The sequence below is a fragment of the Manacus candei genome, unplaced genomic scaffold, assembly GCF_025592945.1.
Source record: "Manacus candei isolate 608988 ecotype Guabito, Panama unplaced genomic scaffold, ASM2559294v1 h1tg000006l, whole genome shotgun sequence".
In the NCBI taxonomy this organism is placed as follows: Eukaryota; Metazoa; Chordata; class Aves; order Passeriformes; family Pipridae; genus Manacus; species Manacus candei.
Genome location: NW_026138054.1, coordinates 710,228 through 854,406, shown reverse-complemented (window position 1 = coordinate 854,406; position 144,179 = coordinate 710,228). Strand labels below are relative to the sequence as shown.

The 144,179-nt window shown below is 48.8% G+C and overlaps 1 protein-coding gene and 1 long non-coding RNA gene across 3 annotated transcripts; both read left to right on the top strand.

The window, feature by feature from the left end:
* The first annotated feature begins 25,327 nt into the window (after positions 1-25,327).
* Positions 25,328-27,028, top strand: LOC127480840 (endogenous retrovirus group K member 8 Pro protein-like). Its single transcript, XM_051809420.1, has 2 exons — positions 25,328-25,643; positions 26,727-27,028. The coding sequence occupies exons 1-2, from the start codon at positions 25,344-25,346 to the stop codon at positions 26,727-26,729; spliced, it is 303 nt and encodes a 100-aa protein (XP_051665380.1). The 5' UTR covers positions 25,328-25,343; the 3' UTR covers positions 26,730-27,028.
* Positions 27,029-51,392: 24,364 nt separating this feature from the next.
* LOC127480848 (uncharacterized) lies at positions 51,393-102,813 on the top strand. 2 transcript variants are annotated; one of them, XR_007908027.1, is made up of 3 exons: positions 51,393-51,572; positions 102,001-102,038; positions 102,584-102,813. It is a non-coding gene; the product is annotated as an uncharacterized LOC127480848 (long non-coding RNA). The 2 variants fall into 2 exon arrangements; XR_007908026.1 differs by lacking the exon at positions 51,393-51,572 and adding an exon at positions 98,576-98,753.
* The last annotated feature ends 41,366 nt before the right edge of the window (positions 102,814-144,179 follow it).

Sequence of the window (144,179 nt, the reverse complement as noted above, 5' to 3'; positions counted from 1 at the left end):
AGGTGATGGTGGAGAGAGCAAAGGAAAAGATTCGTACCCTGCCTCGGGCAGCGCGGGGGACGGTAAATGATTTTGTACCGCGGGAGGATCCCGATTGGGACGCTAATAACCCCGCAGATTATAAAAAGTTAAAAATTTACCAGGAATTATTGGTAGAGGGAATACGATGTGGCATTCCAAAAACGTTGAATTGGTCTAAGTTATATTCAGTAATGCAAGATAAGACTGAGTCCCCTTCTGCCTTTTTAGAAAGGCTAAAGGAAACAGCTAGGAGGTATACAGACTTAGATATTGAAGACGAGTCTGGAAAATTACAATTAGCATTGATCTTTATGGGACAATCACAAGAATATATTAGAAAGAAATTTCAAAAACTGGAAGGGAGAGAAACAAGAGATTTAGAGAAATTGTTAGAAGTGGCTTGGAAAGCATATAACAATCGGGAAAAGGAAAGTACTAAGAAACAACAAGCGAGCTTGTTGGCGCTTTTACAAGCTTCAGGAGAGAACAATGGGGCCGGTGACCATAGAGGAAGAAGTCGTGGTAATAGGGGAAGGGGAGGAATGGGTAGAGGATTTAACAATCAGTCGGGATTTGGAAATCAATACGGGGGAGGACGTGGTAGAATAGGACCAAATCAGTGTGCTCTTTGTAAAGGACAAGGACATTGGAAAAACGAATGCCCATTAAATGCTGGAAATGGAATGAATCCTTGGAATCCTCAAAGCTTTGTGAATCCACAAAACCCTGTTGGTATGGGCACGCCACAGGGTGTCGCCCAAGCATTTATGTTAGGGAGTTGTGGAAGACAGAGTCGGCTAGATTCAGACTTAAAGGTTGTTTTGGAAGTAGAGGGGGAGCCGACGGAATTTAGAATAGATACTGGAGCTAGTTTTTCGGCAATGAATAAATTGATGGGGCCATTAAGTGATTCAACCGTACAAGTAGTGGGAGTTTCAGGACAGATAGAGGAAAGAACATTTCTGCGACCTCTAGATATCAAATTTAAGGGAAGAGAATTAGATCATCAATTTCTGTACATGCCTAACAGTCCTGAATGTTTATTAGGAAGGGATTTGCTTTCAGCCTTGCAAGCTAAAATTATATTTGAAAAAGAGAGAGTCAAGATAGAAATTCCAGAAGAAAATTTAGCAAAAATTTTTGTTGTGAAAGAAGTGGAAAGGGAAGAAATACCCCAAGAGATTGAACAGGCTGTTGTACCCTGGGTGTGGGAGACCGGGGTTCCTGGGAAATCTAAAGCAGCCACCCCAGTTAGAATAGAATTAAAAGAAGGAGCACAACCTGTCAGAGTTAGGCAATACCCAATTAGTTTAGAAGCAAGAAAGGGAATAGCCCCTATGATTTCACAGTTCCTAACTCTAGGAATATTACAAGAATGTGAATCAGAATTTAACACCCTCATATTTCCGATAAAAAAAAAAACCAAATGGAAAATATAGATTAGTACAAGATTTGAGAGCAGTAAATCTTATTACAAAAGATATTCACCCGGTTGTAGCAAATCCTTATACCTTGCTAACATCTGTGTCTGAGAAGTTTCAGTGGTTTACTGTGGTTGATTTGAAAGATGCTTTCTTCTGCATACCACTGGCACGAGAAAGTTGGAAAATCTTTGCCTTTGAATGGGAAAGTCCGGAGACAGGACGAAAGAGACAGCTCGCTTGGACTCGATTACCACAAGGATTCAAATGCTCACCCACGATATTTGGTAATCAGTTAGCAAAGGAACTGGAGGAATGGAAGACTACTCAGGTAAAAGAATCTCCTTTTTCATATATAATACTGCAATATGTAGATGACATTTTCTTAGGAGCTACAGAACAGGGACTTTGTCGTCAGTTAACTATTGAACTGTTAAACATGCTGGGCCAAGCAGGCTACCGAGTCTCAAAAGAAAAAGCACAATTAGTAAAACGGAAAGTTATCTATCTGGGATGTGAAATTTCCCAAGGAGTCCGGCGCCTGGGAACAAATAGAATTCAAGCAATATGTGCTATACCTGTGCCTAGAAATAATCAAGAACTGAGATCTTTTCTAGGAATGGTCGGATGGTGCAGGCTGTGGATTCCTAACTTCGGACTGACTGCTCGACCACTGTATGAAGCAGCAAAGGAGTCCAAGCTAACCTGGGGGACAGAGCAAGAAAAAGCATTCCAGGAACTGAAGAAAGCCCTCCAGGAAGCACCTGCCCTGGGACTACCGGACCCAACCAAGGAATTTCAGCTCTATATTTGTGAGAGACAGCGAATGGCCTTAGGAGTCCTCACTCAGCGTCTAGGATCCTGGAAGAGACCGGTTGGATACTTCTCCAAACGGCTAGACGCAGTAAGTGGGGGATGGCCGGGGTGTCTCAGAGCTGTGGCAGCGACGGTCATTTTAATACAGGAAGCACGCAAATTGACTCTGGGAAAACACATGATAGTGTACGTGCCCCACATGGTCATAGCAGTTCTAGAGCAAAAAGGGGGGCATTGGCTCTCCTCCAGCCGCATGTTGCAATACCAGGCTTTGTTGAGAGAACAAGATGATGTTGAACTGAAAATTACTAACCATCTCAACCCAGCAGAATTCCTTAGGTCTACACAGGAAGAAGGCACCCTGGAGCATGACTGTGTAGAGACCATTGAACAAGTCTACGCGAGCAGAAGAGACTTGAAGGACGAACCACTGACAGATCCTGACTGGGAGCTGTACACCGACGGATCTAGTTTTGTGGAAAACGGCACCAGGTACGCTGGGTATGCAGTAGTCACTTTACAACAAGTGATAGAAGCGACTGCACTACCCCCAGGTACGTCTGCACAAAAAGCCGAAATATGGGCATTGGTGAGAGCTTTAATATTAAGCCAAGGAAGGAGAGTTAACATATGGACTGACTCCAAATATGCTTTTGGGGTAGTTCATGTTCACGGAGCACTCTGGAAGGAGAGAGGACTTCTTACTTCTCAGGGGACAACGATTAAACATCGGGAAGAAATTTTACAATTGCTAGAGGCAATACATAAGCCCTCAGCAGTGGCAATAATGCATGTCAGAGGACACCAGGCTGATCCAGGACGAGAGTTTCAGGGAAATCGATACGCTGACCAAGCAGCCAGGAGGGCTGCGAGAGAGGTATGGACTCAAATGGTTCTTTTACCAACCTGGAATAATCCAACAATAGCATTCATGGAAGAGAAACCGCATTATTCACCTGAAGATGAGAAATTAGCTGTGATGATGGAAGCGAAGAAAAATATCAGGGGGTGGTATATCACTCCTACGAGACAGGTAAATTTACCAGTCAGAATAATGAAAGCAGTGCTTGAAATGGAACACAACAAGTGCCACTGGGGTGCAGAAGCACTAGTGAAATTCTTGAAAAACGAAATTTTCTCAAACCAGATGTTAACACTAGCTAAAAGGGTGAATGCAATGTGTCCTATGTGTATAAAGAATAATCCAGTAGTCAGGAAGCAAGTACAAATGGGAAAACTACAAGTAGGACAGTTACCAGGAGACTATTGGCAAGTAGATTTTTCTGAGTTGCCTAAGGCCCAAACTTTTAAATATCTGCTAGTGTATGTTTGTACCTTTTCAGGGTGGCCAGAAGCTTTTCCATGCAGGACCAATCAGGCAAAAGAAGTAGTGAAAACCCTTCTGAAGGAAATCATCCCAAGATTTGGAGTTCCCCTAGGGTTGTCCTCTGATCGAGGACCGCACTTTACAGCAGGGATAGTCCAAGATGTGTCAGCTGTATTAGGGATAACATGGAATCTCCATACACCATGGAGACCGCAGTCTAGTGGACAAGTAGAAAGAATGAATCAGACATTAAAAGGTCAATTGAAGAAGATCTGTCAGGAAGCCAAAATCCAGTGGCCCCAAGCAGTACCCCTCGCTCTGCTGAGAGTTAGGATTAAACCAAGGGAAAGAATAGGAGTAAGTCCATACGAAATATTGTATGGCAAGCCCTATCATGCGGCTACTTACCAAGGGGATCCTCATGTAGTGGGTGATCAGGCAGTATTTAACTATGTGTTATCTTTGAATAAGACCCTCACAGCCCTCAGAGGAGCGCTGCAGTGGAATCGGCCTCTCCCCCTGGAGAATCCGGTTCATGACATTTCTCCAGGAGACCAAGTCTACGTGAAAAACTGGTCAGTGGAACCATTAAAGGGAACATGGGACGGTCCTCGCCAGGTGATAATGACCACTTATACGGCGGTGAAAGTCGAGGGAATCGACAATTGGATCCATTACACCCGAGTCAAGAAGGTTCCAGTCTCATGGTCGGTAGAACCTCTCTCACCTACAAAGATGGTATTTCGAGCCAACAATTGAAGATTGTGGTATTCCTGGGGTTGATAAGTTTAGCAGAGACCACCGTGAGAATTGAAACCCCAGATCCTTATTTGTTTGTACCAGAACACACTGATGTAAACTTAACTTGTCTGTTTTCAGATGACCAGGGAGCTGAATTAAGAGATGTCCACGTCAAGTGGAGACGGAGAGATCAAGATCGAATCATAACAGAAGGAGTGACAACAGTTTGGGATGCGACACAACAAAAGGGTTATACCGTCCTGCAGGTACCTGAGGTGTCTAAAACCGTAGAAGGGACATACATGTGTGTAGTTTGGATTCAAAGGAGTTTTGATTATGGGTATGTAGAAATACACATGATAAACACAACTCGGGAAATAATGACTAAGATACAAGTTATACCCCCTAGGAAAACTCGACATGTGAGAGATCTGCAGATTCCGAATAGAGAAATAGAACAGGAAAATTTAATTGTGGGCCTAATTCGAGATTTTGGGAAAGTACAAAACGTTACCAAAATTACTGCATGTCTCCCTATGCCTCATGCAGCAGGAGACCCAATTCCATGGGGAATAATTCCAGTGCCAGAAATACCCAAAATGTTTAAGAATATTACAAGGAATTGCAAATTTGTAACCATCACATGGAGCGAAACGGTAGATGTATGTTTATTAAGTGACAAAATGATGAAGAAGCAATGTGAACAGATGCCGGGATATTTCCGATGGGTAGTAATTGGGACATGGGTAACAAGTGAAACAATTAATGAATTAAAAGGATACTGTTTAGTTACAAATTCAACACACCCATGCTCTAAAGTTCCGGCTTCAGTAAAACGAGAAAAACAAGAAGAGGTCTGTCAAAATATTACCAGTTTTACAACCATGGAAGAATGGCAAACAATTTGGGGACCCAGCCTGCTAGAGACATATAGTTATATTGGAAAGGTACAGTGGTGCATTCACTGGAAGGGGAAAAAGAATCAGACTTATTCTACAGGAAATAGAGGGAATCATAATTGGAGGACAGAAACACATACAAAAGAGGATTGGAATTGTACCCGAATATATACATGTGATACCCCAGACGATGAAATAGGCTTAATGCCAGTCAAAACACTTCTGCAGTTAGGATGTGAGTGTCGAGGATATAACCATACTATTAAAGGACATGTGAAAAACATTGATTGTCACACTACCACAGTTAGAAGTCCCGGAAACCTAGTATGGGTCATGGGACATGGTCAATGGACCACCCACATGCCACTAGACCGTCCGGTTGTACCTGTCACACTAGGGATACCTACTCTTTGTCCACTCTGGAGAAAAGAGAAGTTAACACCAGCAGAGATGCAACCACGGGAGAAAAGAGAAGTTAGTAATGACATTAATGACCTGGAACTAACAGATTGGCATGAGCCATCAGCAGGAGTTAAATTCGGATGGGCACTAGAATCTTTGTTTGCCCCAATTTCAACATATCGAAATAGAGAAATATTGTTCAAATTGATGAGCCAGACCGAAAGGTTAGCAGCAGTCACTAAGAAAGGATTTAAAGATCTAAATTTACAATTACAAGCCACCTCTAGAATGACCATACAAAACCGCATGGCATTAGACCTGATATTACTCAAAGAACATGGAGTTTGCGGTTACCTGCATGCAAAGGATGAGCATTGTTGTGTACACATCCCAAATGTCACTCAAGAAGTAGAGAAAGATATTAATCAATTAGAACAAATTGACGAGAATGTTCATAAACTGCAGAAAGAAGCGGAACACAATTGGATGGGACAATTATTCAGCTCCCTAGGTCTCCATGTATCAGGATGGATATCTTCTGTTATCCAGTACGGAATATTGATTGTAATAATTGTTGTCATAGCCATAACTGTTTACAAGTGTCTTTTAGGAATGATTGTAAAAGAAGGTCAACATACGAGACGCATCATGAAAGCTATAACAAGAAAAGAAGTAATCTCACCGCAAAATGGATCACCTCCCATCCATCAAGAAACTGCAACCTGAAGATTGCTGTATTTGAGCATCCTTGCAAGCAAAGCCTGAAGAATGCTCAAAAGGGGGGACTGTTGCAAAGCAATTTAAATTTAGTAGTAGAATGGCTAAGGCTTAAGTAAAAGGGTAGGCCTAGAAAGCAACACATTACAGTAGTGAGTTAAGCAGCAGCCTTGTTCGTGGGAATAGAATGTACTGAAGAAGTAGAAACAATAATCAAAAGATGTAGTCAAGCATGTACGTAACGATTTGTACCTTAGATGTGGTAAGGGTCTGTTAAACAGTTTCTAGGGGGGTAGGACAACTTAAGCAGATTTATGATTAAAGTAGATGATTGTTAATTGTTATAAACTACTGCACCTGGGTTGCTATAGAAACTGTAATTGTTTTAGCCGTGAGAATACATGTAAACTTGTTTGTGTATAAAAGTTGAACTGAGAACGAGGGTCGTCGGAATCCTGACTTGGGGCGTTAGCCCGCAGGTTCCCGGGGCCCCGAATAAAGCACCCATAAACCGGCACTCTGTTGGTTTGTGTCTTTGTTTACGGGCAACACCTGTGTGCTCCTGAAAATTTTCTACCATCTTAAGTATCAGAGGAGAGAGAACACATTTAGAGGAAGCTGAGAATTCTGCATTTTTACTGAGAGGCTAATGAAGGATGGTCCTGCAACCATCCTTCCTGAGGCCAGGGCCACATGGCTGGAGGTTTTTCCTTTCTTACTGCTTTGCTTTCCTCTCTCACCACCTCTAACAATTGGTCTGGCTTGGTTGCACCTCGCTCCTTCGCACTGTCTGCCTTCACAGTTTCTTCAGAACACGTCCGAGATGTAGTGTCCAGATCCTTGACGAGTGACACTCCAAATCTTGCGGACCCTTACTCTCTGTCTTTACCACACTCTAGGCAAGGCAAGAACCCCTCCTGCTATCCAAAGAGAAAGATCTTCATGAACCAGAGAATCGCGGCTCCTGCCTGGAGTGGATCAGAGTAACCAGGAGACGATGCCTCAAGAGAAGCTAGGGACACACATGGCAGCTGACTGCAGGATGCCCAGATTTGTGCTGCCCTGTGCTGTATAAATCACTTTGCACTCAGGCATTCTGTCGCAAGCCTGCGCTCTGTGTAGGAATGAAAAGCCATGTTTTTATAGGGGTGCTAATTTGCTCTGCCGTAGAACCAATTAACCGAGTTTTGTTTCTAAGAGAATCCCCTGAAATCTCTGAAGACGACAGTGTCAATGAGTCCGTGTCCGCCAGGGCCCAGGAATACAGAGCCGCGTTCCCATGATGGGGTCCGGAGAGCCAGAGGACGGTGGAAAGACCGTCTCCCGTCACCAGCAGCCACCCCGTTGGCACCCGCAGCTCTCTGGACAATTTAGCAGCGCGTACGAGGAGCTCCGGGCTGTGACCCGGGAGCTGCCGGTAGGAATGGATACGGTCTCCGGCCACCAGCCCCGCTCCCCGACAGCACCGCAGCCGCCGATCCGCTTCCCGGCGCCTCGCTGCCCCCGCCAGCCTCGACTCTCTGCTCCTGGTGGGCCGCCTCCTCTCCGCCTCCTCCCCTGTCCTCCTCCGACAAATCCGCCCCGGGGCTGGGACAGGCGCCGGCGCCTCTCGGGCTCTCCTCGGGTGCTGGTTGGAGGCGGAGACCAGGCGACAGCGGCGGCAGTGCGGCAGCGGTTTGTGCTCTGCACCCTAGAACCGGCGGGGCCGGGCTGGGTTTGCGAGAATGGTCGAGGGGCACGAGAGGCAGAACATCCCTCCGGGCTCAGTGCCCTCCGGGCTCAACCTCTCCTGGCCTTTCCCGTGGAACATCCCTGCTAGCAGCAGGAGCACTTTTGCTAGGGACAAAGACCACTTGTGGTTTTGTCGGGGGCTGTGGCACCAGTGCCACGGGGAGGCAATGCATGGGAGAAACACCTTCCCCTGAGAAAACTCGGACGTGGCATAACCCCTCGCACTTGCTTTGGGATTCATGGAGATGCAGTCTCAGTAAGTGAGTTCTGCTGTGTCCCTCGTCCAGCTCTTCTTGCTCAGAGGACCAGGGAACAACCTCTCACACCTGAACTGGAGGTACTGGAATCTGCACATTTGCAGCAGGTTGAGGGGCACTCAGAGGCACATTCAAAAATTTCATTCTCTTTCCCATCTCTGTCACCTCCGTAGGACATAAATGACCACCAAAGCAGGGTGTGATCTATTGCCATGTGCACTGGAAAACCCAGGTCATCTCCTCAGGGCATTCATCACAGACCTGCCATCCGCTCTTGGCACTCACAGTAGAACCACAACTTCCAGCACTGGCTTCTCACCCGGCACACAGAGATTCTTTTGCCTTCCTTGGAGAGACCGGAAGAACTAGACAGCGTGTATCTGTTTGCATTGCACGGACAAGTCTTGAGCACACACCTGCTGTTGGTGTGGGGAGATGACCCTGAGCAAGAACAATTGCCATCAACCTCCTGGGGAGACCTTGAAGTTATGTGGGACAAAGAGTGTCTCGGTGTCACATTGCATTTACGGTTCTAAATCCCGGCAAAGCCCATGCGTGCAGCTCTGGGATGTGCTTCTCTTGGACAGAGCTCTGCGTTTCCATCTCTCAGGCGGTGGGGCATCTCAGATAGTGGCAGAGCAGGTGGCACCCCTCAAGGGCTTAGGTGCATCCAGGCTCCTGGCGTGGCAGCAGGAACCCCAGGAGATACTGCCCCTGTTGCCATGAACTGTCTGTGTCTGTGTGCAAGCGAAGGACTCGTGTGTCTGAAAACCCTCCTGTGACCGAGCAGTGAGTCCCCGCCAGAGCATCACTGACTCTTGGCCAACTGGCCATCCACCAGGACCCCAGAGGCCATTTTCCAGCGCTGCTATGGAGAATATCATTCCCAGTCTGTCCGGACATTCGGGGTTGCCCCATCACAGGGACAGAATCTGGCACTTGCCCTTGTTGAACTTCCTCTGGTTGAGGATTGCCCAAACCTCTGATTTGAGGTCTCTCTGCGGGGCCTCCGTCTTCCATGAGGCCCTGGAGTGTTACAATGGCCCCTTGATTGCTTGGGAATGTGCAGTGTTCTCTGTTCCATGTGTTACATGAGGCCCCATATTGTCACAATGGCACTGAAATGAGAGAGGATCTCCATCCTTAATGGCTTCATAAATCAGAAGTTTTTCTTAGATAAAAATCCTAATCAACAAAGGGGTTTGCTTTCTTGGCATGGTAGCAGTCTTTTCTTTTCTTTTAAGACTACAATTAGTTGTAGGAGAGAGAATGTAGATGATACATGGAAACTAATAGAGAGTGTATCATATGCCCATCTTCAAGAAATTAGCTTACAGGCCTCAGAAAACTTGTTTAATTGTTTAATTGTTCTGTTAAGAAGAAAGTCTTACATTGTTTAAGCAAATGGGAAGTTCTAAGACGCGTCTTAGCTGGTCCTAAAGCATTTAGTTTAGGGGTTAGGGGTCGGATAGATCAATCAGAGATGCTACGAGGCCTGCTAAGGGAGAAAGACCACTCTGTGAAAATGACTGCCCCTCCCAGAAGAAATGGACGCTAGATGGCAGTCTTGCTCCACGAATAAAATCCAAGAGGCTATTTGACCCTAAAATCAGAAGAGAATTTTGGACTGCTTGTGAAGGGCAGGGCAGGGAGATGGGGGGACCAGGGAGGGGCTGGTCTGGGCAGTTCCAGTGACTAGAAAACCCCAATGTTCATCTGAAGTGTAGGAGTGGGCAGGGTGGGAGCATTACAGGGCTGAGGTGGCTCCAGGCTCTGGGAGTGGTAGCAGGAGCCCAGGGAGACACTGCCCCTGCTGCAATGAACTGCCTGTGTGTGTGCCAGGGAAGGACTCGTGTCTCTGAACACCCCCGTGTGTGCATCAGTCCAGCTCAGGGTTGGACACCTCTCAGAGCCCTGACACATTTCTCTGTGTGACTCCAGGAAAACCCCCGCTGTGCCAGGGAGTTACCAGATCCTTTGCTGTCACCCTCCTGGTGTCCTGTGTAATGATGAAACTAGAAAAGGTGATCATCATACCCTGGTAATTTTCTAAGAGGAGAAATGTCACTGCTGGAAAGAAGTGTCACTGCTGGAAAGAAGTGTCACTGAAGAGGGGAGAAGAGGGAACATCATTGTTTCCTTCAGTCTGTCCCACAGCAGGTTCCCCTGGAGCGCCAGGTTCCCCTGAACCTGTGGGGGACCCAGAGGGGCAGAGAAAGGGCTGCCTTTGGCTCTTGCTGTGCTGCTCAGCTGGGCCGGGCTTCTGGCACACAGGGAAATCCTGGCAAGCGGGCAGCACTGCAGAGAGACAGCTCTGCCCAGGAGCAGCTCCTCTGCACAGCCCAGCAGGGCCGAGGGCACTGCCTGTAGGCACGAGAGAAGAGAAGAAAGGCAAAGGGAGGTTAAAGGCAGCAGAAAGATGGGAGGTGTTCAGCTGAGACACAACTTGGGGACACAACTTCACACTCCTCTGCAGAGTGAGTCTACAGGTGCAGGGCAATGTCGCTTGTGTTCCTGGAGGAATCTCCTAAAGCTACCACATCCCACAGCCTTGCACATCTGTCAGGACTCTCCCAGTTTCTCTGTTGCGCCACAGGAGGATGTTCTCCAGGGCAGGCCTTCCCTGCAGCACCGTCAGAGGGACAGCGCAGGTGGGCTCCTTCTCCCAGGGATGGCTGCGGGGTGGGAAGGTGGGGGTGCAGCCAGGGATGCCCGGGGCTGTCCTGCAGAGCAGGGTCCCTGTGCTCCGGGGTTCTTTGTGCCAGGGCACGGACTTTGCTGCCTGCTGGGGTCAGGTCTCATCCTGCCTGGGTAGTTGCCCACCCCTCTGCAGGGAGAAGCTGTCGGTGGGTGGTGAGAACCCCAGCAGGAGCCAGGCAGGTTCTTCCTGCCGTTGGATGAGGTGTGTGTGGTCAGGGCTGTGGGAGGTCAGGGTTGCTCCCAGATCCAGATCACACCAGCACATTTCCAGGAGCGCTGTCAAATGGGAAGGGCAAAGCACAATTATTAGGAAGGAAAGGAGCTTTTCTGAGTCAGTGATTTCAGTTTCCTACTCCTGAGGAATCTGGGGGTTGAGAAATGGAAAAGGAGCTCCCATGTTGGACAAGTCACTGAGACTCCTGAGCTGTAACTTGGAATGCACAAGTGCTTCTGTAAGCAACTTCCTAAAGTGCTTTCAGCCTCTACTCTGCTTTTGACAGAAGCAGCATCACTTCTGCTGGACCCATCTGTTTTTTCTTTATCTGCCCTTTTCCACCTGCAAAAAGAAAAGTTGCCCAGTCAGTGCGCTGCAAACAGGCAGGTTTCTCTCAGGTCACAGTGAGTGCACAGACATTCGGATGGAGTGGTGACAGGGAAGTCATGAATGGATTTCTGATGTTGAGTCTACTGTTTTGAAATCAGAAAATGTGGTGTTGAAGTCATCGTTAGCCTTTGAGAGGGAAACAGGAGAAAAATCGGATAAATTTGTTGCTAAAAATGAGCTGCTTCAAACTGAGGTTGACCACCTTCAAAGTCTTGTTAAAATTTGGATGATTATGAAACAGTCAACTCACGGATTACCCCCATCAATACTAGACGATGCCCGCAGTATAAAGGCATAAAGCCCTCCCAGCCCCTCCAGGAACCCTCAAATCCCATCCCGGTCCCACAGGACACTCCCAACTTCCCCTTAAACCCTCCGAGGCCCCCAGACTGCCTCCCAGACCCACAAAAACCCACAAGATGCCCCCAAACCCCTCCCAGTTACCTCCAGCCCTCCCAGGGCCTTTCAAACCCTCTCCTAGTTGCCCCCTTCCCCTTGAGTATGCCCCCAAACTCTCTCCCAGTTCCTTCCCACATCCCCGACGATTCCCCAAAACCCCTCACAGCTGCCCCAATCTCCCCAACCTCCCTCCCAAACTCCCAAACTCCCCCAAACACCTTCCCACTTACCCCCACGACCTCCAACCCCTTCTCAGCCTCCCCATTCCTTCCCAAAGCCCCTCCCAATTGCCGGCCCGTCCCCCAGGCTCGGGTGAGGAGGTGCCCCAGGCTGACGGGCCCACCCAGGCAGGGGCGGTTCCAGCAGCATGTCAGGAGCCACCCCGTGCCCCAAAAGCTCCCGCCCGCCCTGGAGCCGCCTCAGCTGCCCCTGCAGGGGAGAAATCCAGGCCGGAGCAGAGCAGGGGGCAGGGCCGGGCTGGGACCTCAATGGACGGGGGCACTGGGAGAGCAGGGGAGAGACCGGGATGGGCTGAGGGGGCACTGGGGGAGAGGGGAGACACTGGGATGGGTTGAGGGGGCACTGGGAGGGAGAGGGGAAAGTTTTTTGCCCCTTTCCTGGGCACTTGAACACCCTCTGCACCCCCGTTCCCGGCCGTGCCGGCTGTCCTTCCCCCCCAAGCCATGAACAGGTTTTGGGGCTCCCTCGTGGGTCGCAGCCAATAGAACGGCTCTGCTGGAATGACGTCATTGCCAAATTCTGCTGGGCCCCTGTCCTTGTGCCGGTGAGTCACCCAATAGAACGTCGAAACTTCCGCGGGGGCTGCCGGGAGCGGGGCGGTGATGGCGGAGGAGGGGAGGATCGGGATTGAACCCGATTGGTCCCGATCGATCCCGGCCCCAGGGTCTCCCCCCGCCGCGCTGTTTTTCACGTGCGGCCCCAACGAGGCCATGGTGGTGTGGGGTGAGTTCAGGGGGTCCGGGGGCTCCTGGTGACCCCTCCGAATCTCCCCCAAGACTCTTGGGAACTGCCCAGATCCCCCCAAGAATCCTGGGGACCCTCCACCTTTCCCCCTCCTCCCTCAAATCTCCTGTGCATCCCCTTAACCCTTGAAAATCTCCTGGGACCACCTCAGACCCCCAGACTCCCTCCTGGGGACCCCCAAACACTCTTCAGGACTCCGGGGTCCCTCCCGACCCTTGGGCAGGGCCCGGTGCTGCTGCTGGGGCAGGGGGTGAGGCCTTGCTGCCTGCCAGCTGCCTGGGCCCCTGTCCTTGCTGCACCACATCCCCAAGGCTCCATCCCCGCTCCCCCAGCGCCAGCTCCCTCCTTCCCAGCCCCAACCAAGCCCTTCTCTGTGTCCTCCTGCAGGCCATGGCTTTCACAACATTCCTTTAGGTGCTTGTGCAAAGCATCATCCAGTCCCTGCAGGCGGTCGGGGAGGGGCTGCACAAGACTCAGTGAGCTTGGAGGTCTTTTCCAAGCTGAAGGACTCTTGGATTCTGTGATTGTGTGCTGGATTCAGCTGGGTCCGTGTTAGCAGCATTAGTTTGCTCCCAAAGTTTCCTCGCTGTCAGCTCTTGTGGCCTAAGGCTTGAGCTCCTTTAACTCCTTGTGCTGAGCTACTGATGGGAAACGAGAGGCCTCTGCGAGCAGATTCCTGGTGTTCCCTGTAGAACAGTGAGGGAGAAGGTGTAGTCAAGTGGGAAGAGGAGTACTGTTTGTGTGTGGCCTCCTATGTGGCCTTGGCGCCTTTGAGGGGCTTGAAGGAGAAAAGAGCTTTGTTGTAGTGAGAAGTGAAATAGTGTGTTGGCTGTTCTCTCTGCAGGGAGAAGCTGTCGGTGGGGGAGGGGTCACAGAGTGGGGGAGAGGCCGTAAAGTGGGGGAGGGGCCACCGAGTGGGAGAGGGGTCACAGAATGGGGGAGGGGTCACAGAGTGGGGGAGGAGCCACAGAGTGGGGGAGGGGCCATAAAGTGGGGGAAGGGTCTGAGAGTGGGGGAGGGGCCATAAAGTGGATGAGGTGCCATAGAGTGGGGGAGGGGCCATGAAGTGGGAGAGGGGTCACAGAGTGGGGTAGGGGCTACAGAATGGGGTAGGGGCCACAGAATGGGGAAGGGGCCATAAAGTGTGGGAGCGGCCACGGGGTGGGGGAGGGGTCACAGCCTGGACTCGGGGGGTCAGGGCAGTGACCTCGGGGAGGGGGAGGGGTCAGGGCATGGGGTAGGGGTCTCACCTGATCCCGGGGCTATCGGGACCATGGCGGGGCCGAACCTGGTGGGGACACCCAAGTTTTTCCCAAATTTCCCCTCATTTTTCCCAGTTTTTCATCCATTTCTCCCAAATTTCCCACTCTTTCCCCAATTTTCCCCCCATTTCCCCCATTTTTCCCAAATTTCCCCATTTTTCTCAATTTTTCCCTATTTCTTTTCCAAATTCCTTCCATTGTTTTCAAATTTCCCCCATTTTTTCCCATTTTCCCCAAATTTCTCCCCATTTTTCCCAACTTTCCCCAATTTTTCATCCAATTTTACCCAAATTCCCCCATTTTTTTCTCAATTCACCCCATTTTTCCCAAATTTCCACCATTTTTCCCCAATTTTTTCCTAAATTTCCCCTAATTTTTCCCAATTATCCCTATTTTTCCTGATTTTTCACCCGTTTTCCCCAAATTTCTTACTTTTTTCCCAGTTTTCCCTCCATTTCCCCTCAAAATCCCCCATTTCCCCAAATTTCTGACTTTTTCCCCAAAATTTCCCCCGTTTTTCCACATTTTCCCGGATTTTCCCCCAGTTTTCCTAAATTTCCCCCCATTTTTCCCCATTTTTATCAATTTTCCCCAAATTTCCCACTTTTTTCCCCAATTTTTCCCCATTTTCCCCCAAATTCCTGGTTTTTTCCCCCCATTTTTTCCCACTGGGGAAATTTGGGAAATTTGGAAAACTGGGGACCCAAAAATCCAAGAAAATGTGGGGAAATGGGGGAAAAATGTGGGGGAAATCTGGAGAAAAATCTGTGAAAATGTGGGAAAAATGGGGGGAAAATCAGGAAAATGGTGAAAAATGTGAGAAAATGTGGGAAAACGGGGAAATTGCAGAAAATTCTGGGAAAAATGTGAGAAAAATCCGGGGAAATGGGGAAAAATGGGGGAAAATGTGGGAAATTCTGGGGAAAATGGGGAAAAATATGGGAAATATGGAAAAATGAGGAAAAAAAGGGGGGAAATGGGGAAAAATGTGTGAAAATCTGGGAAAATCTGGGAAAAATGGGGGGAAAATCTGGGAAAATGGGGGGAAATGGAGAAAAAATCCGGGAAAATAGGGAAAAAATTGGGAAAAAACTGGGAAAATGGGGAAAAATTGGGAAAAAACCTGGGAAATTCTGGGGAAAATGGGAGAAAATCTGGGAAAAATGTGGAAAAAATGGGGGGGGAAGAGGAAAAAATTGGAAAAATCTGGGAAAATAGGGAAAAAATGGGGAAAATGAGGAAAAATCTGGGAAAATGTGGAAAAAATGTGGGAAAAATCATGGAAACTGGGGGGAAATTGGGAAAAAATCCGGGGAAATGTGGGAAAAAAAAGGGGGGAAATCTGGGAAAATGGGGAAAATAATTGGGAAAAAATCTGGGAAAAAATGGGCAAAATGAGGAAAAATCTGGGGAAATAGGGAGAAAATCTGGGAAAATGTGGGAAAAAATTTGGGAAAATGTGGAAAAAATGTGGGAAAAATCATGGAAAATGGGGGGAAATTGGGAAAAAATCCAGGGAAATGTGGGGAAAAAAAAGGGGAAATCCGGGAAAATAGGGACAATAATCGGGAAAAAATCTGGGGAAAAATGAGGAAAAATCTGGGGAAATAGGGAGAAAATCTGGGAAAATGTGGGAAAAAATTTGGGAAAATGTGGGAAAATGGGGAAAAATCTGAGAAAATGGGGACAAAATGGGGAAAAATCTGGGGAAAATGGGGAAAAATCTGGGAAAATGTGAAAAAATTGGGAAAAACTGTGGGAAAATGGGGGAAATGAGGAGAAATCCATGAAAATGGGGGAAAATGAGGAAAAATGGGTGAAAATGGGAAAAAATGGGAAAAAATCTGGAAAAATGGGGAAAATCGGGAAAAATCAAGAAAAATGGGGAAAAATGTGGGAAAATGTGGGAAAATGTGGGAAAATCTGGAAGAAAATCTGGAGAAAAATGTGGGAAAATCTGGGAAAAATGGGAAAAAATGTGGGAAAAATCAGGGAAAATGTGGGAAATTCTGGGAAAAGTGGAGGAAAAATCTGGGAAAATGGGGAAAAAATAGGGAAAAATCTGGGAAAATCTGGGAGAAATCTGGGAAAATGGGGACAAAGTGGGGGGGAAATGCTGGAAATTCTGGGGAAAATGGGGGGAAATGGAGAAAAATGGGGAAAAATCCCAGAAAATGGGGAAAAATGGGGAAAGATTTAAAAAAATGGGAAAAAATCTTGGGAAAATCTGGGAAAAATGGGGGAAAATCTGGGAAAATGGGGACAAAATGGGGAAAAATCTGGGAAAAATGTGGAAAAAATGGGGGGGGAAGGGGAAAAAATGGGAAAAATCTGGGAAAATAGGGAAAAAATGGGGGGAAAATGGGGAATATTCTGGGAAAATCTGGAAATATGGGGGAAAAAATGTGAGAAAAATGGGGAAAAATCTGGGAAAAATGGGGGGAAATGAGGAAAAATCTGGGAAAATGTGGAAAAAATGTGGGAAAAATCATGGAAACTGGGGGGAAATTGGGAAAAAATCCAGGGAAATGTGGGAAAAAAAGGGGGGAAATCTGGGAAAATGGGGAAAATAATTGGGAAAAAATCTGGGAAAAAATGGGCAAAATGAGGAAAAATCTGGGGAAATAGGGAGAAAATCTGGGAAAATGTGGGAAAAAATTTGGGAAAATGTGGAAAAAATGTGGGAAAAATCATGGAAAATGGGGGGAAATTGGGAAAAAATCCAGGGAAATGTGGGGGGAAAAAAGGGGAAATCCGGGAAAATAGGGACAATAATCGGGAAAAAATCTGGGGAAAAATGAGGAAAAATCTGGGGAAATAGGGAGAAAATCTGGGAAAATGTGGGAAAAAATTTGGGAAAATGTGGGAAAATGGGGAAAAATCTGAGAAAATGGGGACGAAATGGGGAAAAATCTGGGGAAAATGGGGAAAATGGGGAAAAATCTGGGAAAATGTGAAAAAATTGGGAAAAACTGTGGGAAAATGGGGGAAATGAGGAGAAATCCGTGAAAATGGGGGAAAATGAGGAAAAATGGGTGAAAATGGGAAAAAATGGGAAAAAATCTGGAAAAATGGGGAAAATCGGGGAAAATCAAGAAAAATGGGGGAAAATGTGGGAAAATGTGGGAAAATGTGGGAAAATCTGGAAGAAAATCTGGAGAAAAATGTGGGAAAATCTGGGAAAAATGGGAAAAAATGTGGGAAAAATCAGGGAAAATGTGGGAAATTCTGGGAAAAGTGGAGGAAAAATCTGGGAAAATGGGGAAAAAATAGGGAAAAATCTGGGAAAATCTGGGAGAAATCTGGGAAAATGGGGACAAAGTGGGGGGGAAATGCTGGAAATTCTGGGGAAAATGGGGGGAAATGGAGAAAAATGGGGAAAAATCCCAGAAAATGGGGAAAAATGGGGAAAGATTTAAAAAAATGGGAAAAAATCTTGGGAAAATCTGGGAAAAATGGGGAAAAATCTGGGAAAATCTGGGAAAAATGAGGAAAAATCTGGGAAGATGTGGAAAAAATGGGAGAGAATCCAGGAAATGGGGAAAAATGGGGAAAGATAAAAAAAATTTTGGAAAAATGGGGAAAATATGGGAAATTCTGGGAAAAATCCAGGAAAATGGGGGAAGAAATCTGGGCAAATCTGGGAAAAATGTGAGAAAAAATGGGGGAAAATGTGGAAAAAATGGGAAAAAAAATCTGGGAAAATCTGGAGAAAAATGTGTGAAAATCTGGGAAAATGTGGGAAAAATCTGGGAAAATGGGGGGAAAATCTGGGAAAATCTGGACAAAATGGGGAAAAATCTGGGAAAATGGGGGAAAAAATGGGAAAAAATCTGGGAAAATGTAGGAAAACTGGGAAAAATCTGGAAAATGGGGGGGAAATGGGGAAAAATTCAGGAAAATGTGGAAAAATGGGGGAAAATCTGGGAAAAATGGGGAAAATGGGGGGAAATGTGGAAAAATGGGGAAAAATGTGGAAAAACTGGGTTAAACTGGGAGGAACTGGGAGAAACTGGGCCAGAGGGAAAGGGATGTTGCCATGGAAATGTGAGCCCGCCCCTCCCCCACCCGGCCCAGGGCCCACGGCGGGGGGGGGAACTGGGTTAAACTGGGACATACTGGGAGCACTGGGGGGGACACTGGGAGTTACTGGGAGCTACTGGAAGCTACTGGGGGGGTCACTGGGGTTACTGGGATGGACACTGGAGTTACTGGGAGCTACTGGGGGGGTCACTGGGGTTACTGGGATGGACACTGGGGTTACTGGGAGCTACTGGGGGGGTCACTGGGGTTACTGGGAGTTACTGGGAGCTACTGGGGGGCTTACTGGGAGTTACTGGGAGCTACTGGGGTGGACACTGGGGTTACTGGGAGTTACTGGGATGGACACTAGGATTACTGGGAGTTACTGGGAGCTACTGGGATAGACACTGGGGTTACTGGGAGCTACTAGGAGCTACTGGGGGGGTCACTGGGGTTACTGGGGGGGTCGCTGGAGATACCGGAGGCATTACTGGGGTTACTGTGAGCTACTGGGAGCCACTGGGAGCGGCCCATCCCCCTCCCTCCCCAAGGTCACCCCAAGGACACGGAGGGGGGGGAGGGGGGGAAGCCCTGCCCCCTCCCAGTCCCTCCCAGTCCCTCCCAGTTCCCTCCCAGTCCCTCCCAGTACCTGAACTGGTCACACTGGGAGCGGCTCCAGGTCCCCCCTCCAGTTTGGGCCCCCGGGGCTATTTTTGGGACCCGGTGACGTCACTGGGGGGGAGGGGCCTCGAGGGGGCGGCCCCTCCCCTCTCCCTTCCCAGTACAGACCAGTAAGGGACCAGTAACGGCCCCAGTGGGGGGGGGGGAGGGGAAGGAGGGAACACTGAGGGTGGGGATGGAGCAGGATGGTCCTTGAGCGTGGGGGAAGGGCAGGAGGTTCCCTGAGGGTGGGGGAAGGGCAGGACCGTCCCTGAGGGTGGGGGAGGGGTAGGCGGGTCCCTGAGGGTGGGGGAGGGGCAGGAGGGACCCCGAGGTGGGGGGAGGAACAGGAGGGTCCTGAGGGTTGGGGAGGGGCAGGGAGGGACCCCGAAAGTGAAGGAGGGGCCCTGAGGGTCCCTGAGGGTGGGGGAAGGGTAGGAAGTTCCCCGAGGGTGGGGGAGGGGCAGGAGAGTCTCTGAGGTTGGGGGAGGGATCCTGAGGGCCCCTGAAGGTGGGGGAGGGGTAGGGAGGGTTCCTGAGAGTGGGGGAGGGGTAGCAGGTTCACTGGGGGGAGGGGAAGGAAGGGACCCTGAGGGTGGGGGAGGGACAGGAGGGACCCTGAGGGTTGGGGAGGTGCAGGAAGGGGGGGGAGGGGCTTTGGGGGGGCCCTTAAAGGTGGGGGGAGGGGCTGAAAGTGGGTCCATCATTGGGAGGGGACACGCCCACCCAAAACCCAGTAAGTCCCAGTTGAGCTCCCAGTTCAGGGAGGGGGAGAGGATGCAAAAGACACGCCCACTTGCAGAGGCTATGGCCACCTTGGGATGGGACACGCCCACCAGGGAGAGACCACGCCCACCTAAAGAAGGGACACGCCCACCCCCAAACCACTAAGTCCCAGCTGAGTTCTGCCTTAACTGGTCCTTACTGGTCCCACCACCCCATTCCGCGTTCCAGTGACCCGTACTGGTCCATACTGGTTTATACTGGTCTATCCTGGTTTATACTGGTCTGTACTGGTCTGACCTTGATGGAGATGCTGAAGTGCCCCAACCCCCTTAACTGGTCCTTCCTGGTCCCACCACCCCATTCCGTGTTCCAGTGACCCGTACTGGTTTATATTGGTCTATACTGGTCCATACTGGTTTATACTAATCTATACTGGTCTATACTGGTCTGTACTGATTTGACGTTGACGGAGATGCTGAAGTGCCCCCAACCCCCTTAACTGGTCCTTACTGGTCCCACCGCCCCATTCCCCGTTCCAGTCACCTGTACTGGTCCATACTGGTTTATACCGGTTTATACTGGCCCATACTGGTCTATACGGGTCTATACTGCTTTATACTGACCTGACCTTGATGGAGATACTGAAGTGCCCCCAACCCCCTTAACTGGTCCTTACTGGTCCCACCGCCCCATTCCCCGTTCCAGTCACCTGTACTGGTCCATACTGGTTTATACTGGTCTATCCTGGTTTATACTGGTCTGTACTGGTCTGACCTTGATGGAGATGCTGAAGTGCCCCAACCCCCTTAACTGGTCCTTCCTGGTCCCACCACCCCATTCCGTGTTCCAGTGACCCGTACTGGTTTATATTGGTCTATACTGGTCCATACTGGTTTATACTAATCTATACTGGTCTATACTGGTCTGTACTGATTTGACGTTGACGGAGATGCTGAAGTGCCCCCAACCCCCTTAACTGGTCCTTACTGGTCCCACCGCCCCATTCCCCGTTCCAGTCACCTGTACTGGTCCATACTGGTTTATACCGGTTTATACTGGCCCATACTGGTCTATACGGGTCTATACTGCTTTATACTGACCTGACCTTGATGGAGATGCTGAAGTGCCCCCAACCCCCTTAACTGGTCCTTACTGGTCCCACTGCCCCATTCCCCATTCCAATGACCCGTCCCGGTCTGTACTGGTTTATACTGGTCTATACCAGTCCATACTGGTCTATACTGGTTTATACTGGTCTGTACTGGTCTGACCTTGACGGGGATGATGAAACACCCCCAACCCCCTTAACTGGTCCTTACTGATCCCACCACCCCATTCCCTGTTTCAGTGACCCGTACTGGTTTATATCGGTTTATACTGCTCTACCCTGGTTTATACTGGTCTATACTGGTCCATACTGGTTTGTACCGGTCTGTACTGGTCTGACCTTGATGGAGATGCTGAAGTGCCCCCAACCCCCTTAACTGGTCCTTACTGGTCCCACCACCCTGCTCGCTGTTCTAGTGACCTGTACTGGTCCATACTGGTCCATACTGGTCCGTACTGGTTTTTTACTGGTCTATACTGGTCTATACTGGTCTATACTGGTCTATAATGGTCTGACCTTGATGGAGATGCTGAAGTGACCCCAAGCGCCTTAACTGGTCCTTATCGGTCCCACTGCCCCATTCCCCATTCCAGTGACCCATATTGGTCTATACTGGTCCATACTGGTTTATACTGGTCTATACCGATCTATACTGGTCTATGCTGCTCTGTACTGGTCTGACCTTGATGGAGATGCTGAAGTGCCCCCAACCCCCTTAACTGGTCCTTACTGGTCCCACCACCCTGCTCCCCATTCCATTGACCCATACTGGGTCGTGGTGGCAAGAACCCCAGCAGGAGCCAGGTGGGGTCTTCCTGCCATTGGATGAGTGCTCTGGGAGGTCAGGGCTGCTCACAGATCCAGATCACAGCAGCACATTTCCAAGAGCACTGTCAAATGGGAAGGACAAAGCACAATTATTAGGAAGGAATGGAGCTTTTCTCAGTCAGTGTTTCCAGTTTCCTACTCCTGAGGAATCAGGGGGTTGAGAAATGGAAAAGAAACTCTCATGTTGGACAAGTCACTGAGACTCCTGAGCTGTAACTTGGAATGCACAAGTGCTTCTGTAAGCAACTTCCTAAAGTGCTTTTGGTCTCTGTTCTGCTTTTGACAGAAGCAGCATCACTTCTGCTTGACCCATCTGTTTTTTCTTTATCTGCCCTTTTCCACCTGCCTGAGGTTTCTCTCAGGTCAAAGTGAGAGCACAGACATTTGGATGGAGTGCTGACAGGGAAGTCATGAATGGATTTCTGATGTTGAATCTACTGTTTTGAAATCAGAAAATGGACTTTTATACACTGGACAATTCATCCACCGGACTGACAGTTGTTCCCCAGTTTTACCCCAGTTTATTGCTGTATTGTCATGGAGTTTTATGTACCCCAGTTTACTGTTGAATTTTTATGAAGTTTGTTATACCTCCATATTGTTCCCCTTTCTCCCTCAGATTTTCCTGCCCAAAGTTGTTTGTCACCCTGTCCTCCCCTGCTTTCCCACTCCTCTGCCACTGATTGGCTACAGTTTGCTGCAGTGCAAAGAGAGCTCCCATTGGCCCTTTCTCCTGGAGACTCCGAAGTTCCACCCGCCTTTTCCCTGTCTCCCTATCACACTTTTCCCTGAGTTGTCAGTTCCATGCTCCTCCCCAGTTCAGAATCCTCCCCTCAGACTTACCTTATTTAAAACCCTGTTGTCCCTGAATAAAGTGACATTGCTGCACGAGCCCTCGACTGTGCCAAGAACCGTTATTGCAGTGCTCGGTCCCATTTCCCATCCCCCCAGACCATGGCAAGTGGCACCCAACGTGGGGCACAGTTGAGGACTCTCATATTGAGAGCGGACGGTTGTGGGCTCAGCGGTAGCTGCACGGGTCGACGCACCAGACAGGTGAACTGCTGAGGACATTCCTCACCCTACCCTAACACCCACAGCCCGGCAGAACACCAAAGGGAGGACTTTCCATCAAGAGACTGTTGTTGAGACCCGACTAACATCAACATGGGACTCACACTCTCAACCTCCCAAAAATTTGTATACAGGCACCTAAAAGACTTTGTAATAGAACACGGTCACCCCTTAGATAAAAAATTGGCAAAATCACTCGCCAGATGGCTCGACCACAAGGGTCACCAGCTTGCCGAGGACACCAGCGTAGAGCAGTGGCAAGCCATAGGCTACAGCCTCTGGCGGGACAGTGATAAGGGGGACCGTATAGCTAAAGAGGCGCTCATCGCATGGAGGTTAGTTCTGATGGTGCTACAGCACCAGATGATGAACAAGAATATCAGCCTCCCCAAGACAGACACTGAGCGGACAGAGAGGGACACTGAGCAGACAGAGACGGACACTGAGCAGACAGACACACAAGATGGCGGGAGGGGGAAGAAACCATCGCGCCGAATTCAAAATGGCGTCGAGGACGAGGGACCCAGGGACCACGCGGAGAAAAGGCGGGAAGGGACACCGCGGGAAAAATCAGCGCAGGAAAGGAGGAGGCAGGTTCCCTTAGCACCACCCTCCAGGCCGCCTCCGCCTCCACCTGATTGCATCAGAGATCCCTCCCCCGGCATGCCCACGAGCACACCCACTTCCTCCAGCCCCGCCTCTTCGCCGGATACATCACCTTCAAGGGGCGGAAGGGTGGCAAAGGACAGGGTCAAGGCGAAGGTCAGGGCCTCCTTCCGGCAAGATGGCTGCGCCCATAGGCCTCACACCACCGAGGCCTACCCCGCCTGCCACCACCCTGAACCGGACATAGACTTAATGCAGCACTCCCCTGAATGGCAGCTTAAGCTACCAGATATCTGGAGAGCCTTCAGGGAGGAGGCTGCTAGCGCTAAAGACACTGAATTCCTAAAAGCATTTCCCATCTATGTAGAGGAAGGAAGGGCCCCAGAGTGGCTGTAGGGAATTGGCTATAGAACACGGCTTGCCTAGGCAGTGGGAACATCTTAGATAGCGAGGTTACAGTGCCCTTGTACCCTGTTAGCTAGCTGGTAAACAGGACATTGTGATTAGCAAAACAAAAAGCAACTGAGTACCACCTGTGTCAACAAAGAAATGAGTAAGAGGTGAGATCAACATTTAAGCAGAACCAATAATGAGCTTAGCTTTTGCAATATGTATGAACTAATTATAAAGCATATATTAAGCTGTTAGCAATGATCAATAAACGAAGCTTGCTGATTCTCATATTGAGCATCTCATTCTTGCCTCGTAACGACATGCTAAAAGATATGAAAAAGGTCATCGTCGAGTATGGGTTGGGGGCACCCTTCACCATCGAGTTGCTAGAATCCTTCTTCCTGGCCTATAAGCTGATACGTTACAACATAAGAGCAGTGATAGGAGGACTCTTTACAACAGTACAGTCCTCAGTATTTGAGGTAGAATGGAAAAAATTAATCACTGCATATGTCAATGACAAAATGGAAAGAAGGGGAATCCCAATTCAGCAGGCAATAGACATGCTCTATGGGGAGGGGAACTATTCGAGTAGGGGGGATCAAGCTCGAATTGACCCCAAATTTTTAGAAGCGACTAAAGAATTGGCATTAGAGGCCGTGAAAAGGGTGACAGATGCCTATGTGCGGACGCCTTCTTTCACACTTATTAACCAAGGCCCAAAAGAACCTTTTGTAGAATTCATAACCAGGTTAAAAGAGGCAATCAGCAGGCAGGTCCACCAAAAAGAGAGCCAGGAAATTTTATTCAATAAATTGGTTATCAAAAAGGCGAATGAGGACTGTCAGAAAGCTTTGAAGATGTTAAAGGATCCCTCCCTACTCAAAATGATAGACGCTTGTAAAAATATAGGTTCCAATTCCCATAAAGTGCGTCTATTGGCTGCCACTTTCATGGGTCCCCAATCATGTTTCAATTGTGGTGAAAAGGGACACTTCAAAAAACATTGTCCTAAGTTAGTCCCCGAACCAAATTTGCCTAAGACCCTATGTCGGAGGTGTGGGAAGGGCCGCCATTGGTCTTCTAGTTGTAGGTCAATGACCAATATCAATGGTGAGCCAATTCCCCCCAGGAGGTCCCCAGAGCTGAGGAAAAGGGTAACCTTCCAATCTTTGCCCGATCTTCGCCCTCGCTCCTGTGAACATCAGGGAAACGGGGAGCAGAGCGCCCAGGGGGGCGCGACGACACAAATAACCCCTGCTTTCCGCTCCATCCTGCGCCCAACACCGCGCCCAGCTACCCCATTACCCAAGAGCCTCCGAAAGACCTCATTCCCGTTCAGTGTGATCCTTTAAATTCAGCAGACCCTATCTCAGTTAAAAACCAGTGTGTTCCCCTAAATTGGATAATCCTTTCTGTTACTCACCCGTCTACTCACCTAAGCTCCTATGAGCAGGTCAGTGTTAGACCATCTGCCCCGGTCGATCCAGATAAGACTTACCTCATGATATCGCACTTTTCAGCAGTGGCTAAGGGAATAATTGTAGTGCCTACTCTCCTGACGGGACTAACGAACACAAATATAGCTATATGCCTAACTGTGCATCTCCCGTGCAGTTGGAGGACCGCTTCCCCGTGGCGAAGATGGTCTCCACCAACGAGCTGCTCTGCGTGGTGTCCCCAGATGAGGAGCGGAGGGAGGGATCACTGAGGGAAGTCCACTGGACAACCTCGGTGAAGACCTCTCGCCCTCTTCTAACATGTCTCATCTACTTTTCTCAACCTAGGCACCCTCAGAAAGTCAAGGTGGAAGGGTTACTCGACATGGGGGCGGATGTCACCATAATTGCCTCCAAGGACTGGTCGTACAGCTGGCCAGCCCAGACCACTGACATCAGAGTCAGCGGTGTAGGGGGATCGCAGTACCCCGTCAGGAGTAAAGAGGTAAAGAGGAACTCCGAAGTTCCACCCACCTTTTCCCTGTCTTCCTATCACACTTTTCCCTGAGTTGTCAGTCCCATGCTCCTCCCCAGTTCAGAATCCTCCTCTCAGACTTTAAACCCCTTATTTAAACTCCTGTTGTCCCTGAATAAAGTGGCATTGCTGCACGAACCCTCAACTGTGCCAAGAACCGTTATTGCAGTGCTCAGTCCTATTTCCCATCCCCCTGGACCGTGGCAGCAGGGAGATTGCCAAAACTGAAACCAGTACACAGTTGAAAGCTGAACAAAACAACATTTATTCCAAAGAAAGTAGCAAACAAAATGAGAAACCAAGAGACAGAAAAGAGAAGGGAAACAAGCCCCCAAGACAACCCCCCATTCACTCAAGTGTTACTTACCAGGTTGTCTTACCGACCCCAGAATGCTTAGAATTCCCCATAGCAGAAGCTGCATCCTCATTATCCTCAATGAGCCAATTTTCATTAATGTGAGGAAAGCTGAGAGACTGTAGAAACATCAGTTGAACTTCAAAGTCTCCTGGTTTCTGTCTCTCCTCAGACTTAGAATCAGGGTTAGGGTTAGGGTTAGGGTTAGGGTTGGGGTTAGGGTTTAGGGTTAGGGTTAGGGTTAGGGTTAGGGTTAGGGTTAGGGTTAGGGTTCGGGTTAGGGTTAAGGTTAGGGTTAGGGTAAGGGTTAGGGGTTGGGGTTGGGGTTGGGGTTAGGGTTAGGTTTAGTCAGAATCTGTCTCAATGCGCGATATAACTATCGTGGGTTTACCCCATTCCAGGAACGCAAACCGTAAACCCTAAAACCTAAACCCTAACCCTTGCTAACCTTAACCCTAACCCTAACCCCAACATCTCATAGCAGAGGGAGGGAGGGGCCTGATTCCTCATCAGATATATCAACAGTCAAAAACCTGTAAGCTCAGCTCTTGCCTTTGCAGGGCTTCACACCGTCAGCACTGGAGGGAGGGAGGGGCCCGACTGCTCATCAGAGGTATCATGCAAGTCAAAAGCCTGAAAAGTCTCCTAGAATGCATAAATCATTAACCATTTCAGTCTCTGACAATTGGTCCACACAGTAACTGCAAGCTATGCCCAAAGCCTGTTCCCTAACCTTAGAAGAGAGACTGCAACCCTCGAGATGTTGGAGGCTCGAGGCATGGTCTGTGACACTAATCATGGCTATAACTCATAACTTCTTGGAGTATGGGGACTTCCCTCCTTCACCCCCGGCAGATCAAGGCCACCACTTCAACTGACAGACATGGAAGCATCGCTGGACCCCGTGGGCGGTGACTATATACATCTGTCCACTCTCAGCTTTTCTTTCTCTTACTCTCCCTTGCTCTTCTCCTGCCTTTCTCTCCCCTATGCATTTTCTTTCCCCCCTCAAAGGTTATCTCTGTGTCACATTGTGGTATGACAGCACCCAAACTGCTAGCATGCCTGTTGATACAGAATTGTTAAAATAAACCTTGCCAGTATATGTTTTCAGACACCGATTATTTAGTGTCGTTTCACTTTAATCCACCCTGTAGCAGTACGTTCGGATACATGTTCGGAATAAAGACAAGTGCCAAAAATACTCAAGCACACAAAATATCTTTTATTACAGTGAGAATAATAATAATAGTAATAAACTTAGCAAGAGGAATTAAAAACTAAAAAAGGAAAAAAGGATACAAAATAACTATCTTATCGGGTGGCATTAAAACAAATACTACGAACAGCATTTAATACAGTATTAACTAGTGAAAAAGGGATACCAAAAAAGGATCTTAACACAATATTATGGATAACACGATATTGGTTAGTAAAAAGGGAAACTAAAGGAAAAATACTATAAACATAAAAGGAGAATTAAAGGAACACTAAAAGGATATTAAAAAAGTTTGTTCTCTCAGTTGCTTCCTATCAATAAACTGTGCTTACCCACACAGACAGGCCAGGACTGTCAGGATCTGCAGCAGCTGGTCGGTACCCATGCTTAGCAGGCGTCCCCGCGGAGCAACACAGTCTCGGTGGTAGGATGAGTATCGCTCAACTCAGCAGCTCTGACACCCCATTTTTATCAGTTCCACATTACACTACGTAGGGCCAGTACGCAGTATAAGGTGATGCCTGAGTGGCAGCCAAACACCGCCTGATCATTACCTCATGGCAACAGTCTGCGCATGCCCTACTTGTGGGGCAAGGGGCGAGTGACCCCTGCCCACATAATCTTCCTCCCATCATCATCTTTCTCACCCCTATGGATGACCTCTACCATTGTGTTTCAAGGGTAGATGTATCTACCTTGCAATATGTAGCAAAACCAAGGAAAAACTCAGCTCTGATAATAGGGGATATCAGGCTGACTTGCTGAAAAGCACAATGGACCTTACAATTAGCTTGTGCCATGAAGTTACATTGTACCATACTCTAGCTGGTTTCACATCCTAATATGACTTCGTTCTCATGCCTCTATGCTCCATTGATCACCTAATTCAAAAATATCCCCCTTACATACCACCGCGTGATCAATGGTAGCAAGAGGGTGATAACGAACTACTCGAGATTGTAATGCATTTAGCTTGGTGTTTATCATTCAACGTACACATGTTAGTATACAGGGAATCATACACAATATGCATGTTATTATACATTCAACTACTGACAAGCTTATCAACACTTTTCGTAACCAGGGCCATCTCCATTTCTAATCACCAAAGAGGTTCCATTCATCATGAACATGTAATTGTTGAGTAAGGGCTTTTAATTTCTGGATGTTAGCATGAACAGATTCAGAATGATCACTTAAATTCATGCAGCACATGCCCTCAAAATCTTGACAGCCATGTCCCTGGGCTAACAACAAAAAATCAATAGCAGCTCTATTTTGTAAACTTGCATGTCTAACAGAGTCTACATCTGTGAGCAATGCACTCAAAGCAGCAGAAGTAGCGTTAGCTTCTTTAGCCAACCAGCATTCTAGTTTATTTAAAGAAGCCAAAGCATGAGCAGTCTCTATCTGAGATATTATACTAGCAGTTATTCTTTCAGCCTTATTCCAAAACTCTACATCAGAGCTACAGTCCAGAGTAAACCGCCGTGTGCTACGTCTGCGTCTTCTTAGTTTAGGCAAGGTTAGGCTGTGAGGATGAAAAAAGGTTAATCGTCCAAAGGTACAAGGGCCTCCTACAGCCTTTCCCGGAATACCTTTCCATGCTCTTTGTCTACAAATGAGAAACAGATCATTTGGGAGACCTATCACATCGGATCCAGGAATAAATCGTTTTTGCAGAGTCTCATTGCACCAAGCTGATGCATTCTGGTAAATATCTCTAAGAAAAAATGTCAACTCTTGGATATGTGCAGTTTGCTAACACGGTCTCATTATATAGAGTTCCCCACCAGTAGTTATCAATGGGTACTCCAACCAGACAGGTGCGAAAAAGACTCGTGGGAGTTACCATGGACACACGTATCACGTCCATCTTCGTCACGTTGGTCAGGGTGGTCCACACATTGACATCTAAAACAGAAGTCAGCAAAGAAGCAAAGTATAGCTGATATCTTTCTGGAAGGTACAGTTGGGTCTGGAAAAGGCCCTGCTGCTCTGCACCCTCAGGGGAGAAACCAGCTCCTGGGGGCTGTTGGATTCCATCCCACCGCGTGGTCCATGGTTGGACCATGACACTGGTGAATGACTCGAACAGTGTATTGATGAAGTGTCATTTCTAAAAATGTAAACAACATAACAACTGAGTAACAGTGAAAATACAGACAATAATATAATCATGTCCATCCCCAGTGAGGAGATCTAAGTGGATTACAGTGGTCATTTACTTGGAGTCAACAGTACTTGAGATAATCTTTTCCTGGTTGGTAGACTTAGTTTTTAAGTTTGGACAGGTGAACAGGTGTGTCCAATCGTATGGGCTCGGACAACGCAATGAATCTCAGGAATTTCTGTAAAATATAAAGTCTAGTACAACAGAACTTCTCATTTCAGAATTTTATAGTCTGGATTCATCTTTTATAGTATGAAGTGGTTGACTGCCAGTCACACATTTATAGGCCTGTTAGGAGCCATCATAGGCAATGTATATCTGGAATTTGATGCAACACCAGACAACATCCTGGTCTCACCAACCGCTCCCACAGAAAGCTTGCACTCTCTTTTCAGATTCCAGGCCTCATCGGGAGCAAACCGTCCTGCCCCAGTTTACCCCTGACTGCAGTCAATCCCCCTTCACCTCATGGAGTGATAGTACAGGTTATCTCTTGCCTCCATGCTATAAAAGAATTTTATCCATCTTCACATTAACTATACCATTGAGTGTGAAATCATTTCTGTACTTAACTAGAATATTACCAGTTCATCATAAGAAAATTGTAAACATGATGCGAGCCAGAGCCCATAGGGAGGTCCACAAACATCAGTCCTTCATTTGCAGTCTTACCAACCAGCTTTTCAACATAAGCTTTTCTTCTGCGAGGCCCAGCACCTCACACATGGTTATTTCACAATCACATATATTCTTGTATAGACTCGTAAGCCAAAAGGTTTCTGTCATTTGTTGATTCCAAATAATTCTTGCCACTTGCTGTAACACTACCGGGATGAAACACATACAAATATGAGCACTGCAAAACAATCAGTGTCTGATTTAGAATTCCCAAACCACACCGTTCTGCCTGATCTTCACAAACATCACTGGTGTGGCATGAATAGCACAGAAACAGATCATTCTATACAGTGATGACCATTAGGCTTCAGGATGTTACAAGTTTTATAGTTTTCTGTTGTCTTCTTTCCCCCCTTAATGGCACGTCTGCCCCATCCCAGGAGACAAAACCAAGTACAATTGCAGTCCCTCTGCACACGGCATCACATATGTCCTTCACTTCTTGAAGCCAGGGCTTAGCTTTAGCCTTTACCTTTAACACTGCTGCCAGAACAACTTGGCAGCACACTGTTCAGGAATAAGATTCCAATTCTGATTGTTGCTTACCAGTAATACAAAACGAAGCATACAGATTGTTGGTGCAACTCATCTAAGAAATATAAACCTTCTTATCTCTGGAGCAGTAGATCCAGGGATCTATTGGGACACGAGACTTGCTATGCAGAAAAGAATAACCAATCCATCTTGTTATTCAAGATACATGACCTGCACTGAATAGGCTAATGCAGGAGTAATCATGGCTTTGGTAGCTATAGCCTCCCAGCCTCTGGCCAGGACATTGTTCATTACATAAATCACAACATCAGGTGTGGACAAGACACACAAGAGACAGGTACACGATAACTGAGTCATTACACCAGTTAGCAAAAGTTAGTAGACACAATTAATTATATTTAGGATATGTTTTTCTTCCATGTGATATTCGGGTTGGTCTTGTGCTGTTCAGCATTCACTGATCTCTGTCCAGAATTCTTGCCGCTCATGATAAGGTTTCATCAAACATGCTGGAAGCCAGCAGGGTCCTGTGGGAGACAAAACACAAACAACTCCCCCCTTCCAAATACTAACAACTTAATATCTACTTGAGGTGTCATATTACCCCTCCTCGTCACAACAGTATAATTTAAGGTTTTGTTCTGTGGGTGGGAGGCCTGGAAGGTCACCAAGTTGCTGCAACCTCTCTATGATCTCTTCTATGGGTGCCCCCGAGTTAGACACTAACAGTGGAATAATGAATGTATGGTTTCCAGGGTACAGGACAGCCTTCTAACAATTTGTTTCGCATTACTGGAATTAAAGGCTGTTGCATGTAAAGTTCAGGGCTCTGCAGCTCAATAGCTACTTTCATCCCTTCCCCCTTAAATATTTTGATTGCTTGATGCAGAGTTACCCAGGATGAACTTCCATTCTGCCATGATCCATCATTAGTAAAACGGTCACTGAGACCTTCAGCAATAACTGAAACCAAAGTTCTATCAACTCCTGGTGTTCGTCTTAAACGCCGAAGGGCATTTTGTACATATACATCATTAGTTAGCCCTAAAAACTTCGTGGCATCAACATCGTCTATTATCACAGAGTCAGCCCCTTGCTCTGTGTGCCAACTCATCTGATGTTGATAACTTCTCTGAATTTTCTATAAAATCGTCCTCATCAGAATCATCACTACTACTCTATATGTTACTATCCCACTTCTCTGGATCTCAATCAGGGGAAGTGATTATAGCTCGCACCCCTGGTCCCTGATCACTTGGGTCTATTTTCCTTTGTCTGTGCCGAACAGTTCTCACAGCATATTTCTCAGCTAAAGTAACACATTTATCTTCTACCCTGTTCTTTTAGGCCTGAAGGTCAAGTCTGGCGTTGTACCAGCTGAGTGGCTCTTAGAGCATTCAGCTGCTCCTGCAGTTTTTTGCATTTTTCCACAGTTAACTTGTATGCAGTAAGCAGTGCACCCCCCATTCGTCCAGCCTGTTCCAGATGACTGCTTGATTTAGTAGTAGGGGTAAACTGCTCCCAGTATTGCAATACCTCCATTGGGGTCTGCTGCCCCCAATACTCAAGAGGAATCTTTGTACATGCTTCCCACTTATTCTACAAAGTAATCTATGGCTCCTGCCCCAATTCTATTAATTCACGGGGAGGAGCTTTCTTAGGTTCATTGCCGCCTGCGGCTGACCCTCCTAACCACTTTTTCATCTTAATCTACTAATGTTCTCACTAACAGAACAATGACAAAAGATTCTCAATTTTTAAGCTAAACACAATGAGACACACTAATCCACAAACTATGGCTCTTACATCACAAACAAGCCTAACTACACATACACATCAAATCTAAAATCTTTATATACCAACCACAAAATACACACTCTACAATAACTCTGAATAAATCCTCAGAAAGACATATCTATGAGTGAAACAACAATAAAACTTAATCCACTGGGTATCTTCTAGGCTTTGATTCGCTCCACACCGAATACAATAAAAAATTTAAAGTCCGATCTAGCCTTATCTCCTGGCTGCCTCTAGGTCCCAAGATATACTTATTACAATTAATACAACGAAGTCATACATATAAACAACAGTTGCAAAAAAGGACAAATCTTAATTCTAGGTCTCAAGAAGTGTGGTATACTCACAATTAATTGCTCAGAACTACCTCCCATATGCAAAAAACAAAGCATATAAAACACAAACACTGCCACCCATATAGTAACTTAATCAACAAGAACAACAAAAACCAGTTCAAAACAAAGTAAAACTAGCAGAAGATATGAACCCAGACACTGGCACTCACGGCACCCACACAGAGTTCACCACACACACAGGGACGCGGCTTCCCAGGCTATGCTCCCCACCTGAGAATCTCCCCCTTAACACAACACACACGGGGACGCGGCTCTCCAGGCTGTGCACTCCACCTGAAGATCTCCCACCAATACACAGGGACACGTCAGCTGAGCACTCCACCAACGAATTCCCTGGGGCACTGCTTATTCCTCCATGTATCCTGCCGACTACGCCAATTTATGTAGCAGTACGTTCGGATACATGTCCGGAATAAAGACAAGTGCCAAAAATACTCAAGCACACAAAATATCTTTTATTACAGTGAGAATAATAATAATAGTAATAAACTTAACAAGAGGAATTAAAAACTAAAAAAGGAAAAAAGGATACAAAATAACTATCTTATCGGGTGGCATTAAAACAAATACTACGAACAGCATTTAATACAGTATTAACTAGTGAAAAAGGGATACCAAAAAAGGATCTTAACACAATATTATGGATAACACGATATTGGTTAGTAAAAAGGGAAACTAAAGGAAAAATACTATAAACATAAAAGGAGAATTAAAGGAACACTAAAAGGATATTAAAAAAGTTTGTTCTCTCAGTTGCTTCCTATCAATAAACTGTGCTTACCCACACAGACAGGCCAGGACTGTCAGGATCTGCAGCAGCTGGTCGGTACCCATGCTTAGCAGGCGTCCCCGCGGAGCAACACAGTCTCGGTGGTAGGATGAGTATCGCTCAACTCAGCAGCTCTGACACCCCATTTTTATCAGTTCCACATTACACTACGTAGGGCCAGTACGCAGTATAAGGTGATGCCTGAGTGGCAGCCAAACACCGCCTGATCATTACCTCATGGCAACAGTCTGCGCATGCCCTACTTGTGGGGCAAGGGGCGAGTGACCCCTGCCCACATAATCTTCCTCCCATCATCATCTTTCTCACCCCTATGTATGACCTCTACCATTGTGTTTCAAGGGTAGATGTATCTACCTTGCAATATGTAGCAAAACCAAGGAAAAACTCAGCTCTGATAATAGGGGATATCAGGCTGACTTGCTGAAAAGCACAATGGACCTTACAATTAGCTTGTGCCATGAAGTTACATTGTACCATACTCTAGCTGGTTTCACATCCTAATATGACTTCGTTCTCATGCCTCTATGCTCCATTGATCACCTAATTCAAAAATATCCCCCTTACATACCACCGCGTGATCAATGGTAGCAAGAGGGTGATAACGAACTACTCGAGATTGTAATGCATTTAGCTTGGTGTTTATCATTCAACGTACACATGTTAGTATACAGGGAATCATACACAATATGCATGTTATTATACATTCAACTACTGACAAGCTTATCAACACTTTTCGTAACCAGGGCCATCTCCATTTCTAATCACCAAAGAGGTTCCATTCATCATGAACATGTAATTGTTGAGTAAGGGCTTTTAATTTCTGGATGTTAGCATGAACAGATTCAGAATGATCACTTAAATTCATGCAGCACATGCCCTCAAAATCTTGACAGCCATGTCCCTGGGCTAACAACAAAAAATCAATAGCAGCTCTATTTTGTAAACTTGCATGTCTAACAGAGTCTACATCTGTGAGCAATGCACTCAAAGCAGCAGAAGTAGCGTTAGCTTCTTTAGCCAACCAGCATTCTAGTTTATTTAAAGAAGCCAAAGCATGAGCAGTCTCTATCTGAGATATTATACTAGCAGTTATTCTTTCAGCCTTATTCCAAAACTCTACATCAGAGCTACAGTCCAGAGTAAACCGCCGTGTGCTACGTCTGCGTCTTCTTAGTTTAGGCAAGGTTAGGCTGTGAGGATGAAAAAAGGTTAATCGTCCAAAGGTACAAGGGCCTCCTACAGCCTTTCCCGGAATACCTTTCCATGCTCTTTGTCTACAAATGAGAAACAGATCATTTGGGAGACCTATCACATCGGATCCAGGAATAAATCGTTTTTGCAGAGTCTCATTGCACCAAGCTGATGCATTCTGGTAAATATCTCTAAGAAAAAATGTCAACTCTTGGATATGTGCAGTTTGCTAACACGGTCTCATTATATAGAGTTCCCCACCAGTAGTTATCAATGGGTACTCCAACCAGACAGGTGCGAAAAAGACTCGTGGGAGTTACCATGGACACACGTATCACGTCCATCTTCGTCACGTTGGTCAGGGTGGTCCACACATTGACATCTAAAACAGAAGTCAGCAAAGAAGCAAAGTATAGCTGATATCTTTCTGGAAGGTACAGTTGGGTCTGGAAAAGGCCCTGCTGCTCTGCACCCTCAGGGGAGAAACCAGCTCCTGGGGGCTGTTGGATTCCATCCCACCGCGTGGTCCATGGTTGGACCATGACACTGGTGAATGACTCGAACAGTGTATTGATGAAGTGTCATTTCTAAAAATGTAAACAACATAACAACTGAGTAACAGTGAAAATACAGACAATAATATAATCATGTCCATCCCCAGTGAGGAGATCTAAGTGGATTACAGTGGTCATTTACTTGGAGTCAACAGTACTTGAGATAATCTTTTCCTGGTTGGTAGACTTAGTTTTTAAGTTTGGACAGGTGAACAGGTGTGTCCAATCGTATGGGCTCGGACAACGCAATGAATCTCAGGAATTTCTGTAAAATATAAAGTCTAGTACAACAGAACTTCTCATTTCAGAATTTTATAGTCTGGATTCATCTTTTATAGTATGAAGTGGTTGACTGCCAGTCACACATTTATAGGCCTGTTAGGAGCCATCATAGGCAATGTATATCTGGAATTTGATGCAACACCAGACAACATCCTGGTCTCACCAACCGCTCCCACAGAAAGCTTGCACTCTCTTTTCAGATTCCAGGCCTCATCGGGAGCAAACCGTCCTGCCCCAGTTTACCCCTGACTGCAGTCAATCCCCCTTCACCTCATGGAGTGATAGTACAGGTTATCTCTTGCCTCCATGCTATAAAAGAATTTTATCCATCTTCACATTAACTATACCATTGAGTGTGAAATCATTTCTGTACTTAACTAGAATATTACCAGTTCATCATAAGAAAATTGTAAACATGATGCGAGCCAGAGCCCATAGGGAGGTCCACAAACATCAGTCCTTCATTTGCAGTCTTACCAACCAGCTTTTCAACATAAGCTTTTCTTCTGCGAGGCCCAGCACCTCACACATGGTTATTTCACAATCACATATATTCTTGTATAGACTCGTAAGCCAAAAGGTTTCTGTCATTTGTTGATTCCAAATAATTCTTGCCACTTGCTGTAACACTACCGGGATGAAACACATACAAATATGAGCACTGCAAAACAATCAGTGTCTGATTTAGAATTCCCAAACCACACCGTTCTGCCTGATCTTCACAAACATCACTGGTGTGGCATGAATAGCACAGAAACAGATCATTCTATACAGTGATGACCATTAGGCTTCAGGATGTTACAAGTTTTATAGTTTTCTGTTGTCTTCTTTCCCCCCTTAATGGCACGTCTGCCCCATCCCAGGAGACAAAACCAAGTACAATTGCAGTCCCTCTGCACACGGCATCACATATGTCCTTCACTTCTTGAAGCCAGGGCTTAGCTTTAGCCTTTACCTTTAACACTGCTGCCAGAACAACTTGGCAGCACACTGTTCAGGAATAAGATTCCAATTCTGATTGTTGCTTACCAGTAATACAAAACGAAGCATACAGATTGTTGGTGCAACTCATCTAAGAAATATAAACCTTCTTATCTCTGGAGCAGTAGATCCAGGGATCTATTGGGACACGAGACTTGCTATGCAGAAAAGAATAACCAATCCATCTTGTTATTCAAGATACATGACCTGCACTGAATAGGCTAATGCAGGAGTAATCATGGCTTTGGTAGCTATAGCCTCCCAGCCTCTGGCCAGGACATTGTTCATTACATAAATCACAACATCAGGTGTGGACAAGACACACAAGAGACAGGTACACGATAACTGAGTCATTACACCAGTTAGCAAAAGTTAGTAGACACAATTAATTATATTTAGGATATGTTTTTCTTCCATGTGATATTCGGGTTGGTCTTGTGCTGTTCAGCATTCACTGATCTCTGTCCAGAATTCTTGCCGCTCATGATAAGGTTTCATCAAACATGCTGGAAGCCAGCAGGGTCCTGTGGGAGACAAAACACAAACAACTCCCCCCTTCCAAATACTAACAACTTAATATCTACTTGAGGTGTCATATTACCCCTCCTCGTCACAACAGTATAATTTAAGGTTTTGTTCTGTGGGTGGGAGGCCTGGAAGGTCACCAAGTTGCTGCAACCTCTCTATGATCTCTTCTATGGGTGCCCCCGAGTTAGACACTAACAGTGGAATAATGAATGTATGGTTTCCAGGGTACAGGACAGCCTTCTAACAATTTGTTTCGCATTACTGGAATTAAAGGCTGTTGCATGTAAAGTTCAGGGCTCTGCAGCTCAATAGCTACTTTCATCCCTTCCCCCTTAAATATTTTGATTGCTTGATGCAGAGTTACCCAGGATGAACTTCCATTCTGCCATGATCCATCATTAGTAAAACGGTCACTGAGACCTTCAGCAATAACTGAAACCAAAGTTCTATCAACTCCTGGTGTTCGTCTTAAACGCCGAAGGGCATTTTGTACATATACATCATTAGTTAACCCTAAAAACTTCGTGGCATCAACATCGTCTATTATCACAGAGTCAGCCCCTTGCTCTGTGTGCCAACTCATCTGATGTTGATAACTTCTCTGAATTTTCTATAAAATCGTCCTCATCAGAATCATCACTACTACTCTATATGTTACTATCCCACTTCTCTGGATCTCAATCAGGGGAAGTGATTATAGCTCGCACCCCTGGTCCCTGATCACTTGGGTCTATTTTCCTTTGTCTGTGCCGAACAGTTCTCACAGCATATTTCTCAGCTAAAGTAACACATTTATCTTCTACCCTGTTCTTTTAGGCCTGAAGGTCAAGTCTGGCGTTGTACCAGCTGAGTGGCTCTTAGAGCATTCAGCTGCTCCTGCAGTTTTTTGCATTTTTCCACAGTTAACTTGTATGCAGTAAGCAGTGCACCCCCCATTCGTCCAGCCTGTTCCAGATGACTGCTTGATTTAGTAGTAGGGGTAAACTGCTCCCAGTATTGCAATACCTCCATTGGGGTCTGCTGCCCCCAATACTCAAGAGGAATCTTTGTACATGCTTCCCACTTATTCTACAAAGTAATCTATGGCTCCTGCCCCAATTCTATTAATTCACGGGGAGGAGCTTTCTTAGGTTCATTGCCGCCTGCGGCTGACCCTCCTAACCACTTTTTCATCTTAATCTACTAATGTTCTCACTAACAGAACAATGACAAAAGATTCTCAATTTTTAAGCTAAACACAATGAGACACACTAATCCACAAACTATGGCTCTTACATCACAAACAAGCCTAACTACACATACACATCAAATCTAAAATCTTTATATACCAACCACAAAATACACACTCTACAATAACTCTGAATAAATCCTCAGAAAGACATATCTATGAGTGAAACAACAATAAAACTTAATCCACTGGGTATCTTCTAGGCTTTGATTCGCTCCACACCGAATACAATAAAAAATTTAAAGTCCGATCTAGCCTTATCTCCTGGCTGCCTCTAGGTCCCAAGATATACTTATTACAATTAATACAACGAAGTCATACATATAAACAACAGTTGCAAAAAAGGACAAATCTTAATTCTAGGTCTCAAGAAGTGTGGTATACTCACAATTAATTGCTCAGAACTACCTCCCATATGCAAAAAACAAAGCATATAAAACACAAACACTGCCACCCATATAGTAACTTAATCAACAAGAACAACAAAAACCAGTTCAAAACAAAGTAAAACTAGCAGAAGATATGAACCCAGACACTGGCACTCACGGCACCCACACAGAGTTCACCACACACACAGGGACGCGGCTTCCCAGGCTATGCTCCCCACCTGAGAATCTCCCCCTTAACACAACACACACGGGGACGCGGCTCTCCAGGCTGTGCACTCCACCTGAAGATCTCCCACCAATACACAGGGACACGTCAGCTGAGCACTCCACCAACGAATTCCCTGGGGCACTGCTTATTCCTCCATGTATCCTGCCGACTACGCCAATTTATGTAGCAGTACGTTCGGATACATGTCCGGAATAAAGACAAGTGCCAAAAATACTCAAGCACACAAAATATCTTTTATTACAGTGAGAATAATAATAATAGTAATAAACTTAACAAGAGGAATTAAAAACTAAAAAAGGAAAAAAGGATACAAAATAACTATCTTATCGGGTGGCATTAAAACAAATACTACGAACAGCATTTAATACAGTATTAACTAGTGAAAAAGGGATACCAAAAAAGGATCTTAACACAATATTATGGATAACACGATATTGGTTAGTAAAAAGGGAAACTAAAGGAAAAATACTATAAACATAAAAGGAGAATTAAAGGAACACTAAAAGGATATTAAAAAAGTTTGTTCTCTCAGTTGCTTCCTATCAATAAACTGTGCTTACCCACACAGACAGGCCAGGACTGTCAGGATCTGCAGCAGCTGGTCGGTACCCATGCTTAGCAGGCGTCCCCGCGGAGCAACACAGTCTCGGTGGTAGGATGAGTATCGCTCAACTCAGCAGCTCTGACACCCCATTTTTATCAGTTCCACATTACACTACGTAGGGCCAGTACGCAGTATAAGGTGATGCCTGAGTGGCAGCCAAACACCGCCTGATCATTACCTCATGGCAACAGTCTGCGCATGCCCTACTTGTGGGGCAAGGGGCGAGTGACCCCTGCCCACATAATCTTCCTCCCATCATCATCTTTCTCACCCCTATGTATGACCTCTACCATTGTGTTTCAAGGGTAGATGTATCTACCTTGCAATATGTAGCAAAACCAAGGAAAAACTCAGCTCTGATAATAGGGGATATCAGGCTGACTTGCTGAAAAGCACAATGGACCTTACAATTAGCTTGTGCCATGAAGTTACATTGTACCATACTCTAGCTGGTTTCACATCCTAATATGACTTCGTTCTCATGCCTCTATGCTCCATTGATCACCTAATTCAAAAATATCCCCCTTACATACCACCGCGTGATCAATGGTAGCAAGAGGGTGATAACGAACTACTCGAGATTGTAATGCATTTAGCTTGGTGTTTATCATTCAACGTACACATGTTAGTATACAGGGAATCATACACAATATGCATGTTATTATACATTCAACTACTGACAAGCTTATCAACACTTTTCGTAACCAGGGCCATCTCCATTTCTAATCACCAAAGAGGTTCCATTCATCATGAACATGTAATTGTTGAGTAAGGGCTTTTAATTTCTGGATGTTAGCATGAACAGATTCAGAATGATCACTTAAATTCATGCAGCACATGCCCTCAAAATCTTGACAGCCATGTCCCTGGGCTAACAACAAAAAATCAATAGCAGCTCTATTTTGTAAACTTGCATGTCTAACAGAGTCTACATCTGTGAGCAATGCACTCAAAGCAGCAGAAGTAGCGTTAGCTTCTTTAGCCAACCAGCATTCTAGTTTATTTAAAGAAGCCAAAGCATGAGCAGTCTCTATCTGAGATATTATACTAGCAGTTATTCTTTCAGCCTTATTCCAAAACTCTACATCAGAGCTACAGTCCAGAGTAAACCGCCGTGTGCTACGTCTGCGTCTTCTTAGTTTAGGCAAGGTTAGGCTGTGAGGATGAAAAAAGGTTAATCGTCCAAAGGTACAAGGGCCTCCTACAGCCTTTCCCGGAATACCTTTCCATGCTCTTTGTCTACAAATGAGAAACAGATCATTTGGGAGACCTATCACATCGGATCCAGGAATAAATCGTTTTTGCAGAGTCTCATTGCACCAAGCTGATGCATTCTGGTAAATATCTCTAAGAAAAAATGTCAACTCTTGGATATGTGCAGTTTGCTAACACGGTCTCATTATATAGAGTTCCCCACCAGTAGTTATCAATGGGTACTCCAACCAGACAGGTGCGAAAAAGACTCGTGGGAGTTACCATGGACACACGTATCACGTCCATCTTCGTCACGTTGGTCAGGGTGGTCCACACATTGACATCTAAAACAGAAGTCAGCAAAGAAGCAAAGTATAGCTGATATCTTTCTGGAAGGTACAGTTGGGTCTGGAAAAGGCCCTGCTGCTCTGCACCCTCAGGGGAGAAACCAGCTCCTGGGGGCTGTTGGATTCCATCCCACCGCGTGGTCCATGGTTGGACCATGACACTGGTGAATGACTCGAACAGTGTATTGATGAAGTGTCATTTCTAAAAATGTAAACAACATAACAACTGAGTAACAGTGAAAATACAGACAATAATATAATCATGTCCATCCCCAGTGAGGAGATCTAAGTGGATTACAGTGGTCATTTACTTGGAGTCAACAGTACTTGAGATAATCTTTTCCTGGTTGGTAGACTTAGTTTTTAAGTTTGGACAGGTGAACAGGTGTGTCCAATCGTATGGGCTCGGACAACGCAATGAATCTCAGGAATTTCTGTAAAATATAAAGTCTAGTACAACAGAACTTCTCATTTCAGAATTTTATAGTCTGGATTCATCTTTTATAGTATGAAGTGGTTGACTGCCAGTCACACATTTATAGGCCTGTTAGGAGCCATCATAGGCAATGTATATCTGGAATTTGATGCAACACCAGACAACATCCTGGTCTCACCAACCGCTCCCACAGAAAGCTTGCACTCTCTTTTCAGATTCCAGGCCTCATCGGGAGCAAACCGTCCTGCCCCAGTTTACCCCTGACTGCAGTCAATCCCCCTTCACCTCATGGAGTGATAGTACAGGTTATCTCTTGCCTCCATGCTATAAAAGAATTTTATCCATCTTCACATTAACTATACCATTGAGTGTGAAATCATTTCTGTACTTAACTAGAATATTACCAGTTCATCATAAGAAAATTGTAAACATGATGCGAGCCAGAGCCCATAGGGAGGTCCACAAACATCAGTCCTTCATTTGCAGTCTTACCAACCAGCTTTTCAACATAAGCTTTTCTTCTGCGAGGCCCAGCACCTCACACATGGTTATTTCACAATCACATATATTCTTGTATAGACTCGTAAGCCAAAAGGTTTCTGTCATTTGTTGATTCCAAATAATTCTTGCCACTTGCTGTAACACTACCGGGATGAAACACATACAAATATGAGCACTGCAAAACAATCAGTGTCTGATTTAGAATTCCCAAACCACACCGTTCTGCCTGATCTTCACAAACATCACTGGTGTGGCATGAATAGCACAGAAACAGATCATTCTATACAGTGATGACCATTAGGCTTCAGGATGTTACAAGTTTTATAGTTTTCTGTTGTCTTCTTTCCCCCCTTAATGGCACGTCTGCCCCATCCCAGGAGACAAAACCAAGTACAATTGCAGTCCCTCTGCACACGGCATCACATATGTCCTTCACTTCTTGAAGCCAGGGCTTAGCTTTAGCCTTTACCTTTAACACTGCTGCCAGAACAACTTGGCAGCACACTGTTCAGGAATAAGATTCCAATTCTGATTGTTGCTTACCAGTAATACAAAACGAAGCATACAGATTGTTGGTGCAACTCATCTAAGAAATATAAACCTTCTTATCTCTGGAGCAGTAGATCCAGGGATCTATTGGGACACGAGACTTGCTATGCAGAAAAGAATAACCAATCCATCTTGTTATTCAAGATACATGACCTGCACTGAATAGGCTAATGCAGGAGTAATCATGGCTTTGGTAGCTATAGCCTCCCAGCCTCTGGCCAGGACATTGTTCATTACATAAATCACAACATCAGGTGTGGACAAGACACACAAGAGACAGGTACACGATAACTGAGTCATTACACCAGTTAGCAAAAGTTAGTAGACACAATTAATTATATTTAGGATATGTTTTTCTTCCATGTGATATTCGGGTTGGTCTTGTGCTGTTCAGCATTCACTGATCTCTGTCCAGAATTCTTGCCGCTCATGATAAGGTTTCATCAAACATGCTGGAAGCCAGCAGGGTCCTGTGGGAGACAAAACACAAACAACTCCCCCCTTCCAAATACTAACAACTTAATATCTACTTGAGGTGTCATATTACCCCTCCTCGTCACAACAGTATAATTTAAGGTTTTGTTCTGTGGGTGGGAGGCCTGGAAGGTCACCAAGTTGCTGCAACCTCTCTATGATCTCTTCTATGGGTGCCCCCGAGTTAGACACTAACAGTGGAATAATGAATGTATGGTTTCCAGGGTACAGGACAGCCTTCTAACAATTTGTTTCGCATTACTGGAATTAAAGGCTGTTGCATGTAAAGTTCAGGGCTCTGCAGCTCAATAGCTACTTTCATCCCTTCCCCCTTAAATATTTTGATTGCTTGATGCAGAGTTACCCAGGATGAACTTCCATTCTGCCATGATCCATCATTAGTAAAACGGTCACTGAGACCTTCAGCAATAACTGAAACCAAAGTTCTATCAACTCCTGGTGTTCGTCTTAAACGCCGAAGGGCATTTTGTACATATACATCATTAGTTAACCCTAAAAACTTCGTGGCATCAACATCGTCTATTATCACAGAGTCAGCCCCTTGCTCTGTGTGCCAACTCATCTGATGTTGATAACTTCTCTGAATTTTCTATAAAATCGTCCTCATCAGAATCATCACTACTACTCTATATGTTACTATCCCACTTCTCTGGATCTCAATCAGGGGAAGTGATTATAGCTCGCACCCCTGGTCCCTGATCACTTGGGTCTATTTTCCTTTGTCTGTGCCGAACAGTTCTCACAGCATATTTCTCAGCTAAAGTAACACATTTATCTTCTACCCTGTTCTTTTAGGCCTGAAGGTCAAGTCTGGCGTTGTACCAGCTGAGTGGCTCTTAGAGCATTCAGCTGCTCCTGCAGTTTTTTGCATTTTTCCACAGTTAACTTGTATGCAGTAAGCAGTGCACCCCCCATTCGTCCAGCCTGTTCCAGATGACTGCTTGATTTAGTAGTAGGGGTAAACTGCTCCCAGTATTGCAATACCTCCATTGGGGTCTGCTGCCCCCAATACTCAAGAGGAATCTTTGTACATGCTTCCCACTTATTCTACAAAGTAATCTATGGCTCCTGCCCCAATTCTATTAATTCACGGGGAGGAGCTTTCTTAGGTTCATTGCCGCCTGCGGCTGACCCTCCTAACCACTTTTTCATCTTAATCTACTAATGTTCTCACTAACAGAACAATGACAAAAGATTCTCAATTTTTAAGCTAAACACAATGAGACACACTAATCCACAAACTATGGCTCTTACATCACAAACAAGCCTAACTACACATACACATCAAATCTAAAATCTTTATATACCAACCACAAAATACACACTCTACAATAACTCTGAATAAATCCTCAGAAAGACATATCTATGAGTGAAACAACAATAAAACTTAATCCACTGGGTATCTTCTAGGCTTTGATTCGCTCCACACCGAATACAATAAAAAATTTAAAGTCCGATCTAGCCTTATCTCCTGGCTGCCTCTAGGTCCCAAGATATACTTATTACAATTAATACAACGAAGTCATACATATAAACAACAGTTGCAAAAAAGGACAAATCTTAATTCTAGGTCTCAAGAAGTGTGGTATACTCACAATTAATTGCTCAGAACTACCTCCCATATGCAAAAAACAAAGCATATAAAACACAAACACTGCCACCCATATAGTAACTTAATCAACAAGAACAACAAAAACCAGTTCAAAACAAAGTAAAACTAGCAGAAGATATGAACCCAGACACTGGCACTCACGGCACCCACACAGAGTTCACCACACACACAGGGACGCGGCTTCCCAGGCTATGCTCCCCACCTGAGAATCTCCCCCTTAACACAACACACACGGGGACGCGGCTCTCCAGGCTGTGCACTCCACCTGAAGATCTCCCACCAATACACAGGGACACGTCAGCTGAGCACTCCACCAACGAATTCCCTGGGGCACTGCTTATTCCTCCATGTATCCTGCCGACTACGCCAATTTATGTAGCAGTACGTTCGGATACATGTCCGGAATAAAGACAAGTGCCAAAAATACTCAAGCACACAAAATATCTTTTATTACAGTGAGAATAATAATAATAGTAATAAACTTAACAAGAGGAATTAAAAACTAAAAAAGGAAAAAAGGATACAAAATAACTATCTTATCGGGTGGCATTAAAACAAATACTACGAACAGCATTTAATACAGTATTAACTAGTGAAAAAGGGATACCAAAAAAGGATCTTAACACAATATTATGGATAACACGATATTGGTTAGTAAAAAGGGAAACTAAAGGAAAAATACTATAAACATAAAAGGAGAATTAAAGGAACACTAAAAGGATATTAAAAAAGTTTGTTCTCTCAGTTGCTTCCTATCAATAAACTGTGCTTACCCACACAGACAGGCCAGGACTGTCAGGATCTGCAGCAGCTGGTCGGTACCCATGCTTAGCAGGCGTCCCCGCGGAGCAACACAGTCTCGGTGGTAGGATGAGTATCGCTCAACTCAGCAGCTCTGACACCCCATTTTTATCAGTTCCACATTACACTACGTAGGGCCAGTACGCAGTATAAGGTGATGCCTGAGTGGCAGCCAAACACCGCCTGATCATTACCTCATGGCAACAGTCTGCGCATGCCCTACTTGTGGGGCAAGGGGCGAGTGACCCCTGCCCACATAATCTTCCTCCCATCATCATCTTTCTCACCCCTATGTATGACCTCTACCATTGTGTTTCAAGGGTAGATGTATCTACCTTGCAATATGTAGCAAAACCAAGGAAAAACTCAGCTCTGATAATAGGGGATATCAGGCTGACTTGCTGAAAAGCACAATGGACCTTACAATTAGCTTGTGCCATGAAGTTACATTGTACCATACTCTAGCTGGTTTCACATCCTAATATGACTTCGTTCTCATGCCTCTATGCTCCATTGATCATCTAATTCAAAAATATCCCCCTTACACACCCCAAGGGAATTATTAATAAAAACCTGAGTCACCCCCTCTCCCCTTTTCCTGGGGCGGGTTGTAACACCAATCAGCACTGACTCCGCCCAGGAGGCGGAGCCAGTGACGCAGAACAATCAACACGGACTCCACCTCTTGACTCCAACCAGTGGGCGGGACCAGTGCTCTATAGAAGCAGAGTACATACCGGATGGCGGTGGGTATTCTGCCAGACACGCAACAGAACAGCAACAGCAAAAGCAGAGACCCAAGAGAAAAAGCAAAAGATTCTGACAGCGGTGGGCACTGAATTGGGCTTATAGCCCGAGAGGGGTTTACTGGGCACCACTGCGTTCCTGGAATGGGGTAAACCCACGATGGTTAGATCGCGCATTGAGACAGATTCTGACTAACCCTTACCCTAACCCCAAACCTAACCCCTAACCCTTACCCTAACCCTAACCCTAACCCTAACCCTAAACCCTAACCCCAACCCTAACCCTTACCCTAACCCTAATCCTAACCCTAGTAGCTTGCAGTCTCTTTTTTAAAGTTAGGGTTAGGGAACTGGTTTTGTGCAGAGCTTGCAGTCTCTTTTTTAAGGTTAAGGTTAGGGAACAGGGTTTGCACATGGTTTGCATTTGCTTTTTTAGGATTAGGGTCAGGGAATCGGGTTTGCGCATAGCTTGCAGTCTCTTTTTTATGATTAGGTTCAGAGAAAAGGGTTTGCGCATAGCTTGCAGTCTCTTTTTTAAGGTTAGGGTTAGGCAACAGGGTTTGCGCATAACTTGCAGTCTCGTTTTTAGGGTTAGGGTTAGGGAAAAGGGTTTGCGCATAGCTTGCTTTCTCACTTTTAAGGTTAGGGTTAGGGAAAAAGGTTTGCGCATAGCTTGCAGTCTCTTGGTTAGGGTTAGGGTTAGGGAACAGGGTTTGCGCATAGCTTCCAGTCTCTCTTTTAATGTTGGGGTTAGGGGACAGTGCTCTATAGAAACAGAGTACATACCGGACGGCGGTGGGTATTCTGCCAGACACGCAACTGAACAGCAACAGCAAAAGCAGAGACCCAAGAGAAAAAGTAAAAGATTCTGACAGCGGTGGGCAATGAATCGGGCTTATAGCCTGAGAGGGGCTTATTGGGCACCGCTGCGTGTCCGGAATGGGCTAAAACCACGATTGTTAGATCGCGCACTGAGACAAATTCTTCCTAACCCTAACCCTTACCTATACCCCTAACCCTAACCCTAACCCTAACCCTAACAGTAACCCTGTCTTTTGCTAACCCTAAACCTAACCCTAACCCTAACTTTTGATAACTCTAACCCTAAATTTCCTAACCCTAACCCTTTCTAACCCTAACCCTAACTCAAAACCTAACCCTAACCCTAACCCTAACCCTAACCCTAAACCCTAACCCTAACCCTAACCCTAACACTAAACCCTAAACCAAAAGGAAACTTCCTTTGCTATGCCTACTGGGCGGAGTCAGTGCTGATTGGTGTTACAACCCGCCCCAGGAAAAGGGGAGAGGGGGTAACTCAGGTTTTTATTAATAATTCCCTTGGGGTGGATTAAAGTGAAACGACACTAAATAATCGGTGTCTGAAAACATATACTGGCAAGGTTTATTTTAACAATTCTGTATCAACAGGCATGCTAGCAGTTTGGGAGTTGGGCTATCAGTTGGGAGGCATGGCTGAAAATAGGAAAGAACAACCCTAATTCCCAGGAAAGAAAGCCTGGAAGCTTTGGCTTTGTGGTGCAGTTGGTGGGCCACACTGGGCACTCCATGGGCAGGCAGCAAGAGTTTTCTGGATCTGGGAGTCAATCTGGGGGCCTCGGAGTGTTTGAGGGGAAGTTGGGAGTGTCCTGTGGGACCAGGATGGGATTTGAGGGCTCCTGGAGGGGCTGGGACGGGTGTATACTGCGGGCATCGTCTAGTATTGATGGGGGTAATCAGTGAGCTGACTGTTTCATAATCATCCAAATTTTAACATACAATATGATTATTAGAATAAAAAGCAAAAAGGTAATATCAACAAAACAGTAACAGGGTGAAGCTCTTGGTTGAAGACTGGTTTCTTCTTTTTCTCCAGTGATTTTAATTCTTTTTTGTCTGGGTTTTAATCCCATCTTTGGCATTTTGCTGCGAACATTTTGTCCCCATATCCATTGGAAATTGTATTAACTGTTGATGAGAACAAAGTGGAATCCCAAGGTATGTGATATATTGATAGGATTTCACTGGTTGGCTTTTAATTTGTCCAGGTTTATCGCCATAATGCTTCTGCTCTTAAACCACTTGAATCAGAATGAATTGAGTTGTTTTCTGGGTCGGGTTCTCTTTTTGAGTCCAAGGTTTTTTAGTGGATTCAGTATCAGGCACAAAGGAAATTGAGGGAGGTAAAGAATAATCTTCCCTTTGTTCATTATCACAGGGATCACTCAGTCTATTTTCATTAATGTGAGGAAAGCTGGGAGACTCTAGAAACATCAGTTGAACTTCAAATTCTCCTTGTTTCTTTCTCTCCTGAGACTTAGAATCAGGGTTCTCTGTGGTTTCCCAAGTCTCAATGCCAGGGTAAGACACTGGTTTATGAAGTTGCCTGACCAAACCAGGAGCCTGTTTTTTTAGCAACAGTTTTCTCTCTGCACTCTGGCGCAACAAGACTTTGAAGGTGGTCAACCTCAGTTTGAAGCAACTCATTTTTAGCAACAAGTTTATCCGATTTTTCTCCTGTTTCCCTCTCAAAGGCTAACGATGACTTCAGCACCACATTTTCTGATTTCAAAACAGTAGATTCAACATCAGAAATCCATTCATGACTTCCCTGTCAGCACTCCATCCAAATGTCTGTGCTCTCACTTTGACCTGAGAGAAACCTCAGGCAGGTGGAAAAGGGCAGATAAAGAAAAAACAGATGGGTCCAGCAGAAGTGATGCTGCTTCTGTCAAAAGCAGAGCAGAGACCAAAAGCACTTTAGGAAGTTGCTTACAGAAGCACTTGTGCATTCCAAGTTACAGCTCAGGAGTCTCAGTGACTTGTCCAACATGAGAGTTTCTTTTCCATTTCTCAACCCCCTGATTCCTCAGGAGTAGGAAACTGGAAACACTGACTGAGAAAAGCTCCATTCCTTCCTAATAATTGTGCTTTGTCCTTCCCATTTGACAGTGCTCTTGGAAATGTGCTGCTGTGATCTGGATCTGTGAGCAGCCCTGACCTCCCAGAGCACTCATCCAATGGCAGGAAGACCCCACCTGGCTCCTGCTGGGGTTCTTGCCACCACGACCCAGTATGGGTCAATGGAATGGGGAGCAGGGTGGTGGGACCAGTAAGGACCAGTTAAGGGGGTTGGGGGCACTTCAGCATCTCCATCAAGGTCAGACCAGTACAGAGCAGCATAGACCAGTATAGATCGGTATAGACCAGTATAAACCAGTATGGACCAGTATAGACCAATATGGGTCACTGGAATGGGGAATGGGGCAGTGGGACCGATAAGGACCAGTTAAGGCGCTTGGGGGCACTTCAGCATCTCCATCAAGGTCAGACCATTATAGACCAGTATAGACCAGTGTAGACCAGTACAGACCAGTATAGACCAGTATAGACCAGTATAGACCAGTAAAAAACCAGTAAAAAACCAGTACGGACCAGTATGGACCAGTACAGGTCACTAGAACAGCGAGCAGGGTGGTGGGACCAGTAAGGACCAGTTAAGGGGGTTGGGGGCACTTCAGCATCTCCATCAAGGTCAGACCAGTACAGACCAGTATAAACCAGGGTAGAGCAGTATAAACCGATATAAACCAGTACGGGTCACTGAAACAGGGAATGGGGTGGTGGGATCAGTAAGGACCAGTTAAGGGGGTTGGGGGCGTTTCATTATCTCCGTCAAGGTCAGACCAGTACAGACCAGTATAAACCAGTATAGACCAGTATGGACTGGTATAGACCGGTATAGACCAGTATAAACCAGTACAGACCGGTACGGGTGATTGGAATGGGGAATGGGGCAGTGGGACCAGTAAGGACCAGTTAAGGGGGTTGGGGGCACTTCAGCATCTCCATCAAGGTCAGACCAGTACAGACCAGTATAAACCAGGGTAGAGCAGTATAAACCAGTATAAACCAGTACGGGTCCCTGGAACGGGGAATGGGGTGGTGGGACCAGTAAGAACCAGTTAAGGGGGTTGGGGGCACTTCAGCATCTCCATCAAGGTCAGGTCAGTATAAAGCAGTATAGACCCGTATAGACCAGTATGGGCCAGTATAAACCGGTATAAACCAGTATGGACCAGTACAGGTGACTGGAACGGGGAATGGGGCGGTGGGACCAGTAAGGACCAGTTAAGGGGGTTGGGGGCACTTCAGCATCTCCGTCAACGTCAGACCAGTACAGACCAGTATAGACCAGTATAGATTAGTATAAACCAGTATGGACCAGTATAGACCAATATAAACCAGTACGGGTCACTGGAACACGGAATGGGGTGGTGGGACCAGGAAGGACCAGTTAAGGGGGTTGGGGCACTTCAGCATCTCCATCAAGGTCAGACCAGTACAGACCAGTATAAACCAGGATAGACCAGTATAAGCCAGTATGGACCAGTACGGGTCACTGGAACGCGGAATGGGGTGGTGGGACCAGTAAGGACCAGTTAAGGCAGAACTCAGCTGGGACTTAGTGGTTTGGGGGTGGGCGTGTCCCTTCTTTAGGTGGGCGTGGTCTCTCCCTGGTGGGCGTGTCCCATCCCAAGGTGGCCATAGCCTCTGCAAGTGGGCGTGTCTTTTGCATCCTCTCCCCCTCCCTGAACTGGGAGCTCAACTGGGACTTACTGGGTTTTGGGTGGGCGTGTCCCCTCCCAATGATGGACCCACTTTCAGCCCCTCCCCCCACCTTTAAGGGCCCCCCCAAAGCCCCTCCCCCCCCCTTCCTGCACCTCCCCAACCCTCAGGGTCCCTCCTGTCCCTCCCCCACCCTCAGGGTCCCTTCCTTCCCCTCCCCCCAGTGAACCTGCTACCCCTCCCCCACTCTCAGGAGCCCTCCCTGCCCCTCCCCCACCTTCAGGGGCCCTCAGGACCCCTCCCCCAACCTCAGAGACTCTCCTGCCCCTCCCCCACCCTCGGGGAACTTCCTACCCTTCCCCCACCCTCAGGGACCCTCAGGGTCCCTCCTTCACTTTCGGGGTCCCTCCCTGCCCCTCCCCAATCTTCAGGACCCTCCTGCCCCTCCCCCCACCTCGGGGTCCCTCCTGCCCCTCCCCCACCCTCAGGGACCCGCCTACCCCTCCCCCACCCTCAGGGACGGTCCTGCCCTTCCCCCACCCTCAGGGAACCTCCTGCCCTTCCCCCACGCTCAAGGACCATCCTGCTCCATCCCCACCCTCAGTGTTCCCTCCTTCCCCTCCCCCCCCCACTGGGGCCGTTACTGGTCCCTTACTGGTCTGTACTGGGAAGGGAGAGGGGAGGGGCCGCCCCCTCGAGGCCCCTCCCCCCCAGTGATGTCACCGGGTCCCAAAAATAGCCCCGGGGGCCCAAACTGGAGGGGGGACCTGGAGCCGCTCCCAGTGTGACCAGTTCAGGTACTGGGAGGGACTGGGAGGGAACTGGGAGGGACTGGGAGGGACTGGGAGGGGGCAGGGCTTCCCCCCCTCCCCCCCCTCCGTGTCCTTGGGGTGACCTTGGGGAGGGAGGGGGATGGGCCACTCCCAGTGGCTCCCAGTAGCTCACAGTAACCCCAGTAATGCCTCCGGTATCTCCAGCGACCCCCCCAGTAACCCCAGTGACCCCCCAGTAGCTCCTAGTAGCTCCCAGTAACCCCGGTGTCTATCCCAGTAGCTCCCAGTAACCCTAGTGTCCATCCCAGTAACTCCCAGTAACCCCAGTGTCCACCCCAGTAGCTCCCAGTAACTCCCAGTAAGCCCCCCAGTAGCTCCCAGTAACTCCCAGTAACCCCAGTGACCCCCCCCAGTAGCTCCCAGTAACTCCAGTGTCCATTCCAGTAACCCCAGTGACCTCCCCAGTAGCTTCCAGTAGCTCCCAGTAACTCCCAGTGTCCCCCCCAGTGCTCCCAGTATGTCCCAGTTTAACCCAGTTCCCCCCCCCACCGTGGGCCCTGGGCCGGGTGGGGGAGGGGCGGGCTCACATTTCCATGGCAACATCCCTTTCCCTCTGGCCCAGTTTCTCCCAGTTCCTCCCAGTTTAACCCAGTTTTTCCACATTTTTCCCCATTTTTCCACATTTCCCCCTATTTTCCCCATTTTTCCCAGATTTTTCCCCCATTTTTCCCCATTTTCCTGAATTTTTCCCCATTTCTCCCCCATTTTCCAGATTTTTCCCATTTTCCCCCATTTTCCCAGATTTTTCCCCATTTTTTCCACATTTTTCCCACATTTTCCCAGATTTTCACACATTTTTCTCCAGATTTTCCCAGATTTTTTTTCCCATTTTTTCCACATTTTCCCCCATTTTTTCTCACATTTTCCCAGATTTGCCCAGATTTCTTCCCCCATTTTCCTGGATTTTTCCCAGAATTTCCCATATTTTCCCCATTTTTCCAAAATTTTTTTTATCTTTCCCCATTTTTCCCCATTTCCTGGATTTTCTCCCATTTTTTCCACATCTTCCCAGATTTTTCCTCATTTTTCCCAGATTTTCCCAAGATTTTTTCCCATTTTTTTAAATCTTTCCCCATTTTTCCCCATTTTCTGGGATTTTTTCCCATTTTTCTCCATTTTCCCCCATTTCCCCCAGAATTTCCAGCATTTCCCCCCCAGTTTGTCCCCATTTTCCCAGATTTCTCCCACATTTTCCCAGATTTTTCCCTATTTTTTCCCCATTTTCCCGGATTTTTCCCAGATTTTTCCTCCACTTTTCCCAGAATTTCCCACATTTTCCCAGATTTTTCCCACATTTTTTCCCATTTTTCCCACATTTTCTCAGATTTTTCTCCAGATTTTCTTCCAGATTTTCCCACATTTTCCCACATTTCCCCCCATTTTTCTTGATTTTTCCCGATTTTCCCCATTTTGCCGGATTTTTTTCAAATTTTTTCCCATTTTCACACATTTTTCCTCATTTTCCCCCATTTTTACAGATTTCTCCTCATTTTCCCCATTTTCCCACAGTTTTTCCCAATTTTTTCACATTTTCCCAGATTTTTCCCCATTTTCCCCAGATTTTTCCCCATTTTGCCCCCATTTTCTCGGATTTTTCCCCATTTTCCCACATTTTCCCAAATTTTTTCCCACATTTTCCCAGATTTTCTCCCTATTTCCCCAGATTTTTCCTCATTTTGCCCATTTTTTCCCAGATTTTTTCCCAATTATTTTCCCCATTTTCCCAGATTTCCCCCCTTTTTTTCCCACATTTCCCTGGATTTTTTCCCAATTTCCCCCCAGTTTCCATGATTTTTCCCACATTTTTTCCACATTTTCCCAGATTTTTCCTCATTTTCCCCCATTTTTCCCAGATTTTTCCCCATTTTTCTCACATTTTTTTCCCCATATTTCCAGATTTTCCCAGAATATTCCCCATTTTCCCCCCATTTTTTCCCTATTTTCCCAGATTTTTCCCATTTTTTCCCCTTTCCCCCCCATTTTTTCCACATTTTTCCCAGATTTTCTCCCATTTTCCCCAGAATTTCCCAGGTTTTTTCCCAATTTTTCCCCATTTTCCCAGTTTTTTCCCAATTTTTTCCCCATTTTCCCGGATTTTTTCTCCATTTCCCCCCATTTTCCCAGATTTTCCCCCCATTTTTCCCAGATTTTCCCAGATTTTCACACATTTTTCCCCATTTTCCCCCTTTTTTTCCTCATTTTTCCATATTTTCCCATATTTTTCCCCATTTTCCCCAGAATTTCCCACATTTTCCCCCATTTTTCCCCATTTCCCCGGATTTTTCTCACATTTTTCCCAGAATTTTCTGCAATTTCCACATTTTCCCACATTTTCCCACATTTTCCCACATTTTTCACCATTTTCCTGATTTTCCCCCCATTCTTCCCACATTTTCACAGATTTTTCTCCAGATTTCCCCCACATTTTTCTCCCATTTCCCCACATTTTCTTGGATTTTTGGGTCCCCAGTTTTCCAAATTTCCCAAATTTCCCCAGTGGGAAAAAATGGGGGGAAAAAACCAGGAATTTGGGGGAAAATGGGGAAAAATTGGGGAAAAAAGTGGGAAATTTGGTGAACACGAATGAAAAATTGGGAAAAATGGGGGAAAATTTGAGAAAAAAGTGGGAAATTTGGGGAAAATTGATAAAAATGGGGAAAAATGGGGGGAATTTAGGAAAACTGGGGGAAAATCCGGGAAAATGTGGAAAAACGGGGGAAATTTTGGGGAAAAAGTCAGAAATTTGGGGAGATGGGGGATTTTGAGGGGAAATGGAGGGAAAACTGGGAAAAAAGTAAGAAATTTGGGGAAAACAGGTGAAAAATCAGGAAAAATGGGGGATAATTGGGAAAAATTAGGGGAAATTTAGGAAAAAATTGGGAAAAAATGGCGGAATTTGGGGAAAATGGGGAAATTTGGGAAAAATGGGGTGAATTGAGAAAAAAATGGGGGAATTTGGGTAAAATTGGATGAAAAATTGGGGAAAGTTGGGAAAAATGGGGGGAAATTTGGGGAAAATGGGAAAAAATGGGGGAAATTTGAAAACAATGGAAGGAATTTGGAAAACAAATGGGGAAAAATTGAGAAAAATGGGGAAATTTGGGAAAAATGGGGGAAATGGGGGGAAAATTGGGGAAAGAGTGGGAAATTTGGGAGAAATGGATGAAAAACTGGGAAAAATGAGGGGAAATTTGGGAAAAACTTGGGTGTCCCCACCAGGTTCGGCCCCGCCATGGTCCCGATAGCCCCGGGATCAGGTGAGACCCCTACCCCATGCCCTGACCCCTCCCCCTCCCCGAGGTCACTGCCCTGACCCCCCGAGTCCAGGCTGTGACCCCTCCCCCACCCCGTGGCCGCTCCCACACTTTATGGCTCCTTCCCCATTCTGTGGCCCCTACCCCATTCTGTAGCCCCTACCCCACTCTGTGACCCCTCTCCCACTTCATGGCCCCTCCCCCACTCTCTGGCCCCTCCCCCACTCTATGGCCCCTCATCCACTTTATGGCCCCTCCCCCACTCTGTGGCTCCTCCCCCACTCTGTGACCCCTCCCCCATTCTGTGACCCCTCTCCCACTCGGTGGCCCCTCCCCCACTTTACGGCCTCTCCCCCACTCTGTGACCCCTCCCCCACCGACAGCTTCTCCCTGCAGAGAGAACAGCCAACACACTATTTCACTTCTCACTTTAACAAAGCTCTTTTCGCCGTCAAGCCCCTCAAAGGCGCCAAGGCCACATAGGAGGCCACACACAAACAGTACTCCTCTTCCCACTTGACTACACCTTCTCCCTCACTGTTCTACAGGGAACACCAGGAATCTGCTCGCAGAGGCCTCTCGTTTCCCATCAGTAGCTCAGCACAAGGAGTTAAAGGAGCTCAAGCCTTAGGCCACAAGAGCTGACAGCGAGGAAACTTTGGGAGCAAACTAATGCTGCTAACACGGACCCAGCTGAATCCAGCACACAATCACAGAATCCAAGAGTCCTTCAGCTTGGAAAAGACCTCCAAGCTCACTGAGTCTTGTGCAGCCCCTCCCCGACCGCCTGCAGGGACTGGATGATGCTTTGCACAAGCACCTAAAGGAATGTTGTGAAAGCCATGGCCTGCAGGAGGACACAGAGAAGGGCTTGGTTGGGGCTGGGAAGGAGCGAGCTGGCGCTGGGGGAGTGGGGATGGAGCCTCGGGGATGTGGCGCAGCAAGGACAGGGGCCCAGGCAGCTGGCAGGCGGCAAGGCCTCACCCCCTGCCCCAGCAGCAGCACCGGGCCCTGCCCAAGGGTCGGGAGGGGCCCCGGAGTCCTGAAGAGTGTTTGGGGGTCCCCAGGAGGGAGTCTGGGGGTCTGAGGTGGTCCCAGGAGATTTTCAAGGGTTAAGGGGATGCACAGGAGATTTGGGGGAGGAGGGGGAAAGGCGGAGGGTCCCCAGGATTCTTGGGGGGATCTGGGCAGTTCCTGAGAGTCTTGGGGGAGATTCGGAGGGGTCACCAGGAGCCCCCGGACCCCCTGAACTCACCCCACACCACCATGGCCTCGTTGGGGCCGCACGTGAAAAACAGCGCGGCGGGGGGAGACCCTGGGGCCGGGATCGATCGGGACCAATCGGGTTCAATCCCGATCCTCCCCTCCTCCGCCATCACCGCCCCGCTCCCGGCAGCCCCCGCGGAAGTTTCGACGTTCTATTGGGTGACTCACCGGCACAAGGACAGGGGCCCAGCAGAATTTGGCAATGACGTCATTCCAGCAGAGCCGTTCTATTGGCTGCGACCCACGAGGGAGCCCCAAAACCTGTTCATGGCTTGGGGGGGAAGGACAGCCGGCACGGCCGGGAACGGGGGTGCAGAGGGTGTTCAAGTGCCCAGGAAAGGGGCAAAAAACTTTCCCCTCTCCCTCCCAGTGCCCCCTCAGCCCATCCCGGTCTCTCCCCTGCTCTCCCAGTGCCCCCGTCCATCGAGGTCCCAGCCCGGCCCTGCCCCCTGCTCTGCTCCGGCCTGGATTTCTCCCCTGCAGGGGCAGCTGAGGCGGCTCCAGGGCGGGCGGGAGCTTTCGGGGCAGGGGTGGCTCCTGACATGCTGCTGGAACCGCCCCTGCCTGGGCGGGCCCGTCAGCCTGGGGCACCTCCTCACCCGAGCCTGGGGGACGGGCCGGCAATTGGGAGGGGCTTTGGGAAGGAATGGGGAGGCTGAGAAGGGGTTGGAGGTCGTGGGGGTAAGTGGGAAGGTGTTTGGGGGAGTTTGGGGGTTTGGGAGGGAGGTTGGGGAGATTGGGGCAGCTGTGAGGGGTTTTGGGGAATCGTCGGGGATGTGGGAAGGAACTGGGAGAGAGTTTGGGGGCATACTCAAGGGGAAGGGGGCAACTAGGAGAGAGTTTGAAAGGCCCTGGGAGGGCTGGAGGTAACTGGGAGGGGTTTGGGGGCATCTTGTGGGTTTTTGTGGGTCTGGGAGGCAGTCTGGGGGCCTCGGAGGGTTTAAGGGGAAGTTGGGAGTGTCCTGTGGGACCGGGATGGGATTTGAGGGTTCCTGGAGGGGCTGGGAGGGCTTTATGCCTTTATACTGCGGGCATCGTCTAGTATTGATGGGGGTAATCCGTGAGCTGACTGTTTCATAATCATCCAAATTTTAACAAGACTTTGAAGGTGGTCAACCTCAGTTTGAAGCAGCTCATTTTTAGCAACAAATTTATCCGATTTTTCTCCTGTTTCCCTCTCAAAGGCTAACGATGACTTCAACACCACATTTTCTGATTTCAAAACAGTAGACTCAACATCAGAAATCCATTCATGACTTCCCTGTCACCACTCCATCCGAATGTCTGTGCACTCACTGTGACCTGAGAGAAACCTGCCTGTTTGTAGTGCACTGACTGGGCAACTTTTCTTTTTGCAGCTGGAAAAGGGCAGATAAAGAAAAAACAGATGGGTCCAGCAGAAGTGATGCTGCTTCTGTCAAAAGCAGAGCAGAGGCCGAAAGCACTTTAGGAAGTTGCTTACAGAAGCACTTGTGCATTCCAAGTTACAGCTCAGGAGTCTCAGTGACTTGTCCAACATGGGAGCTCCTTTTCCATTTCTCAACCCCCAGATTCCTCAGGAGTAGGAAACTGAAAACACTGACTCAGAAAAACTCCATTCCTTCCTAATAATTGTGCTTTGTCCTTCCCATTTGACAGTGCTCTTGGAAATGTGCTGGTGTGATCTGGATCTGGGAGCAACCCTGACCTCCCACAGCCCTGACCACACACACCTCATCCAACGGCAGGAAGAACCTGCCTGGCTCCTGCTGGGGTTCTCACCACCCACCGACAGCTTCTCCCTGCAGAGGGGTGGGCAACTACCCAGGCAGGATGAGACCTGACCCCAGCAGGCAGCAAAGTCCGTGCCCTGGCACAAAGAACCCCGGAGCACAGGGACCCTGCTCTGCAGGACAGCCCCGGGCATCCCTGGCTGCACCCCCACCTTCCCACCCCGCAGTCATCCCTGGGAGAAGGAGCCCACCTGCGCTGTCCCTCTGACGGTGCTGCAGGGAAGGCCTGCCCTGGAGAACATCCTCCTGTGGCGCAACAGAGAAACTGGGAGAGTCCTGACAGATGTGCAAGGCTGTGGGATGTGGTAGCTTTAGGAGATTCCTCCAGGAACACAAGCGACATTGCCCTGCACCTGTAGACTCACACTGCAGAGGAGTGTGAAGTTGTGTCCCCAAGTTGTGTCTCAGCTGAACACCTCCCATCTTTCTGCTGCCTTTAACCTCCCTTTGCCTTTCTTCTCTTCTCTCGTGCCTACAGGCAGTGCCCTCGGCCCTGCTGGGCTGTGCAGAGGAGCTACTCCTGGGCAGAGCTGTCTCTCTGCAGTGCTGCCCGCTTGCCAGGATTTCCCTGTGTGCCAGGAGCCCGACCCAGCTGAGCAGCACAGCAAGAGCCAAAGGCAACCCTTTGTCTGCCCCTCTGGGTTCCCCACAGGTGTCCCTGGGGCTCCAGGGGAACCTGCTGTGGAACAGACTGAAGGAAACAATGATGTTCCCTCTTCTCCCCTCTTCAGTGACACTTCTTTCCAGCAGTGACACTTCTTTCCAGCAGTGACATTTCTCCTCTTAGAAAATTACCAGGGTATGATGATCACCTTTTCTAGTTTCATCATTACACAGGACACCAGGAGGGTGACAGCAAAGGATCTGGTAACTCCCTGGCACAGCGGGGGTTTTCCTGGAGTCACACAGAGAAATGTGTCAGGGCTCTGCGAGGTGTCCAGCCCTGAGCTGGACTGATGCACACACGGGGGTGTTCAGAGACACGAGTCCTTCCCTGGCACACACACAGGCAGTTCATTGCAGCAGGGGCAGTGTCTCCCTGGGCTCCTGCTACCACTCCCAGAGCCTGGAGCCACCTCAGCCCTGTAATGCTCCCACCCTGCACACTCCTACACTTCAGATGAACATTGGGGTTTTCTAGTCACTGGAACTGCCCAGACCAGCCCCTCCCTGGTCCCCCCATCTCCCTACCCCGCCCCAGCCCAGCAGAGCAGCACAGTCGTTTCTGGTCCTGCAGCAAGAAAGGGAGGCAATAGAGGACAGGGACAGTGACTGCATGTCTGGACTGCTCAGGAGATCATCAGCTCAGGCGGCAGCTCCTGCAGCCCCAGGGCCAGACCTGCTTCCCAGTGGCCCAGGCAACTGCTGCCACGTGGGCACAAGCTCTTCTGCCCAGGAGGGTCCTGTAGTGAAGGACTTTGCAGATGGCCACGTAGCGGTCATAGGACATGATGGTGAGAAGGGCAAGCTCCGCTGTGATCAAGAAGAAAAGCAAAAAACACCTGTGCAGCTCATCCTGAGTAGGACATGCCCCTGGTGTTCCAGAGGGAATTGGCCATGGCTTTGGGGAGAGTGGTGCAGAGGCAGCCCGGGGGTGTGAGGGAGAGGTGGAGCAGGAAGAAGTCCCTGGGGGGTGTGCAGGTGGTGGTGGCAGGCTACGGCGCTGAGGATGAGGCCGTTGCCCAGGAGGGCAGCCAGGGAGATGCCCAGGAAGAAGCAGAAGTGCAAGAGCTGCAACCCGGAGGAGGAAGTGGGGGATGGAGCTGCTGTTGGCCATGAGCTTCCTCCGGGCATCAGGAAATGTCCAAGGAGGAAAAGGCAGTGAAAACTTTGGGACAGGTTTCCTAGATCAAACCCATGAATTCCTCTGAGCATCTACCCTCATCCCAAGTATCTGCAGTCACACATATATAGATTCTGGACTGTAGAAGACAGGCTTAGCATGACTTTAAGATGATTTCTTCTCAATTTTTTGATTTATTTTTCTACTGCCAGGTCTGAGAGGGGCATCGTGGAACCAAAGGAACCCTGAGACATTTCAGAATCCCACATGTGTTGGGTCTGTCTGAGCTGGAGTTCATTTTCTCACTGCAGGCGTCACAGTGCTGTGCTTTGCATTGGGAGCTACAAAGGGGTTAATCGCACCAGTGCTTTGGCAACTGCTGAGCAGGGCTGGTGCAGCATCTGCATTGTCGGCTTCGTCCCCTGAATCAGGGGCAAGATCATGGGAGGCGATACAGACGGGTCAGTTGAGCCAAATGGACCAAAGGGACATTGCAGAATATATGGCGTCAGCTCAGCTACAAGAGCTCAGGAAAGGAACAGGAAAGGGGGAAAATCCATTTTTTTACAATACATGCCTTCTGAGCGGCTTCTCTGTGTGGTGAAGCCCTGCTTCCCATGAAGTGGCCAGGTATCGCTGCTGACAGGAAGTAGAGAGAAAATCTTTTTATTTTCCTCTTCACTTATGCATGCGCAAACTTTGGCTTTTGCTTTAGTAAAGTGCCTGATCTCAAGGTAGAAATAATTTTCCATCTTATTCTGTCTCTTCTGTCTGGCTGGGAAGGGCAGCAATAGAGCAGCTTGGTGGGCACCTGGCATCCAGGTAAGGTCAACCCACTGCAACATTGCAGGGTCTCATGGAACCAAAGGACTGCTGGGAGACTGGGGGAACTCACGGAATCAAGTGGCCGTCGTGGCACTGCCCTGCATCATAGAAGCAAATGTTCCCTGGGAAACTACAGAAACCAGGGACTTAAGGGACATCATTGGGATGTGCGGGACCTCATGGAATTAAACAAACCGTGGGATGTCTTTGGAACTTCATGGAATCAAAGGGATAAAACAAAAGAATTAAACCCCATGACCAGAAACCATTGGATCGAACATTTCTTTAATATGCCAGCTGGGGATTCATGGGGGTACTCTGCCATGCATGAATCAAAGAATCAGTATAAATTTCGGAGTATAAATACAGTGATACTTGAAAGACCCTCCCCTTCACAAGCAGTCCAAAATTCTCTTCTGATTTTAGGGTCAAATAGCCTCTTGGATTTTATTCGTGGAGCAAGACTGCCATCTAGCGTCCATTTCTTCTGGGAGGGGCAGTCATTTTCACAGAGTGGTCTTCTTCCTTAGCAGGCCTCGTAGCATCTCTGATTGATCTATCCGACCCCTAACCCCTAAACTAAATGCTTTAGGACCAGCTAAGACGTGTCTTAGAACTTCCCATTTGCTTAAACAATGTATAATTGACTTTCTTCTTAACAGAACAATCTCTTATTAAACAAGTTTTCTGAGGCCTGTAAGCTAATTTCTTGAAGATGGGCATATGATACACTCTCTATTAGTTTCCATGTATCATCTACATTCTCTCTCCTACAACTAATTGTAGTCTTAAAAGAAAAGAAAAGACTGCTACCATGCCAAGAAAGCAAACCCCTTTGTTGATTAGGATTTTTATCTAAGAAAAACTTCTGATTTATGAAGCCATTAAGGATGGAGATCCTCTCTCATTTCAGTGCCATTGTGACAATATGGGGCCTCATGTAACACATGGAACAGAGAACACTGCACATTCCCAAGCAATCAAGGGGCCATTGTAACACTCCAGGGCCTCATGGAAGACGGAGGCCCCGCAGAGAGACCTCAAATCAGAGGTTTGGGCAATCCTCAACCAGAGGAAGTTCAACAAGGGCAAGTGCCAGATTCTGTCCCTGTGATGGGGCAACCCCGAATGTCCGGACAGACTGGGAATGATATTCTCCATAGCAGCGCTGGAAAATGGCCTCTGGGGTCCTGGTGGATGGCCAGTTGGCCAAGAGTCAGTGGTGCTCTGGCGGGGGCTCACTGCTCGGTCACAGGAGGGTTTTCAGGCACACGAGTCCTTTGCTTGCACACAGACACAGACAGTTCATGGCAACAGGGGCAGTATCTCCTGGGGTTCCTGCTGCCACGCCAGGAGCCTGGATGCACCTAAGCCCTTGTGGGGTGCCACCTGCTCTGCCACTATCTGAGATGGCCCACCGCCTGAGAGATGGAAACGCAGAGCTCTGTCCAAGAGAAGCACATCCCAGAGCTGCACGCATGGGCTTTGCCGGGATTTAGAACCGTAAATGCAATGTGACACCGAGACACTCTTTGTCCCACATAACTTCAAGGTCTCCCCAGGAGGTTGATGGCAATTGTTCTTGCTCAGGGTCATCTCCCCACACCAACAGCAGGTGTGTGCTCAAGACTTGTCTGTGCAATGCAAACAGATACACGCTGTCTAGTTCTTCCGGTCTCTCCAAGGAAGGCAAAAGAATCTCTGTGTGCCGGGTGAGAAGCCAGTGCTGGAAGTTGTGGTTCTATTGTGAGTGCCAAGAGCGGATGGCAGGTCTGTGATGAATGCCCTGAGGAGATGACCTGGGTTTTCCAGTGCACATGGCAATAGATCACACCCTGCTTTGGTGGTCATTTATGTCCTACGGAGGTGACAGAGATGGGAAAGAGAATGAAATTTTTGAATGTGCCTCTGAGTGCCCCTCAACCTGCTGCAAATGTGCAGATTCCAGTACCTCCAGTTCAGGTGTGAGAGGTTGTTCCCTGGTCCTCTGAGCAAGAAGAGCTGGACGAGGGACACAGCAGAACTCACTTACTGAGACTACATCTCCATGAATCCCAAAGCAAGTGCGAGGGGTTATGCCACGTCCGAGTTTTCTCAGGGGAAGGTGTTTCTCCCATGCATTGCCTCCCCGTGGCACTGGTGCCACAGCCCCCGACAAAACCACAAGTGGTCTTTGTCCCTAGCAAAAGTGCTCCTGCTGCTAGCAGGGATGTTCCACGGGAAAGGCCAGGAGAGGTTGAGCCGGGAGGGCACTGAGCCCGGAGGGATGTTCTGCCTCTCGTGCCCCTCGACCATTCTCTCAAGCGCTTGCCCTGGAGGACAATTCAGGAGTCTCCACGTGCCAAAAGAGAGATGTGAGGGAAGAGACGATGGCGGTGTAAGAAGCACATGGCCTGTCAATCTGAAGATCCTCAATACCAAACACCACCCCTGCCACCCAGCCCGGCCCCGCCGGTTCTAGGGTGCAGAGCACAAACCGCTGCCGCACTGCCGCCGCTGTCGCCTGGCCTCCGCCTCCAACCAGCACCCGAGGAGAGCCCGAGAGGCGCCGGCGCCTGTCCCAGCCCCGGGGCGGATTTGTCGGAGGAGGACAGGGGAGGAGGCGGAGAGGAGGCGGCCCACCAGGAGCAGAGAGTCGAGGCTGGCGGGGGCAGCGAGGCGCCGGGAAGCGGATCGGCGGCTGCGGCGCTGTCGGGGAGCGGGGCTGGTGTCGCTGGCCGCGGTTTTGATCTGTGCGCAGGGCTGGTGGCCGGAGACCGTATCCATTCCTACCGGCAGCTCCCGGGTCACAGCCCGGAGCTCCTCGTACGCGCTGCTAAATTGTCCAGAGAGCTGCGGGTGCCAACGGGGTGGCTGTTGGTGACGGGAGACGGTCTTTCCACCGTCCTCTGGCTCTCCGGACCCCATCATGGGAACGCGGCTCTGTATTCCTGGGCCCTGGCGGACACGGACTCATTGACACTGTCGTCTTCAGAGATTTCAGGGGATTCTCTTAGAAACAAAACTCGGTTAATTGGTTCTACAGCAGAGCAAATTAGCACCCCTATAAAAACATGGCTTTTCATTCCTACACAGAGCGCAGGCTTGCGACAGAATGCCTGAGTGCAAAGTGATTTATACAGCACAGGGCAGCGCAAATCTGGGCATCCTGCAGTCAGCTGCCATGTGTGTCCCTAGCTTCTCTTGAGGCATCGTCTCCTGGTTACTCTGATCCACTCCAGGCAGGAGCCGCGATTCTCTGGTTCATGAAGATCTTTCTCTTTGGATAGCAGGAGGGGTTCTTGCCTTGCCTAGAGTGTGGTAAAGACAGAGAGTAAGGGTCCGCAAGATTTGGAGTGTCACTCGTCAAGGATCTGGACACTACATCTCGGACGTGTTCTGAAGAAGCTGTGAAGGCAGACGGTGCGAAGGAGCGAGGTGCAACCAAGCCAGACCAAGTGTTAGAGGTGGTGAGAGAGGAAAGCAAAGCAGTAAGAAAGGAAAAACCTCCAGCCATGTGGCCCTGGCCTCAGGAAGGATGGTTGCAGGACCATCCTTCATTAGCCTCTCAGTAAAAATGCAGAATTCTCAGCTTCCTCTAAATGTGTTCTCTCTCCTCTGATACTTAAGATGGTAGAAAATTTTCAGGAGCACACAGGCATAAGGAGGGTGAAATCGATAATGCTCTTCCACCTGGGAAGCATGTGAAGACCTCTGTTTCCTGTGGTGTGATGGGTGCCTGGGATCCCTCTGGACTTGGTTTAGGGAAGGGACTGTGTGTAAGGGTCTCCATCTGCCAAACCCCCAGACCTTCAACTGCCCTGGGTGGGCCAGGGCTCTCCTAGCCCCACCACTCGCAAGCAGCACTCTGGTAGTTGCCCCATGTGCTCCCTGCATGTGCGTCAGGGTCTTCATCCTGTTCCCTGCTCATCCCTCAGTACATTCCCTAGGGCATATGCTCTCCTTGCCATCACTGGAGCTGGGATATCCAGCAGCCCTGCTGGAGCCACGTTCCTCTCAGACTTTGTGTTTTCGCAGAAGGGAAAGGCAAATCTAGAGACACCGGGTTGTTGCCCAGCAGGGCTCATCTCCCTTTCCCGGGGAGCTGGGAGAGAGGCATTCTTCCCAGGCAGATGAAGAAGGACTGGGGAAAAGCCATAGAAGCAGAGGAGACACGTGTTCCCCGAGGGAGCTGCAAGCAACCCAGAGAGCTGAGGACAGCACGGGAAGATGTGAAAGGTGCAGAAGGGCAGAAGCCCGGAGCTCCCAAAAGCACATCAGTGGGTGTGCAGCAGAGCAGGCGATTGCAACTGGGGAGGGGAGGACTGCACTGCGAGCTGACCGGGGACAATCTCTGCCCATGAGTGAGACCCCAGAGCCAGGCAATGCTCAGAATGCCATCGACTGGGGGAACCAGACGGGTTGTTGCTTGGGGAGGGAGAAACCCAAAGAGAGCATTTGAGGTACTGAAAGTACAGTTCATTTCTCGACCCTCCTGCTTCCTTTGCTCCCCCTCTAAGAGATTCGTTTCTGGCAGCTCTCTTTTCTCGGCACAGGGTGGAGATTTCTGACACTCTCGGCAAACAGGCAGGTTCGTCTCAGCATGAATTTTGGCTACAGCGTCGTCACTTTCTGCCTGGTACACCTCCTCTCTATATCCCAGCTTTTCATAAATGCATTCTTTTTCCTCCCAGGAAATAGTCAACTGCCTTTTCAGGCCCCGTGGGGGGAATACAACTGAAAAGAGAAACATCGCTGCAGATCATGTACTTGCTGTCTTTCATGTGTTCACTCCAGGTGATCTTACTTCTCTAAAGAAATAAAGAGGGAAAGAAGAGAAAGCTCAGGCCTCCTTCTCTCTCTCTGCTCGCCACTTCAACTTCGCTATCCCTCTCCGTCTGTCCTCTCCTCCACATGCTGCCACCAAAAGATATCTTGGCTCTCTCTGCAGTCACACATTTCTCCTTTTCTAAAGAAAATCAGGAGATCATTCCAAAGTTGCTCCAGGTCTATCAAACTCTTATCTCACTAACTTTATTAATGCATCCCTTTCAACCTGCAGGCTGCCTCTGGCACGACTTCCAGTTTTCCCCGGCTGGCAACATATTCAAATCTCTCTGTTTGCAATGGGCCATGGCTTACGGGGGTTTCGATACACCGGGAGACCGATCGACGTCTGTGGGGAGCGGAGTTGTCAGCAGGAGCATTTCTGTTGGAGACAAATAGCACCTTAGTTTTAGACTTGGGCTGTGGCACCAGTTCTACGCCGAAGCAGTGCATGGGTGAAGCACCTGCCCATGAGAAATCACGGCATGGCATCTCCCACCCGCTTTGGACCAATGGAGATACAGTCTCCGTGATGAGATCCCAGTTGTGTCACTTCTCCTGCTCAGAAGACTAGGGAACACCTGAAATACGTATGCTTGTCCTGAAAACAGAGAGCTCTAACTATTTGGGCAGCCTGGAGAAAACTGGAGGTCGTGCCAGAGGCAGCCTGGAAGCAGAATCTGACGCATTATTAAGTTTAGTGAGATGAGGATTTGATAGGCCAGGGGTAAATTCAGTGTTCTAGCACTGGTGCCTCTTGCGATGCGCTGTGCTTTTTACGTCACTTGGCACCCAGGTACTCAAGCCTGTTCTCTTTGTATGGCTAAAACCCCTGTTTTAATAGAAGCGCTAATACCCAACTCGTCTCCATGACGGTGCCCGGAGAGCCAGAGGACGGTGGAAAGACCATCACCCGTCACCCACAGCCGCCCCGTTGGTGCCCGCAGCTCTCTGGACCATTTAGCAGCTCTCTGGACCATTTAGCACCGACCCGGGAGCTGCCAGTAGGAATTGATAAAATCACCGTTTCGTATGTTGGCGTGTGAGCACTTGGTGATTTCACTGCTCTCGCTGGTCTCTACCAATGGGTCCTGCTGCACCTGGGCTCTACCTGCAGACACTGGCAGGGAGATGAAGAAAAGACGTCGGAAGTGTTTTTGCACTGGATGTTTTTTCCCAAAACAAAGGGCACAGCAGCAGTCAAGCCAATACGGAGAAGAATTTTAAGAGGATATAAAGGTGTGTAGTAGTTGAAATGTCCATTAATATTTGCTGGAGAGAGGTGAGCGGAAAAGAGAAGTGGATTGGTGAAGTCACTGAAGAATGAAAAGCTGCGGGATTAAGCCAAGCGAAGAGAGGAAGAAAAGTAGGAAAGCGGAAGGACGACTGCATGAATTCACTGAAGGACAGACAGTAAAGCAAGGAAAGAATAACGGCTCGACAAAGAAAAAAGCGATGATTGTTCCCAGGGAATACTTTATGGACCAGAGGGAGGGAGGGTTGGGAAGATAGTTCGGGAGAAGAACTTTGTGAAGAACCTACCAGACAGGAGGGTAACCTCGAGGAATATGCACGTCCACCCCAGGGGGTTGCCCCGGACCCTACGGTCTCCGGCCGCCAGCCCTGCGCACAGATCAAAACCGCGGCCAGCGAGACCAGCCCCGCTCTCCGACAGCGCCGCAGCCGCCGATCCGCTTCCCGGTGCCTCGCTGCCCCCGCCAGCCCCGACTCTCTACTCCTGGCGGGTCGCCTCCTCTCCACCTCCTCTGCCTTCCTCTCCCTCCTCCCCTGTCCTCCTCCGACAAATCCACCCCGGGGCTGGGACAGGTACCGGCGCCTCTCGGGCTCTCCTCGGGTGCTGGTTGGAGGCGGAGGCCAGGCGACAGCGGCGGCATTGCGGCAGCGGTTTGTGCTCTGCACCCTAGAACCGGCGGGGCCGGGCTGGGTTTGCGAGAATGGTCGAGGGGCACGAGAGGCAGAACATCCCTCCGGGCTCAGTGCCCTCCGGGCTCAACCTCTCCTGGCCTTTCCCGTGGAACATCCCTGCTAGCAGCAGGAGCACTTTTGCTAGGGACAAAGACCACTTGTGGTTTTGTCGGGGGCTGTGGCACCAGTGCCACGGGGAGGCAATGCATGGGAGAAACACCTTCCCCTGAGAAAACTCGGACGTGGCATAACCCCTCGCACTTGCTTTGGGATTCATGGAGATGCAGTCTCAGTAAGCGAGTTCTGCTGTGTCCCTCGTCCAGCTCTTCTTGCTCAGAGGACCAGGGAACAACCTCTCACACCTGAACTGGAGGTACTGGAATCTGCACATTTGCAGCAGGTTGAGGGGCACTCAGAGGCACATTCAAAAATTTCATTCTCTTTCCCATCTCTGTCACCTCCGTAGGACATAAATGACCACCAAAGCAGGGTGTGATCTATTGCCATGTGCACTGGAAAACCCAGGTCATCTCCTCAGGGCATTCATCACAGACCTGCCATCCGCTCTTGGCACTCACAATAGAACCACAACTTCCAGCACTGGCTTCTCACCCGGCACACAGAGATTCTTTTGCCTTCCTTGGAGAGACCGGAAGAACTAGACAGCGTGTATCTGTTTGCATTGCACAGACAAGTCTTGAGCACACACCTGCTGTTGGTGTGGGGAGATGACCCTGAGCAAGAACAATTGCCATCAACCTCCTGGGGAGACCTTGAAGTTATGTGGGACAAAGAGTGTCTCGGTGTCACATTGCATTTACGGTTCTAAATCCTGGCAAAGCCCATGCGTGCAGCTCTGGGATGTGCTTCTCTTGGACAGAGCTCTGCGTTTCCATCTCTCAGGCGGTGGGCCATCTCAGATAGTGGCAGAGCAGGTGGCACCCCACAAGGGCTTAGGTGCATCCAGGCTCCTGGCGTGGCAGCAGGAACCCCAGGAGATACTGCCCCTGTTGCCATGAACTGTCTGTGTCTGTGTGCAAGCGAAGGACTCGTGTGCCTGAAAACCCTCCTGTGACCGAGCAGTGAGCCCCCGCCAGAGCACCACTGACTCTTGGCCAACTGGTCATCCACCAGGACCCCAGAGGCCATTTTCCAGCGCTGCTATGGAGAATATCATTCCCAGTCTGTCCGGACATTCGGGGTTGCCCCATCACAGGGACAGAATCTGGCACTTGCCCTTGTTGAACTTCCTCTGGTTGAGGATTGCCCAAACCTCTGATTTGAGGTCTCTCTGCGGGGCCTCCGTCTTCCATGAGGCCCTGGAGTGTTACAATGGCCCCTTGATTGCTTGGGAATGTGCAGTGTTCTCTGTTCCATGTGTTACATGAGGCCCCATATTGTCACAATGGCACTGAAATGAGAGAGGATCTCCATCCTTAATGGCTTCATAAATCAGAAGTTTTTCTTAGATAAAAATCCTAATCAACAAAGGGGTTTGCTTTCTTGGCATGGTAGCAGTCTTTTCTTTTCTTTTAAGACTACAATTAGTTGTAGGAGAGAGAATGTAGATGATACATGGAAACTAATAGAGAGTGTATCATATGCCCATCTTCAAGAAATTAGCTTACAGGCCTCAGAAAACTTGTTTAATAAGAGATTGTTCTGTTAAGAAGAAAGTCAATTATACATTGTTTAAGCAAATGGGAAGTTCTAAGACACGTCTTAGCTGGTCCTAAAGCATTTAGTTTAGGGGTTAGGGGTCGGATAGATCAATCAGAGATGCTACGAGGCCTGCTAAGGGAGAAGACCACTCTGTGAAAATGACTGCCCCTCGCAGAAGAAATGGACGCTAGATGGCAGTCTTGCTCCACGAATAAAATCCAAGAGGCTATTTGACCCTAAAATCAGAAGAGAATTTTGGACTGCTTGTGAAGGGGAGGGTCTTTCAAGTATCACTGTATTTATACTCCGAAATTTATACTGATTCTTTGATTCATGCATGGCAGAGTACCCCCATGAATCCCCAGCTGGCATATTAAAGAAATGTTCGATCCAATGGTTTCTGGTCATGGGGTTTAATTCTTTTGTTTTATCCCTTTGATTCCATGAAGTTCCAAAGACATCCCATGGTTTGTTTAATTCCATGAGGTCCCGCACATCCCAATGATGTCCCTTAAGTCCCTGGTTTCTGTAGTTTCCCAGGGAACATTTGCTTCTATGATGCAGGGTAGTGCCACGACGGCCACTTGATTCCGTGAGTTCCCCCAGTCTCCCAGCAGTCCTTTGGTTCCATGAGACCCTGCAATGTTGCAGTGGGTTGACCTTACCTGGATGCTGCTCTATTGCTGCCCTTCCCAGCCAGACAGAAGAGACAGAATAAGATGGAAAATTATTTCTACCTTGAGATCAGGCACTTTACTAAAGCAAAAGCCAAAGTTTGCGCATGCATAAGTGAAGAGGAAAATAAAAAGATTTTCTCTCTACTTCCTGTCAGCAGCGATACCTGGCCACTTCATGGGAAGCAGGGCTTCACCACACAGAGAAGCCGCTCAGAAGGCATGTATTGTAAAAAAATGGATTTTCCCCCTTTCCTGTTCCTTTCCTGAGCTCTTGTAGCTGAGCTGACGCCATATATTCTGCAATGTCCCTTTGGTCCATTTGGCTCAACTGACCCGTCTGTATCGCCTCCCATGATCTTGCCCCTGATTCAAGGGACGAAGCTGACAATGCAGATGCTGCACCAGCCCTGCTCAGCAGTTGCCAAAGCACTGGTGCGATTAACCCCTTTGTAGCTCCCAATGCAAAGCACAGCACTGTGACGCCTGCAGTGAGAAAATGAACTCCAGCTCAGACAGACCCAACACATGTGGGATTCTGAAATGTCTCAGGGTTCCTTTGGTTCCACGATGCCCCTCTCAGACCTGGCAGTAGAAAAATAAATCAAAAAATTGAGAAGAAATCATCTTAAAGTCATGCTAAGCCTGTCTTCTACAGTCCAGAATCTATATATGTGTGACTGCAGATACTTGGGATGAGGGTAGATGCTCAGAGGAATTCATGGGTTTGATCTAGGAAACCTGTCCCAAAGTTTTCACTGCCTTTTCCTCCTTGGACATTTCCTGATGCCCGGAGGAAGCTCATGGCCAACAGCAGCTCCATCCCCCACTTCCTCCTCCGGGTTGCAGCTCTTGCACTTCTGCTTCTTCCTGGGCATCTCCCTGGCTGCCCTCCTGGGCAACGGCCTCATCCTCAGCGCCGTAGCCTGCCACCACCACCTGCACACCCCCCAGGGACTTCTTCCTGCTCCACCTCTCCCTCACACACCTGGGCTGCATCTGCACCACTCTCCCCAAAGCCATGACCAATTCCCTCTGGAACACCAGGGGCATGTCCTACTCAGGATGAGCTGCACAGGTGTTTTTTGCTTTTCTTCTTGATCACAGCGGAGCTTGCCCTTCTCACCATCATGTCCTACGACTGCTACATGTCCATCTGCAAAGCCCTGCACTACAGGACCCTCCTGGGCAGCAGAGCTTGTGCCCACGTGGCAGCAGCTGCCTGGGCCACTGGGAAGCGGGTCTGGCCCTGGGGCTGCAGGAGCTGCCGCCTGAGCTGATGATCTCCTGAGCAGTCCAGACATGCAGTCACTGTCCCTGTCCTCTATTGCCTCCCTTTCTTGCTGCAGGACCAGAAACGACTGTGCTGCTCTGCTGGGCTGGGGCGGGGCAGGGAGATGGGGGGACCAGGGAGGGGCTGGTCTGGGCAGTTCCAGTGACTAGAAAACCCCAATGTTCATCTGAAGTGTAGGAGTGGGCAGGGTGGGAGCATTACAGGGCTGAGGTGGCTCCAGGCTCTGGGAGTGGTAGCAGGAGCCCAGGGAGACACTGCCCCTGCTGCAATGAACTGCCTGTGTGTGTGCCAGGGAAGGACTCGTGTCTCTGAACACCCCCGTGTGTGCATCAGTCCAGCTCAGGGTTGGACACCTCTCAGAGCCCTGACACATTTCTCTGTGTGACTCCAGGAAAACCCCCGCTGTGCCAGGGAGTTACCAGATCCTTTGCTGTCACCCTCCTGGTGTCCTGTGTAATGATGAAACTAGAAAAGGTGATCATCATACCCTGGTAATTTTCTAAGAGGAGAAATGTCACTGCTGGAAAGAAGTGTCACTGCTGGAAAGAAGTGTCACTGAAGAGGGGAGAAGAGGGAACATCATTGTTTCCTTCAGTCTGTCCCACAGCAGGTTCCCCTGGAGCGCCAGGGACACCTGTGGGGAACCCAGAGGGGCAGAGAAAGGGCTGCCTTTGGCTCTTGCTGTGCTGCTCAGCTGGGCCGGGCTTCTGGCACACAGGGAAATCCTGGCAAGCGGGCAGCACTGCAGAGAGACAGCTCTGCCCAGGAGCAGCTCCTCTGCACAGCCCAGCAGGGCCGAGGGCACTGCCTGTAGGCACGAGAGAAGAGAAGAAAGGCAAAGGGAGGTTAAAGGCAGCAGAAAGATGGGAGGTGTTCAGCTGAGACACAACTTGGGGACACAACTTCACACTCCTCTGCAGAGTGAGTCTACAGGTGCAGGGCAATGTCGCTTGTGTTCCTGGAGGAATCTCCTAAAGCTACCACATCCCACAGCCTTGCACATCTGTCAGGACTCTCCCAGTTTCTCTGTTGCGCCACAGGAGGATGTTCTCCAGGGCAGGCCTTCCCTGCAGCACCGTCAGAGGGACAGCGCAGGTGGGCTCCTTCTCCCAGGGATGGCTGCGGGGTGGGAAGGTGGGGGTGCAGCCAGGGATGCCCGGGGCTGTCCTGCAGAGCAGGGTCCCTGTGCTCCGGGGTTCTTTGTGCCAGGGCAGGGACTTTGCTGCCTGCTGGGGTCAGGTCTCATCCTGCCTGGGTAGTTGCCCACCCCTCTGAAGGGAGAAGCTGTCGGTGGGTGGTGAGAACCCCAGCAGGAGCCAGGCAGGTTCTTCCTGCCGTTGGATGAGGTGTGTGTGGTCAGGGCTGTGGGAGGTCAGGGTTGCTCCCAGATCCAGATCACACCAGCACATTTCCAGGAGCGCTGTCAAATGGGAAGGGCAAAGCACAATTATTAGGAAGGAAAGGAGCTTTTCTGAGTCAGTGATTTCAGTTTCCTACTCCTGAGGAATCTGGGGGTTGAGAAATGGAAAAGGAGCTCCCATGTTGGACAAGTCACTGAGACTCCTGAGCTGTAACTTGGAATGCACAAGTGCTTCTGTAAGCAACTTCCTAAAGTGCTTTCAGCCTCTGCTCTGCTTTTGACAGAAGCAGCATCACTTCTGCTGGACCCATCTGTTTTTTCTTTATCTGCCCTTTTCCACCTGCAAAAAGAAAAGTTGCCCAGTCAGTGCGCTGCAAACAGGCAGGTTTCTCTCAGGTCACAGTGAGTGCACAGACATTCGGATGGAGTGGTGACAGGGAAGTCATGAATGGATTTCTGATGTTGAGTCTACTGTTTTGAAATCAGAAAATGTGGTGTTCAAGTCATCGTTAGCCTTTGAGAGGGAAACAGGAGAAAAATCGGATAAATTTGTTGCTAAAAATGAGCTGCTTCAAACTGAGGTTGACCACCTTCAAAGTCTTGTTAAAATTTGGATGATTATGAAACAGTCAACTCACGGATTACCCCCATCAATACTAGACGATGCCCGCAGTATAAAGGCATAAAGCCCTCCCAGCCCCTCCAGGAACCCTCAAATCCCATCCCGGTCCCACAGGACACTCCCAACTTCCCCTTAAACCCTCCGAGGCCCCCAGACTGCCTCCCAGACCCACAAAAACCCACAAGATGCCCCCAAACCCCTCCCAGTTACCTCCAGCCCTCCCAGGGCCTTTCAAACCCTCTCCTAGTTGCCCCCTTCCCCTTGAGTATGCCCCCAAACTCTCTCCCAGTTCCTTCCCACATCCCCGACGATTCCCCAAAACCCCTCACAGCTGCCCCAATCTCCCCAACCTCCCTCCCAAACCCCCAAACTCCCCCAAACACCTTCCCACTTACCCCCACGACATCCAACCCCTTCTCAGCCTCCCCATTCCTTCCCAAAGCCCCTCCCAGTTGCCGGCCCGTCCCCCAGGCTCGGCTGAGGAGGTGCCCCAGGCTGACGGGCCCGCCCAGGCAGGGGCGGTTCCAGCAGCATGTCAGGAGCCACCCCTGCCCCGAAAGCTCCCGCCCGCCCTGGAGCCGCCTCAGCTGCCCCTGCAGGGGAGAAATCCAGGCCGGAGCAGAGCAGGGGGCAGGGCCGGGCTGGGACCTCAATGGACGGGGGCACTGGGAGAGCAGGGGTGAGACCGGGATGGGCTGAGGGGGCACTGAGGGAGAGGGGAGACACTGGGATGGGCTGAGAGGCACTGGGAGGGAGAGGGAAAAGTTTTTTGCCCCTTTCCTGGGCACTTGAACACCCTCTGCACCCCCGTTCCCGGCCGTGCCGGCTGTCCTTCCCCCCCAAGCCATGAACAGGTTTTGGGGCTCCCTCGTGGGTCGCAGCCAATAGAACGGCTCTGCTGGAATGACGTCATTGCCAAATTGTGCTGGGCCCCTGTCCTTGTGCCGGTGAGTCACCCAATAGAACGTCGAAACTTCCGCGGGGGCTGCCGGGAGCGGGGCGGGGGGGGCGGGGGAGGGGAGGATCGGGATTGAACCCGATTGGTCCCGATCGATCCCGGCCCCAGGGTCTCCCCCCGCCGCGCTGTTTTTCACGTGCGGCCCCAACGAGGCCATGGTGGTGTGGGGTGAGTTCAGGGGGTCCGGGGGCTCCTGGTGACCCCTCCGAATCTCCCCCAAGACTCGGGAACTGCCCAGATCCCCCCAAGAATCCTGGGGACCCTCCGCCTTTCCCCCTCCTCCCCCAAATCTCCTGTGCATCCCCTTAACCCTTGAAAATCTCCTGGGACCACCTCAGACCCCCAGACTCCCTCCTGGGGACCCCCAAACACTCTTCAGGACTCCGGGGCCCCTCCCGACCCTTGGGCAGGGCCCGGTGCTGCTGCTGGGGCAGGGGGTGAGGCCTTGCTGCCTGCCAGCTGCCTGGGCCCCTGTCCTTGCTGCGCCACATCCCCGAGGCTCCATCCCCGCTCCCCCAGCGCCAGCTCCCTCCTTCCCAGCCCCAACCAAGCCCTTCTCTGTGTCCTCCTGCAGGCCATGGCTTTCACAACATTCCTTTAGGTGCTTGTGCAAAGCATCATCCAGTCCCTGCAGGCGGTCGGGGAGGGGCTGCACAAGACTCAGTGAGCTTGGAGGTCTTTTCCAAGCTGAAGGACTCTTGGATTCTGTGATTGTGTGCTGGATTCAGCTGGGTCCGTGTTAGCAGCATTAGTTTGCTCCCAAAGTTTCCTCGCTGTCAGCTCTTGTGGCCTAAGGCTTGAGCTCCTTTAACTCCTTGTGCTGAGCTACTGATGGGAAACGAGAGGCCTCTGCGAGCAGATTCCTGGTGTTCCCTGTAGAACAGTGAGGGAGAAGGTGTAGTCAAGTGGGAAGAGGAGTACTGTTTGTGTGTGGCCTCCTATGTGGCCTTGGCACCTTTGAGGGGCTTGAAGGAGAAAAGAGCTTTGTTAAAGTGAGAAGTGAAATAGTGTGTTGGTTGTTCTCTCTGCAGGGAGAAGCTGTCGGTGGGGGAGGGGTCACAGAGTGGGGGAGAGGCCGTAAAGTGGGGGAGGGGCCACCGAGTGGGAGAGGGGTCACAGAATGGGGGAGGGGTCACAGAGTGGGGGAGGGGCCATAAAGTGGATGAGGGGCCATAGAGTGGGGGAGGGGCCAGAGAGTGGGGGAGGGGCCATGAAGTGGGAGAGGGGTCACAGAGTGGGGTAGGGGCCACAGAATGGGGAAGGGGCCATAAAGTGTGGGAGGGGCCATGGGGTGGGGGAGGGGTCACAGCCTGGACTCGGGGGGTCAGGGCAGTGACCTCGGGGAGGGGGAGGGGTCAGGGCATGGGGTAGGGGTCTCACCTGATCCCGGGGCTATCGGGACCATGGCGGGGCCGAACCTGGTGGGGACACCCAAGTTTTTCCCAAATTTCCCCTCATTTTTCCCAGTTTTTCATCCATTTCTTCCAAATTTCCCACTCTTTCCCCAATTTTCCCCCCATTTCCCCCATTTTTCCCAAATTTCCCCATTTTTCTCAATTTTTCCCCATTTCTTTTCCAAATTCCTTCCATTGTTCCCAAATTTCCCCCATTTTTTCCCATTTTCCCCAAATTTCTCCCCATTTTTCCCAACTTTCCCCAATTTTTCATCCAATTTTACCCAAATTCCCCCATTTTTTTCTCAATTCACCCCATTTTTCCCAAATTTCCCCATTTTCCCCAAATTCCGCCATTTTTCCCCAATTTTTTCCTAAATTTCCCCTAATTTTTCCCAATTATCCCCCATTTTTCCTGATTTTTCACCCGTTTTCCCCAAATTTCTTACTTTTTTCCCAGTTTTCCCTCCATTTCCCCTCAAAATCCCCCATTTCCCCAAATTTCTGACTTTTTCCCCAAAATTTCCCCCGTTTTTCCACATTTTCCCGGATTTTCCCCCAGTTTTCCTAAATTTCCCCCCATTTTTCCCCATTTTTATCAATTTTCCCCAAATTTCCCACTTTTTTCCCCAATTTTTCCCCATTTTCCCCCAAATTCCTGGTTTTTTCCCCCCATTTTTTCCCACTGGGGAAATTTGGGAAATTTGGAAAACTGGGGACCCAAAAATCCAAGAAAATGTGGGGAAATGGGGGAAAAATGTGGGGGAAATCTGGAGAAAAATCTGTGAAAATGTGGGAAAAATGGGGGGAAAATCAGGAAAATGGTGAAAAATGTGAGAAAATGTGGGAAAACGGGGAAATTGCAGAAAATTCTGGGAAAAATGTGAGAAAAATCCGGGGAAATGGGGAAAAATGGGGGAAAATGTGGGAAATTCTGGGGAAAATGGGGAAAAATCTGGGAAAATATGGAAAAATGAGGAAAAAAGGGGGGAAATGGGGAAAAATGTGTGAAAATCTGGGAAAATGTGGGAAAAATGGAGGGAAAATCTGGGAAAATGGGGGGAAATGGAGAAAAAATCCGGTAAAATGGGGAAAAAATTGGGAAAAAACTGGGAAAATGGGGAAAAATTGGGAAAAAACCTGGGAAATTCTGGGGAAAATGGGAGAAAATCTGGGAAAAATGTGGAAAAAATGGGGGGGGAAGAGGAAAAAATTGGAAAAATCTGGGAAAATAGGGAAAAAATGGGGAAAATGAGGAAAAATCTGGGAAAATGTGGAAAAAATGTGGGAAAAATCATGGAAACTGGGGGGAAATTGGGAAAAAATCCGGGGAAATGTGGGGAAAAAAAGGGGGGAAATCTGGGAAAATGGGGAAAATAATTGGGAAAAAATCTGGGAAAAAATGGGCAAAATGAGGAAAAATCTGGGGAAATAGGGAGAAAATCTGGGAAAATGTGGGAAAAAATTTGGGAAAATGTGGAAAAAATGTGGGAAAAATCATGGAAAATGGGGGGAAATTGGGAAAAAATCCAGGGAAATGTGGGGGAAAAAAAGGGGAAATCCGGGAAAATAGGGACAATAATCGGGAAAAAATCTGGGGAAAAATGAGGAAAAATCTGGGGAAATAGGGAGAAAATCTGGGAAAATGTGGGAAAAAATTTGGGAAAATGTGGGAAAATGGGGAAAAATCTGAGAAAATGGGGACGAAATGGGGAAAAATCTGGGGAAAATGGGGAAAATGGGGAAAAATCTGGGAAAATGTGAAAAAATTGGGAAAAACTGTGGGAAAATGGGGGAAATGAGGAGAAATCCGTGAAAATGGGGGAAAATGAGGAAAAATGGGTGAAAATGGGAAAAAATGGGAAAAAATCTGGAAAAATGGGGAAAATCGGGAAAAATCAAGAAAAATGGGGGAAAATGTGGGAAAATGTGGGAAAATCTGGAAGAAAATCTGGAGAAAAATGTGGGAAAATCTGGGAAAAATGGGAAAAAATGTGGGAAAAATCAGGGAAAATGTGGGAAATTCTGGGAAAAGTGGAGGAAAAATCTGGGAAAATGGGGAAAAAATAGGGAAAAATCTGGGAAAATCTGGGAGAAATCTGGGAAAATGGGGACAAACTGGGGGGGAAATGCTGGAAATTCTGGGGAAAATGGGGGGAAATGGAGAAAAATGGGGAAAAATCCCAGAAAATGGGGAAAAATGGGGAAAGATTTAAAAAAATGGGAAAAAATCTTGGGAAAATCTGGGAAAAATGGGGGAAAATCTGGGAAAATCTGGGAAAAATGAGGAAAAATCTGGGAAGATGTGGAAAAAATGGGAGAGAATCCAGGAAATGGGGAAAAATGGGGAAAGATAAAAAAAATTTTGGAAAAATGGGGAAAATATGGGAAATTCTGGGAAAAATCCAGGAAAATGGGGGAAGAAATCTGGGCAAATCTGGGAAAAATGTGAGAAAAAATGGGGGAAAATGTGCAAAAAATGGGAAAAAAGATCTGGGAAAATCTGGAGAAAAATGTGTGAAAATCTGGGAAAATGTGGGAAAAATCTGGGAAAATGGGGGGAAAATCTGGGAAAATCTGGACAAAATGGGGAAAAATCTGGGAAAATGGGGGAAAAAATGGGAAAAAATCTGGGAAAATGTAGGAAAACTGGGAAAAATCTGGAAAATGGGGGGGAAATGGGGAAAAATTCAGGAAAATGTGGAAAAATGGGGGAAAATCTGGGAAAAATGGGGAAAATGGGGGGAAATGTGGAAAAATGGGGAAAAATGTGGAAAAACTGGGTTAAACTGGGAGGAACTGGGAGAAACTGGGCCAGAGGGAAAGGGATGTTGCCATGGAAATGTGAGCCCGCCCCTCCCCCACCCGGCCCAGGGCCCACGGGGGGGGGGGGAACTGGGTTAAACTGGGACATACTGGGAGTACTGGGGGGGACACTGGGAGTTACTGGGAGCTACTGGAAGCTACTGGGGGGGTCACTGGGGTTACTGGGATGGACACTGGAGTAACTGGGAGCTACTGGGGGGGTCACTGGGGTTACTGGGATGGACACTGGGGTTACTGGGAGCTACTGGGGGGGTCACTGGGGTTACTGGGAGTTACTGGGAGCTACTGGGGGGCTTACTGGGAGTTACTGGGAGCTACTGGGGTGGACACTGGGGTTACTGGGAGTTACTGGGATGGACACTAGGATTACTGGGAGTTACTGGGAGCTACTGGGATAGACACTGGGGTTACTGGGAGCTACTAGGAGCTACTGGGGGGTCACTGGGGTTACTGGGGGGGTCGCTGGAGATACCGGAGGCATTACTGGGGTTACTGTGAGCTACTGGGAGCCACTGGGAGCGGCCCATCCCCCTCCCTCCCCAAGGTCACCCCAAGGACACGGAGGGGGGGGAGGGGGGGAAGCCCTGCCCCCTCCCAGTCCCTCCCAGTCCCTCCCAGTTCCCTCCCAGTCCCTCCCAGTACCTGAACTGGTCACACTGGGAGCGGCTCCAGGTCCCCCCTCCAGTTTGGGCCCCCGGGGCTATTTTTGGGACCCGGTGACGTCACTGGGGGGGAGGGGCCTCGAGGGGGCGGCCCCTCCCCTCTCCCTTCCCAGTACAGACCAGTAAGGGACCAGTAACGGCCCCAGTGGGGGGGGGAGGGGAAGGAGGGAACACTGAGGGTGGGGATGGAGCAGGATGGTCCTTGAGCGTGGGGGAAGGGCAGGAGGTTCCCTGAGGGTGGGGGAAGGGCAGGACCGTCCCTGAGGGTGGGGGAGGGGTAGGCGGGTCCCTGAGGGTGGGGGAGGGGCAGGAGGGACCCCGAGGTGGGGGGAGAAGCAGGAGGGTCCTGAGGGTTGGGGAGGGGCAGGGAGGGACCCCGAAAGTGAAGGAGGGGCCCTGAGGGTCCCTGAGGGTGGGGGAAGGGTAGGAAGTTCCCCGAGGGTGGGGGAGGGGCAGGAGAGTCTCTGAGGTTGGGGGAGGGGTCCTGAGGGCCCCTGAAGGTGGGGGAGGGGCAGGGAGGGCTCCTGAGAGTGGGGGAGGGGTAGCAGGTTCACTGGGGGGAGGGGAAGGAAGGGACCCTGAGGGTGGGGGAGGGACAGGAGGGACCCTGAGGGTTGGGGAGGTGCAGGAAGGGGGGGGAGGGGCTTTGGGGGGGGCCCTTAAAGGTGGGGGGAGGGGCTGAAAGTGGGTCCATCATTGGGAGGGGACACGCCCACCCAAAACCTAGTAAGTCCCACTTGAGCTCCCAGTTCAGGGAGGGGGAGAGGATGCAAAAGACACACCCACTTGCAGAGGCTATGGCCACCTTGGGATGGGACATGCCCACCAGGGAGAGACCACGCCCACCTAAAGAAGGGACACGCCCACCCCCAAACCACTAAGTCCCAGCTGAGTTCTGCCTTAACTGGTCCTTACTGGTCCCACCACCCCATTCCGCGTTCCAGTGACCCGTACTGGTCCATACTGGTTTATACTGGTCTATCCTGGTTTATACTGGTCTGTACTGGTCTGACCTTGATGGAGATGCTGAAGTGCCCCAACCCCCTTAACTGGTCCTTCCTGGTCCCACCACCCCATTCCGTGTTCCAGTGACCCGTACTGGTTTATATTGGTCTATACTGGTCCATACTGGTTTATACTAATCTATACTGGTCTATACTGGTCTGTACTGATTTGACGTTGACGGAGATGCTGAAGTGCCCCCAACCCCCTTAACTGGTCCTTACTGGTCCCACCGCCCCATTCCCCGTTCCAGTCACCTGTACTGGTCCATACTGGTTTATACCGGTTTATACTGGCCCATACTGGTCTATACGGGTCTATACTGCTTTATACTGACCTGACCTTGATGGAGATGCTGAAGTGCCCCCAACCCCCTTAACTAGTCCTTACTGGTCCCACTGCCCCATTCCCCATTCCAATGACCCGTCCCGGTCTGTACTGGTTTATACTGGTCTATACCAGTCCATACTGGTCTATACTGGTTTATACTGGTCTGTACTGGTCTGACCTTGACGGAGATGATGAAACACCCCCAACCCCCTTAACTGGTCCTTACTGATCCCACCACCCCATTCCCTGTTTCAGTGACCCGTACTGGTTTATATCGGTTTATACTGCTCTACCCTGGTTTATACTGGTCTATACTGGTCCATACTGGTTTGTACCGGTCTGTACTGGTCTGACCTTGATGGAGATGCTGAAGTGCCCCCAACCCCCTTAACTGGTCCTTACTGGTCCCACCACCCTGCTCGCTGTTCTAGTGACCTGTACTGGTCCATACTGGTCCATACTGGTCCGTACTGGTTTTTTACTGGTCTATACTGGTCTATACTGGTCTATACTGGTCTATAATGGTCTGACCTTGATGGAGATGCTGAAGTGCCCCCAAGCGCCTTAACTGGTCCTTATCGGTCCCACTGCCCCATTCCCCATTCCAGTGACCCATATTGGTCTATACTGGTCCATACTGGTTTATACTGGTCTATACCGATCTATACTGGTCTATGCTGCTCTGTACTGGTCTGACCTTGATGGAGATGCTGAAGTGCCCCCAACTCCCTTAACTGGTCCTTACTGGTCCCACCACCCTGCTCCCCATTCCATTGACCCATACTGGGTCGTGGTGGCAAGAACCCCAGCAGGAGCCAGGTGGGGTCTTCCTGCCATTGGATGAGTGCTCTGGGAGGTCAGGGCTGCTCACAGATCCAGATCACAGCAGCACATTTCCAAGAGCACTGTCAAATGGGAAGGACAAAGCACAATTATTAGGAAGGAATGGAGCTTTTCTCAGTCAGTGTTTCCAGTTTCCTACTCCTGAGGAATCTGGGGGTTGAGAAATGGAAAAGAAACTCTCATGTTGGACAAGTCACTGAGACTCCTGAGCTGTAACTTGGAATGCACAAGTGCTTCTGTAAGCAACTTCCTAAAGTGCTTTCGGTCTCTGCTCTGCTTTTGACAGAAGCAGCATCACTTCTGCTTGACCCATCTGTTTTTTCTTTATCTGCCCTTTTCCACCTGCCTGAGGTTTCTCTCAGGTCAAAGTGAGAGCACAGACATTTGGATGGAGTGCTGACAGGGAAGTCATGAATGGATTTCTGATGTTGAATCTACTGTTTTGAAATCAGAAAATGGACTTTAATACACTGGACAATTCATCCACCGGACTGACAGTTGTTCCCCAGTTTTACCCCAGTTTATTGCTGTATTGTCATGGAGTTTTATGTACCCCAGTTTACTGTTGAATTTTTATGAAGTTTGTTATACCTCCATATTGTTCCCCTTTCTCCCTCAGATTTTCCTGCCCAAAGTTGTTTGTCACCCTGTCCTCCCCTGCTTTCCCACTCCTCTGCCACTGATTGGCTACAGTTTGCTGCAGTGCAAAGAGAGTTCCCATTGGCCCTTTCTCCTGGAGACTCCGAAGTTCCACCCGCCTTTTCCCTGTCTCCCTATCACACTTTTCCCTGAGTTGTCAGTTCCATGCTCCTCCCCAGTTCAGAATCCTCCCCTCAGACTTACCTTATTTAAAACCCTGTTGTCCCTGAATAAAGTGGCATTGCTGCACGAACCCTCGACTGTGCCAAGAACCGTTATTGCAGTGCTCGGTCCCATTTCCCATCCCCCCAGACCATGGCAAGTGGCACCCAACGTGGGGCACAGTTGAGGACTCTCATATTGAGAGCGGACGGTTGTGGGCTCAGCGGTAGCTGCACGGGTCGACGCACCAGACAGGTGAACTGCTGAGGACATTCCTCACCCTACCCTAACACCCACAGCCCGGCAGAACACCAAAGGGAGGACTTTCCATCAAGAGACTGTTGTTGAGACCCGACTAACATCAACATGGGACTCACACTCTCAACCTCCCAAAAATTTGTATACAGGCACCTAAAAGACTTTGTAATAGAACACGGTCACCCCTTAGATAAAAAATTGGCAAAATCACTCGCCAGATGGCTCGACCACAAGGGTCACCAGCTTGCCGAGGACACCAGCGTAGAGCAGTGGCAAGCCATAGGCTACAGCCTCTGGCGGGACAGCGATAAGGGGGACCGTATAGCTAAAGAGGCACTCATCGCATGGAGGTTAGTTCTGATGGTGCTACAGCACCAGATGATGAACAAGAATATCAGCCTCCCCAAGACAGACACTGAGCGGACAGAGAGGGACACTGAGCAGACAGACACACAAGATGGCGGGAGGGGGAAGAAACCATCGCGCCGAATTCAAAATGGCGTCGAGGACGAGGGACCCAGGGACCACGCGGAGAAAAGGCGGGAAGGGACACCGCGGGAAAAATCAGCGCAGGAAAGGAGGAGGCAGGTTCCCTTAGCACCACCCTCCAGGCCGCCTCCGCCTCCACCTGATTGCATCAGAGATCCCTCCCCCGGCATGCCCACGAGCACACCCACTTCCTCCAGCCCCGCCTCTTCGCCGGATACATCACCTTCAAGGGGCGGAAGGGTGGCAAAGGACAGGGTCAAGGCGAAGGTCAGGGCCTCCTTCCGGCAAGATGGCTGCGCCCATAGGCCTCACACCACCGAGGCCTACCCCGCCTGCCACCACCCTGAACCGGACATAGACTTAATGCAGCACTCCCCTGAATGGCAGCTTAAGCTACCAGATATCTGGAGAGCCTTCAGGGAGGAGGCTGCTAGCGCTAAAGACACTGAATTCCTAAAAGCATTTCCCATCTATGTAGAGGAAGGAAGGGCCCCAGAGTGGCTGTAGGGAATTGGCTATAGAACACGGCTTGCCTAGGCAGTGGGAACATCTTAGATAGCGAGGTTACAGTGCCCTTGTACCCTGTTAGCTAGCTGGTAAACAGGACATTGTGATTAGCAAAACAAAAAGCAACTGAGTACCACCTGTGTCAACAAAGAAATGAGTAAGAGGTGAGATCAACATTTAAGCAGAACCAATAATGAGCTTAGCTTTTGCAATATGTATGAACTAATTATAAAGCATATTTAAGCTGTTAGCAATGATCAATAAACGAAGCTTGCTGATTCTCATATTGAGCATCTCATTCTTGCCTCGTAACGACATGCTAAAAGATATGAAAAAGGTCATCGTCGAGTATGGGTTGGGGGCACCCTTCACCATCGAGTTGCTAGAATCCTTCTTCCTGGCCTATAAGCTGATACGTTACAACATAAGAGCAGTGATAGGAGGACTCTTTACAACAGTACAGTCCTCAGTATTTGAGGTAGAATGGAAAAAATTAATCACTGCATATGTCAATGACAAAATGGAAAGAAGGGGAATCCCAATTCAGCAGGCAATAGACATGCTCTATGGGGAGGGGAACTATTCGAGTAGGGGGGATCAAGCTCGAATTGACCCCAAATTTTTAGAAGCGACTAAAGAATTGGCATTAGAGGCCGTGAAAAGGGTGACAGATGCCTATGTGCGGACGCCTTCTTTCACACTTATTAACCAAGGCCCAAAAGAACCTTTTGTAGAATTCATAACCAGGCTAAAAGAGGCAATCAGCAGGCAGGTCCACCAAAAAGAGAGCCAGGAAATTTTATTCAATAAATTGGTTATCAAAAAGGCGAATGAGGACTGTCAGAAAGCTTTGAAGATGTTAAAGGATCCCTCCCTACTCAAAATGATAGACGCTTGTAAAAATATAGGTTCCAATTCCCATAAAGCGCGTCTATTGGCTGCCACTTTCATGGGTCCCCAATCATGTTTCAATTGTGGTGAAAAGGGACACTTCAAAAAACATTGTCCTAAGTTAGTCCCCGAACCAAATTTGCCTAAGACCCTATGTCGGAGGTGTGGGAAGGGCCGCCATTGGTCTTCTAGTTGTAGGTCAATGACCAATATCAATGGTGAGCCCCTTCCCCCCAGGAGGTCCCCAGAGCTGAGGAAAAGGGTAACCTTCCAATCTTTGCCCGATCTTCACCCTTGCTCCTGTGAACATCAGGGAAACGGGGAGCAGAGCGCCCAGGGGGGCGCGACGACACAAATAACCCCTGCTTTCCGCTCCATCCTGCGCCCAACACCGCGCCCAGCTACCCCATTACCCAAGAGCCTCCGAAAGACCTCATTCCCGTTCAGTGTGATCCTTTAAATTCAGCAGACCCTATCTCAGTTAAAAACCAGTGTGTTCCCCTAAATTGGATAATCCTTTCCGTTACTCACCCGTCTACTCACCTAAGCTCCTATGAGCAGGTCAGGGTTAGACCATCTGCCCCGGTCGATCCAGATAAGACTTACCTCATGATATCGCACTTTTCAGCAGTGGCTAAGGGAATAATTGTAGTGCCTACTCTCCTGACGGGACTAACGAACACAAATATAGCTATATGCCTAACTGTGCATCTCCCTCCCGTGCAGTTGGAGGACCGCTTCCCCGTGGCGAAGATGGTCTCCACCAACGAGCTGCTCTGCGTGGTGTCCCCAGATGAGGAGCGGAGGGAGGGATCACTGAGGGAAGTCCACTGGACAACCTCGGTGAAGACCTCTCGCCCTCTTCTAACATGTCTCATCTACTTTTCTCAACCTAGGCACCCTCAGAAAGTCAAGGTGGAAGGGTTACTCGACATGGGGGCGGATGTCACCATAATTGCCTCCAAGGACTGGTCGTACAGCTGGCCAGCCCAGACCACTGACATCAGAGTCAGCGGTGTAGGGGGATCGCAGTACCCCGTCAGGAGTAAAGAGGTAAAGAGGAACTCCGAAGTTCCACCCACCTTTTCCCTGTCTTCCTATCACACTTTTCCCTGAGTTGTCAGTCCCATGCTCCTCCCCAGTTCAGAATCCTCCTCTCAGACTTTAAACCCCTTATTTAAACCCCTGTTGTCCCTGAATAAAGTGGCATTGCTGCACGAACCCTCAACTGTGCCAAGAACCGTTATTGCAGTGCTCAGTCCTATTTCCCATCCCCCTGGACCGTGGCAGCAGGGAGATTGCCAAAACTGAAACCAGTACACAGTTGAAAGCTGAACAAAACAACATTTATTCCAAAGAAAGTAGCAAACAAAATGAGAAACCAAGAGACAGAAAAGAGAAGAGAAACAAGCCCCCAAGACAACCCCCCATTCACTCAAGTGTTACTTACCAGGTTGTCTTACCGACCCCAGAATGCTTAGAATTCCCCATAGCAGAAGCTGCATCCTCATTATCCTCAATGAGCCAATTTTCATTAATGTGAGGAAAGCTGAGAGACTGTAGAAACATCAGTTCTTCAAAGTCTCCTGGTTTCTGTCTCTCCTCAGACTTAGAATCAGGGTTAGGGTTAGGGTTAGGGTTAGGGTTGGGGTTAGGGTTTAGGGTTAGGGTTAGAGTTAGGGTTAGGGTTAGGGTTAGGGGTTTTTTTAGGGTTAGGGAACGGGGTTTGCGCATAGCTTGCAGTCTCTTTTTTAGGGTTAGTGTTGCTATGCGCAAACCCGATTCCCTGACCCTAATCCTAAAAAAGTGAATGCAAGCTATGTGCAAACCCTGTTCCCTAACCTTAACCTTAAAAAAGAGACTGCAAGCTATGCACAAAACCAGTTCCCTAACCCTAACTTTCAAAAAGAGACTGCAAGCTACTAGGGTTAGGGTTAGGGTTAGGGTTAGGATAAGGGTTAGGGTTGGGGTTAGGGTTTAGGGTTAGGGTTAGGGTTAGGGTTAGGGTTAGGGTTAGGGTTCGGGTTAGGGTTAAGGTTAGGGTTAGGGTAAGGGTTAGGGGTTAGGGTTGGGGTTAGTGTTAGGGTTAGTCAGAATCTGTCTCAATGCGCGATATAACTATCGTGGGTTTACCCCATTCCAGGAACGCAAACCGTAAACCCTAAAACCTAAACCCTAACCCTTGCTAACCTTAACCCTAACCCTAACCCCAACATCTCATAGCAGAGGGAGGGAGGGGCCTGATTCCTCATCAGATATATCAACAGTCAAAAACCTGTAAACTCAGCTCTTGCCTTTGCAGGGCTTCACACCGTCAGCACTGGAGGGAGGGAGGGGCCCGACTGCTCATCAGAGGTATCATGCAAGTCAAAAGCCTGAAAAGTCTCCTAGAATGCATAAATCATTAACCATTTCAGTCTCTGACAATTGGTCCACACAGTAACTGCAAGCTATGCCCAAAGCCTGTTCCCTAACCTTAGAAGAGAGACTGCAACCCTCGAGATGTTGGAGGCTCGAGGCATGGTCTGTGACACTAATCATGGCTATAACTCATAACTTCTTGGAGTATGGGGACTTCCCTCCTTCACCCCCGGCAGATCAAGGCCACCACTTCAACTGACAGACATGGAAGCATCGCTGGACCCCGTGGGCGGTGACTATATACATCTGTCCACTCTCAGCTTTTCTTTCTCTTACTCTCCCTTGCTCTTCTCCTGCCTTTCTCTCCCCTATGCATTTTCTTTCCCCCCCCAAAGGTTATCTCTGTGTCACATTGTGGTATGACAGCACCCAAACTGCTAGCATGCCTGTTGATACAGAATTGTTAAAATAAACCTTGCCAGTATATGTTTTCAGACACCGATTATTTAGTGTCGTTTCACTTTAATCCACCCTGTAGCAGTACGTTCGGATACATGTCCGGAATAAAGACAAGTGCCAAAAATACTCAAGCACACAAAATATCTTTTATTACAGTGAGAATAATAATAATAGTAATAAACTTAGCAAGAGGAATTTAAAAAAGGAAAAAAGGATACAAAATAACTATCTTATCGGGTGGCATTAAAACAAATACTATGAACAGCATTTAATACAGTATTAACTAGTGAAAAAGGGATACCAAAAAAGGATCTTAACACAATATTATGGATAACACGATATTGGTTAGTAAAAAGGGAAACTAAAGGAAAAATACTATAAACATAAAAGGAGAATTAAAGGAACACTAAAAGGATATTAAAAAAGTTTGTTCTCTCAGTTGCTTCCTATCAATAAACTGTGCTTACCCACACAGACAGGCCAGGACTGTCAGGATCTGCAGCAGCTGGTCGGTACCCATGCTTAGCAGGCGTCCCCACGGAGCAACACAGTCTCGGTGGTAGGATGAGTATCGCTCAACTCAGCAGCTCTGACACCCCATTTTTATCAGTTCCACATTACACTACGTAGGGCCAGTACGCAGTATAAGGTGATGCCTGAGTGGCAGCCAAACACCGCCTGATCATTACCTCATGGCAACAGTCTGCGCATGCCCTACTTGTGGGGCAAGGGGCGAGCGACCCCTGCCCACATAATCTTCCTCCCATCATCATCTTTCTCACCCCTATGGATGACCTCTACCATTGTGTTTCAAGGGTAGATGTATCTATCTTGCAATATGTAGCAAAACCAAGGAAAAACTCAGCTCTGATAATAGGGAATATCAAGCTGACTTGCTAAAAAGCACAATGGACCTTACAATTAGCTTGTGCCATGAAGTTACATTGTACCATACTCTAGCTGGTTTCACATCCTAATATGACTTCGTTCTCATGCCTCTATGCTCCATTGATCATCTAATTCAAAAATATCCCCCTTACATACCACCACGTGATCAATGGTAGCAAGAGGGTGATAACGAACTACTCGAGATTGTAATGCATTTAGCTTGGTGTTTATCATTCAACGTACACATGTTAGTATACAGGGAATCATACACAATATGCATGTTATTATACATTCAACTACTGACAAGCTTATCAACACTTTTCGTAACCAGGGCCATCTCCATTTCTAATCACCAAAGAGGTTCCATTCATCATGAACATGTAATTGTTGAGTAAGGGCTTTTAATTTCTGGATGTTAGCATGAACAGATTCAGAATGATCACTTAAATTCATGCAGCACATGCCCTCAAAATCTTGACAGCCATGTCCCTGGGCTAACAACAAAAAATCAATAGCAGCTCTATTTTGTAAACTTGCATGTCTAACAGAGTCTACATCTGTGAGCAATGCACTCAAAGCAGCAGAAGTAGCGTTAGCTTCTTTAGCCAACCAGCATTCTAGTTTATTTAAAGAAGCCAAAGCATGAGCAGTCTCTATCTGAGATATTATACTAGCAGTTATTCTTTCAGCCTTATTCCAAAACTCTACATCAGAGCTACAGTCCAGAGTAAACCGCCGTGTGCTACGTCTGCGTCTTCTTAGTTTAGGCAAGGTTAGGCTGTGAGGATGAAAAAAGGTTAATCGTCCAAAGGTACAAGGGCCTCCTACAGCCTTTCCCGGAATACCTTTCCATGCTCTTTGTCTACAAATGAGAAACAGATCATTTGGGAGACCTATCACATCGGATCCAGGAATAAATCGTTTTTGCAGAGTCTCATTGCACCAAGCTGATGCGTTCTGGTAAATATCTCTAAGAAAAAATGTCAACTCTTGGATATGTGCAGTTTGCTAACACGGTCTCATTATATAGAGTTCCCCACCAGTAGTTATCAATGGGTACTCCAACCAGACAGGTGCGAAAAAGACTCGTGGGAGTTACCATGGACACACGTATCACGTCCATCTTCGTCACGTTGGTCAGGGTGGTCCACACATTGACATCTAAAACAGAAGTCAACAAAGAAGCAAAGTATAGCTGATATCTTTCTGGAAGGTACAGTTGGGTCTGGAAAAGGCCCTGCTGCTCTGCACCCTCAGGGGAGAAACCAGCTCCTGGGGGCTGTTGGATTCCATCCCACCGCGTGGTCCATGGTTGGACCATGACACTGGTGAATGACTCGAACAGTGTATTGATGAAGTGTCATTTCTAAAAATGTAAACAACATAACAACTGAGTAACAGTGAAAATACAGACAATAATATAATCATGTCCATCCCCAGTGAGGAGATCTAAGTGGATTACAGTGGTCATTTACTTGGAGTCAACAGTACTTGAGATAATCTTTTCCTGGTTGGCAGACTTAGTTTTTAAGTTTGGACAGGTGAACAGGTGTGTCCAATCGTATGGGCTCGGACAACGCAATGAATCTCAGGAATTTCTGTAAAATATAAAGTCTAGTACAACAGAACTTCTCATTTCAGAATTTTATAGTCTGGATTCATCTTTTATAGTATGAAGTGGTTGACTGCCAGTCACACATTTATAGGCCTGTTAGGAGCCATCATAGGCAATGTATATCTGGAATTTGATGCAACACCAGACAACATCCTGGTCTCACCAACCGCTCCCACAGAAAGCTTGCACTCTCTTTTCAGATTCCAGGCCTCATCGGGAGCAAACCGTCCTGCCCCAGTTTACCCCTGACTGCAGTCAATCCCCCTTCACCTCATGGAGTGATAGTACAGGTTATCTCTTGCCTCCATGCTATAAAAGAATTTTATCCATCTTCACATTAACTATACCATTGAGTGTGAAATCATTTCTGTACTTAACTAGAATATTACCAGTTCATCATAAGAAAATTGTAAACATGATGCGAGCCAGAGCCCATAGGGAGGTCCACAAACATCAGTCCTTCATTTGCAGTCTTACCAACCAGCTTTTCAACATAAGCTTTTCTTCTGCGAGGCCCAGCACCTCACACATGGTTATTTCACAATCACATATATTCTTGTATAGACTCGTAAGCCAAAAGGTTTCTGTCATTTGTTGATTCCAAATAATTCTTGCCACTTGCTGTAACACTACCGGGATGAAACACATACAAATATGAGCACTGCAAAACAATCAGTGTCTGATTTAGAATTCCCAAACCACACCGTTCTGCCTGATCTTCACAAACATCACTGGTGTGGCATGAATAGCACAGAAACAGATCATTCTATACAGTGATGACCATTAGGCTTCAGGATGTTACAAGTTTTATAGTTTTCTGTTGTCTTCTTTCCCCCCTTAATGGCACGTCTGCCCCATCCCAGGAGACAAAACCAAGTACAATTGCAGTCCCTCTGCACACGGCATCACATATGTCCTTCACTTCTTGAAGCCAGGGCTTAGCTTTAGCCTTTACCTTTAACACTGCTGCCAGAACAACTTGGCAGCACACTGTTCAGGAATAAGATTCCAATTCTGATTGTTGCTTACCAGTAATACAAAACGAAGCATACAGATTGTTGGTGCAACTCATCTAAGAAATATAAACCTTCTTATCTCTGGAGCAGTAGATCCAGGGATCTATTGGGACACGAGACTTGCTATGCAGAAAAGAATAACCAATCCATCTTGTTATTCAAGATACATGACCTGCACTGAATAGGCTAATGCAGGAGTAATCATGGCTTTGGTAGCTATAGCCTCCCAGCCTCTGGCCAGGACATTGTTCATTACATAAATCACAACATCAGGTGTGGACAAGACACACAAGAGACAGGTACACGATAACTGAGTCATTACACCAGTTAGCAAAAGTTAGTAGACACAATTAATTATATTTAGGATATGTTTTTCTTCCATGTGATATTCGGGTTGGTCTTGTGCTGTTCAGCATTCACTGATCTCTGTCCAGAATTCTTGCCGCTCATGATAAGGTTTCATCAAACATGCTGGAAGCCAGCAGGGTCCTGTGGGAGACAAAACACAAACAACTCCCCCCTTCCAAATACTAACAACTTAATATCTACTTGAGGTGTCATATTACCCCTCCTCGTCACAACAGTATAATTTAAGGTTTTGTTCTGTGGGTGGGAGGCCTGGAAGGTCACCAAGTTGCTGCAACCTCTCTATGATCTCTTCTATGGGTGCCCCCGAGTTAGACACTAACAGTGGAATAATGAATGTATGGTTTCCAGGGTACAGGACAGCCTTCTAACAATTTGTTTCGCATTACTGGAATTAAAGGCTGTTGCATGTAAAGTTCAGGGCTCTGCAGCTCAATAGCTACTTTCATCCCTTCCCCCTTAAATATTTTGATTGCTTGATGCAGAGTTACCCAGGATGAACTTCCATTCTGCCATGATCCATCATTAGTAAAACGGTCACTGAGACCTTCAGCAATAACTGAAACCAAAGTTCTATCAACTCCTGGTGTTCGTCTTAAACGCCGAAGGGCATTTTGTACATATACATCATTAGTTAACCCTAAAAACTTCGTGGCATCAACATCGTCTATTATCACAGAGTCAGCCCCTTGCTCTGTGTGCCAACTCATCTGATGTTGATAACTTCTCTGAATTTTCTATAAAATCGTCCTCATCAGAATCATCACTACTACTCTATATGTTACTATCCCACTTCTCTGGATCTCAATCAGGGGAAGTGATTATAGCTCGCACCCCTGGTCCCTGATCACTTGGGTCTATTTTCCTTTGTCTGTGCCGAACAGTTCTCACAGCATATTTCTCAGCTAAAGTAACACATTTATCTTCTACCCTGTTCTTTTAGGCCTGAAGGTCAAGTCTGGCGTTGTACCAGCTGAGTGGCTCTTAGAGCATTCAGCTGCTCCTGCAGTTTTTTGCATTTTTCCACAGTTAACTTGTATGCAGTAAGCAGTGCACCCCCCATTCGTCCAGCCTGTTCCAGATGACTGCTTGATTTAGTAGTAGGGGTAAACTGCTCCCAGTATTGCAATACCTCCATTGGGGTCTGCTGCCCCCAATACTCAAGAGGAATCTTTGTACATGCTTCCCACTTATTCTACAAAGTAATCTATGGCTCCTGCCCCAATTCTATTAATTCACGGGGAGGAGCTTTCTTAGGTTCATTGCCGCCTGCGGCTGACCCTCCTAACCACTTTTTCATCTTAATCTACTAATGTTCTCACTAACAGAACAATGACAAAAGATTCTCAATTTTTAAGCTAAACACAATGAGACACACTAATCCACAAACTATGGCTCTTACATCACAAACAAGCCTAACTACACATACACATCAAATCTAAAATCTTTATATACCAACCACAAAATACACACTCTACAATAACTCTGAATAAATCCTCAGAAAGACATATCTATGAGTGAAACAACAATAAAACTTAATCCACTGGGTATCTTCTAGGCTTTGATTCGCTCCACACCGAATACAATAAAAAATTTAAAGTCCGATCTAGCCTTATCTCCTGGCTGCCTCTAGGTCCCAAGATATACTTATTACAATTAATACAACGAAGTCATACATATAAACAACAGTTGCAAAAAAGGACAAATCTTAATTCTAGGTCTCAAGAAGTGTGGTATACTCACAATTAATTGCTCAGAACTACCTCCCATATGCAAAAAACAAAGCATATAAAACACAAACACTGCCACCCATATAGTAACTTAATCAACAAGAACAACAAAAACCAGTTCAAAACAAAGTAAAACTAGCAGAAGATATGAACCCAGACACTGGCACTCACGGCACCCACACAGAGTTCACCACACACACAGGGACGCGGCTTCCCAGGCTATGCTCCCCACCTGAGAATCTCCCCCTTAACACAACACACACGGGGACGCGGCTCTCCAGGCTGTGCACTCCACCTGAAGATCTCCCACCAATACACAGGGACACGTCAGCTGAGCACTCCACCAACGAATTCCCTGGGGCACTGCTTATTCCTCCATGTATCCTGCCGACTACGCCAATTTATGTAGCAGTACGTTCGGATACATGTCCGGAATAAAGACAAGTGCCAAAAATACTCAAGCACACAAAATATCTTTTATTACAGTGAGAATAATAATAATAGTAATAAACTTAACAAGAGGAATTAAAAACTAAAAAAGGAAAAAAGGATACAAAATAACTATCTTATCGGGTGGCATTAAAACAAATACTACGAACAGCATTTAATACAGTATTAACTAGTGAAAAAGGGATACCAAAAAAGGATCTTAACACAATATTATGGATAACACGATATTGGTTAGTAAAAAGGGAAACTAAAGGAAAAATACTATAAACATAAAAGGAGAATTAAAGGAACACTAAAAGGATATTAAAAAAGTTTGTTCTCTCAGTTGCTTCCTATCAATAAACTGTGCTTACCCACACAGACAGGCCAGGACTGTCAGGATCTGCAGCAGCTGGTCGGTACCCATGCTTAGCAGGCGTCCCCGCGGAGCAACACAGTCTCGGTGGTAGGATGAGTATCGCTCAACTCAGCAGCTCTGACACCCCATTTTTATCAGTTCCACATTACACTACGTAGGGCCAGTACGCAGTATAAGGTGATGCCTGAGTGGCAGCCAAACACCGCCTGATCATTACCTCATGGCAACAGTCTGCGCATGCCCTACTTGTGGGGCAAGGGGCGAGTGACCCCTGCCCACATAATCTTCCTCCCATCATCATCTTTCTCACCCCTATGGATGACCTCTACCATTGTGTTTCAAGGGTAGATGTATCTACCTTGCAATATGTAGCAAAACCAAGGAAAAACTCAGCTCTGATAATAGGGGATATCAGGCTGACTTGCTGAAAAGCACAATGGACCTTACAATTAGCTTGTGCCATGAAGTTACATTGTACCATACTCTAGCTGGTTTCACATCCTAATATGACTTCGTTCTCATGCCTCTATGCTCCATTGATCATCTAATTCAAAAATATCCCCCTTACACACCCCAAGGGAATTATTAATAAAAACCTGAGTCACCCCCTCTCCCCTTTTCCTGGGGCGGGTTGTAACACCAATCAGCACTGACTCCGCCCAGGAGGCGGAGCCAGTGACGCAGAACAATCAACACGGACTCCACCTCTTGACTCCAACCAGTGGGCGGGACCAGTGCTCTATAGAAGCAGAGTACATACCGGATGGCGGTGGGTATTCTGCCAGACACGCAACAGAACAGCAACAGCAAAAGCAGAGACCCAAGAGAAAAAGCAAAAGATTCTGACAGCGGTGGGCACTGAATTGGGCTTATAGCCCGAGAGGGGTTTACTGGGCACCACTGCGTTCCTGGAATGGGGTAAACCCACGATGGTTAGATCGCGCATTGAGACAGATTCTGACTAACCCTTACCCTAACCCCAAACCTAACCCCTAACCCTTACCCTAACCCTAACCCTAACCCTAACCCTAAACCCTAACCCCAACCCTAACCCTTACCCTAACCCTAATCCTAACCCTAGTAGCTTGCAGTCTCTTTTTTAAAGTTAGGGTTAGGGAACTGGTTTTGTGCAGAGCTTGCAGTCTCTTTTTTAAGGTTAAGGTTAGGGAACAGGGTTTGCACATGGTTTGCATTTGCTTTTTTAGGATTAGGGTCAGGGAATCGGGTTTGCGCATAGCTTGCAGTCTCTTTTTTATGGTTAGGTTCAGAGAAAAGGGTTTGCGTATAGCTTGCAGTCTCTTTTTTAAGGTTAGGGTTAGGTAACAGGGTTTGCGCATAGCTTGCAGTCTCTTTTTTAAGGTTCGGGTTAGGGAAGAGGGTTTGCGCATAACTTGCAGTCTCGTTTTTAGGGTTAGGGTTAGGGAAAAGGGTTTGCGCATAGCTTGCTTTCTCACTTTTAAGGTTAGGGTTAGGGAAAAAGGTTTGCGCATAGCTTGCAGTCTCTTGGTTAGGGTTAGGGTTAGGGAACAGGGTTTGCGCATAGCTTCCAGTCTCTCTTTTAATGTTGGGGTTAGGGGACAGTGCTCTATAGAAACAGAGTACATACCGGACGGCGGTGGGTATTCTGCCAGACACGCAACTGAACAGCAACAGCAAAAGCAGAGACCCAAGAGAAAAAGCAAAAGATTCTGACAGCGGTGGGCAGTGAATCGGGCTTATAGCCTGAGAGGGGCTTATTGGGCACCGCTGCGTGTCCGGAATGGGCTAAAACCGCGATTGTTAGATCACGCACTGAGACAAATTCTTCCTAACCCTAACCCTTACCTATACCCCTAACCCTAACCCTAACCCTAACCCTAACAGTAACCCTGTCTTTTGCTAACCCTAAACCTAACCCTAACCCTAACTTTTGATAACTCTAACCCTAAATTTCCTAACCCTAACCCTAACCCTTTCTAACCCTAACCCTAACTCAAAACCTAACCCTAACCCTAACCCTAACCCTAAACCCTAACGCTAACCCTAACCCTAACACTAAACCCTAAACCAAAAGGAAACTTCCTTTGCTATGCCTACTGGGCGGAGTCAGTGCTGATTGGTGTTACAACCCGCCCCAGGAAAAGGGGAGAGGGGGTAACTCAGGTTTTTATTAATAATTCCCTTGGGGTGGATTAAAGTGAAACGACACTAAATAATCGGTGTCTGAAAACATATACTGGCAAGGTTTATTTTAACAATTCTGTATCAACAGGCATGCTAGCAGTTTGGGAGTTGGGCTATCAGTTGGGAGGCATGGCTGAAAATAGGAAAGAACAGCCCTAATTCCCAGGAAAGAAAGCCTGGAAGCTTTGGCTTTGTGGTGCAGTTGGTGGGCCACACTGGGCACTCCATGGGCAGGCAGCAAGAGTTTTCTGGATCTGGGAGTCAATCTGGGGGCCTCAGAGTGTTTGAGGGGAAGTTGGGAGTGTCCTGTGGGACCAGGATGGGATTTGAGGGCTCCTGGAGGGGCTGGGACGGGTGTATACTGCGGGCATCGTCTAGTATTGATGGGGGTAATCAGTGAGCTGACTGTTTCATAATCATCCAAATTTTAACATACAATATGATTATTAGAATAAAAAGCAAAAAGGTAATATCAACAAAACAGTAACAGGGTGAAGCTCTTGGTTGAAGACTGGTTTCTTCTTTTTCTCCAGTGATTTTAATTCTTTTTTGTCTGGGTTTTAATCCCATCTTTGGCATTTTGCTGCGAACATTTTGTCCCCATATCCATTGGAAATTGTATTAACTGTTGATGAGAACAAAGTGGAATCCCAAGGTATGTGATATATTGATAGGATTTCACTGGTTGGCTTTTAATTTGTCCAGGTTTATCGCCATAATGCTTCTGCTCTTAAACCACTTGAATCAGAATGAATTGAGTTGTTTTCTGGGTCGGGTTCTCTTTTTGAGTCCAAGGTTTTTTAGTGGATTCAGTATCAGGCACAAAGGAAATTGAGGGAGGTAAAGAATAATCTTCCCTTTGTTCATTATCACAGGGATCACTCAGTCTATTTTCATTAATGTGAGGAAAGCTGGGAGACTCTAGAAACATCAGTTGAACTTCAAATTCTCCTTGTTTCTTTCTCTCCTGAGACTTAGAATCAGGGTTCTCTGTGGTTTCCCAAGTCTCAATGCCAGGGTAAGACACTGGTTTATGAAGTTGCCTGACCAAACCAGGAGCCTGTTTTTTTAGCAACAGTTTTCTCTCTGCACTCTGGCGCAACAAGACTTTGAAGGTGGTCAACCTCAGTTTGAAGCAGCTCATTTTTAGCAACAAGTTTATCCGATTTTTCTCCTGTTTCCCTCTCAAAGGCTAACGATGACTTCAGCACCACATTTTCTGATTTCAAAACAGTAGATTCAACATCAGAAATCCATTCATGACTTCCCTGTCAGCACTCCATCCAAATGTCTGTGCTCTCACTTTGACCTGAGAGAAACCTCAGGCAGGTGGAAAAGGGCAGATAAAGAAAAAACAGATGGGTCCAGCAGAAGTGATGCTGATTCTGTCAAAAGCAGAGCAGAGACTGAAAGCACTTTAGGAAGTTGCTTACAGAAGCACTTGTGCATTCCAAGTTACAGCTCAGGAGTCTCAGTGACTTGTCCAACATGAGAGTTTCTTTTCCATTTCTCAACCCCCAGATTCCTCAGGAGCAGGAAACTGGAAACACTGACTGAGAAAAGCTCCATTCCTTCCTAATAATTGTGCTTTGTCCTTCCCATTTGACAGTGCTCTTGGAAATGTGCTGCTGTGATCTGGATCTGTGAGCAGCCCTGACCTCCCAGAGCACTCATCCAATGGCAGGAAGACCCCACCTGGCTCCTGCTGGGGTTCTTGCCACCACGACCCAGTATGGGTCAATGGAATGGGGAGCAGGGTGGTGGGACCAGTAAGGACCAGTTAAGGGGGTTGGGGGCACTTCAGCATCTCCATCAAGGTCAGACCAGTACAGAGCAGCATAGACCAGTATAGATCGGTATAGACCAGTATAAACCAGTATGGACCAGTATAGACCAATATGGGTCACTGGAATGGGGAATGGGGCAGTGGGACCGATAAGGACCAGTTAAGGCGCTTGGGGGCACTTCAGCATCTCCATCAAGGTCAGACCATTATAGACCAGTATAGACCAGTACAGACCAGTACAGACCAGTATAGACCAGTATAGACCAGTATAGACCAGTAAAAAACCAGTAAAAAACCAGTACGGACCAGTATGGACCAGTACAGGTCACTAGAACAGCGAGCAGGGTGGTGGGACCAGTAAGGACCAGTTAAGGGGGTTGGGGGCACTTCAGCATCTCCATCAAGGTCAGACCAGTACAGACCAGTATAAACCAGGGTAGAGCAGTATAAACCAGTATAAACCAGTACGGGTCCCTGGAACGGGGAATGGGGTGGTGGGACCAGTAAGAACCAGTTAAGGGGGTTGGGGGCACTTCAGCATCTCCATCAAGGTCAGGTCAGTATAAAGCAGTATAGACCCGTATAGACCAGTATGAGCCAGTATAAACCGGTATAAACCAGTATGGACCAGTACAGGTGACTGGAACGGGGAATGGGGCGGTGGGACCAGTAAGGACCAGTTAAGGGGGTTGGGGCACTTCAGCATCTCCATCAAGGTCAGACCAGTACAGACCAGTATAAACCAGGATAGACCAGTATAAGCCAGTATGGACCAGTACGGGTCACTGGAACGCGGAATGGGGTGGTGGGACCAGTAAGGACCAGTTAAGGCAGAACTCAGCTGGGACTTAGTGTTTTGGGGGTGGGCGTGTCCCTTCTTTAGGTGGGCGTGGTCTCTCCCTGGTGGGCGTGTCCCATCCCAAGGTGGCCATAGCCTCTGCAAGTGGGCGTGTCTTTTGCATCCTCTCCCCCTCCCTGAACTGGGAGCTCAACTGGGACTTACTGGGTTTTGGGTGGGCGTGTCCCCTCCCAATGATGGACCCACTTTCAGCCCCTCCCCCCACCTTTAAGGGCCCCCCCAAAGCCCCTCCCCCCCCTTCCTGCACCTCCCCAACCCTCAGGGTCCCTCCTGTCCCTCCCCCACCCTCAGGGTCCCTTCCTTCCCCTCCCCCCAGTGAACCTGCTACCCCTCCCCCACTCTCAGGAGCCCTCTCTGCCCCTCCCCCACCTTCAGGGGCCCTCAGGATCCCTCCCCCAACCTCAGAGACTCTCCTGCCCCTCCCCCACCCTCGGGGAACTTCCTACCCTTCCCCCACCCTCAGGGACCCTCAGGGTCCCTCCTTCACTTTCGGGGTCCCTCCCTGCCCCTCCCCAATCCTCAGGACCCTCCTGCCCCTCCCCCCACCTCGGGGTCCCTCCTGCCCCTCCCCCACCCTCAGGGACCCGCCTACCCCTCCCCCACCCTCAGGGACGGTCCTGCCCTTCCCCCACCCTCAGGGAACCTCCTGCCCTTCCCCCACGCTCAAGGACCATCCTGCTCCATCCCCACCCTCAGTGTTCCCTCCTTCCCCTCCCCCCCCCACTGGGGCCGTTACTGGTCCCTTACTGGTCTGTACTGGGAAGGGAGAGGGGAGGGGCCGCCCCCTCGAGGCCCCTCCCCCCCAGTGATGTCACCGGGTCCCAAAAATAGCCCCGGGGGCCCAAACTGGAGGGGGGACCTGGAGCCGCTCCCAGTGTGACCAGTTCAGGTACTGGGAGGGACTGGGAGGGAACTGGGAGGGACTGGGAGGGACTGGGAGGGGGCAGGGCTTCCCCCCCTCCCCCCCCTCCGTGCCCTTGGGGTGACCTTGGGGAGGGAGGGGGATGGGCCGCTCCCAGTGGCTCCCAGTAGCTCACAGTAACCCCAGTAATGCCTCCGGTATCTCCAGCGACCCCCCCAGTAACCCCAGTGTCTATCCCAGTAGCTCCCAGTAACTCCCAGTAATCCTAGTGTCCATCCCAGTAACTCCCAGTAACCCCAGTGTCCACCCCAGTAGCTCCCAGTAACTCCCAGTAAGCCCCCCAGTAGCTCCCAGTAACTCCCAGTAACCCCAGAGACCCCCCCAGTAGCTCCCAGTAACCACAGTGTCCATCCCAGTAACCCCAGTGACCCCCCCAGTAGCTCCCAGTAACTCCAGTGTCCATCCCAGTAACCCCAGTGACCTCCCCAGTAGCTTCCAGTAGCTCCCAGTAACTCCCAGTGTCCCCCCCAGTGCTCCCAGTATGTCCCAGTTTAACCCAGTTCCCCCCCCCGCCGTGGGCCCTGGGCCGGGTGGGGGAGGGGCGGGCTCACATTTCCATGGCAACATCCCTTTCCCTCTGGCCCAGTTTCTCCCAGTTCCTCCCAGTTTAACCCAGTTTTTCCACATTTTCCCCCATTTTTCCACATTTCCCCCCATTTTCCCCATTTTTCCCAGATTTTTCCCCCATTTTTCCACATTTTCCTGAATTTTTCCCCATTTCCCCCCCATTTTCCAGATTTTTCCCATTTTCCCCCATTTTCCCAGATTTTTCCCCATTTTTTCCACATTTTTCCCACATTTTCCCAGATTTTCACACATTTTTCTCCAGATTTTCCCAGATTTTTTTTCCCATTTTTTCCACATTTTCCCCCATTTTTTCTCACATTTTCCCAGATTTGCCCAGATTTCTTCCCCCATTTTCCTGGATTTTTCCCAGAATTTCCCATATTTTCCCCATTTTTCCAAAATTTTTTTTATCTTTCCCCATTTTTCCCCATTTCCTGGATTTTCTCCCATTTTTTCCACATCTTCCCAGATTTTTCCTCATTTTTCCCAGATTTTCCCAAGATTTTTTCCCATTTTTTTAAATCTTTCCCCATTTTTCCCCATTTTCTGGGATTTTTTCCCATTTTTCTCCATTTTCCCCCATTTTCCCCAGAATTTCCAGCATTTCCCCCCCAGTTTGTCGCCATTTTCCCAGATTTCTCCCACATTTTCCCAGATTTTTCCCTATTTTTTCCCCATTTTCCCGGATTTTTCCCAGATTTTTCCTCCACTTTTCCCAGAATTTCCCACATTTTCCCAGATTTTTCTCACATTTTCTCAGATTTTTCTCCAGATTTTCTTCCAGATTTTCCCACATTTTCCCACATTTCCCCCCATTTTTCATGATTTTTCCCGATTTTCCCCATTTTGCCGGATTTTTTTCAAATTTTTTCCCATTTTCACACATTTTTCCTCATTTTCCCCCATTTTTACAGATTTCTCCTCATTTCCCCCATTTTCCCACAGTTTTTCCCAATTTTTTCACATTTTCCCAGATTTTTCCCCATTTTCCCCAGATTTTTCCCCATTTTGCCCCCATTTTCTCGGATTTTTCCCCATTTTCCCACATTTTCCCAAATTTTTTCCCATATTTTCCCAGATTTTCTCCCTATTTCCCCAGATTTTTCCTCATTTTGCCCATTTTTTCCCAGATTTTTTCCCAATTATTTTCCCCATTTTCCCAGATTTCCCCCCTTTTTTTCCCACATTTCCCTGGATTTTTTCCCAATTTCCCCCCAGTTTCCATGATTTTTCCCACATTTTTTCCACATTTTCCCAGATTTTTCCTCATTTTCCCCCATTTTTCCCAGATTTTTCCCCATTTTTCTCACATTTTTTTCCCCATATTTCCAGATTTTCCCAGAATATTCCCCATTTTCCCCCCATTTTTTCCCTATTTTCCCAGATTTTTCCCATTTTTTCCCCTTTCCCCCCCATTTTTTCCACATTTTTCCCAGATTTTCTCCCATTTTCCCCAGAATTTCCCAGGTTTTTTCCCAATTTTTCCCCATTTTCCCAGTTTTTTCCCAATTTTTTCCCCATTTTCCCGGATTTTTTCTCCATTTCCCCCCATTTTCCCAGATTTTCCCCCCATTTTTCCCACATTTTCCCAGATTTTCACACATTTTTCCCCATTTTCCCAGGTTTTTTTCCTCATTTTTCCATATTTTCCCAGATTTTTCCCCATTTTCCCTAGAATTTCCCACATTTTCCCCCATTTTTCCCCATTTCCCCGGATTTTTCTCACATTTTTCCCAGAATTTTCTGCAATTTCCCCGTTTTCCCACATTTTCCCACATTTTTCACCATTTTCCTGATTTTCCCCCCATTCTTCCCACATTTTCACAGATTTTTCTCCAGATTTCCCCCACATTTTTCCCCCATTTCCCCACATTTTCTTGGATTTTTGGGTCCCCAGTTTTCCAAATTTCCCAAATTTCCCCAGTGGGAAAAAATGGGGGGAAAAAACCAGGAATTTGGGGGAAAATGGGGAAAAATTGGGGAAAAAAGTGGGAAATTTGGTGAACACGAATGAAAAATTGGGAAAAATGGGGGAAAATTTGAGAAAAAAGTGGGAAATTTGGGGAAAATTGATAAAAATGGGGAAAAATGGGGGGAAATGGAGGAAAACTGGGGGAAAATCTGGGAAAATGTGGAAAAACGGGGGAAATTTTGGGGAAAAAGTCAGAAATTTGGGGAAATGGGGGATTTTGAGGGGAAATGGAGGGAAAACTGGGAAAAAAGTAAGAAATTTGGGGAAAACGGGTGAAAAATCAGGAAAAATGGGGGATAATTGGGAAAAATTAGGGGAAATTTAGGAAAAAATTGGGGAAAAATGGCGGAATTTGGGGAAAATGGGGAAATTTGGGAAAAATGGGGTGAATTGAGAAAAAAATGGGGGAATTTGGGTAAAATTGGATGAAAAATTGGGGAAAGTTGGGAAAAATGGGGGGAAATTTGGGGAAAATGGGAAAAAATGGGGGAAATTTGGGAACAATGGAAGGAATTTGGAAAAGAAATGGGGAAAAATTGAGAAAAATGGGGAAATTTGGGAAAAATGGGGGAAATGGGGGGAAAATTGGGGAAAGAGTGGGAAATTTGGGAGAAATGGATGAAAAACTGGGAAAAATGAGGGGAAATTTGGGAAAAACTTGGGTGTCCCCACCAGGTTCGACCCCACCATGGCCCCGATAGCCCCGGGATCAGGTGAGACCCCTACCCCATGCCCTGACCCCTCCCCCTCCCCGAGGTCACTGCCCTGACCCCCCGAGTCCAGGCTGTGACCCCTCCCCCACCCCGTGGCCGCTCCCACACTTTATGGCCCCTTCCCCATTCTGTGGCCCCTACCCCATTCTGTAGCCCCTACCCCACTCTGTGACCCCTCTCCCACTTCATGGCCCCTCCCCCACTCTCTGGCCCCTCCCCCACTCTATGGCCCCTCATCCACTTTATGGCCCCTCCCCCACTCTGTGGCTCCTCCCCCACTCTGTGACCCCTCCCCCATTCTGTGACCCCTCTCCCACTCGGTGGCCCCTCCCCCACTTTACGGCCTCTCCCCCACTCTGTGACCCCTCCCCCACCGACAGCTTCTCCCTGCAGAGAGAACAGCCAACACACTATTTCACTTCTCACTACAACAAAGCTCTTTTCTCCTTCAAGCCCCTCAAAGGCGCCAAGGCCACATAGGAGGCCACACACAAACAGTACTCCTCTTCCCACTTGACTACACCTTCTCCCTCACTGTTCTACAGGGAACACCAGGAATCTGCTCGCAGAGGCCTCTCGTTTCCCATCAGTAGCTCAGCACAAGGAGTTAAAGGAGCTCAAGCCTTAGGCCACAAGAGCTGACAGCGAGGAAACTTTGGGAGCAAACTAATGCTGCTAACACGGACCCAGCTGAATCCAGCACACAATCACAGAATCCAAGAGTCCTTCAGCTTGGAAAAGACCTCCAAGCTCACTGAGTCTTGTGCAGCCCCTCCCCGACCACCTGCAGGGACTGGATGATGCTTTGCACAAGCACCTAAAGGAATGTTGTGAAAGCCATGGCCTGCAGGAGGACACAGAGAAGGGCTTGGTTGGGGCTGGGAAGGAGCGAGCTGGCGCTGGGGGAGTGGGGATGGAGCCTCGGGGATGTGGCGCAGCAAGGACAGGGGCCCAGGCAGCTGGCAGGCGGCAAGGCCTCACCCCCTGCCCCAGCAGCAGCACCGGGCCCTGCCCAAGGGTCGGGAGGGGCCCCGGAGTCCTGAAGAGTGTTTGGGGGTCCCCAGGAGGGAGTCTGGGGGTCTGAGGTGGTCCCAGGAGATTTTCAAGGGTTAAGGGGATGCACAGGAGATTTGGGGGAGGAGGGGGAAAGGCGGAGGGTCCCCAGGATTCTTGGGGGGATCTGGGCAGTTCCCGAGAGTCTTGGGGGAGATTCGGAGGGGTCACCAGGAGCCCCCGGACCCCCTGAACTCACCCCACACCACCATGGCCTCGTTGGGGCCGCACGTGAAAAACAGCGCGGCGGGGGGAGACCCTGGGGCCGGGATCGATCGGGACCAATCGGGTTCAATCCCGATCCTCCCCTCCCCCGCCATCACCGCCCCGCTCCCGGCAGCCCCCGCGGAAGTTTCGACGTTCTATTGGGTGACTCACCGGCACAAGGACAGGGGCCCAGCAGAATTTGGCAATGACGTCATTCCAGCAGAGCCATTCTATTGGCTGCGACCCACGAGGGAGCCCCAAAACCTGTTCATGGCTTGGGGGGGAAGGACAGCCGGCACGACCGGGAACGGGGGTGCAGAGGGTGTTCAAGTGCCCAGGAAAGGGGCAAAAAACTTTCCCCTCTCCCTCCCAGTGCCCCTTCAGCCCATCCCAGTGTCTCCCCTCTCCCTCAGTGCCCCCTCAGCCCATCCCGGTCTCTCCCCTGCTCTCCCAGTGCCCCCGTCCATCGAGGTCCCAGCCCGGCCCTGCCCCCTGCTCTGCTCCGGCCTGGATTTCTCCCCTGCAGGGGCAGCTGAGGCGGCTCCAGGGCGGGCGGGAGCTTTTGGGGCAGGGGTGGCTCCTGACAGGCTGCTGGAACCGCCCCTGCCTGGGCGGGCCCGTCAGCCTGGGGCACCTCCTCACCCGAGCCTGGGGGACGGGCCGGCAACTGGGAGGGGCTTTGGGAAGGAATGGGGAGGCTGAGAAGGGGTTGGATGTCGTGGGGGTAAGTGGGAAGGTGTTTGGGGGAGTTTGGGGGTTTGGGAGGGAGGTTGGGGAGATTGGGGCAGCTGTGAGGGGTTTTGGGGAATCGTCGGGGATGTGGGAAGGAACTGGGAGAGAGTTTGGGGGCATACTCAAGGGGAAGGGGGCAACTAGGAGAGGGTTTGAAAGGCCCTGGGAGGGCTGGAGGTAACTGGGAGGGGTTTGGGGGCATCTTGTGGGTTTTTGTGGGTCTGGGAGGCAGTCTGGGGGCCTCGGAGGGTTTAAGGGGAAGTTGGGAGTGTCCTGTGGGACCGGGATGGGATTTGAGGGTTCCTGGAGGGGCTGGGAGGGCTTTATGCCTTTATACTGCGGGTATCGTCTAGTATTGATGGGGGTAATCCGTGAGTTGACTGTTTCATAATCATCCAAATTTTAACAAGACTTTGAAGGTGGTCAACCTCAGTTTGAAGCAGCTCATTTTTAGCAACAAATTTATCCGATTTTTCTCCTGTTTCCCTCTCAAAGGCTAACGATGACTTCAACACCACATTTTCTGATTTCAAAACAGTAGACTCAACATCAGAAATCCATTCATGACTTCCCTGTCACCACTCCATCCGAATGTCTGTGCACTCACTGTGACCTGAGAGAAACCTGCCTGTTTGCAGCGCACTGACTGGGCAACTTTTCTTTTTGCAGGTGGAAAAGGGCAGATAAAGAAAAAACAGATGGGTCCAGCAGAAGTGATGCTGCTTCTGTCAAAAGCAGAGCAGAGGCCGAAAGCACTTTAGGAAGTTGCTTACAGAAGCACTTGTGCATTCCAAGTTACAGCTCAGGAGTCTCAGTGACTTGTCCAACATGGGAGCTCCTTTTCCATTTCTCAACCCCCAGATTCCTCAGAAGTAGGAAATTGAAAACACTGACTCAGAAAAGCTCCATTCCTTCCTAATAATTGTACTTTGTCCTTCCCATTTGACAGCGCTCTTGGAAATGTGCTGGTGTGATCTGGATCTGGGAGCAACCCTGACCTCCCACAGCCCTGACCACACACACCTCATCCAACGGCAGGAAGAACCTGCCTGGCTCCTGCTGGGGTTCTCACCACCCACCGACAGCTTCTCCCTGCAGAGGGGTGGGCAACTACCCAGGCAGGATGAGACCTGACCCCAGCAGGCAGCAAAGTCCGTGCCCTGGCACAAAGAACCCCGGAGCACAGGGACCCTGCTCTGCAGGACAACCCCGGGCATCCCTGGCTGCACCCCCACCTTCCCACCCCGCAGTCATCCCTGGGAGAAGGAGCCCACCTGCGCTGTCCCTCTGACGGTGCTGCAGGGAAGGCCTGCCCTGGAGAACATCCTCCTGTGGCGCAACAGAGAAACTGGGAGAGTCCTGACAGATGTGCAAGGCTGTGGGATGTGGTAGCTTTAGGAGATTCCTCCAGGAACACAAGCGACATTGCCCTGCACCTGTAGACTCACACTGCAGAGGAGTGTGAAGTTGTGTCCCCAAGTTGTGTCTCAGCTGAACACCTCCCATCTTTCTGCTGCCTTTAACCTCCCTTTGCCTTTCTTCTCTTCCCTCGTGCCTACAGGCAGTGCCCTCGGCCCTGCTGGGCTGTGCAGAGGAGCTACTCCTGGGCAGAGCTGTCTCTCTGCAGTGCTGCCCGCTTGCCAGGATTTCCCTGTGTGCCAGGAGCCCGACCCAGCTGAGCAGCACAGCAAGAGCCAAAGGCAACCCTTTGTCTGCCCCTCTGGGTTCCCCACAGGTGTCCCTGGGGCTCCAGGGGAACCTGCTGTGGAACAGACTGAAGGAAACAATGATGTTCCCTCTTCTCCCCTCTTCAGTGACACTTCTTTCCAGCAGTGACACTTCTTTCCAGCAGTGACATTTCTCCTCTTAGAAAATTACCAGGGTATGATGATCACCTTTTCTAGTTTCATCATTACACAGGACACCAGGAGGGTGACAGCAAAGGATCTGGTAACTCCCTGGCACAGCGGGGGTTTTCCTGGAGTCACACAGAGAAATGTGTCAGGGCTCTGCGAGGTGTCCAGCCCTGAGCTGGACTGATGCACACACGGGGGTGTTCAGAGACACGAGTCCTTCCCTGGCACACACACAGGCAGTTCATTGCAGCAGGGGCAGTGTCTCCCTGGGCTCCTGCTACCACTCCCAGAGCCTGGAGCCACCTCAGCCCCGTAATGCTCCCACCCTGCACACTCCTACACTTCAGATGAACATTGGGGTTTTCTAGTCACTGGAACTGCCCGGACCAGCCCCTCCCTGGTCCCCCCATCTCCCTACCCCGCCCCAGCCCAGCAGAGCAGCACAGTCGTTTCTGGTCCTGCAGCAAGAAAGGGAGGCAATAGAGGACAGGGACAGTGACTGCATGTCTGGACTGCTCAGGAGATCATCAGCTCAGGCGGCAGCTCCTGCAGCCCCAGGGCCAGACCTGCTTCCCAGTGGCCCAGGCAACTGCTGCCACGTGGGCACAAGCTCTTCTGCCCAGGAGGGTCCTGTAGTGAAGGACTTTGCAGATGGCCACGTAGCGGTCATAGGACATGATGGTGAGAAGGGCAAGCTCCGCTGTGATCAAGAAGAAAAGCAAAAAACACCTGTGCAGCTCATCCTGAGTAGGACATGCCCCTGGTGTTCCAGAGGGAATTGGCCATGGCTTTGGGGAGAGTGGTGCAGAGGCAGCCCGGGAGTGTGAGGGAGAGGTGGAGCAGGAAGAAGTCCCTGGGGGGTGTGCAGGTGGTGGTGGCAGGCTACGGCGCTGAGGATGAGGCCGTTGCCCAGGAGGGCAGCCAGGGAGATGCCCAGGAAGAAGCAGAAGTGCAAGAGCTGCAACCCGGAGGAGGAAGTGGGGGATGGAGCTGCTGTTGGCCATGAGCTTCCTCCGGGCATCAGGAAATGTCCAAGGAGGAAAAGGCAGTGAAAACTTTGGGACAGGTTTCCTAGATCAAACCCATGAATTCCTCTGAGCATCTACCCTCATCCCAAGTATCTGCAGTCACACATATATAGATTCTGGACTGTAGAAGACAGGCTTAGCATGACTTTAAGATGATTTCTTCTCAATTTTTTGATTTATTTTTCTACTGCCAGGTCTGAGAGGGGCATCGTGGAACCAAAGGAACCCTGAGACATTTCAGAATCCCACATGTGTTGGGTCTGTCTGAGCTGGAGTTCATTTTCTCACTGCAGGCGTCACAGTGCTGTGCTTTGCATTGGGAGCTACAAAGGGGTTAATCGCACCAGTGCTTTGGCAACTGCTGAGCAGGGCTGGTGCAGCATCTGCATTGTCAGCTTCCTCCCCTGAATCGGGGGCAAGATCATGGGAGGTGATACAGACAGGTCAGTTGAGCCAAATGGACCAAAGGGACATTGCAGAATATATGGCGTCAGCTCAGCGACAAGAGCTCAGGAAAGGAACAGGAAAGGGGGAAAATCCATTTTTTTACAATACATGCCTTCTGAGCGGCTTCTCTGTGTGGTGAAGCCCTGCTTCCCATGAAGTGGCCAGGTATCGCTGCTGACAGGAAGTAGAGAGAAAATCTTTTTATTTTCCTCTTCACTTATGCATGCGCAAACTTTGGCTTTTGCTTTAGTAAAGTGCCTGATCTCAAGGTAGAAATAATTTTCCATCTTATTCTGTCTCTTCTGTCTGGCTGGGAAGGGCAGCAATAGAGCAGCTTGGTGGGCACCTGGCATCCAGGTAAGGTCAACCCACTGCAACATTGCAGGGTCTCATGGAACCAAAGGACTGCTGGGAGACTGGGGGAACTCACGGAATCAAGTGGCCGTCGTGGCACTGCCCTGCATCATAGAAGCAAATGTTCCCTGGGAAACTACAGAAACCAGGGACTTAAGGGACATCATTGGGATGTGCGGGACCTCATGGAATTAAACAAACCATGGGATATCTTTGGAACTTCATGGAATCAAAGGGATAAAACAAAAGAATTAAACCCCATGACCAGAAACCATTGGATCGAACATTTCTTTAATATGCCAACTGGGGATTCATGGGGGTACTCTGCCATGCATGAATCAAAGAATCAGTATAAATTTCAGAGTATAAATACAGTGATACTTGAAAGACCCTCCCCTTCACAAGCAGTCCAAAATTCTCTTCTGATTTTAGGGTCAAATAGCCTCTTGGATTTTATTCGTGGAGCAAGACTGCCATCTAGCGTCCATTTCTTCTGCGAGGGGCAGTCATTTTCACAGAGTGGTCTTCTCCCTTAGCAGGCCTCGTAGCATCTCTGATTGATCTATCCGACCCCTAACCCCTAAACTAAATGCTTTAGGACCAGCTAAGACGTGTCTTAGAACTTCCCATTTGCTTAAACAATGTATAATTGACTTTCTTCTTAACAGAACAATCTCTTATTAAACAAGTTTTCTGAGGCCTGTAAGCTAATTTCTTGAAGATGGGCATATGATACACTCTCTATTAGTTTCCATGTATCATCTACATTCTCTCTCCTACAACTAATTGTAGTCTTAAAAGAAAAGAAAAGACTGCTACCATGCCAAGAAAGCAAACCCCTTTGTTGATTAGGATTTTTATCTAAGAAAAACTTCTAATTTATGAAGCCATTAAGGATGGAGATCCTCTCTCATTTCAGTGCCATTGTGACAATATGGGGCCTCATGTAACACATGGAACAGAGAACACTGCACATTCCCAAGCAATCAAGGGGCCATTGTAACACTCCAGGGCCTCATGGAAGACGGAGGCCCCGCAGAGAGACCTCAAATCAGAGGTTTGGGCAATCCTCAACCAGAGGAAGTTCAACAAGGGGAAGTGCCAGATTCTGTCCCTGTGATGGGGCAACCCCGAATGTCCGGACAGACTGGGAATGATATTCTCCATAGCAGCGCTGGAAAATGGCCTCTGGGGTCCTGGTGGATGGCCAGTTGGCCAAGAGTCAGTGGTGCTCTGGCGGGGGCTCACTGCTCGGTCACAGGAGGGTTTTCAGACACACGAGTCCTTCGCTTGCACACAGACACAGACAGTTCATGGTAACAGGGGCAGTATCTCCTGGGGTTCCTGCTGCCACGCCAGGAGCCTGGATGCACCTAAGCCCTTGTGGGGTGCCACCTGCTCTGCCACTATCTGAGATGACCCACCGCCTGAGAGATGGAAACGCAGAGCTCTGTCCAAGAGAAGCACATCCCAGAGCTGCACGCATGGGCTTTGCCGGGATTTAGAACCGTAAATGCAATGTGACACCGAGACACTCTTTGTCCCACATAACTTCAAGGTCTCCCCAGGAGGTTGATGGCAATTGTTCTTGCTCAGGGTCATCTCCCCACACCAACAGCAGGTGTGTGCTCAAGACTTGTCTGTGCAATGCAAACAGATACACGCTGTCTAGTTCTTCCGGTCTCTCCAAGGAAGGCAAAAGAATCTCTGTGTGCCGGGTGAGAAGCCAGTGCTGGAAGTTGTGGTTCTATTGTGAGTGCCAAGAGCGGATGGCAGGTCTGTGATGAATGCCCTGAGGAGATGACCTGGGTTTTCCAGTGCACATGGCAATAGATCACACCCTGCTTTGGTGGTCATTTATGTCCTACGGAGGTGACAGAGATGGGAAAGAGAATGAAATTTTTGAATGTGCCTCTGAGTGCCCCTCAACCTGCTGCAAATGTGCAGATTCCAGTACCTCCAGTTCAGGTGTGAGAGGTTGTTCCCTGGTCCTCTGAGCAAGAAGAGCTGGACGAGGGACACAGCAGAACTCGCTTACTGAGACTGCATCTCCATGAATCCCAAAGCAAGTGTGAGGGGTTATGCCACGTCCGAGTTTTCTCAGGGGAAGGTGTTTCTCCCATGCATTGCCTCCCCGTGGCGCTGGTGCCACAGCCCCCGACAAAACCACAAGTGGTCTTTGTCCCTAGCAAAAGTGCTCCTGCTGCTAGCAGGGATGTTCCACGGGAAAGGCCAGGAGAGGTTGAGCCCGGAGGGCACTGAACCCGGAGGGATGTTCTGCCTCTCGTGCCCCTCGACCATTCTCTCAAGCGCTTGCCCTGGAGGACAATTCAGGAGCCTCCACGTGCCAAAAGAGAGATGTGAGGGAAGAGACGATGGCGGTGTAAGAAGCACATGGCCTGTCAATCTGAAGATCCTCGATAACAACACGACCCGTGCCACCCAACCCGGCCCCGCCGGTTCTAGGGTGCAGAGCACGGACCGCCGCCGCGCTGCCGCCGCTGTCGCCTGGCCTCTGCCTCCAGCCAGCACCCGAGGAGAGCCCGAGAGGCGCCGGCACCTGTCCCAGCCCCGGGGCGGATTTGTCGGAGGAGGACAGGGGAGGAGGCGGAGAGGAGGCGGCCCACCAGGAGCAGAGAGTCGAGGCTGGCGGGGGCAGCGAGGCGCCGGGAAGCGGATCGGCGGCTGCGGCGCTGTCGGGGAGCGGGGCTGGTGTCGCTGGTCGTGGTTTTGGTCTGTGCGCAGGGCTGGTGGCCGGAGACCGTATCCATTCCTACCGGCAGCTCCCGGGTCACAGCCCGGAGCTCCTCGTACGCGCTGCTAAATTGTCCAGAGAGCTGCGGGTGCCAACGGGGTGGCTGTTGGTGACGGGAGACGGTCTTTCCACCGTCCTCTGGCTCTCCGGACCCCATCATGGGAACGCGGCTCTGTATTCCTGGGCCCTGGCGGACACGGACTCATTGACACTGTCGTCTTCAGAGATTTCAGGGGATTCTCTTAGAAACAAAACTCGGTTAATTGGTTCTACGGCAGAGCAAATTAGCACCCCTATAAAAACATGGCTTTTCATTCCTACACAGAGCGCAGGCTTGCGACAGAATGCCTGAGTGCAAAGTGATTTATACAGCACAGGGCAGCGCAAATCTGGGCATCCTGCAGTCAGCTGCCATGTGTGTCCCTAGCTTCTCTTGAGGCATCGTCTCCTGGTTACTCTGATCCACTCCAGGCAGGAGCCGCGATTCTCTGGTTCATGAAGATCTTTCTCTTTGGATAGCAGGAGGGGTTCTTGCCTTGCCTAGAGTGTGGTAAAGACAGAGAGTAAGGGTCCGCAAGATTTGGAGTGTCACTCGTCAAGGATCTGGACACTACATCTCGGACGTGTTCTGAAGAAGCTGTGAAGGCAGACGGTGCGAAGGAGCGAGGTGCAACCAAGCCAGACCAAGTGTTAGAGGTGGTGAGAGAGGAAAGCAAAGCAGTAAGAAAGGAAAAACCTCCAGCCATGTGGCCCTGGCCTCAGGAAGGATGGTTGCAGGACCATCCTTCATTAGCCTCTCAGTAAAAATGCAGAATTCTCAGCTTCCTCTAAATGTGTTCTCTCTCCTCTGATACTTAAGATGGTAGAAAATTTTCAGGAGCACACAGGCATAAGGAGGGTGAAATCGATAATGCTCTTCCACCTGGGAAGCATGTGAAGACCTCTGTTTCCTGTGGTGTGATGGGTGCCAAACCCCCAGACCTTCAACTGCCCTGGGTGGGCCAGGGCTCTCCTAGCCCCACCACTCGCAAGCAGTACTCTGGTAGTTGCCCCATGTGCTCCCTGCATGTGCGTCAGGGTCTTCATCCTGTTCCCTGCTCATCCCTCAGTACATTCCCTAGGGCATATGCTCTCCTTGCCATCACTGGAGCTGGGATATCCAGCAGCCCTGCTGGAGCCACGTTCCTCTCAGACTTTGCGTTTTCGCAGAAGGGAAAGGCAAATCTAGAGACACCGGGTTGCTGCCCAGCAGGGCTCATCTCCCTTTCCCGGGGAGCTGGGAGAGAGGCATTCTTCCCAGGCAGATGAAGAAGGACAGGGGAAAAGCCACAGAAGCAGAGGAGACACGTGTTCCCCGAGGGAGCTGCAAGTAACCCAGAGAGCTGAGGACAGCACGGGAAGATGTGAAAGGTGCAGAAGGGTAGAAGCCCGGAGCTCCCAAAAGCACATCAGTGGGTGTGCAGCAGAGCAGGCGATTGCAACTGGGGAGGGGAGGACTGCACTGCGAGCTGACCGGGGACAATCTCTGCCCATGAGTGAGACCCCAGAGCGAGGCAATGCTCAGAATGCCATCGACTGGGGGAACCAGACGGGTTGTTGCTTGGGGAGGGAGAAACCCAAAGAGAGCATTTGAGGTACTGAAAGTACAGTTCATTTCTCGACCCTCCTGCTTCCTTTGCTCCCCCTCTAAGAGATTCGTTTCTGGCAGCTCTCTTTTCTCGGCACAGGGTGGAGATTTCTGACACTCTCGGCAAACAGGCAGGTTCGTCTCAGCATGAATTTTGGCTACAGCGTCGTCACTTTCTGCCTGGTACACCTCCTCTCTATATCCCAGCTTTTCATAAATGCATTCTTTTTCCTCCCAGGAAATAGTCAACTGCCTTTTCAGGCCCCGTGGGGGGAATACAACTGAAAAGAGAAACATCGCTGCAGATCATGTACTTGCTGTCTTTCATGTGTTCACTCCAGGTGATCTTACTTCTCTAAAGAAATAAAGAGGGAAAGAAGAGAAAGCTCAGGCCTCCTTCTCTCTCTCTGCTCGCCACTTCAACTTCGCTATCCCTCTCCGTCTGTCCTCTCCTCCACATGCTGCCACCAAAAGATATCTTGGCTCTCTCTGCAGTCACACATTTCTCCTTTTCTAAAGAAAATCAGGAGATCATTCCAAAGTTGCTCCAGGTCTATCAAACTCTTATCTCACTAACTTTATTAATGGATCCCTTTCAACCTGCAGGCTGCCTCTGGCACGACTTCCAGTTTTCCCCGGCTGGCAACATATTCAAATCTCTCTGTTTGCAGTGGGCCATGGCTTACGGGGGTTTCGATACACCGGGAGACCGATCGACGTCTGTGGGGAGCGGAGCTGTCAGCAGGAGCATTTCTGCTGGAGACAAATAGCACCTTAGTTTTAGACTTGGGCTGTGGCACCAGTTCTACGCCAAAGCAGTGCATGGGTGAAGCACCTGCCCATGAGAAATCACGGCATGGCATCTCCCACCCGCTTTGGACCAATGGAGATACAGTCTCCGTGATGAGATCCCAGTTGTGTCACTTCTCCTGCTCAGAAGACTAGGGAACACCTGAAATACGTATGCTTGTCCTGAAAACAGAGAGCTCTAACTATTTGGGCAGCCTGGAGAAAACTGGAGGTCGTGCCAGAGGCAGCCTGGAAGCAGAATCTGACGCATTATTAAGTTTAGTGAGATGAGGATTTGATAGGCCAGGGGTAAATTCAGTGTTCTAGCACTGGTGCCTCTTGCGATGCGCTGTGCTTTTTACGTCACTTGGCACCCAGGTACTCAAGCCTGTTCTCTTTGTATGGCTAAAACCCCTGTTTTAATAGAAGCGCTAATACCCAACTCGTCTCCATGACGGTGCCCGGAGAGCCAGAGGACGGTGGAAAGACCATCACCCGTCACCCACAGCCGCCCCGTTGGCGCCCGCAACTCTCTGGACCATTTAGCAGCTCTCTGGACCATTTAGCACCGACCCGGGAGCTGCCAGTAGGAATTGATAAAATCACCGTTTCGTATGTTGGCGTGTGAGCACTTGGTGATTTCACTGCTCTCGCTGGTCTCTACCAATGGGTCCTGCTGCACCTGGGCTCTACCTGCAGACACTGGCAGGGAGATGAAGAAAAGACGTCGGAAGTGTTTTTGCACTGGATGTTTTTTCCCAAAACAAAGGGCACAGCAGCAGTCAAGCCAATACGGAGAAGAATTTTAAGAGGATATAAAGGTGTGTAGTAGTTGAAATGTCCATTAATATTTGCTGGAGAGAGGTGAGCGGAAAAGAGAAGTGGATTGGTGAAGTCACTGAAGAATGAAAAGCTGCGGGATTAAGCCAAGCGAAGAGAGGAAGAAAAGTAGGAAAGCGGAAGGACGACTGCATGAATTCACTGAAGGACAGACAGTAAAGCAAGGAAAGAATAACGGCTCGACAAAGAAAAAAGCGATGATTGTTCCCAGGGAATACTTTATGGACCAGAGGGAGGGAGGGTTGGGAAGATAGTTCGGGAGAAGAACTTTGTGAAGAACCTACCAGACAGGAGGGCAACCTCGAGGAATATGCACGTCCACCCCAGGGGGTTGCCCCGGACCCTACGGTCTCCGGCCGCCCGCCCTGTGCACAGATCAAAACCGCGGCCAGCGAGACCAGCCCCGCTCTCCGACAGCGCCGCAGCCGCCGATCCGCTTCCCGGTGCCACGCTGCCCCCGCCAGCCCCGACTCTCTACTCCTGGCGGGTCGCCTCCTCTCCACCTCCTCCCCTGTCCTCCTCCGACAAATCCGCCCCGGGGCTGGGACAGACGCCGGCGCCTCTCGGGCTCTCCTCGGGTGCTGGTTGGAGGCGGAGACCAGGCGACAGCGGCGGCAGTGCGGCAACGGTTTGTGCTCTGCACCGTAGAACCGGCGGGGCCGGGCTGGGTTTGCGAGAATGGTCGAGGGGCACGAGAGGCAGAACATCCCTGCGGGCTCAGTGCCCTCCGGGCTCAACCTCTCCTGGCCTTTCCCGTGGAACATCCCTGCTAACAGCAGGAGCACTTTTGCTAGGGACAAAGACCACTTGTGGTTTTGTCGGGGGCTGTGGCACCAGTGCCACGGGGAGGCAATGCATGGGAGAAACACCTTCCCCTGAGAAAACTCGGACGTGGCATAACCCCTCGCACTTGCTTTGGGATTCATGGAGATGCAGTCTCAGTAAGCGAGTTCTGCTGTGTCCCTCGTCCAACTCTTCTTGCTCAGAGGACCAGGGAACAACCTCTCACACCTGAACTGGAGGTACTGGAATCTGCACATTTGCAGCAGGTTGAGGGGCACTCAGAGGCACATTCAAAAATTTCATTCTCTTTCCCATCTCTGTCACCTCCGTAGGACATAAATGACCACCAAAGCAGGGTGTGATCTATTGCCATGTGCACTGGAAAACCCAGGTCATCTCCTCAGGGCATTCATCACAGACCTGCCATCCGCTCTTGGCACTCACAATAGAACCACAACTTCCAGCACTGACTTCTCACCCGGCACACAGAGATTCTTTTGCCTTTCTTGGAGAGACCGGAAGAACTAGACAGCGTGTATCTGTTTGCATTGCACAGACAAGTCTTGAGCACACACCTGCTGTTGGTGTGGGGAGATGACCCTGAGCAAGAACAATTGCCATCAACTTCCTGGGGAGACCTTGAAGTTATGTGGGACAAAGAGTGTCTCGGTGTCACATTGCATTTACGGTTCTAAATCCCGGCAAAGCCCATGCGTGCAGCTCTGGGCTGTGCTTCTCTTGGACAGAGCTCTGCGTTTCCATCTCTCAGGCGGTGGGCCATCTCAGATAGTGGCAGAGCAGGTGGCACCCCACAAGGGCTTAGGTGCATCCAGGCTCCTGGCGTGGCAGCAGGAACCCCAGGAGATACTGCCCCTGTTGCCATGAACTGTCTGTGTCTGTGTGCAAGCGAAGGACTCGTGTGTCTGAAAACCCTCCTGTGACCGAGCAGTGAGCCCCCGCCAGAGCACCACTGACTCTTGGCCAACTGGCCATCCACCAGGACCCCAGAGGCCATTTTCCAGCGCTGTTATGGAGAATATCATTCCCAGTCTGTCCGGACATTCGGGGTTGCCCCATCACAGGGACAGAATCTGGCACTTCCCCTTGTTGAACTTCCTCTGGTTGAGGATTGCCCAAACCTCTGATTTGAGGTCTCTCTGCGGGGCCTCCGTCTTCCATGAGACCCTGGAGTGTTACAATGGCCCCTTGATGATTGCTTGGGAATGTGCAGTGTTCTCTGTTCCATGTGTTACATGAGGCCCCATATTGTCACAATGGCACTGAAATGAGAGAGGATCTCCATCCTTAATGGCTTCATAAATCAGAAGTTTTTCTTAGATAAAAATCCTAATCAACAAAGGGGTTTGCTTTCTTGGCATGGTAGCAGTCTTTTCTTTTCTTTTAAGACTACAATTAGTTGTAGGAGAGAGAATGTAGATGATACATGGAAACTAATAGAGAGTGTATCCCATCTTCAAGAAATTAGCTTACAGGCCTCAGAAAACTTGTTTAATAAGAGATTGTTCTGTTAAGAAGAAAGTCAATTATACATTGTTTAAGCAAATGGGAAGTTCTAAGACACGTCTTAGCTGGTCCTAAAGCATTTAGTTTAGGGGTTAGGGGTCGGATAGATCAATCAGAGATGCTACGAGGCCTGCTAAGGGAGAAGACCACTCTGTGAAAATGACTGCCCCTCCCAGAAGAAATGGACGCTAGATGGCAGTCTTGCTCCACGAATAAAATCCAAGAGGCTATTTGACCCTAAAATCAGAAGAGAATTTTGGACTGCTTGTGAAGGGGAGGGTCTCTCAGGTATCACTGTATTTATACTCCGAAATTTATACTGATTCTTTGATTCATGCATGGCAGAGTACCCCCATGAATCCCCAGCTGGCATATTAAAGAAATGTTCGATCCAATGGTTTCTGGTCATGGGGTTTAATTCTTTTGTTTTATCCCTTTGATTCCATGAAGTTCCAAAGACATCCCACGGTTTGTTTAATTCCATGAGGTCCCGCACATCCCAATGATGTCCCTTAAGTCCCTGGTTTCTGTAGTTTCCCAGGGAACATTTGCTTCTATGATGCAGGGCAGTGCCACGACGGCCACTTGATTCCGTGAGTTCCCCCAGTCTCCCAGCAGTCCTTTGGTTCCATGAGACCCTGCAATGTTGCAGTGGGTTGACCTTACCTGGATGCCAGGTGCCCACCAAGCTGCTCTATTGCTGCCCTTCCCAGCCAGACAGAAGAGACAGAATAAGATGGAAAATTATTTCTACCTTGAGATCAGGCACTTTACTAAAGCAAAAGCCAAAGTTTGCGCATGCATAAGTGAAGAGGAAAATAAAAAGATTTTCTCTCTACTTCCTGTCAGCAGCGATACCTGGCCACTTCATGGGAAGCAGGGCTTCACCACACAGAGAAGCCGCTCAGAAGGCATGTATTGTAAAAAAATGGATTTTCCCCCTTTCCTGTTCCTTTCCTGAGCTCTTGTAGCTGAGCTGACGCCATATATTCTGCAATGTCCCTTTGGTCCATTTGGCTCAACTGACCTGTCTGTATCGCCTCCCATGATCTTGCCCCCGATTCAGGGGACGAAGCTGACAATGCAGATGCTGCACCAGCCCTGCTCAGCAGTTGCCAAAGCACTGGTGCGATTAACCCCTTTGTAGCTCCCAATGCAAAGCACAGCACTGTGACGCCTGCAGTGAGAAAATGAACTCCAGCTCAGACAGACCCAACACATGTGGGATTCTGAAATGTCTCAGGGTTCCTTTGGTTCCACGATGCCCCTCTCAGACCTGGCAGTAGAAAAATAAATCAAAAAATTGAGAAGAAATCATCTTAAAGTCATGCTAAGCCTGTCTTCTACAGTCCAGAATCTATATATGTGTGACTGCAGATACTTGGGATGAGGGTAGATGCTCAGAGGAATTCATGGGTTTGATCTAGGAAACCTGTCCCAAAGTTTTCACTGCCTTTTCCTCCTTGGACATTTCCTGATGCCCGGAGGAAGCTCATGGCCAACAGCAGCTCCATCCCCCACTTCCTCCTCCGGGTTGCAGCTCTTGCACTTCTGCTTCTTCCTGGGCATCTCCCTGGCTGCCCTCCTGGGCAACGGCCTCATCCTCAGCGCCGTAGCCTGCCACCACCACCTGCACACCCCCCAGGGACTTCTTCCTGCTCCACCTCTCCCTCACACACCTGGGCTGCATCTGCACCACTCTCCCCAAAGCCATGACCAATTCCCTCTGGAACACCAGGGGCATGTCCTACTCAGGATGAGCTGCACAGGTGTTTTTTGCTTTTCTTCTTGATCACAGCGGAGCTTGCCCTTCTCACCATCATGTCCTACGACTGCTACATGTCCATCTGCAAAGCCCTGCACTACAGGACCCTCCTGGGCAGCAGAGCTTGTGCCCACGTGGCAGCAGCTGCCTGGGCCACTGGGAAGCGGGTCTGGCCCTGGGGTTGCAGGAGCTGCCGCCTGAGCTGATGATCTCCTGAGCAGTCCAGACATGCAGTCACTGTCCCTGTCCTCTATTGCCTCCCTTTCTTGCTGCAGGACCAGAAACGACTGTGCTGCTCTGCTGGGCTGGGGCAGGGCAGGGAGATGGGGGGACCAGGGAGGGGCTGGTCTGGGCAGTTCCAGTGACTAGAAAACCCCAATGTTCATCTGAAGTGTAGGAGTGGGCAGGGTGGGAGCATTACAGGGCTGAGGTGGCTCCAGGCTCTGGGAGTGGTAGCAGGAGCCCAGGGAGACACTGCCCCTGCTGCAATGAACTGCCTGTGTGTGTGCCAGGGAAGGACTCGTGTCTCTGAACACCCCCGTGTGTGCATCAGTCCAGCTCAGGGTTGGACACCTCTCAGAGCCCTGACACATTTCTCTGTGTGACTCCAGGAAAACCCCCGCTGTGCCAGGGAGTTACCAGATCCTTTGCTGTCACCCTCCTGGTGTCCTGTGTAATGATGAAACTAGAAAAGGTGATCATCATACCCTGGTAATTTTCTAAGAGGAGAAATGTCACTGCTGGAAAGAAGTGTCACTGCTGGAAAGAAGTGTCACTGAAGAGGGGAGAAGAGGGAACATCATTGTTTCCTTCAGTCTGTCCCACAGCAGGTTCCCCTGGAGCGCCAGGGACACCTGTGGGGAACCCAGAGGGGCAGAGAAAGGGCTGCCTTTGGCTCTTGCTGTGCTGCTCAGCTGGGCCGGGCTTCTGGCACACAGGGAAATCCTGGCAAGCGGGCAGCACTGCAGAGAGACAGCTCTGCCCAGGAGCAGCTCCTCTGCACAGCCCAGCAGGGCCGAGGGCACTGCCTGTAGGCACGAGAGAAGAGAAGAAAGGCAAAGGGAGGTTAAAGGCAGCAGAAAGATGGGAGGTGTTCAGCTGAGACACAACTTGGGGACACAACTTCACACTCCTCTGCAGTGTGAGTCTACAGGTGCAGGGCAATGTCGCTTGTGTTCCTGGAGGAATCTCCTAAAGCTACCACATCCCACAGCCTTGCACATCTGTCAGGACTCTCCCAGTTTCTCTGTTGCGCCACAGGAGGATGTTCTCCAGGGCAGGCCTTCCCTGCAGCACCGTCAGAGGGACAGCACAGGTGGGCTCCTTCTCCCAGGGATGGCTGCGGGGTGGGAAGGTGGGGGTGCAGCCAGGGATGCCCGGGGCTGTCCTGCAGAGCAGGGTCCCTGTGCTCCGGGGTTCTTTGTGCCAGGGCAGGGACTTTGCTGCCTGCTGGGGTCAGGTCTCATCCTGCCTGGGTAGTTGCCCACCCCTCTGCAGGGAGAAGCTGTCGGTGGGTGGTGAGAACCCCAGCAGGAGCCAGGCAGGTTCTTCCTGCCGTTGGATGAGATGTGTGTGGTCAGGGCTGTGGGAGGTCAGGGTTGCTCCCAGATCCAGATCACACCAGCACATTTCCAGGAGCGCTGTCAAATGGGAAGGGCAAAGCACAATTATTAGGAAGGAAAGGAGCTTTTCTGAGTCAGTGATTTCAGTTTCCTACTCCTGAGGAATCTGGGGGTTGAGAAATGGAAAAGGAGCTCCCATGTTGGACAAGTCACTGAGACTCCTGAGCTGTAACTTGGAATGCACAAGTGCTTCTGTAAGCAACTTCCTAAAGTGCTTTCAGCCTCTGCTCTGCTTTTGACAGAAGCAGCATCACTTCTGCTGGACCCATCTGTTTTTTCTTTATCTGCCCTTTTCCACCTGCAAAAAGAAAAGTTGCCCAGTCAGTGCGCTGCAAACAGGCAGGTTTCTCTCAGGTCACAGTGAGTGCACAGACATTCGGATGGAGTGGTGACAGGGAAGTCATGAATGGATTTCTGATGTTGAGTCTACTGTTTTGAAATCAGAAAATGTGGTGTTGAAGTCATCGTTAGCCTTTGAGAGGGAAACAGGAGAAAAATCGGATAAATTTGTTGCTAAAAATGAGCTGCTTCAAACTGAGGTTGACCACCTTCAAAGTCTTGTTAAAATTTGGATGATTATGAAACAGTCAACTCACGGATTACCCCCATCAATACTAGACGATGCCCGCAGTATAAAGGCATAAAGCCCTCCCAGCCCCTCCAGGAACCCTCAAATCCCATCCCGGTCCCACAGGACACTCCCAACTTCCCCTTAAACCCTCCGAGGCCCCCAGACTGCCTCCCAGACCCACAAAAACCCACAAGATGCCCCCAAACCCCTCCCAGTTACCTCCAGCCCTCCCAGGGCCTTTCAAACCCTCTCCTAGTTGCCCCCTTCCCCTTGAGTATGCCCCCAAACTCTCTCCCAGTTCCTTCCCACATCCCCGACGATTCCCCAAAACCCCTCACAGCTGCCCCAATCTCCACAACCTCCCTCCCAAACCCCCAAACTCCCCCAAACACCTTCCCACTTACCCCCACGACCTCCAACCCCTTCTCAGCCTCCCCATTCCTTCCCAAAGCCCCTCCCAATTGCCGGCCCGTCCCCCAGGTTCGGGTGAGGAGGTGCCCCAGGCTGACGGGCCCGCCCAGGCAGGGGCGGTTCCAGCAGCATGTCAGGAGCCACCCCGTGCCCCAAAAGCTCCCGCCCGCCCTGGAGCCGCCTCAGCTGCCCCTGCAGGGGAGAAATCCAGGCCGGAGCAGAGCAGGGGGCAGGGCCGGGCTGGGACCTCGATGGACGGGGGCACTGGGAGAGCAGGGGAGAGACCGGGATGGGCTGAGGGGGCACTGAGGGAGAGGGGAGACACTGGGATGGGCTGAGGGGGCACTGGGAGGGAGAGGGGAAAGTTTTTTGCCCCTTTCCTGGGCACTTGAACACCCTCTGCACCCCCGTTCCCGGCCGTGCCGGCTGTCCTTCCCCCCCAAGCCATGAACAGGTTTTGGGGCTCCCTCGTGGGTCGCAGCCAATAGAACGGCTCTGCTGGAATGACGTCATTGCCAAATTCTGCTGGGCCCCTGTCCTTGTGCCGGTGAGTCACCCAATAGAACGTCGAAACTTCCGCGGGGGCTGCCGGGAGCGGGGCGGGGGGGGGCGGGGGAGGGGAGGATCGGGATTGAACCCGATTGGTCCCGATCGATCCCGGCCCCAGGGTCTCCCCCCGCCGCGCTGTTTTTCACGTGCGGCCCCAGCGAGGCCATGGTGGTGTGGGGTGAGTTCAGGGGGTCCGGGGGCTCCTGGTGACCCCTCCGAATCTCCCCCAAGACTCTCGGGAACTGCCCAGATCCCCCCAAGAATCCTGGGGACCCTCCGCCTTTCCCCCTCCTCCCCCAAATCTCCTGTGCATCCCCTTAACCCTTGAAAATCTCCTGGGACCACCTCAGACCCCCAGACTCCCTCCTGGGGACCCCCAAACACTCTTCAGGACTCCGGGGCCCCTCCCGACCCTTGGGCAGGGCCCGGTGCTGCTGCTGGGGCAGGGGGTGAGGCCTTGCTGCCTGCCAGCTGCCTGGGCCCCTGTCCTTGCTGCACCACATCCCCAAGGCTCCATCCCCGCTCCCCCAGCGCCAGCTCCCTCCTTCCCAGCCCCAACCAAGCCCTTCTCTGTGTCCTCCTGCAGGCCATGGCTTTCACAACATTCCTTTTGGTGCTTGTGCAAAGCATCATCCAGTCCCTGCAGGCGGTCGGGGAGGGGCTGTACAAGACTCAGTGAGCTTGGAGGTCTTTTCCAAGCTGAAGGACTCTTGGATTCTGTGATTGTGTGCTGGATTCAGCCGGGTCCGTGTTAGCAGCATTAGTTTGCTCCCAAAGTTTCCTCGCTGTCAGCTCTTGTGGCCTAAGGCTTGAGCTCCTTTAACTCCTTGTGCTGAGCTACTGATGGGAAACGAGAGGCCTCTGCCAGCAGATTCCTGGTGTTCCCTGTAGAACAGTGAGGGAGAAGGTGTAGTCAAGTGGGAAGAGGAGTACTGTTTGTGTGTGGCCTCCTATGTGGCCTTGGCACCTTTGAGGGGCTTGAAGGAGAAAAGAGCTTTGTTAAAGTGAGAAGTGAAATAGTGTGTTGGCTGTTCTCTCTGCAGGGAGAAGCTGTCGGTGGGGGAGGGGTCACAGAGTGGGGGAGAGGCCGTAAAGTGGGGGAGGGGCCACCGAGTGGGAGAGGGGTCACAGAATGGGGGAGGGGTCACAGAGTGGGGGAGGGGCCATAAAGTGGGGGAAGGGTCTGAGAGTGGGGGAGGGGCCATAAAGTGGATGAGGGGCCATAGAGTGGGGGAGGGGCCAGAGAGTGGGGGAGGGGCCATGAAGTGGGAGAGGGGTCACAGAGTGGGGTAGGGGCCACAGAATGGGGAAGGGGCCATAAAGTGTGGGAGGGGCCATGGGGTGGGGGAGGGGTCACAGCCTGGACTCGGGGGGTCAGGGCAGTGACCTCGGGGAGGGGGAGGGGTCAGGGCATGGGGTAGGGGTCTCACCTGATCCCGGGGCTATCGGGACCATGGCGGGGCCGAACCTGGTGGGGACACCCAAGTTTTTCCCAAATTTCCCCTCATTTTTCCCAGTTTTTCATCCATTTCTTCCAAATTTCCCACTCTTTCCCCAATTTTCCCCCCATTTCCCCCATTTTTCCCAAATTTCCCCATTTTTCTCAATTTTTCCCCATTTCTTTTCCAAATTCCTTCCATTGTTCCCAAATTTCCCCCATTTTTTCCCATTTTCCCCAAATTTCTCCCCATTTTTCCCAACTTTCCCCAATTTTTCATCCAATTTTACCCAAATTCCCCCATTTTTTTCTCAATTCACCCCATTTTTCCCAAATTTCCCCATTTTCCCCAAATTCCGCCATTTTTCCCCAATTTTTTCCTAAATTTCCCCTAATTTTTCCCAATTATCCCCCATTTTTCCTGATTTTTCACCCGTTTTCCCCAAATTTCTTACTTTTTTCCCAGTTTTCCCTCCATTTCCCCTCAAAATCCCCCATTTCCCCAAATTTCTGACTTTTTCCCCAAAATTTCCCCCGTTTTTCCACATTTTCCCGGATTTTCCCCCAGTTTTCCTAAATTTCCCCCCATTTTTCCCCATTTTTATCAATTTTCCCCAAATTTCCCACTTTTTTCCCCAATTTTTCCCCATTTTCCCCCAAATTCCTGGTTTTTTCCCCCCATTTTTTCCCACTGGGGAAATTTGGGAAATTTGGAAAACTGGGGACCCAAAAATCCAAGAAAATGTGGGGAAATGGGGGAAAAATGTGGAGGAAATCTGGAGAAAAGTCTGTGAAAATGTGGGAAAAATGGGGGGAAAATCAGGAAAATGGTGAAAAATGTGAGAAAATGTGGGAAAACGGGGAAATTGCAGAAAATTCTGGGAAAAATGTGAGAAAAATCCGGGGAAATGGGGAAAAATGGGGGAAAATGTGGGAAATTCTAGGGAAAATGGGGAAAAATCTGGGAAAATATGGAAAAATGAGGAAAAAAGGGGGGAAATGGGGAAAAATGTGTGAAAATCTGGGAAAATGTGGGAAAAATGGAGGGAAAATCTGGGAAAATGGGGGGAAATGGAGAAAAAATCCGGGAAAATAGGGAAAAAAATGGGAAAAAACTGGGAAAATGGGGAAAAATTGGGAAAAAACCTGGGAAATTCTGGGGAAAATGGGAGAAAATCTGGGAAAAATGTGGAAAAAATGGGGGGGAAAGGGGAAAAAATGGGAAAAATCTGGGAAAATAGGGAAAAAATGGGGGGAAAATGGGGAATATTCTGGGAAAATCTGGAAATATGGGGAAAAAAATGTGAGAAAAATGGGGAAAAATCTGGGAAAAATGGGGGAAAATGAGGAAAAATATGGGAAAATGTGGAAAAAATGTGGGAAAAATCATGGAAACTGGGGGGAAATTGGGAAAAAATCCGGGGAAATGTGGGAAAAAAAAGGGGGGAAATCTGGGAAAATGGGGAAAATAATTGGGAAAAAATCTGGGAAAAAATGGGCAAAATGAGGAAAAATCTGGGGAAATAGGGAGAAAATCTGGGAAAATGTGGGAAAAAATTTGGGAAAATGTGGAAAAAATGTGGGAAAAATCATGGAAAATGGGGGGAAATTGGGAAAAAATCCAGGGAAATGTGGGGGAAAAAAAGGGGAAATCCGGGAAAATAGGGACAATAATCGGGAAAAAATCTGGGGAAAAATGAGGAAAAATCTGGGGAAATAGGGAGAAAATCTGGGAAAATGTGGGAAAAAATTTGGGAAAATGTGGGAAAATGGGGAAAAATCTGAGAAAATGGGGACGAAATGGGGAAAAATCTGGGGAAAATGGGGAAAATGGGGAAAAATCTGGGAAAATGTGAAAAAATTGGGAAAAACTGTGGGAAAATGGGGGAAATGAGGAGAAATCCGTGAAAATGGGGGAAAATGAGGAAAAATGGGTGAAAATGGGAAAAAATGGGAAAAAATCTGGAAAAATGGGGAAAATCGGGAAAAATCAAGAAAAATGTGGGAAAATGTGGGAAAATGTGGGAAAATCTGGAAGAAAATCTGGAGAAAAATGTGGGAAAATCTGGGAAAAATGGGAAAAAATGTGGGAAAAATCAGGGAAAATGTGGGAAATTCTGGGAAAAGTGGAGGAAAAATCTGGGAAAATGGGGAAAAAATAGGGAAAAATCTGGGAAAATCTGGGAGAAATCTGGGAAAATGGGGACAAACTGGGGGGGAAATGCTGGAAATTCTGGGGAAAATGGGGGGAAATGGAGAAAAATGGGGAAAAATCCCAGAAAATGGGGAAAAATGGGGAAAGATTTAAAAAAATGGGAAAAAATCTTGGGAAAATCTGGGAAAAATGGGGGAAAATCTGGGAAAATCTGGGAAAAATGAGGAAAAATCTGGGAAGATGTGGAAAAAATGGGAGAGAATCCAGGAAATGGGGAAAAATGGGGAAAGATAAAAAAAATTTTGGAAAAATGGGGAAAATATGGGAAATTCTGGGAAAAATCCAGGAAAATGGGGGAAGAAATCTGGGCAAATCTGGGAAAAATGTGAGAAAAAATCGGGGAAAATGTGGAAAAAATGGGAAAAAAGATCTGGGAAAATCTGGAGAAAAATGTGTGAAAATCTGGGAAAATGTGGGAAAAATCTGGGAAAATGGGGGGAAAATCTGGGAAAATCTGGACAAAATGGGGAAAAATCTGGGAAAATGGGGGAAAAAATGGGAAAAAATCTGGGAAAATGTAGGAAAACTGGGAAAAATCTGGAAAATGGGGGGGAAATGGGGAAAAATTCAGGAAAATGTGGAAAAATGGGGGAAAATCTGGGAAAAATGGGGAAAATGGGGGGAAATGTGGAAAAATGGGGAAAAATGTGGAAAAACTGGGTTAAACTGGGAGGAACTGGGAGAAACTGGGCCAGAGGGAAAGGGATGTTGCCATGGAAATGTGAGCCCGCCCCTCCCCCACCCGGCCCAGGGCCCACGGGGGGGGGGGGGGAACTGGGTTAAACTGGGACATACTGGGAGTACTGGGGGGGACACTGGGAGTTACTGGGAGCTACTGGAAGCTACTGGGGGGGTCACTGGGGTTACTGGGATGGACACTGGAGTAACTGGGAGCTACTGGGGGGGTCACTGGGGTTACTGGGATGGACACTGGGGTTACTGGGAGCTACTGGGGGGGTCACTGGGGTCACTGGGAGTTACTGGGAGCTACTGGGGGGCTTACTGGGAGTTACTGGGAGCTACTGGGGTGGACACTGAGGTTACTGGGAGTTACTGGGATGGACACTAGGATTACTGGGAGTTACTGGGAGCTACTGGGATAGACACTGGGGTTACTGGGAGCTACTAGGAGCTACTGGGGGGGTCACTGGGGTTACTGGGGGGGTCGCTGGAGATACCGGAGGCATTACTGGGGTTACTGTGAGCTACTGGGAGCCACTGGGAGCGGCCCATCCCCCTCCCTCCCCAAGGTCACCCCAAGGGCACGGAGGGGGGGGAGGGGGGGAAGCCCTGCCCCCTCCCAGTCCCTCCCAGTCCCTCCCAGTTCCCTCCCAGTCCCTCCCAGTACCTGAACTGGTCACACTGGGAGCGGCTCCAGGTCCCCCCTCCAGTTTGGGCCCCCGGGGCTATTTTTGGGACCCGGTGACGTCACTGGGGGGAGGGGCCTCGAGGGGGCGGCCCCTCCCCTCTCCCTTCCCAGTACAGACCAGTAAGGGACCAGTAACGGCCCCAGTGGGGGGGGGAGGGGAAGGAGGGAACACTGAGGGTGGGGATGGAGCAGGATGGTCCTTGAGCGTGGGGGAAGGGCAGGAGGTTCCCTGAGGGTGGGGGAAGGGCAGGACCGTCCCTGAGGGTGGGGGAGGGGTAGGCGGGTCCCTGAGGGTGGGGGAGGGGCAGGAGGGACCCCGAGGTGGGGGGAGAAGCAGGAGGGTCCTGAGGGTTGGGGAGGGGCAGGGAGGGACCCCGAAAGTGAAGGAGGGGCCCTGAGGGTCCCTGAGGGTGGGGGAAGGGTAGGAAGTTCCCCGAGGGTGGGGGAGGGGCAGGAGAGTCTCTGAGGTTGGGGGAGGGATCCTGAGGGCCCCTGAAGGTGGGGGAGGGGCAGGGAGGGCTCCTGAGAGTGGGGGAGGGGTAGCAGGTTCACTGGGGGGAGGGGAAGGAAGGGACCCTGAGGATGGGGGAGGGACAGGAGGGACCCTGAGGGTTGGGGAGGTGCAGGAAGGGGGGGGAGGGGCTTTGGGGGGGCCCTTAAAGGTGGGGGGAGGGGCTGAAAGTGGGTCCATCATTGGGAGGGGACACGCCCACCCAAAACCTAGTAAGTCCCAGTTGAGCTCCCAGTTCAGGGAGGGGGAGAGGATGCAAAAGACACGCCCACTTGCAGAGGCTATGGCCACCTTGGGATGGGACATGCCCACCAGGGAGAGACCACGCCCACCTAAAGAAGGGACACGCCCACCCCCAAACCACTAAGTCCCAGCTGAGTTCTGCCTTAACTGGTCCTTACTGGTCCCACCACCCCATTCCGCGTTCCAGTGACCCGTACTGGTCCATACTGGTTTATACTGGTCTATCCTGGTTTATACTGGTCTGTACTGGTCTGACCTTGATGGAGATGCTGAAGTGCCCCAACCCCCTTAACTGGTCCTTCCTGGTCCCACCACCCCATTCCGTGTTCCAGTGACCCGTACTGGTTTATATTGGTCTATACTGGTCCATACTGGTTTATACTAATCTATACTGGTCTATACTGGTCTGTACTGATTTGACGTTGACGGAGATGCTGAAGTGCCCCCAACCCCCTTAACTGGTCCTTACTGGTCCCACCGCCCCATTCCCCGTTCCAGTCACCTGTACTGGTCCATACTGGTTTATACCGGTTTATACTGGCCCATACTGGTCTATACGGGTCTATACTGCTTTATACTGACCTGACCTTGATGGAGATGCTGAAGTGCCCCCAACCCCCTTAACTAGTCCTTACTGGTCCCACTGCCCCATTCCCCATTCCAATGACCCGTCCCGGTCTGTACTGGTTTATACTGGTCTATACCAGTCCATACTGGTCTATACTGGTTTATACTGGTCTGTACTGGTCTGACCTTGACGGAGATGATGAAACACCCCCAACCCCCTTAACTGGTCCTTACTGATCCCACCACCCCATTCCCTGTTTCAGTGACCCGTACTGGTTTATATCGGTTTATACTGCTCTACCCTGTTTTATACTGGTCTATACTGGTCCATACTGGTTTGTACCGGTCTGTACTGGTCTGACCTTGATGGAGATGCTGAAGTGCCCCCAACCCCCTTAACTGGTCCTTACTGGTCCCACCACCCTGCTCGCTGTTCTAGTGACCTGTACTGGTCCATACTGGTCCATACTGGTCCGTACTGGTTTTTTACTGGTCTATACTGGTCTATACTGGTCTATACTGGTCTATAATGGTCTGACCTTGATGGAGATGCTGAAGTGCCCCCAAGCGCCTTAACTGGTCCTTATCGGTCCCACTGCCCCATTCCCCATTCCAGTGACCCATATTGGTCTATACTGGTCCATACTGGTTTATACTGGTCTATACCGATCTATACTGGTCTATGCTGCTCTGTACTGGTCTGACCTTGATGGAGATGCTGAAGTGCCCCCAACTCCCTTAACTGGTCCTTACTGGTCCCACCACCCTGCTCCCCATTCCATTGACCCATACTGGGTCGTGGTGGCAAGAACCCCAGCAGGAGCCAGGTGGGGTCTTCCTGCCATTGGATGAGTGCTCTGGGAGGTCAGGGCTGCTCACAGATCCAGATCACAGCAGCACATTTCCAAGAGCACTGTCAAATGGGAAGGACAAAGCACAATTATTAGGAAGGAATGGAGCTTTTCTCAGTCAGTGTTTCCAGTTTCCTACTCCTGAGGAATCTGGGGGTTGAGAAATGGAAAAGAAACTCTCATGTTGGACAAGTCACTGAGACTCCTGAGCTGTAACTTGGAATGCACAAGTGCTTCTGTAAGCAACTTCCTAAAGTGCTTTCGGTCTCTGCTCTGCTTTTGACAGAAGCAGCATCACTTCTGCTTGACCCATCTGTTTTTTCTTTATCTGCCCTTTTCCACCTGCCTGAGGTTTCTCTCAGGTCAAAGTGAGAGCACAGACATTTGGATGGAGTGCTGACAGGGAAGTCATGAATGGATTTCTGATGTTGAATCTACTGTTTTGAAATCAGAAAATGGACTTTAATACACTGGACAATTCATCCACCGGACTGACAGTTGTTCCCCAGTTTTACCCCAGTTTATTGCTGTATTGTCATGGAGTTTTATGTACCCCAGTTTACTGTTGAATTTTTATGAAGTTTGTTATACCTCCATATTGTTCCCCTTTCTCCCTCAGATTTTCCTGCCCAAAGTTGTTTGTCACCCTGTCCTCCCCTGCTTTCCCACTCCTCTGCCACTGATTGGCTACAGTTTGCTGCAGTGCAAAGAGAGTTCCCATTGGCCCTTTCTCCTGGAGACTCCGAAGTTCCACCCGCCTTTTCCCTGTCTCCCTATCACACTTTTCCCTGAGTTGTCAGTTCCATGCTCCTCCCCAGTTCAGAATCCTCCCCTCAGACTTACCTTATTTAAAACCCTGTTGTCCCTGAATAAAGTGGCATTGCTGCACGAACCCTCGACTGTGCCAAGAACCGTTATTGCAGTGCTCGGTCCCATTTCCCATCCCCCCAGACCATGGCAAGTGGCACCCAACGTGGGGCACAGTTGAGGACTCTCATATTGAGAGCGGACGGTTGTGGGCTCAGCGGTAGCTGCACGGGTCGACGCACCAGACAGGTGAACTGCTGAGGACATTCCTCACCCTACCCTAACACCCACAGCCCGGCAGAACACCAAAGGGAGGACTTTCCATCAAGAGACTGTTGTTGAGACCCGACTAACATCAACATGGGACTCACACTCTCAACCTCCCAAAAATTTGTATACAGGCACCTAAAAGACTTTGTAATAGAACACGGTCACCCCTTAGATAAAAAATTGGCAAAATCACTCGCCAGATGGCTCGACCACAAGGGTCACCAGCTTGCCGAGGACACCAGCGTAGAGCAGTGGCAAGCCATAGGCTACAGCCTCTGGCGGGACAGCGATAAGGGGGACCGTATAGCTAAAGAGGCACTCATCGCATGGAGGTTAGTTCTGATGGTGCTACAGCACCAGATGATGAACAAGAATATCAGCCTCCCCAAGACAGACACTGAGCGGACAGAGAGGGACACTGAGCAGACAGACACACAAGATGGCGGGAGGGGGAAGAAACCATCGCGCCGAATTCAAAATGGCGTCGAGGACGAGGGACCCAGGGACCACGCGGAGAAAAGGCGGGAAGGGACACCGCGGGAAAAATCAGCGCAGGAAAGGAGGAGGCAGGTTCCCTTAGCACCACCCTCCAGGCCGCCTCCGCCTCCACCTGATTGCATCAGAGATCCCTCCCCCGGCATGCCCACGAGCACACCCACTTCCTCCAGCCCCGCCTCTTCGCCGGATACATCACCTTCAAGGGGCGGAAGGGTGGCAAAGGACAGGGTCAAGGCGAAGGTCAGGGCCTCCTTCCGGCAAGATGGCTGCGCCCATAGGCCTCACACCACCGAGGCCTACCCCGCCTGCCACCACCCTGAACCGGACATAGACTTAATGCAGCACTCCCCTGAATGGCAGCTTAAGCTACCAGATATCTGGAGAGCCTTCAGGGAGGAGGCTGCTAGCGCTAAAGACACTGAATTCCTAAAAGCATTTCCCATCTATGTAGAGGAAGGAAGGGCCCCAGAGTGGCTGTAGGGAATTGGCTATAGAACACGGCTTGCCTAGGCAGTGGGAACATCTTAGATAGCGAGGTTACAGTGCCCTTGTACCCTGTTAGCTAGCTGGTAAACAGGACATTGTGATTAGCAAAACAAAAAGCAACTGAGTACCACCTGTGTCAACAAAGAAATGAGTAAGAGGTGAGATCAACATTTAAGCAGAACCAATAATGAGCTTAGCTTTTGCAATATGTATGAACTAATTATAAAGCATATTTAAGCTGTTAGCAATGATCAATAAACGAAGCTTGCTGATTCTCATATTGAGCATCTCATTCTTGCCTCGTAACGACATGCTAAAAGATATGAAAAAGGTCATCGTCGAGTATGGGTTGGGGGCACCCTTCACCATCGAGTTGCTAGAATCCTTCTTCCTGGTCTATAAGCTGATACGTTACAACATAAGAGCAGTGATAGGAGGACTCTTTACAACAGTACAGTCCTCAGTATTTGAGGTAGAATGGAAAAAATTAATCACTGCATATGTCAATGACAAAATGGAAAGAAGGGGAATCCCAATTCAGCAGGCAATAGACATGCTCTATGGGGAGGGGAACTATTCGAGTAGGGGGGATCAAGCTCGAATTGACCCCAAATTTTTAGAAGCGACTAAAGAATTGGCATTAGAGGCCGTGAAAAGGGTGACAGATGCCTATGTGCGGACGCCTTCTTTCACACTTATTAACCAAGGCCCAAAAGAACCTTTTGTAGAATTCATAACCAGGCTAAAAGAGGCAATCAGCAGGCAGGTCCACCAAAAAGAGAGCCAGGAAATTTTATTCAATAAATTGGTTATCAAAAAGGCGAATGAGGACTGTCAGAAAGCTTTGAAGATGTTAAAGGATCCCTCCCTACTCAAAATGATAGACGCTTGTAAAAATATAGGTTCCAATTCCCATAAAGCGCGTCTATTGGCTGCCACTTTCATGGGTCCCCAATCATGTTTCAATTGTGGTGAAAAGGGACACTTCAAAAAACATTGTCCTAAGTTAGTCCCCGAACCAAATTTGCCTAAGACCCTATGTCGGAGGTGTGGGAAGGGCCGCCATTGGTCTTCTAGTTGTAGGTCAATGACCAATATCAATGGTGAGCCCCTTCCCCCCAGGAGGTCCCCAGAGCTGAGGAAAAGGGTAACCTTCCAATCTTTGCCCGATCTTCACCCTTGCTCCTGTGAACATCAGGGAAACGGGGAGCAGAGCGCCCAGGGGGGCGCGACGACACAAATAACCCCTGCTTTCCGCTCCATCCTGCGCCCAACACCGCGCCCAGCTACCCCATTACCCAAGAGCCTCCGAAAGACCTCATTCCCGTTCAGTGTGATCCTTTAAATTCAGCAGACCCTATCTCAGTTAAAAACCAGTGTGTTCCCCTAAATTGGATAATCCTTTCCGTTACTCACCCGTCTACTCACCTAAGCTCCTATGAGCAGGTCAGTGTTAGACCATCTGCCCCGGTCGATCCAGATAAGACTTACCTCATGATATCGCACTTTTCAGCAGTGGCTAAGGGAATAATTGTAGTGCCTACTCTCCTGACGGGACTAACGAACACAAATATAGCTATATGCCTAACTGTGCATCTCCCTCCCGTGCAGTTGGAGGACCGCTTCCCCGTGGCGAAGATGGTCTCCACCAACGAGCTGCTCTGCGTGGTGTCCCCAGATGAGGAGCGGAGGGAGGGATCACTGAGGGAAGTCCACTGGACAACCTCGGTGAAGACCTCTCGCCCTCTTCTAACATGTCTCATCTACTTTTCTCAACCTAGGCACCCTCAGAAAGTCAAGGTGGAAGGGTTACTCGACATGGGGGCGGATGTCACCATAATTGCCTCCAAGGACTGGTCGTACAGCTGGCCAGCCCAGACCACTGACATCAGAGTCAGCGGTGTAGGGGGATCGCAGTACCCCGTCAGGAGTAAAGAGGTAAAGAGGAACTCCGAAGTTCCACCCACCTTTTCCCTGTCTTCCTATCACACTTTTCCCTGAGTTGTCAGTCCCATGCTCCTCCCCAGTTCAGAATCCTCCTCTCAGACTTTAAACCCCTTATTTAAACCCCTGTTGTCCCTGAATAAAGTGGCATTGCTGCACGAACCCTCAACTGTGCCAAGAACCGTTATTGCAGTGCTCAGTCCTATTTCCCATCCCCCTGGACCGTGGCAGCAGGGAGATTGCCAAAACTGAAACCAGTACACAGTTGAAAGCTGAACAAAACAACATTTATTCCAAAGAAAGTAGCAAACAAAATGAGAAACCAAGAGACAGAAAAGAGAAGAGAAACAAGCCCCCAAGACAACCCCCCATTCACTCAAGTGTTACTTACCAGGTTGTCTTACCGACCCCAGAATGCTTAGAATTCCCCATAGCAGAAGCTGCATCCTCATTATCCTCAATGAGCCAATTTTCATTAATGTGAGGAAAGCTGAGAGACTGTAGAAACATCAGTTCTTCAAAGTCTCCTGGTTTCTGTCTCTCCTCAGACTTAGAATCAGGGTTAGGGTTAGGGTTAGGGTTAGGGTTGGGGTTAGGGTTTAGGGTTAGGGTTAGAGTTAGGGTTAGCGTTAGGGTTAGGGGTTTTTTTAGGGTTAGGGAACGGGGTTTGCGCATAGCTTGCAGTCTCTTTTTTAGGGTTAGTGTTGCTATGCGCAAACCCGATTCCCTGACCCTAATCCTAAAAAAGTGAATGCAAGCTATGTGCAAACCCTGTTCCCTAACCTTAACCTTAAAAAAGAGACTGCAAGCTATGCACAAAACCAGTTCCCTAACCCTAACTTTCAAAAAGAGACTGCAAGCTACTAGGGTTAGGGTTAGGGTTAGGGTTAGGATAAGGGTTAGGGTTGGGGTTAGGGTTTAGGGTTAGGGTTAGGGTTAGGGTTAGGGTTAGGGTTAGGGTTAGGGTTAGGGTTCGGGTTAGGGTTAAGGTTAGGGTTAGGGTAAGGGTTAGGGGTTAGGGTTGGGGTTAGGGTTAGGGTTAGTCAGAATCTGTCTCAATGCGCGATATAACTATCGTGGGTTTACCCCATTCCAGGAACGCAAACCGTAAACCCTAAAACCTAAACCCTAACCCTTGCTAACCTTAACCCTAACCCTAACCCCAACATCTCATAGCAGAGGGAGGGAGGGGCCTGATTCCTCATCAGATATATCAACAGTCAAAAACCTGTAAACTCAGCTCTTGCCTTTGCAGGGCTTCACACCGTCAGCACTGGAGGGAGGGAGGGGCCCGACTGCTCATCAGAGGTATCATGCAAGTCAAAAGCCTGAAAAGTCTCCTAGAATGCATAAATCATTAACCATTTCAGTCTCTGACAATTGGTCCACACAGTAACTGCAAGCTATGCCCAAAGCCTGTTCCCTAACCTTAGAAGAGAGACTGCAACCCTCGAGATGTTGGAGGCTCGAGGCATGGTCTGTGACACTAATCATGGCTATAACTCATAACTTCTTGGAGTATGGGGATTTCCCTCCTTCACCCCCGGCAGATCAAGGCCACCACTTCAACTGACAGACATGGAAGCATCGCTGGACCCCGTGGGCGGTGACTATATACATCTGTCCACTCTCAGCTTTTCTTTCTCTTACTCTCCCTTGCTCTTCTCCTGCCTTTCTCTCCCCTATGCATTTTCTTTCCCCCCCCAAAGGTTATCTCTGTGTCACATTGTGGTATGACAGCACCCAAACTGCTAGCATGCCTGTTGATACAGAATTGTTAAAATAAACCTTGCCAGTATATGTTTTCAGACACCGATTATTTAGTGTCGTTTCACTTTAATCCACCCTGTAGCAGTACGTTCGGATACATGTCCGGAATAAAGACAAGTGCCAAAAATACTCAAGCACACAAAATATCTTTTATTACAGTGAGAATAATAATAATAGTAATAAACTTAGCAAGAGGAATTAAAAACTAAAAAAGGAAAAAAGGATACAAAATAACTATCTTATCGGGTGGCATTAAAACAAATACTACGAACAGCATTTAATACAGTATTAACTAGTGAAAAAGGGATACCAAAAAAGGATCTTAACACAATATTATGGATAACACGATATTGGTTAGTAAAAAGGGAAACTAAAGGAAAAATACTATAAACATAAAAGGAGAATTAAAGGAACACTAAAAGGATATTAAAAAAGTTTGTTCTCTCAGTTACTTCCTATCAATAAACTGTGCTTACCCACACAGACAGGCCAGGACTGTCAGGATCTGCAGCAGCTGGTCGGTACCCATGCTTAGCAGGCGTCCCCACGGAGCAACACAGTCTCGGTGGTAGGATGAGTATCGCTCAACTCAGCAGCTCTGACACCCCATTTTTATCAGTTCCACATTACACTACGTAGGGCCAGTACACAGTATAAGGTGATGCCTGAGTGGCAGCCAAACACCGCCTGATCATTACCTCATGGCAACAGTCTGCGCATGCCCTACTTGTGGGGCAAGGGGCGAGCGACCCCTGCCCACATAATCTTCCTCCCATCATCATCTTTCTCACCCCTATGTATGACCTCTACCATTGTGTTTCAAGGGTAGATGTATCTATCTTGCAATATGTAGCAAAACCAAGGAAAAACTCAGCTCTGATAATAGGGAATATCAAGCTGACTTGCTAAAAAGCACAATGGACCTTACAATTAGCTTGTGCCATGAAGTTACATTGTACCATACTCTAGCTGGTTTCACATCCTAATATGACTTCGTTCTCATGCCTCTATGCTCCATTGATCATCTAATTCAAAAATATCCCCCTTACATACCACCGCGTGATCAATGGTAGCAAGAGGGTGATAACGAACTACTCGAGATTGTAATGCATTTAGCTTGGTGTTTATCATTCAACGTACACATGTTAGTATACAGGGAATCATACACAATATGCATGTTATTATACATTCAACTACTGACAAGCTTATCAACACTTTTCGTAACCAGGGCCATCTCCATTTCTAATCACCAAAGAGGTTCCATTCATCATGAACATGTAATTGTTGAGTAAGGGCTTTTAATTTCTGGATGTTAGCATGAACAGATTCAGAATGATCACTTAAATTCATGCAGCACATGCCCTCAAAATCTTGACAGCCATGTCCCTGGGCTAACAACAAAAAATCAATAGCAGCTCTATTTTGTAAACTTGCATGTCTAACAGAGTCTACATCTGTGAGCAATGCACTCAAAGCAGCAGAAGTAGCGTTAGCTTCTTTAGCCAACCAGCATTCTAGTTTATTTAAAGAAGCCAAAGCATGAGCAGTCTCTATCTGAGATATTATACTAGCAGTTATTCTTTCAGCCTTATTCCAAAACTCTACATCAGAGCTACAGTCCAGAGTAAACCGCCGTGTGCTACGTCTGCGTCTTCTTAGTTTAGGCAAGGTTAGGCTGTGAGGATGAAAAAAGGTTAATCGTCCAAAGGTACAAGGGCCTCCTACAGCCTTTCCCGGAATACCTTTCCATGCTCTTTGTCTACAAATGAGAAACAGATCATTTGGGAGACCTATCACATCGGATCCAGGAATAAATCGTTTTTGCAGAGTCTCATTGCACCAAGCTGATGCGTTCTGGTAAATATCTCTAAGAAAAAATGTCAACTCTTGGATATGTGCAGTTTGCTAACACGGTCTCATTATATAGAGTTCCCCACCAGTAGTTATCAATGGGTACTCCAACCAGACAGGTGCGAAAAAGACTCGTGGGAGTTACCATGGACACACGTATCACGTCCATCTTCGTCACGTTGGTCAGGGTGGTCCACACATTGACATCTAAAACAGAAGTCAGCAAAGAAGCAAAGTATAGCTGATATCTTTCTGGAAGGTACAGTTGGGTCTGGAAAAGGCCCTGCTGCTCTGCACCCTCAGGGGAGAAACCAGCTCCTGGGGGCTGTTGGATTCCATCCCACCGCGTGGTCCATGGTTGGACCATGACACTGGTGAATGACTCGAACAGTGTATTGATGAAGTGTCATTTCTAAAAATGTAAACAACATAACAACTGAGTAACAGTGAAAATACAGACAATAATATAATCATGTCCATCCCCAGTGAGGAGATCTAAGTGGATTACAGTGGTCATTTACTTGGAGTCAACAGTACTTGAGATAATCTTTTCCTGGTTGGCAGACTTAGTTTTTAAGTTTGGACAGGTGAACAGGTGTGTCCAATCGTATGGGCTCGGACAACGCAATGAATCTCAGGAATTTCTGTAAAATATAAAGTCTAGTACAACAGAACTTCTCATTTCAGAATTTTATAGTCTGGATTCATCTTTTATAGTATGAAGTGGTTGACTGCCAGTCACACATTTATAGGCCTGTTAGGAGCCATCATAGGCAATGTATATCTGGAATTTGATGCAACACCAGACAACATCCTGGTCTCACCAACCGCTCCCACAGAAAGCTTGCACTCTCTTTTCAGATTCCAGGCCTCATCGGGAGCAAACCGTCCTGCCCCAGTTTACCCCTGACTGCAGTCAATCCCCCTTCACCTCATGGAGTGATAGTACAGGTTATCTCTTGCCTCCATGCTATAAAAGAATTTTATCCATCTTCACATTAACTATACCATTGAGTGTGAAATCATTTCTGTACTTAACTAGAATATTACCAGTTCATCATAAGAAAATTGTAAACATGATGCGAGCCAGAGCCCATAGGGAGGTCCACAAACATCAGTCCTTCATTTGCAGTCTTACCAACCAGCTTTTCAACATAAGCTTTTCTTCTGCGAGGCCCAGCACCTCACACATGGTTATTTCACAATCACATATATTCTTGTATAGACTCGTAAGCCAAAAGGTTTCTGTCATTTGTTGATTCCAAATAATTCTTGCCACTTGCTGTAACACTACCGGGATGAAACACATACAAATATGAGCACTGCAAAACAATCAGTGTCTGATTTAGAATTCCCAAACCACACCGTTCTGCCTGATCTTCACAAACATCACTGGTGTGGCATGAATAGCACAGAAACAGATCATTCTATACAGTGATGACCATTAGGCTTCAGGATGTTACAAGTTTTATAGTTTTCTGTTGTCTTCTTTCCCCCCTTAATGGCACGTCTGCCCCATCCCAGGAGACAAAACCAAGTACAATTGCAGTCCCTCTGCACACGGCATCACATATGTCCTTCACTTCTTGAAGCCAGGGCTTAGCTTTAGCCTTTACCTTTAACACTGCTGCCAGAACAACTTGGCAGCACACTGTTCAGGAATAAGATTCCAATTCTGATTGTTGCTTACCAGTAATACAAAACGAAGCATACAGATTGTTGGTGCAACTCATCTAAGAAATATAAACCTTCTTATCTCTGGAGCAGTAGATCCAGGGATCTATTGGGACACGAGACTTGCTATGCAGAAAAGAATAACCAATCCATCTTGTTATTCAAGATACATGACCTGCACTGAATAGGCTAATGCAGGAGTAATCATGGCTTTGGTAGCTATAGCCTCCCAGCCTCTGGCCAGGACATTGTTCATTACATAAATCACAACATCAGGTGTGGACAAGACACACAAGAGACAGGTACACGATAACTGAGTCATTACACCAGTTAGCAAAAGTTAGTAGACACAATTAATTATATTTAGGATATGTTTTTCTTCCATGTGATATTCGGGTTGGTCTTGTGCTGTTCAGCATTCACTGATCTCTGTCCAGAATTCTTGCCGCTCATGATAAGGTTTCATCAAACATGCTGGAAGCCAGCAGGGTCCTGTGGGAGACAAAACACAAACAACTCCCCCCTTCCAAATACTAACAACTTAATATCTACTTGAGGTGTCATATTACCCCTCCTCGTCACAACAGTATAATTTAAGGTTTTGTTCTGTGGGTGGGAGGCCTGGAAGGTCACCAAGTTGCTGCAACCTCTCTATGATCTCTTCTATGGGTGCCCCCGAGTTAGACACTAACAGTGGAATAATGAATGTATGGTTTCCAGGGTACAGGACAGCCTTCTAACAATTTGTTTCGCATTACTGGAATTAAAGGCTGTTGCATGTAAAGTTCAGGGCTCTGCAGCTCAATAGCTACTTTCATCCCTTCCCCCTTAAATATTTTGATTGCTTGATGCAGAGTTACCCAGGATGAACTTCCATTCTGCCATGATCCATCATTAGTAAAACGGTCACTGAGACCTTCAGCAATAACTGAAACCAAAGTTCTATCAACTCCTGGTGTTCGTCTTAAACGCCGAAGGGCATTTTGTACATATACATCATTAGTTAACCCTAAAAACTTCGTGGCATCAACATCGTCTATTATCACAGAGTCAGCCCCTTGCTCTGTGTGCCAACTCATCTGATGTTGATAACTTCTCTGAATTTTCTATAAAATCGTCCTCATCAGAATCATCACTACTACTCTATATGTTACTATCCCACTTCTCTGGATCTCAATCAGGGGAAGTGATTATAGCTCGCACCCCTGGTCCCTGATCACTTGGGTCTATTTTCCTTTGTCTGTGCCGAACAGTTCTCACAGCATATTTCTCAGCTAAAGTAACACATTTATCTTCTACCCTGTTCTTTTAGGCCTGAAGGTCAAGTAAAGTCTGGCGTTGTACCAGCTGAGTGGCTCTTAGAGCATTCAGCTGCTCCTGCAGTTTTTTGCATTTTTCCACAGTTAACTTGTATGCAGTAAGCAGTGCACCCCCCATTCGTCCAGCCTGTTCCAGATGACTGCTTGATTTAGTAGTAGGGGTAAACTGCTCCCAGTATTGCAATACCTCCATTGGGGTCTGCTGCCCCCAATACTCAAGAGGAATCTTTGTACATGCTTCCCACTTATTCTACAAAGTAATCTATGGCTCCTGCCCCAATTCTATTAATTCACGGGGAGGAGCTTTCTTAGGTTCATTGCCGCCTGCAGCTGACCCTCCTAACCACTTTTTCATCTTAATCTACTAATGTTCTCACTAACAGAACAATGACAAAAGATTCTCAATTTTTAAGCTAAACACAATGAGACACACTAATCCACAAACTATGGCTCTTACATCACAAACAAGCCTAACTACACATACACATCAAATCTAAAATCTTTATATACCAACCACAAAATACACACTCTACAATAACTCTGAATAAATCCTCAGAAAGACATATCTATGAGTGAAACAACAATAAAACTTAATCCACTGGGTATCTTCTAGGCTTTGATTCGCTCCACACCGAATACAATAAAAAATTTAAAGTCCGATCTAGCCTTATCTCCTGGCTGCCTCTAGGTCCCAAGATATACTTATTACAATTAATACAACGAAGTCATACATATAAACAACAGTTGCAAAAAAGGACAAATCTTAATTCTAGGTCTCAAGAAGTGTGGTATACTCACAATTAATTGCTCAGAACTACCTCCCATATGCAAAAAACAAAGCATATAAAACACAAACACTGCCACCCATATAGTAACTTAATCAACAAGAACAACAAAAACCAGTTCAAAACAAAGTAAAACTAGCAGAAGATATGAACCCAGACACTGGCACTCACGGCACCCACACAGAGTTCACCACACACACAGGGACGCGGCTTCCCAGGCTATGCTCCCCACCTGAGAATCTCCCCCTTAACACAACACACACGGGGACGCGGCTCTCCAGGCTGTGCACTCCACCTGAAGATCTCCCACCAATACACAGGGACACGTCAGCTGAGCACTCCACCAACGAATTCCCTGGGGCACTGCTTATTCCTCCATGTATCCTGCCGACTACGCCAATTTATGTAGCAGTACGTTCGGATACATGTCCGGAATAAAGACAAGTGCCAAAAATACTCAAGCACACAAAATATCTTTTATTACAGTGAGAATAATAATAATAGTAATAAACTTAGCAAGAGGAATTAAAAACTAAAAAAGGAAAAAAGGATACAAAATAACTATCTTATCGGGTGGCATTAAAACAAATACTACGAACAGCATTTAATACAGTATTAACTAGTGAAAAAGGGATACCAAAAAAGGATCTTAACACAATATTATGGATAACACGATATTGGTTAGTAAAAAGGGAAACTAAAGGAAAAATACTATAAACATAAAAGGAGAATTAAAGGAACACTAAAAGGATATTAAAAAAGTTTGTTCTCTCAGTTGCTTCCTATCAATAAACTGTGCTTACCCACACAGACAGGCCAGGACTGTCAGGATCTGCAGCAGCTGGTCGGTACCCATGCTTAGCAGGCGTCCCCGCGGAGCAACACAGTCTCGGTGGTAGGATGAGTATCGCTCAACTCAGCAGCTCTGACACCCCATTTTTATCAGTTCCACATTACACTACGTAGGGCCAGTACGCAGTATAAGGTGATGCCTGAGTGGCAGCCAAACACCGCCTGATCATTACCTCATGGCAACAGTCTGCGCATGCCCTACTTGTGGGGCAAGGGGCGAGCGACCCCTGCCCACATAATCTTCCTCCCATCATCATCTTTCTCACCCCTATGGATGACCTCTACCATTGTGTTTCAAGGGTAGATGTATCTACCTTGCAATATGTAGCAAAACCAAGGAAAAACTCAGCTCTGATAATAGGGGATATCAGGCTGACTTGCTGAAAAGCACAATGGACCTTACAATTAGCTTGTGCCATGAAGTTACATTGTACCATACTCTAGCTGGTTTCACATCCTAATATGACTTCGTTCTCATGCCTCTATGCTCCATTGATCATCTAATTCAAAAATATCCCCCTTACACACCCCAAGGGAATTATTAATAAAAACCTGAGTCACCCCCTCTCCCCTTTTCCTGGGGCGGGTTGTAACACCAATCAGCACTGACTCCGCCCAGGAGGCGGAGCCAGTGACGCAGAACAATCAACACGGACTCCACCTCTTGACTCCAACCAGTGGGCGGGACCAGTGCTCTATAGAAGCAGAGTACATACCGGATGGCGGTGGGTATTCTGCCAGACACGCAACAGAACAGCAACAGCAAAAGCAGAGACCCAAGAGAAAAAGCAAAAGATTCTGACAGCGGTGGGCACTGAATTGGGCTTATAGCCCGAGAGGGGTTTACTGGGCACCACTGCGTTCCTGGAATGGGGTAAACCCACGCATTGAGACAGATTCTGACTAACCCTTACCCTAACCCCAAACCTAACCCCTAACCCTTACCCTAACCCTAACCCTAACCCTAACCCCTAACCCCAACCCTAACCCTTACCCTAACCCTAACCCTAACCCTAGTAGCTTGCAGTCTCTTTTTTAAAGTTAGGGTTAGGGAACTGGTTTTGTGCAGAGCTTGCAGTCTCTTTTTTAAGGTTAAGGTTAGGGAACAGGGTTTGCACATGGCTTGCATTTGCTTTTTTAGGATTAGGGTCAGGGAATCGGGTTTGCGCATAGCTTGCAGTCTCTTTTTTATGGTTAGGTTCAGAGAAAAGGGTTTGTGTATAGCTTGCAGTCTCTTTTTTAAGGTTAGGGTTAGGTAACAGGGTTTGCGCATAACTTGCAGTCTCGTTTTTAGGGTTAGGGTTAGGGAAAAGGGTTTGCGCATAGCTTGCTTTCTCACTTTTAAGGTTAGGGTTAGGGAAAAAGGTTTGCGCATAGCTTGCAGTCTCTTGGTTAGGGTTAGGGTTAGGGAACAGGGTTTGCGCATAGCTTCCAGTCTCTCTTTTAATGTTGGGGTTAGGGGACAGTGCTCTATAGAAACAGAGTACATACCGGACGGCGGTGGGTATTCTGCCAGACACGCAACTGAACAGCAACAGCAAAAGCAGAGACCCAAGAGAAAAAGCAAAAGATTCTGACAGCGGTGGGCAGTGAATCGGGCTTATAGCCTGAGAGGGGCTTATTGGGCACCGCTGCGTGTCCGGAATGGGCTAAAACCGCGATTGTTAGATCGCGCACTGAGACAAATTCTTCCTAACCCTAACCCTTACCTATACCCCTAACCCTAACCCTAACCCTAACCCTAACAGTAACCCTGTCTTTTGCTAACCCTAAACCTAACCCTAACCCTAACTTTTGATAACTCTAACCCTAAATTTCCTAACCCTAACCCTAACCCTTTCTAACCCTAACCCTAACTCAAAACCTAACCCTAACCCTAACCCTAACCCTAAACCCTAACGCTAACCCTAACCCTAACACTAAACCCTAAACCAAAAGGAAACTTCCTTTGCTATGCCTACTGGGCGGAGTCAGTGCTGATTGGTGTTACAACCCGCCCCAGGAAAAGGGGAGAGGGGGTAACTCAGGTTTTTATTAATAATTCCCTTGGGGTGGATTAAAGTGAAACGACACTAAATAATCGGTGTCTGAAAACATATACTGGCAAGGTTTATTTTAACAATTCTGTATCAACAGGCATGCTAGCAGTTTGGGAGTTGGGCTATCAGTTGGGAGGCATGGCTGAAAATAGGAAAGAACAGCCCTAATTCCCAGGAAAGAAAGCCTGGAAGCTTTGGCTTTGTGGTGCAGTTGGTGGGCCACACTGGGCACTCCATGGGCAGGCAGCAAGAGTTTTCTGGATCTGGGAGTCAATCTGGGGGCCTCGGAGTGTTTGAGGGGAAGTTGGGAGTGTCCTGTGGGACCAGGATGGGATTTGAGGGCTCCTGGAGGGGCTGGGACGGGTGTATACTGCGGGCATCGTCTAGTATTGATGGGGGTAATCAGTGAGCTGACTGTTTCATAATCATCCAAATTTTAACATACAATATGATTATTAGAATAAAAAGCAAAAAGGTAATATCAACAAAACAGTAACAGGGTGAAGCTCTTGGTTGAAGACTGGTTTCTTCTTTTTCTCCAGTGATTTTAATTCTTTTTTGTCTGGGTTTTAATCCCATCTTTGGCATTTTGCTGCGAACATTTTGTCCCCATATCCATTGGAAATTGTATTAACTGTTGATGAGAACAAAGTGGAATCCCAAGGTATGTGATATATTGATAGGATTTCACTGGTTGGCTTTTAATTTGTCCAGGTTTATCGCCATAATGCTTCTGCTCTTAAACCACTTGAATCAGAATGAATTGAGTTGTTTTCTGGGTCGGGTTCTCTTTTTGAGTCCAAGGTTTTTTAGTGGATTCAGTATCAGGCACAAAGGAAATTGAGGGAGGTAAAGAATAATCTTCCCTTTGTTCATTATCACAGGGATCACTCAGTCTATTTTCATTAATGTGAGGAAAGCTGGGAGACTCTAGAAACATCAGTTGAACTTCAAATTCTCCTTGTTTCTTTCTCTCCTGAGACTTAGAATCAGGGTTCTCTGTGGTTTCCCAAGTCTCAATGCCAGGGTAAGACACTGGTTTATGAAGTTGCCTGACCAAACCAGGAGCCTGTTTTTTTAGCAACAGTTTTCTCTCTGCACTCTGGCGCAACAAGACTTTGAAGGTGGTCAACCTCAGTTTGAAGCAGCTCATTTTTAGCAACAAGTTTATCCGATTTTTCTCCTGTTTCCCTCTCAAAGGCTAACGATGACTTCAGCACCACATTTTCTGATTTCAAAACAGTAGATTCAACATCAGAAATCCATTCATGACTTCCCTGTCAGCACTCCATCCAAATGTCTGTGCTCTCACTTTGACCTGAGAGAAACCTCAGGCAGGTGGAAAAGGGCAGATAAAGAAAAAACAGATGGGTCAAGCAGAAGTGATGCTGCTTCTGTCAAAAGCAGAGCAGAGACCGAAAGCACTTTAGGAAGTTGCTTACAGAAGCACTTGTGCATTCCAAGTTACAGCTCAGGAGTCTCAGTGACTTGTCCAACATGGGAGCTCCTTTTCCATTTCTCAACCCCCAGATTCCTCAGGAGCAGGAAACTGGAAACACTGACTGAGAAAAGCTCCATTCCTTCCTAATAATTGTACTTTGTCCTTCCCATTTGACAGTGCTCTTGGAAATGTGCTGCTGTGATCTGGATCTGTGAGCAGCCCTGACCTCCCAGAGCACTCATCCAATGGCAGGAAGACCCCACCTGGCTCCTGCTGGGGTTCTTGCCACCACGACCCA

Excerpts from the sequence above, each read along its gene's own strand:
- LOC127480840 (XM_051809420.1), top strand. The coding sequence starts at position 25,344 with ATGGTCTCCACCAACGAGCTGCTCTGCGTGGTGTCCCCAGATGAGGAG.